The 115,326-nt window shown below is 35.7% G+C and overlaps 6 protein-coding genes and 2 long non-coding RNA genes across 10 annotated transcripts; 4 read left to right on the top strand and 4 right to left on the bottom strand.

The window, feature by feature from the left end:
• Window positions 1–52,397: 52,397 nt before the first annotated feature.
• LOC111506967 (uncharacterized) lies at window positions 52,398–71,328 on the bottom strand. Of its 2 annotated transcripts, none has more exons than XM_074176412.1 (5): window positions 71,159–71,328; window positions 67,155–67,752; window positions 66,530–66,765; window positions 53,075–53,275; window positions 52,398–52,789 (listed from the first exon to the last, which is right to left on the bottom strand). In XM_074176412.1, exons 1-5 carry the CDS (start codon window positions 71,288–71,290, stop codon window positions 52,409–52,411), a joined length of 1,548 nt encoding a protein of 515 aa, XP_074032513.1. In that variant the 5' UTR covers window positions 71,291–71,328; the 3' UTR covers window positions 52,398–52,408. The 2 variants fall into 2 exon arrangements, with proteins under 2 accessions (XP_074032513.1, XP_023017959.2); XM_023162191.2 differs by having other exon boundaries at window positions 52,398–52,792; window positions 71,159–71,327.
• Window positions 56,441–60,262, bottom strand: LOC141482718 (uncharacterized). Its single transcript, XR_012465680.1, has 2 exons — window positions 59,900–60,262; window positions 56,441–58,092 (listed from the first exon to the last, which is right to left on the bottom strand). It is a non-coding gene; the product is annotated as an uncharacterized lncRNA (long non-coding RNA).
• On the top strand, window positions 60,465–63,634 carry LOC111506968 (serine/threonine-protein kinase pelle). Its single transcript, XM_023162192.2, has 3 exons — window positions 60,465–61,577; window positions 62,235–62,538; window positions 62,998–63,634. Exons 1-3 carry the CDS (start codon window positions 60,602–60,604, stop codon window positions 63,185–63,187), a joined length of 1,470 nt encoding a protein of 489 aa, XP_023017960.2. The 5' UTR covers window positions 60,465–60,601; the 3' UTR covers window positions 63,188–63,634.
• On the top strand, window positions 63,920–66,134 carry LOC111506969 (serine/threonine-protein kinase pelle-like). Its single transcript, XM_074176413.1, has 3 exons — window positions 63,920–64,882; window positions 65,036–65,339; window positions 65,750–66,134. Exons 1-3 carry the CDS (start codon window positions 64,060–64,062, stop codon window positions 65,940–65,942), a joined length of 1,320 nt encoding a protein of 439 aa, XP_074032514.1. The 5' UTR covers window positions 63,920–64,059; the 3' UTR covers window positions 65,943–66,134.
• On the top strand, window positions 68,435–69,366 carry LOC111506970 (uncharacterized). Its single transcript, XR_002722328.2, has 2 exons — window positions 68,435–68,792; window positions 68,848–69,366. It is a non-coding gene; the product is annotated as an uncharacterized lncRNA (long non-coding RNA).
• Window positions 71,329–71,522: 194 nt separating the features above from the next.
• Window positions 71,523–83,127, bottom strand: LOC111506971 (BCL2/adenovirus E1B 19 kDa protein-interacting protein 2). The gene is given in 8 exon segments (XM_023162193.2): window positions 71,523–74,745; window positions 76,608–76,820; window positions 77,730–77,988; window positions 81,953–82,132; window positions 82,214–82,378; window positions 82,563–82,715; window positions 82,718–82,902; window positions 82,957–83,127. Coding segments are annotated over 8 exon segments (1,368 nt in total). The 5' UTR covers window positions 83,043–83,127; the 3' UTR covers window positions 71,523–74,618.
• Window positions 83,128–84,569: 1,442 nt separating this feature from the next.
• On the bottom strand, window positions 84,570–93,312 carry LOC111506973 (uncharacterized). Of its 2 annotated transcripts, none has more exons than XM_074176414.1 (2): window positions 93,081–93,312; window positions 84,570–84,843 (listed from the first exon to the last, which is right to left on the bottom strand). In XM_074176414.1, the coding sequence occupies exons 1-2, from the start codon at window positions 93,175–93,177 to the stop codon at window positions 84,749–84,751; spliced, it is 192 nt and encodes a 63-aa protein (XP_074032515.1). In that variant the 5' UTR covers window positions 93,178–93,312; the 3' UTR covers window positions 84,570–84,748. The 2 variants fall into 2 exon arrangements, with proteins under 2 accessions (XP_074032515.1, XP_023017963.2); XM_023162195.2 differs by lacking the exon at window positions 93,081–93,312 and adding an exon at window positions 88,736–89,063.
• A 331-nt stretch (window positions 93,313–93,643) lies between these two features.
• On the top strand, window positions 93,644–109,180 carry LOC111506972 (uncharacterized). Its single transcript, XM_074176410.1, has 13 exons — window positions 93,644–94,125; window positions 94,211–94,356; window positions 94,408–94,485; window positions 94,541–94,683; window positions 95,595–95,746; window positions 95,817–96,010; window positions 96,082–96,224; window positions 96,367–96,493; window positions 96,682–96,829; window positions 96,909–97,101; window positions 103,246–103,573; window positions 105,797–105,997; window positions 108,460–109,180. The coding sequence occupies exons 1-13, from the start codon at window positions 94,053–94,055 to the stop codon at window positions 109,144–109,146; spliced, it is 2,613 nt and encodes an 870-aa protein (XP_074032511.1). The 5' UTR covers window positions 93,644–94,052; the 3' UTR covers window positions 109,147–109,180.
• The last annotated feature ends 6,146 nt before the right edge of the window (window positions 109,181–115,326 follow it).

The raw sequence follows: 115,326 nt of genomic DNA, 5'->3' as shown, positions 1-115,326 counted from the left end.
TATAAGAATCACAATAACTATATTATATATATATATATATATATATATATATATATATATATATATATATATATTTCATTTATATAGATGAGTAGGAAAGTAGGGATTCAAATAACAAAGTGATGATTGAAAATACTTCTGAATACTACTTACTCGCACTTGAATTGGTGGGAACCACAATAAACCCTTGCGGGTTGCGATGGATGGTCGAATAGGCCCACTCACTCGTGACCAAACCTATATATATATATATATATATATATATACACACAATCGATCGCTTCAGAAACACTTCACTAACTTTCTTCGAAATCTGCTGATAATTCCTCTTCCATATTCTCCGTTTCACTATCCCTGTCGTCATTTAAATCAATAATGAATTTATTTCCACCATTGATATGGAAATGTTCAATCTCAATATAGTCTTTTTCAATTAAAATTACTTTTTTAATCCTTTTCTGCCAGTCTTCTTTGGTAATATTAGCTCTATCACCTTCTTATCAAATTTTGGAAAATAATTTTGACGCCTGATGCTTTGTTTCAAATTTCCCCAAATCAACTCGATGGGATTGAACACACAAAAATAGGAGGGAAGTCTCAATATGGTGTGTTCATACTTTTCAGCAATACTCTCTAGGGCATACACTTTTTCAAATGTTTTTGTCTGTTAAACTTCAAGTAGTTGGTTTTTGGTATATTCATCTCCAAAATACAAATTGTTATCCATTAAAAAACTTTGTATTTCATCTTTCCTCGAATTTTTATTCGATACTTTGATGAGCCGTCGCGAATGATAGGAAGAGTTGTCAACTATTACACTATTCGCATCCAAATTTGGGACCAATGTGTTTTCAAACCATTCCTCAAAAATATTAGCTTCCATCTTCTTATGATAGTCAACATTGCAGTCCTCAAGTTTGTTTCCACATAATTTCAAAGAATTCGGAACCCATCCTTTACTTTCTCCGCAATGCACAATGATTAGTCGCGATCCTTTGTTTGCAGGCATGTTAGGCGTACACATTCTCGAACCATCAGTCCCCCTTTTTATAACTGTGTCGTGACTGTCATAACAAGTTTCGTCCAAATAGAAAATTTCTAGTTTTTCTTGTCTATATATACTTACTTGTTGTGAGTATTTTTTACGCAATTCCACTATTCCTCTGATTTTCATAACTGCTTGACGTTTGTTTATTATTTTAAATCTAAATGCTACTTTCTTTATCCAATTCTGAAGAGTTTTGTCACAGCAGCTCACGTTATGGCCGGAAGTATTCAATTTCTTCCTTATGATTTCAGCTGTAGGAATCTTATTGCTTTTGTAACAGTGGTATATTGTTTTTTATGATTTTATTAGATGAACATCTAAAGGTTTTGGTAATCCCGCATCAAATCGCATCTTGCGTTCCTAAGGTTTGTTTTTGACTATTTTACGTAAAGTTGAGAAAGGAATTTCGGTCAAATCTGATGTTGCTTGTAATAGTTTTTTTCCATCGAAATCAAACTTGATATGTAGATTTTTATATACATTGAAACATACTCTCTGTGTCTCAATATTCAAATGCATCCGAATCTTATTCACTGGTATCTCTTTTTCGCATTGCTCACCAGCGCTATTGGAATCAGTACACAGGAAAAAGCCTACATTGTTATCATACTCGTTATTACTATTAGTACTTGTCCAAGGACGCCACATTTCAAACAAATAACAAAAATTTTAAGTGATTATAACTTCACCAATATCGAATTTCAACACTCAAATCGCGATCAGTTCCTGAACTGAACATTGACAACACGACTCTTCTAACCATCTTCACATTCCATTCGTCACCGTAACATGACTTCAAATTTAATTTTATGAATCTTCAGCCAATCATAAAATTCGGTTAGTAAAAATTATCAAATACGAACCGCCAACTCTTCATTCCACGTCGACTAATTCGTAGCGGCATTATTTCGTTGTATTGGTTTTTTTGGCCTTTGACTTCGCCGATAGCTTTAAGAATTACTATATCGATTACTTCGACACTACAATACCGTATAATTTTGAGTAATTTTCGGTCTTAGCAAAAAATAAAATAACTTTGCGCCGAAAACTTTGAAAATTAATTTACTTTTTGAAACAATTGACCGTTCTTAACACCATAGTTGTTCAATTTGTAACATTACAGGCTTTTAAAATGAACCGTCGTATATAGGATGCTGTCTATTTATCATTTTAGGAAAAAAAATTTTCGTAATCTCCATTTAAAAAAAAAGGGTAAAAAAATGAAACTTCACTTAGATGGACATGACTTCAAATCTAGATGTATTTTTTAATGCTGAACAACTTTTCCATTGCATGAAATCATCTTTAAACAATAAATTATATTGATCGTTCTATCGATTCCAATGAGGATTTCATCAATTTTTTAAAATGTTTTGTGTTGTTTTGAAAATCAAATCCTATACCTCTTGAAAAATCACCCGTTATAACCCAAAAGTCGTTGGGTTTGTTTGGAATCTTCAGTTTGTATTAAATTTCCACTCATGCAAACACCGCGACTTGTTTGCAAATGGTCTAACAATAAATTTCTTTGAATACCTATCGAGTATCTACCAACTGACTCAGGTTTAAAGTGTCAATTCGGTATATCTCTGCAAGTACTTCACCACTCGTGCTCACAACCCAAATAATGACACCGCCGAAACAACGCAAATGAGACAGTCGCTAACATCGTTTAGCAAACAATCCCATATCGAGAACAAAAGGGCATCGACAGAGAAGGTAACAGAGCGCGTAATTGAGATTGTCGCGAAGGTGGGAACTATCACGGCAGCTGCAGGAGCCCTTTCAAGTCCATCCAACCACCTGGCACCCTTCGCACACACACACTAGGGCGACAAATCTGTTCCACGCCCACTTGATTCTTCACGCCGTGACTTTTCAAGCCGTGTCGGATTTAACGCGATCTTTGCAAATAATAACCGACACTTCGAGCATTATACTGGAGTTCGAAGGACGGTTTTCCCTTTATAGGGAACGGGGATTAGCCGGTTGACTTCGGTATTTGGGTTACTGATTAATTTAATGGGTGTTTTTGTTCGAAGGTGGTCCAAATGTTGGCTGGCAAATGACTTTGAGTCAATAGTGTATGGGAGCCTTTAGCCTGTAGTGCATGGACTGCTTAATTGAATTTTAGTAAATTACTAGATGAACTTCTACAAGATTAGAGGGTTTTATTCATTATCAATTCAATTATTAGGCGAAACAAATTTTTGATTTGATACTGATCAGTAAGGAGCTTATTTGACTTCAGAAGCTTCAAAAAAACTCTCCTTACGTTTGAACAGGGCAGCATATCAAGTCGGATTCGTCGTTTTTGGATTCATGTCAGATGAAATAACTTCTTCATAAGTTGAAAAATAATGGTAATGAGAGGGGCTAGTTTTTTGAGAAAAAAGTTGTCGAGTAAAGCAATGAATTAATTTCGTGTAATTCAATGTTTATGAAAGAGTAGTTGTTTCGAAAGGTTTTTTCCTTTCGTGTAACGCAATGTTCATGTGAAAGTAGTTATTTTGAAAAGATTTGTCTTTCAATTTGTATCCTAAAAAACTTCTGTGCTTGATCTACATATCTCATTCGTTTAGAGTTTTGGTGTACTTATTTTTTTTCTTCCTCTTTATGGAAATTCCCCACACTTTTGTTCAAGTATGGAGTATCGAAAGTCAAAATATTAAAAGTATTATAAGAAGATTAAAAACGTTTTTCGCAACGAATTCTTTATTCTATAGAAGGCTCTCAGCCTAAAATCAACTTCCAAGTGAAATTACATAATATAAGTGATGATTATCCATCTGAACATTAAGTTTAGGCATAACTCTCAATCAGTTTCTTATTTTTACATTGATAATAATTTTTACATGTAACAAGTAAAACATTTCAAGTTAGTATATTAGGATTCCTATAATAATAATAATAACCTTACTCCTGCGGAAACACAAGGATGAGCCAATGCATGAGGTCTTCTTCAAAAACATTGGAGACCTTGGCTTATCGAAGCGCCTGACTTTTGCTTTCCTCAGGTCGAGTGGGCTGAAGTCGGAAACTGAGGGGTTCATCATGGCTTGCCAGAATGGTGTCTTCAACACCTTAGTCTACCGCAGTCGCGTGATGAGTATAGAGGTTCCTGACACAAGGTGCAGGGCCTGCCGCGAGGCGCCCGAGACCCTAATGCACTTGCTATCAGCATGTCCAGCATATGCGGTCGCGGCCTATATCCATCAACATAACGCGGCTCTAAGAGTGCTATATTACCATCTACGACACTCTTATGGTATTGACGAGACACCGGTGTTGCCCTAAGCTCCGGGTGATATTGAATCCGTTGTTGGGGGAACGAGAAGTGCCGAATTTATTGGAACTATTCCTTCCCCACCCTCAGGCTCATACAAGCTGATAAGCTTGTATGAGCCTGACCAGAGCAAAACGATATTTGTCGTGGAGTTTTCAGCTCCTGGCGAGACGAATATCGTCAGAAAAGAGGAGGAAAAAGGGATAAAATATCGAGATTTTCTCTTCGAACTCCGCAGACTCTATCCAGATCACTCTGTCAAGATGGTTGTTCTGATTATTGGAGTCCTTGGTGGAATGATGTCCTCTCTACTCTCGAATCTTAAAATCATACCGGCTTGGCGCACTAAGGCAGAAATCTTAGCCGCACAGATGCAGAAGGCTGTCATTCTTGGCTCACTGTGCTTGCTCAAGGCACATGATTCTCGGACCTAATGATCACTTACCCCACGGTATGAGGATTGGTAATTGGTTGATAATGCTGGCGCTCCCTCCTGAAAGTATCGGGGCTTCGGGGGATAGGGCCTGACCAGCGCACACTACGGTGAAAAAATAATAATAATAATAATAATCTTACTTCTGCGGAAACACAAGGTGCAGGGCCTGCCGCGAGGCGCCCAAGGCCCTAATGCACTTGCTATCAGCATGTCCAGCATATGCGGTCTCAGCCTATATCCATCGACGTGGCCCTAAGACGAATATCGTCCGAAAAGAGGAGGAAAAACGGATAAAATATCGAGATTTTCTCTTCGAAGTCCGCAGACTCTATCCAGACCACTCTGGAGGATAAGGTCTTACCAGCGCATACTTCGGTAAAAAATAGTTATTTATGTATCAAGGGAATTAGGAGGGCCTAATTCCCGATGGCAAAGTTTGCGTCCCGAGGGCCTCTGGCCCGAGGGACAGCAATTGCCTGAGGTTATTAAGGCTCATTAATTCCCGTGGTACATAGATAGTTTTATTTCTGACCGATTTCAATAAAATTTTGTTCATGTTTGAAACGGAAAAATGTACCAATTCATTACCTTCCCGGTATATTTGAATCAGGTACCGTTGATTATAGTAGAGTTTTCTTGTTGCTAGGTTGTTGCTATGTTACTTGTTTATAAACAGAACTTTGTTATCAAGCTGTGTTTGCGGTGAAAACGTGTTTTCTACCCTAAATATAATGGAGGATATTTTGAAAAAAGCTGAACAAGCAAGAGAATCATTAATTCCATCGAAAAGTGAAGCTGGCATATTTTCAAGAACTGGTAAGGAATTTTCTATGTTTTTCGGTAGATTTGGTAGTAATTGTGTTTATTCGTTTCAGTCAGAAACGTATAGTATATATAGTATATATATATATATATATATATATATATATATATATATATATATATATATATATATATATATATATATAGTATAGCCAATGCAAAAAAGACACGGAGGTTGGAAAAGTTCCACGGTGTCGGAGGGGTATTTGGAGGATAGCATCGAATTGAGAAATAAAACGGGCGTATGTACCTCGACTGTAGTGAACAGAAGCTCCAGCCATACAAAAGAAGAAATTGTTTCCAGTGGCGGAAGTAATTTTCAGGGAACATTTCAAAATTGTACATTTATTATTTGTAATGACGTGAATAAATAAAATATGGTTCATTTTTCATTTCTATTTATTTTTACTTGTGAAAGGTAGAGGGAATTATAAAATCTATAATGTCCCAAGGGAGTTATGACCCTCTTTATTGATAGCGTAACTATGACGATATAAGCTTATAATATCCCGGTCAGAAATAAAATAATATATTTTTATAGATACGAAAATATATTGAGAAATTTTTAGATAGATAGATAGAGAGATAGATATTTATTCATGCTGTTACAGAAAGTGTTTTTACATACGTCAAATCAATACTTCGATAAACTCAAAAGAACACACACATACATATACACCAGACACACATAACTCATATAGGTATATACACATTTACATGTACATAAATAGAATTACACTATTAATTATTAAATTATTAGATACACCCTAAGGTAACAGTAACATTACATCCATCAGACTTCGTAAGATGTACATACTTATCTATTTGAATATAAAAAGAAATCAAAGTATTCTTCGAATGAGTCAAAACTTTCCGCAATAAATTTTTTGATTTTATTTTTGAATCGAGTCATATTCAGGGCTACGTCTTTTAGATCAGCGGGAAGAGCATTGTAAAATTTTATTGCCAGATATCTGTAAGAGTGCTTAGTTTTGGTTATTCTTGGTTTAGGCAATCTAAAGTCCATTCTCTTTCTAGTGGGGTATTTATGTATTTCTTCATTTCTAATCATATTGCCTTTGGAGATTTCCTTCTTCATGTAGATTAAGCATTCATATATAAAACAGGAAGGAAGTGTTAAAATTCCAAATTGTCTAAAAATTGGTTTACAATGTTCATTGAAACTTTTCCCAGCCATTATCCTGAGTACTTTTTTTTGTAGGATAAATATTTTAGCTGAGTGACTCGAGGATCCACACACTATCAAAGCGTACGTCATTGTTGAATGGAATAATGAAAAATAAAATATCCTCAAATATTCTTCCGTTAGTTTGCTTTTCAGCTGTCTTAATATGTGGCAGTTGAGAGACGTTTTGAAAGATACTTGATATGATATGAAAAATTCAAGCTGTTATCAAGGTGTGTACACCGAGTAATTTTACTGGTTCTTCATCTCTTTGTTCAACCAGTGTAAAGTTGAGATTCAGAGTTTTGTCAGAGTTGAGGGAAAGGTAGTTACTCTTATTCCACATCCGGATGAGTTCATCAGAATCTATCATAAAGTCTCCTGATGACCGACTGTTTGTGTCACAATGTATTATTGATACATCGTCAGCATAACCAAAAGGGTGCTTATGCTCTGTATATTGAACATCATATCATTGACATAAATAATAAAAAGAATGGGACCTAGTACAGATCCTTGTGGTACTCCGTGCTCTATGGCTACAAAATCGGATACTTCATTTTCCCAGTACACTCTGGCTTTTTTATTTACAAGGTATGACTTAAATAAATCTAGTTGTCAATCTCTAATCCCGTAGTATTCAAGTTTTCCAGCCATATCGAAGGCACGTGAAAGGTAATAGAACTTCGAATTACAGTATTCTTGTGTTTCGAAAGACTTCAATACTTTATCACAAACATTACTGTGGACTTTCCAGATCGATAACCGTACTGAAAGTTGGTAAGTAACTGATTTTTTTCAAAGAATTCCAATAGTCTGATTTTTAGTACTATATCGAAAATTTTTGCTAGGATGGGTATTATAGGATGGGTATTACCTTTTTTAAATATTGGAGATATCTGGGAGAGTTTGAAAACTTCCGGAAAGGTGTTATGCGCAATACAAAAATTAATTAGATGTGTTCATTTAGTCAACCATCAAAGCAAATAAAATTTGCTTCGTTACCATTCAACATTCAATCAGATAAATTAATTATAGCGAACCTGTAACGTAAAAAGTTATAGTAGCGGACTAGTTTCCAGACTTAAACAGTTATCCCAATCTGGGAACTAGGTCGCTACTATAACTTTTTTGAAAGAAAATTCACGACCCATTGAGCCTTTTTCAGTTGATGAAAGACATGATATTCGGACACAGCCAAATCTGGAGAATAAGGTGGCTGTTCAAGTACTTCAAACCTTGAAGTACGAATTTTTTGCATGCAACTATGCGATTGTATTGCAAAATCGAAAGTACTGCAGACAACTTTTCGCCCGTCCTCTTCATTATTTATTCTCGTAGGGTGGTCACCAACGTCGAATGGTGATATGCAGTGAAGGGTCTAACCTCTTTCAGAAAATCAATCATTATCACTCTATGGTAGTCCCCAAAACTGAAGTAAGATTTTGGTATACGTAATTTCTTAGAGAACTACACTGTTTCTATTTTATCTCTTGCTTAGGCTTTGTTTGAGAGTGGTCGAAATATACCCAAAGTACCTAATACGCAATGTAAAAAGCGATGGTTTTACACCAGCAGAAAGTTTTTTTTCCAAACCATCCTGGTATATTTCAATTGAAATCGAACTATTTTTTGAAGAGACATTTTTATCAGGAAAAAACTTTTCTGATTTTCATCTCGTCCCACCAGCCCGGAATTTATTCTCTTCAATCGTACCTACGGCTGTGAAAGCCTATGTTATTATATTAATCCGTACATCTTCAAATGTTTGAGGATAATTCCGCCTAATGCCTCATTTTGTTTCCAACTCACGCGTTAACTCATCCTGTTGCCGAGATTTTTCAGTATTTCATTTTTTATTAGGAACTTGTGTTTATAAACAGAGGTCTCTAAAGTCAACCAGTACAAAAGCAGATGATTAACGTTTTGCGGTTGCTGGGATTCGTAACAGACCCTCAAAAAGTGCATCCACCAAAGAAGAGGAAGAGAACGGAACAGACACAATGGCAACATTAGTCCGACTATAATGTTGGCAAATTGTTCAGTGGGAGGTCCCCCATATATCACTCTGTATTGTCCTGTGATCTGCTGATGGTTAGTGATACTGCACAGAGACAGAGGCGTGCGATATACCAACAAATGAAAATTGGGGGTTGTATGCTGTTATCTCAATTAGATTTTTAATTTTGGTACAAAAATACACGATTGTTCGTTTGGGGTTATCGAAATTATCCAGTTGGTTGCATATTTTGAAAAAATGTTGGCGCACAGTGGGATCCTTTACTTGATGAACTATTGAAGAATATGTCGATGTCGATAAGAATGATAGAGATCATCCCAGAACCATCCCAAACTGTCATAAGCTCAATCCAAAGCTAGATAGTTAAGAGAAGGCTCTAATGGCTCACCAACAGTGCTGGACCTATCCTTGTGGATCTTTCTGTGACATTTCAAAAAGAAGCTACTTTATCATTTATGAGAAGAAAGATTAGAAATAATGTCCAAGGGAATCAGAATAGTTATACAGAATTTTCAATAAGAAAATGAATTCCAGAATCTGAAGAAACAACAAGAATCAAAACATTTTTCCTCAGAAGTCGTGTGGAAAATAGCAAGAAATCAAATCAACCGGATCAATATATTCCGTGTACATAACAGTGACGAGGAGTGATCTTCTGTATAACGATGAGATTGGAACCTTTGGTGTGAAAGTTGAATAACTTTTTTCGAGATCAATTGCCCTAACACCAAACTGATATTTTTGCACTCGACACGCGTTTCGCCAACAAAGTTAGCATCCTCAGGAGAAGAAAATTGATACTTAGTCTAGTCTGGTTAATCCTTATATACTAAAATTTGTTACCTGAGGTTGTATACCTGAAGTCCAATATGGAATTTCTCGGTAATTAACTACCTGCAAGTTCTTAGTAATTATTCTATGGCGTCATGCAAATGCTTAATCAGTTTCAGATTGTTTTCACCAATTCTGTGGTCCTTGTCTAGAGCATGTTGGGCGACACTGCATGTTTCTATCCTTCCGGATTTCATGTGTGCACAATGTTCCTTGAAGCGGATTTTAATCGCTCGTCGGCTCTGGCCGATGTATTTGCTATTGCAATCTTTACAACTGATTTCGTAAATCCCCGACCTTTCTGTGTTTTCTAGTTTATTTTTTGGATAACCAAGAAGCTGTTCCAATTTATAAGAAGTTTAATATGCAACTTTCATATTTACTTTATCGAATATCTGTTGGAGCCCTCTCGTGTATTGGGGTTCATATGGGATTACTATAAACTTGTTATTACTCTCTTCTTTTTGAAAAGTCGAAGTTTACGAAGTGCTTCCCTAAAGCTGCATTTTCTAATTATCTTGTCAACTATCTCTGGGTTAAAACCGTTTGCTTCAGCTTCATACCGAATCACTCTCTTTTCATTGTCGTACTTATTTTTCTTTAAAGGAAAAGTTATTAACCTGTGTGCCAGAAACTGCAGTGCCGCCATTTTGTGTTATGGACAATGATTCGATTCATTGGGAATGTATCTGAAAGTGCCCGTGTCTTTCCTGTAAATGTCAAATTCTATTTCGTTCTGTTCGTTCCTTATAACCAATACATCTAAATACGGCAACTTTCATATGTGAATTTTATACTCTTACACCTGTTATTTAGTGCTGAAAGGACATTCTCAATTCTGGTTATCCTTGTATCCACTTCAGCGAATATGTCATCAACATACATACAAATTTTAGTATATAAGGATTAACCAGACTAGACTAGGTATCAATTTTCTTCTCCTGAGGATGCTAACTTTGTTGGCGAAACGCGCGTCGAGTGCAAAAATATCAGTTTGGTGTTAGGGCAATTGATTTCGAAAAAAGTTATTTGCGATCTTCTGTGTTTTTTTCAGCAACTCCTAGATTTTTTGTCTGATTGGCTGGGCCGTTACTTAATGAAGATTCATAGTAATTTCACAAACTACACCGGAAACGATGTGATCTTCACAAACTTTATTTTCAAAAATACCAAGAATCCAACCACCATCAATCGACTGAGAGGGGAATCATCAAAACTCTACTAGACCTTGCTTTCGGGCTCTGTAAAGGAAGGTCTCGAAAAGGAACTGGGCATCATCAAAAATTACCTTCACCGGAATGGTTACTCCAAAGATATGGTGGAACAGACTTCAGCAAGAAGACAGCAATAGCTCCACAAGGAAGAGAAGCCGTCACAACCAGTAGTTGTACTTCCCTATATTAGAGGATTGTCGGAAAGGATAAGAAGGATTGGGTCTAAGTATAACATCAGAACCTGCTTCAGATCTGGGAACTATATCCGTAGCAGCCTCACAAAAACCAGGCTACCCAATGAGGACTGAGATTCCAAGAATTCTATTTACCGGATACCCTGCGAGTGCGGAGAATCATACATCGGTGAAACTAAGAGGTCATTGAAAGTTTGCATTGCCGAGCACAAGAAACACACACAGTGAGAAAAAACCAGGAAATCAGAGTATGGACTCATCAACATAACATCAAGTGGGCTCAAGCTAAATTCATTCACAAGTAGGAACACTGGTTTAGGAGAAAATTCAAAAAAGCCGCATATATGTTATCCAACAACACATTTAGCCAAACTATCGTAGAGATACACAACATATGGAAACCTCTAATCAAGCGGAACACGACCAACTCTCACCTAACGGTCAGCTCCAGCTAAGACCGATGAAGCGAAGAGAGGGAAGAGGGGATAGGTAAAAGCACTCGAATGACCTATAAATAGTCAGAACTGCAATTTAACTAATAGCATTGTTTATTTACTGTACTGAATAGAAAAAACTTTTCAAATATATATTTTCGAATGCAAAATAACAATCGTTCCGAACAGAATTACAATTTTTCCAGAAGTAGCGTGTGTAGGATAACAGTTATCGGAAATAAACCATCGTCCATCTGTAAAATATCCACTTAGCCGTGAGAAATGAAACTCTATGACCCTATAAATCTCCAATTATTCTGTTTGCCTCGTGGCTTGCGGCGGATTATGGGTATTATTAAATGAGCTGCGTTGTCCTGCGAACACCCGAGCGTGCAGTTTGCCAACGATACGTCGCATTAGTGGTCCTTTGAACACAAACAGCAAGAGGTCCTGAATAATAAAACGCCTGATGAAAACAGGACGCATGGGCGGAGACAAATTTTTTCACTACACTCCGGAGGAGCGGTCCTCAACTTACTGATGGGCACTTAGCAAGATTGACATCTGACCTTTCAGCTGAAAGTCAGCCTTTAGGTGCTTTCACTCTCTAATCTAATGTTTTCTTTTATCGTCACTTTCCTAACTGAATTTTTGCATCGGGTCCCCAAAAACTAACCGGAGGCGAGTGTCTTTATGTCGCGAGCAAGTGTTGTTTCCTAGTGAATCTGAAAATGAAGTGAATTTGAAATCTGGTTAAGAAGTTTTTTTATACTTACCGGAGCCGCCTGATAGCGACTCTCGGGGGGTTGGTCTCTGGTTCTGCTTTGTTGGCTTCTTGTGTTTATCCCTCTCTCGGAATCTGGGGTCATACCTGTTTAGTGCATTGTGTAGATCACTTAGCGCTGGATTGGTTGTCTCATATATGCGTCTACGTAGTGTATGTTCAGGTCCAGATGCCGGAATATGTACCTATTCGGTACATATCTTGGAGCGTCTATGGCGGCCCTAACGCACGCGTTAATAAACGACTGGATCTGTCTATTATTATGGTCTCTATCATCAGCAGCTTCACTTTCAATCCCATGTTGCTTCTTCGACCTATTATTGGTAATAGGTTTTGTCGGGCAGATCTTGCCAAACCTATTCTCTGCCGTACGTGAGACCTGAACGTTGATATTTTGTCTAGGTTGTGTAACTGTTTGTTTTTTATCTTGAATAACTAATAAATGAAGGGCCCCAGCGAGAAATCAATGTGATGAAATATTATATTTATTCTGAACGTAAATTCAAATTGGGGGATAGAAACTTAACTTAATACTTAAAACTAACCTTGAGTGTTCGCTTTCACTTTTCGTTAGGCTTAATCGTCCTGTTCCCTAATCGTCCACCGTATGACAACCAGTTTTATTTCCTTTAGTTGCCGGCATACACAACTCTGACTAGGTTCCACAACTCTGACTAGGTTTTAATCCCTCTGGGGTTTTAATGATCATGGACCTTAATTGATCCAATTGCATACATAAATTTAGCAAAAATCTTATGTGACTTTGGTAACACGTAGAACTTTTCGATAAGCTCGGCTGCCGTCTTGAACACAACGTTCTACCTTCAGAGTAAGCAACCGACTGTCGTCCCTGCACTTTTTCGGGCCCTTCACCCCGCACCTTTCGATCCAGTGGTCGTACCGTTCACCAGGGGGGTACCCATGGTGGCTACAGTTGACTTCCAGGACTACATATCGGCGTCACAAAAGTGGACACAGGATTCACTAACTCGCATGGTCCTGAAACTAGAATCTTCATACCGTCCACCTTTGCTCGCATCCAAGCAGTCCTCAAACTACTACTTGGCATTAACTTAACCTAACCTAACCTAACACCATTTGGTTGAAAGCCAGACTATGATACTTCATTTCCTTTTCATCCTTATTATTTACGACTGTGTAGTACCTGACCAGTGACGGGTGTGAGTATAAAGTACCGGTATGTATGATATGATAACGGCCATCTTATTGAAGCTACATCTGTCAAATTAGTTGTTATCCATTCAGTCTCTTTTGCCAAATCACCATGTACAAATATAGCAATCAACAACACGTGCAAATTATCAAAATGGGTGTTCTGTTCGGGCAACGTACCGCGCACTTCGCCCATTTTACGGTCACCATAATCGTTCTACCGAGAGGACTATTCACAACGAAACGCAAGATCTGCCGAAAACATTGCCGGGGTCTGTGAGAGTATACAGTAGAATACAAGGCAGTCAATTTCGCGTCGCAGACCACAACTTGGCGAATTTTGCGTCGTGACTTGGGCCTGCACCCGAACACAATTCTGACCCAGGAACTGTAGATAAACCTCTAAAGACAACGACATATGTCGTTGAATGGGCTCTGCAGCAGTTGGCAGCTGACCCTAACTTTCATCGACAAATCATCTTCACCGATGAGGCCTATTTCTTGATGAATGGGAACGTGAAAAAGTCACTGTTTGGTGTGGATTTTGGACTTGCGACATCATCAGTCCATATTTCTTTGAGAACGACGTTGGCCCGGCCATCACTGTCTACGGCGAGCAACTTCTTTTGGCCTGAATTGGATGATTTGTATTCCAACGGTATTTGATTTCAACAGGGCATGGACATCTCACGTGAAGGTGATGTGAAACGGTCACTGAGGTAGTGCTGACCCCGATAGACTTTTTCTTGTGGGGTTTTTTCAAGTCGCAAGTATATGCGAATATGCCACAAAGCACAGCGGTTCTCAAAGCCAACATTACCCAAGCCATCTGTCAAATTAAGCCTGATTTAAAGTCTACGCACACTGTGACAAGACGGCACAGGACGGGAACACGCCGGGATAAGAGCATGAAGTTTATTTTCTCTTTCTATAGTTTCCTATGGAGGGGCGCACACTAAGGCAGGCAAAGGACAGGCACAATCCAGGATGGGAACAGCACGAGATAAGCCAATGCCGTGCTATCTCCGCTTGAAGGCCACATCCAGTCATGTTTCTGTTCTGTGCCGTCCTGTGGCAGTGTGCCTACACTTTTATGTGCCAGAGTCATGTAAAATTGGACATTTCGAATGCGCTCCATCCAGAGAAGTTGTGTCGAACATTCTAACGATGTTATACTCCACACATCATGGCATCAATAGTTCTTTCAAGCGAATAAAAATATAAAGATCGGAAGCGCTTAACGAAAGACCCTATATATGTGTGTGCGCGCCTATGTTCTGTATGTTTCTATGCTCACCTCTGGTGTTTGTCCATATCGCAGAATCTGGAACCGTTCTTGTTCAGTGTACCGTGGAAGTCAGAGGTTACGCAGCGTTAGCTTAAGATGTATCTGAATTCACTCAAAGATGTTCTTGGCGTAGTTTTTCAGAAAGACAACCACGTAATAGGTGCTAAAATCCAGGTGGCGTGCTAAGATCCAAGAAGATGCATCGGTTGGGTATGAATCCAGCAGCTTTCACAGACGTTCATAAAACTTTGGATCTGGAGTTTGCATGTTCTGTATCTGTATCCGCAGACTAGGAAGGGTGAGTGTAAGCCCACAGCACCTAGGCCACATGTGACCCATTGTACATCCTCCCGAGGAGTTGTCCTAATAGGTCCCATCCTGTCCTTTCCAGGAAGGTGGACAGGTCACTGGGACACATCTCCTTTGTATCGACAGGTGTAGGCCAAGACTTGCCGAACACACCCTCTCTTATTGACGATAACTCCGGGCACTCACATAGGACATGCCTGACAGTGACATATTCCTGTTCACACATCCTGCATAGAGGTGTGTCCACTAGCCCCATATTATGAAGGTGTTTCCTCAGTTGACAGTGGCCAGTCAGAAATCCTACTGTTAAGCGTAGATTTTTCCTGGTCATCGCCAGATATTTCTTTGGCGCCAGCTTCCGAGAGTCGCCCAAGGTGATCCTGGCAAGATTGCATCCTTTGATTCCATCCCATCTCTTTAGGGATGTAACATTTGACTAGTTCCGCAATTGTCAAAATCATCAGGCCGTAGGTGCCACTGGGTCCAAAAAATCTTAGTCCAGCCGATTCTTTGGCTAAAGAGTCAGCAATGCGATTACTTTTACTCCTGTCGTGCCCTTTAACTCACCTCAGGATAATGTTATCTACCGAGACTTTGGCTAAATCTTGGTGACACTCTAGTACTAGCCCTGAGATTACACGTTGTCTGTTCAAGGCTAATAGGGCTTTTCTGCTGACAGTGCAGATTGTTATGTTTTTGCCAGGAATGCCTTTCCTGGTTATTTCTTTTGAGGCGATTGAGATACCAGCTAGTTCTGTTTGAACCACGCTGGAGTCTGCATGTTTCTCCGTACTGGTCCTTCCAGTTCCACTTGGAGATCCATGTTACTTCTGAGCCCAATGATGGGATATGAGTTATGTCGAGCGCATTCGCCAACACTAATCTCTGTGTGATGTAGGATCGGAAGGTTAGTTTCCTATAGAGGTTAATCTCCAAATATCTTGCTTCTTTCGTCCAAGGAATCTCCTGTCCGTTGAAAGCGACGTGTCCTCAGTGCCCTTCGGGTGAATAGTATCGCCTGACTCCAGAGATTTGCCAATTGTTGTTGCAGGTAGGCTATGACCAGCTGGTGACAGGTGGGTCTGGCTGTGCTGTCCGCGTAGAGGGTCGTCTTGTTGAAGTTGTTTTTATCTGCAGCACGTTTGCGAAAACATTAAAAAGAGGTGAGAAAAAGAGATGTGCTTTGAGCGACTCCTGTTCCAGAAGTCGCCTGGTGGGGAATGGGAATCGATTGTGAAAGTGTTTTAGAAATCTTCAATCATATTATACTTCAATCAGTCTTTTTGAGAATTCGAAAGTTCTTTATGGAACCAAATGAAAGTATAATCTAAAACTAGAGAAACTTGATAGGTTGAATTAGTATAAGAAGTAGTAAAATAAAATACATGTAACCCTCATGATGGTATATCTTGGATCTAAATTAACAAAAAAAATTAGAATAAGGAAATAACAAAGGAATTCTAGGAAGGGAATACAAAATAAAATATAAAATTCAGTAACTATTCAATCCTTTCGAGTGATAGTTCCAAAGTCTTAAAAAGAAATCTCTATGAAATAATATCAATTGGGGAGCCCATTTGAGATGTTTTGAAGGACAATTTTTAGTTGAAGACAATTTGAACAAAGCTAGTTCTTCGGCATCGTTCCAAAATATTGTATTGCCAGCTTTAGCTAAGCTCAATCCATAAATTCCAAATACAATCATGTGAATCCAGTTCAAAACCTTTTCCCAAACACCAGAACTGTAATACTCTTTTCGACGCGCATTTCACTGAACATCAGACGGAAACTAAAATAGTATAGTATAGTATAATATAGTATAGTATAAATTGTATAAATATATATAGTATAGTATACATTTTTAGGAGAGGTTAATTTCTGGAAAGAAAAGTGGAAATCTTCCAAAAAAGAAAGAAAGCAATCAATCTCATAAAAGTCTTTCTTTACAAAGATGTGTAGATCATGCAAAGAAGTAACTTCCAGTATATTATAGTATAGTATAAATTGAAAGGGGTATAGTTTTAGGAGAGGTTCATTTTTGGAAAGAAAAGTTTTGGCTTTTCTCCTTTTCATCTTGATACAAAAAGAAAAGTGGGAACCTTCCAAATGAAGGAAGAAAGTAATCAATTTCATAAAAATAACTCTATACAAAGATGTGTAGATCATTCAAAGAAGTAACTTCCAGTATATTATAGTAAAGTATAGTATAGAATAGTATATTATAGTGTATTATATTATATTATATTATATTATATTATATTATATTATATTATATTATATTATATTATATTATATTATATTATATTATATTATATTATATTATATTATATTATATTATATTATATTATATTATATTATATTATATTATATTATATTATATTATATTATATTATAGTGTATTATATTATAGTATAGTATAGTATAGTACAGAATAGAATAGAATGATACAGTATAATATAGTATCATCAGAATTTCATTTCCGTCAAAAAACTCTTATCGTAATAGCTTTGGTCGCTAAAAAATACTAATAATGAAATTCCCCGCAGCCACACCCTTCACGGCGGCAATAAAAGCTCTCTCCCGAATTTTCGTCGATCTCGCTCTCAAACTTCGGAAAAAGCAATCATCATTACCCGACTTGCGGAATATTCGGGCATTACAAGGTCCATTTTTCGTAGCAAATTGGAGGGTCGTAAAAAACGAAATTGCGGCCAGATCGGCGGTCGCAGTGTCGCAATTTGCGACTACCACGCCCCCTACACGGTCGCGGCAAGACGAGCCAGGATTTCGTGTGAAATGCTGGAATGTCGCCTTCTTGCTGGGTTCGGATGGGATTACGAGGGGAGGAAGATTCCTATACATACAGGAAGCGTCTCTACAATTAGAATTTGGGTCAATATATTCCAACTCTCACAATTTTACTTATGTATTTAACTATACTGGAAAATATCTCACCACGGTCATGAATGCTGGTTGATTCATTTATAATCTGAGTAAGTCCGCTGCTTATTACAAAAGCTTCAGCTTCGCGACCTTGTTCGTCGTTGATATTTGAAAATTTGAGCCATTCGATATTGTGGAATTAAGTCACCGAGTTTGAAAATTTCGGAACTGGGAGGATTTATTTACAGAAAGTCAATGGTGTTTGTAAGTGAAGAGAATAGTGCCCTATAATAGGGAAGCCCAAGCGGGGATTTCGGGATTAACTAAAGCGCGGCAGATTAATATACAGAGGGTTACCTTGTACCCGGTTAAGTACCTCCACCAAATATGAGCCTCATATATAAGGACGCCTGTGAGGGATAAAGGATCAGATTAGTAAAAAAAATTGATCATCAGAAATTCTCGAGCGCGTCAGATTAAGGTAAGGTGAGTTAATTGCCTGCTAGAAAGTGTATATTCCAGTAATCTGACAATTTGAGAGTGACGTTAAGAAAGGGGAGTGCAGCAAAGTTTAAAAAAATAACGTCATTTCGACATTCTCAAGCGTAGCTAATTTTTTTTTATTTTGCTACTGTATAGTAGCAGGGGTCGATAAACGCAGCATATGAATTTAGTTATCTTCTATGACATTATTTCAAACCACACAACATCAAAGTTCTGGGGTTCCAGCATTTCCTCAAGTTGACAGGAGAGATCGCTTTGGATAAAAAGAGATATCCTAAAGTTACGTCTGAATCGAGAGTGGAACTCCTAGCCAGGATATAGAAAATACCCGGGTTTGTTGAAACACTGACTTTGATTTGTTTGCACATGTTGGTGCACTGAGTTATATTTGAGTTGACTACTCTGATTTTGCAGAAACCAATTTCGAAGTTGCTATTGGGCCTCTTAGCAACTACAGTTGTCATGCTATTTCCCTGTGAACTAATGTTAGACGGACCCTACTGACTGACAGAAACAGTGGTTTTCGAATAACCTATGCAGTATGATGAGCTCGAATCAGTCTCCACCTGGAGATCCGATTGGGAAGCTGTTTTACCTTCGGAGTATTTTGACCCTAGAAGCACCATCATGCAATTTTTCCTTGAATTCCCACCATTGACTCACACAATCATGTCTCACATTTTCTAAATAGGTTTTGTGACCGATGATGATCATTATTTCTTATAAATCACTTCAGCAACTTCCAAAACACCTTACTTTGTATGCACTGATTGTGTTAATTAAGACCACAAAGCAACTAATAATTGATTCTTTGCAATAACTCTCACATTCACCATTGAATATCGTCAAAATGAAACATCATTTTGAAATCCACTGGTTGAAGAAACAGACGGTCCTGCCAATATTCGATTCCTGAGTAAGCGGTTTCCAGATTCACGAATCCTGCGGGACCAGCCATTACCATAAAATCGAACACTGTTTTCAAATCGCTCCAATTTGTTCAACCCCTCTTAAATAATTTCCCGTTAACCCGGAATAATTTTATAGAACACTCGAGAAATTTAGCGGGGGAATACAGAAGTTTCTTTCAAAAACGTTGGCAGAAATCAAATGAAAACGCTTTTTCCACACACCAGGAGATGAAAAATGCTAGTGGGTACAAAAGGTGTTTTTAAGATTGGATTGACCTCAGAGGTTCCAATTGATGATTCTAGTTAGGTGGTAGGAATCACACGTTAGAAGGTGAGACCTCGTTAGTACTTAGCTCGCACAAGTTTCGACTTCTGAGGGTTGTCGTTCGTAAGGGTGCAACAGCTGGTTAACGGGAAAAACATATTTTAAACATATTTTTTATGTTAGATTGATAGGGGAGCTTGCATGCGGCCTGTTCCACTGCCTCCATATATGCCGGCTACTCCTCTTTCTTGGGTTCTTGAGCCGTCCATATACCAAGTTTCCTCCACTTCAATTCTTTCATGTTAGTGTTGAAATTATCATCTCAAATTGTGAGAAGGAAAAATTTTCAAGAAGAAGAAAGTGAATAAACATATCGAATAAAAAATAATGGATTAAGTAATGATTAGTAATGCTTTGAACAATCCAAACCTAGAACATTATTGATGACAAAAGTTTAACTTTTTGAGTGTACAAGTTGGTCAATCCAATTGCTGATTTAAAAATAATTGTTTCTGATGAAAAACTTTTCTCACATAGAACTAGAGTAATAAGTCTCGACGCGCGTTTCATTATTTAGTTATTATTTCTGGTGATGAGGAATATTGAATTCCTCAAAACTAATTGTTAGTTTGTATTTCAAGAAATTTGTCGTTGTTATTAGATCTAAATCCATATATTTAGAATCCTAGATTTTCAGAGACGTTTTAAAGTCTGTTTATATATGTCGATCTCAAGTATTTTGAATATTTCTCATTTTTTGTGACCGTTTCCAATGTTCTTTGGCTAACGTAACCAAATATGTTGAATGTCCTTTTTGAAACGAGTTACTGTTGTCCGCTTAGCTTGGCCAATATACATTATGAAGATCCACTTCAAATTTTCGTTCCCCATTGAATTCATCAACTATGTCCGAAGGATTCCGGTTACTTTCAGTTACGTTATTGATATTTTTTCTTCTTTGCTTGACGAAAACGTGACTGCCATATGGACAAGTGAATGTAGTATTTTTTTGTTACAGATAACTGTTGAAGCTGTCGGGGGTATACCTAAAATTGCTAGTACTTTTCTTTTTCATCATAATTCCGAATTTAATATAATTCTGCTTGTCGAAGATACTAATCAAATTTCCATTTATATTATATAACTCGCAACTGTTTATTTATCATTATATATAGCATGTAATTTACTTTCTCACTTGCTTTAAATATACTATTACATACAAAAAAGGCAAATGAATATTCTATTCTATCGAGAAATCTGTAGTTGATAATGCCAAATATTTCTTGCACAAATGATATTCAAGACCATGTGAAATTACGCTGATGAGGAGATAAAAACAAGTGCCGTGTCCCGAAACTTCGAAGTACACCAGGATTTCATTAGTTTACAATGTGAGTGAAATTTTCTATCAATATTTCACATATATTACGTTATGTAGCATTCCTGTGAATAATATCTGTACCAATTTCATTACGAATTTGAGAGCACTAACCGAATAGAACAAAGTGATTTCTGTGTAATTCAATGTTCATGTTTTGAAAGTAGTTGTTTTGGTAGGAGTTTTTCTTCCAGTTTTTGTCTGAAAAAAACTTATGTGCACGATGTACACATCTTCGAAAAAAGTTTTTACTGGAGTTGAATATTTTCTTCCTATCTTCAATAGTTTTTCACATTTTTGTTTGATAGTGGGATACTTGAAAACTAAAAAGTTTCTTCCCAAACTCTTTAGAAAGTCTTCTATGACTTCCATTCCAAATATGCTCGTGAATGAATTATCAAAGAAGGAAAACAACAACTTGTCGTATCCTCGTGCTGTCATACTTTCCAACAACGAAAATATGTCGAATTATACTACAACTTTCCGTTGAATTCTATGTATCAAACATTACTGTTATCATTGAACCATTTTCTGTTGTTAGTAGCGGAGTTGTGGGTGTTTGACTAGCGGCTGTTGCCACTGATGAGAAAGAATTAGAACCGTTTTTCAGCCGTGCAGTTCTTTACAGATGGTTATCCTTGATTCGCATTAACAAAACCTGAGATGTTTGCATCACTGTCAGTAGGTGAACTTTCCCGCAAGTTTTATCGAATCATGTTATGCTTTGAGGAGGTGTCTTCCTTGAGAAATGAAACCTCCTGAAAATCTAATGAAATAACTTCCGTTACTTCAACCGAACAGAGGTTCCGGGTAATTAATTTGGCCTGACAATAATTTAAATACAGCCTGAATCCACCTATTTTCCAATATAGTTAGATGTAATGAAGAAAGAATATTGCTTAAGGTTTTAGAGTAATTTTACCATGATTGAACAACTATTCTCCTGAAGGGGTCGAGTTGTTGTTTTTAATATATGATTAGTCTTTTTTAGTCATTTTACTCATTAGTAAGTAATGATCCATCATTTCTTCATAATATATCTTCTCATTAATGAAAGGGATATATTTTTTTATTCTTTTCTGGTTATTTTACTTTTTACTAAGTAACGACCCAGCATTTCTTTATAATATATCTTCTCAATATTGAAAGGTATATGATTTTCAGGAGAGATTAGTTATTGGTTAAATAGTTTCTTGGTATACTACTTCTCCATCTTTATACAAAAAAATTGGGTCACTTCTGAAGGAAGACAGAAAGCAAACAAATTCAAAATGAACTATTTGCAAAGATCATACATGGAAGTTACTTTTAGATACAAACTGGAAGAAAAATCCCTCCCATGTTGATGAATATTTATAGTTAAAACAAACGTTACTTCTTTGCATAATCTACACATCCATGTATAGAGTTACTTATTTTCAAATTGATTACTTCCTTCCTTTCTTTGGAAGATTCCCACATCTTTTTTTGTATCAAGATGGAGTAGTAGAAAGCCAAAAACTTTGTTTCCCAAAAAATCATTCACCCTCAAAAATGTAACCCCTTCAATTCAAATAAGAGTCCTCTTCGCTGGGATTAAATCAAATAGGTGAATGAATATCATTACGATGTCATCGATGACATAAGTAGATCAAACGTATTCCGTGACCTTAAAAATCATAATTCATAAATGAATTGTGTGTATTTTCTATAATGTTATCCAATTTGGTACTGAAGAGCATTAAGGCAAGTGTCTTACGGCGAAACATCGATGTATACCAGTGAGGATGACAGTGTTCCATGTAAGTGCAATTTGTTACCATTCATTTGAAGTAGAACTCCTGTGAATGATATCTGATTTTATTCCATAACGAATGTTTGGAATACAAACTGAACAGAGAAAAGTATCTTCTGTATAATTCAGTGTTCATATAAAAGTCTTTGTTTCGAAAGAATTTTTTTCTTTCGTGTAATTCAATGTTTATATGAAAGTAGCTGTTTCAGGAGGACTTTCTCTCAGTTTGTGTCTGAAAGTTACTTCTTTGCATGATGACTTCCTTCCTTTCTTTGGAAGATTCCCTCATCTTTTTTTTTGTATCAAGATGTAGTAGTAGAAAGCCAAAAACTTTCTCTTCCAAAAAATATCAAATGATATTTGATGATGCGGATATAGAAATCACACATGAATGGAGTTGTTTCATTAGTTCATAACTAGTTCTTCAACAAGCTGATAACGATTCGGAATATAGTTCAAGATTCAAGATATAACACTGGGATTCCAATTAGATTTGCTTCTTGCTTCTCATAAAGCAAGATTTGAAATAGTTATATTTTTCATTGCCAGGGTACCTTATGATCAGGGTACGTTTGAGAGTACTAAACTTCAGCTTCAGCCAAGTCAATATCTGAGTTATCAGAATCGAACAAACGATAAACCATACCGACGAAGCGACACTTTAACAATAGCACAGACATTCCACTGACATGCTGTTGTAATTCCAGATCCTTATCATAATAATGTAATTATGTATTTGGGACTCAATTATTATAAACCGATTACTGCTCGAACTACTGCTGCGGAGATTTTTAACACTATGTAAATACCTTATTGGCTCGACATTCTTCATTTCAATGCATAGCTTTTTGTTTTGATCAGATAACAGAGGAAATGGAGGAATTATGGTAATGGAGATTTATATGCCTGTCCTTGCTTCTCTGTAATTGTAAAAGTAATACCTGGTGAGTGGAATTGAAAATATCGAGCTTTCTCTACACCTGAGTGATTGGTAATAATGATAATAGTAATGAATCACTTTTTATTCACCAGATAGACAGAGTAAATGAATGGCTTCTGGTTCAGAAGTTAGATAAAGTTCAATTTTAGACAGATCAGAGTGCACATGAATGAAAAAATATATATTTTTGTCACAAGAAGACTAAAAGGAATAAATATGGAATGGAAAAATCAAGCATAGTGAAGAGAAAAAAATGGAATGAAGAATAAATAAGAAATAGATGAAGAAAAAGGTAGTAGAGAGTGAAAGGAGGAATGTACGGGGATGTTTGAAAAAATGGCGATTATAGATGCAAAGACTATAACTGGGTACCAACTGCACAGAAATTATGTTTGCACTCAAGGAGCTTAGTACCCAAAATAGGGTCACTCTAGCTTGGGTACCCGGACATGAGGGTCACAAGGGCAATGAGGAGGCCGCTGTTCTGGCCCGTGAAGGCGCATCCAAAGCTATGCTCGGCCCAGATCCCTTCTGCGGAGTAGCGAAAGCATGTATAAAGATATCCATAATTCCATAGATGCAAGACGAATCGATAGATTGGTGCAGTAAGCTCCCAGAAATGAGGCAGGCGAAAGAGTTCATAAAGAAACCATCGCCCAGATTCACGGAAGACCTGCTAAACCACAACCGTAAGGTTGTAAGGGTGGTGGGTGGTCTAATAACAAGGCATAACCAACTCAGGAAACTGAGCAACTTAGGTCTGACATAAGAAACCCAATGCAGGTTCTGTCAAGAACAGGAAGAAACCGCACTGCGTCTGCTCTGTGAATGCGAAGCGATAGCAAGGCTGAGACACGCAAGATGCGGAGAAGAGAAACCAGAGGCTACCAGCTATATGAAGGGGTCAGTGTCAAGGCAATTGAGTCTCATCAAAGAGATCAAGCTAGACAATGAGCTCTAACAACCAATGAACATCACGATAGATCTGAAAAGGTCGCTGTTAATCAGGCCATGGGCTAGCTCCCCGACAATCTAATCTAATCTAATGTAAGGAACAAGTCAAATAAGAAGTGTAAAGTTTATTAATTGAAGGCTAAGCATACTCTCCTGAGGTACTCCATGTTTTCTTCGCAAAGATGTTGAAATTTGACTATTAATTATGTTCAGTTATTGACAGATTATCCTGAACAATGTAACAGAGCTATCAAAACCGTATAAAAGATTGTTAAAAATGCAAAAAAGACAAAAAATTGATAATAGGAAAGACTGATCGTAAAATAATTTAAGGGCGAAAAATGTTTTTCATCATTTTCACTGAAACTGAACCTCCTATTGAAAAAAAAACAAATATAAAAGTTATAGAAAATATGAAGGTCTACAACTTTTGTTTAAATAATTTTTCCACATAGTCTCTCAATCCCTTGACATCAAGGAGATTGTGGTTCCTGTATTTCTTGATATTGAAGGAGCATTCGACAATGCAGTACCTAAATCTATAGGATTGTCTCTGGTTAGGAAATGTATAGAATCGACCATAACTGGCTGGATCTATGCCATGCTGGTAAACGGAACTGCAACTACGACACTTCAAGGAGAGGCCATTAGGTTCAAGGTCACCAAGGGCTGCCATCAAGGTGAAGTACTATCTCCCTTTCTGTGGTCGCTCCTGATGGATAGTCTGCTTGATACCCTCGACAGAAGAAAAGTTGATCTGCAAGCTTATGCAGATGACCTTGTCATCCTTGTCATCCCACGTCGAGAAGGGTAGCTTGTAATATCCTCCAAAGCACGTTGGATAATGTTCACAGTTGGTGCCTGAGGGGGCAGATGTCTGTCAACACCAGCAAAACTGTGATAATCCCCTTCATCAGGAGGAAAAAATTGGATGATCTAACGCCACTTTCCCTCAATGGTGGGGTCATTCCATTTAGAACGGAGGTTAAATATCTTGGCATTGTCCTTGATAAAAGACTCACCTGGAATGCTTACTTGGAAAAAGTTTTACACAAAGCCAGACTGTCTCTATGGACATGTCGAAGGATTTGTGGTAAAACTTGGGGTTTAGGTCCCAAACAAATCCATTGGATTTATGTGATGATTATCAGACCAATGATCACTTATGGTACAATTGGCTGGTGACCGAAGGCTTAACAGAAAACGGCCCAAACGAAGCTCTCTGGCTTACAGAGACAGTTTTGTCTGGCTATCAGTGGTGCCATCAGTACCACACCGTGAGCAGCAATGGAGATCCTTCTACATCAACCACCTCTCCACATTCTTCTGGATAGAGAGGCTAGATGGACTGCATACACACTTGTGCACACTGCCAATTGCACAAATTAATTCTATGCAGAGTGCAACATACTGTTGGTTGAAACTGGAAGTCACAGCATTCTGAGAATGACCTCTGACTCTATGCCTCCAACTGTCAACTACGAATTGGTAGCAAATTGCCAAAAACGACTCTCCTCGATAGAAATACTTAACAGATTGTCTCTGGTCTGGATTCCTGACTATTCTGGCCTGGAAGGCAATGAAGCTGCTGACTCTCTTGCAAAGGATGGTGCTGCAAGCAGCTTCATCGGACCAGAACCTGTCATTGCATCGCTTTAGGCTTTGCCAAACAAACATTGAACACCTGGATGGCAGAATATTCCAAGGCGTTTATTCACCCTTCGAAGCTTGATACCAAACAGTTGTTGGACTACAGTAGGGATGAACTACGATATATAACAGGCCTTCTTACAGGTCACTGTCATTTGAATCATCGTATGCAGAGACTTGGACTGTCGGAAGACAGTGTGTGTCGTCTCTGTTTGGAAAATGAAGAAACAGCAGAGCATATACTTTGCTGGGTTCACTTGGACGAGTGTGAATAGGTGTGAGTCACAATAAACCCTTGCGGGTTGCGGTGGAGGGTCGAATAGACCCACTCACTTTAGACCTAACGTAACATAGTTTAAAATTCTGCGAGAAAATTAAGAGAGGTATCTACAGCGAATAATTTTTGGCTCTCTACATCTCTATGTAATGGAATGTGGGAATCTTTTAAAGAAATTATGAAAGCAACTAATTTTTTGATCAATACTTGTCACGTTTCCAATAACTCAATTTTCTTTTAACTAAAATTCAAAATGGCCATTACAACATTATGTTAAAAAAACTTTACATATACTGATTGAAATATTATCGAATTATACCTAATTCAATTCTGAGAACCATCGTTGTCGGAAATAATAAAAAAAACACACCGTACAATTCGATTTCGTAAAACTTATTATTCCGTAAACACCTCCGGATCAGTTTATTCTATTAGAATATCATCAGTTTGTCAAATAAAAGCTATGAATAGTCAATGAGAAGGGCTTATCAGCGATCGCGGTGGCTTTGGAAACAATCGATACTCCACTCTGCAACGTCACGCAGGCCGGTATGATTTCGGAAAGTAAAGGAATTAAGCCAGACATTTCTACATTTCTTGGGCTTATTAACATCCCATTGGCATTCGTCTGGACAAGCCAACTGCGTCTCGCGTATGAGACTAAATTGTTTATGACTTATAACGGTTGAGATTGGATCTATCGATTGTATTGGGAATAATGATTCGCTGGATTGGAGAATTGACTGGGTTTGATCCTATTAGCGATATTAATGAGACCTTGAAGCAATCACGTTTTTACTGGTGAGCGTGTTGAACAGCTTTCTATAAAATTTATGTTTATTACAAGCCATATATCTAAAGTTTTGGCGATGAACTGAAGCTCTTAAGGTTGCCATATGATGAAATAATTCACCAGAGAAGCCCTGATAATTTTGAGAATTTGCAATTACATTTTTGAAGTTATACTTGTTTTTGCGCGTTAGGAAACAGTAATGAGAGCACACCATCACGAAAATCCGGCATCGTGAAGTTAGCTTCTTCTTCTTCTTTAATTCCCGACTCGGCTATTATGGTACTGGTTGAATCAGTAAATGTTTCATTTGCAACAGGAGTTTTTCCATCATGTTTAAAAAACGCAATAGTAATTCCAATACATAAGGGGGGTGATACTGATAATCCCGCAAATTTCAGACCAATTTCAATGTTACCCACACTTTCAAAAATAATAGAGAAACTCGTGAAAAAAAGAATAATGGCCTTTCTGAATAAGCATAACACTATTATTTCTACACAATTCGGATTTCAAAGAGGGAAAGGAACAAATGATGCAATTTTCAACCTTCTTCAAAACGTTTACCTGAATCTGAATGATAGGGAAGTTGCAGCAGCAGTTTTCTGTGATCTGACAAAGGCTTTCGACTGTGTTAATCACAAAATTCTGTTGCAAAAATTAGAGAAATATGGGTTTAGAGATGTAGCAATCCAGTGGTTTGAGTCTTATTTATCCGGACGGAGTCAAAGCGTATTTCTTCAAGGCAACTTATCACACAAATTAGAAATTAAATGGGGGGTACCTCAAGGATCAGTTCTGGGACCCACCCTTTTCTTAGTCTATATAAATGATCTAGCCTCAATTGATATTTCCGGAGAGTTCACTCAATTTGCAGATGACACCACAATACTTTGGCATGATAAAAATGGCACACAATTGCATCAAATGATTGAGAATGATATTAGAAAAGTTAAAGATTGGTGTGATGCTAATAGGTTGTCTTTCAATATATCAAAAACTAACATCCTAACTTTCAAATGTAATCTTCAAGAACTTCATATAGGAAATCAGGTGATAAGTTATATGTCAGAAACAAAATTCCTGGGTTTATATATAGATGATAAATTGAAATTCGAAAGTCACATTGAAAAACTCAGAAGAAAATTGGCATCAGGATGTTTCGCTGTAAGAACCATTTCATGGGAACTTGGTGTAGATATGGCAAAAAGTGTGTATTATGCTTTAATCGATTCACATTTGAGATATGGAATCTGTTTTTGGGGATCATGTAGTCGATATGTCTTCAATATGATTTTTGTTTTGCAAAAACGAGCAGTAAGGTATATGTGCAAAGCTAAATTCCGGGATTCTTGCAAGCCACTCTTTATAAAACATAAAATCTTAACATTACCTTGTATTTTTATCTTAGAATCAGTATGTCTCATGCATAGCAAATTTAAAAACAAACCTCATGAATTGTCTCAATACAACACAAGACAAGCACTAAATATAACCTTACCAATTCCAACATCGACACAAATAAAAAATTCCATATTTTATAATGGTAAAAAATTATTCAATCACCTACCAAATGAGATAAAAATTTTAGATAGCCAAAAACAATTCAAAAGTACCGTAAAAAAACTTCTATTGACGAATGCTTTCTACTCATTAGATGAATTCTACTGTATGAACTTTTAATGCGTGAAATTCGACTTCGTTATACATTATTATTTAATGTGTTTCAGTGATACTTATATTTTATTTATATTTATATGAACTTCATTTTATATTTACACCTCTTTGTTGTTAATATTCGTACAAAGCAAATTTTTATTGTGACAATTTTAATATTTTATGTACATGCATTGTGTAATTGCACATGTTGTTGTTAAGTGTTTTAGAGTTATATATGTATATGTGTGTGTATGTGTATGTATGTATATGTGTATATGTATGTATGTGTATATATGTGTATATATGTATATAAAATTGTGATCATTTTTATTATTTTCATGTACTTATATTTCATATTTTGTTGACCAGTACGAGGATAATGTATCAAATTTCCTTTGACTCAGATGTGCGTCTATCGTAGTCCAATTATAATTATTATCACTTTTTCTACCTCACTATTTATCATATCGATATATATCTAAAGGTGATTGTTGTGTTATTTTGTTCTTTTATTTTGTAAACGACTTTGTCAATGAGAATTATGTTCTTCAGGCAATAAAGTATATTTTGATTTGATTTGATTTGATAATTTATATGGCTGTTGCTTCTCAGTCGAGCCATTTGGCCAGACTTCTTCTGTCCATAGTGAACAGAACCGTCGTCCGGGGGCAGAGCTGTCTTGCTCGGGACAATGCTGCCATCCTAAGTTTTCTCATTCATTTTTTTTATAAAACACTCAATTTTTTTTACTGATCGCCCCCTTCTGGTGAGTCTTTTATATAAAATTAACACCCATCTATTATCAAACTGACGACTTCGTTGACATCGAGACAGATTACTGGCGTAGGAGGCTGCCAGTCCTCCTAAAATGTCTTTCATTTCATTTCAAAATCATCGATGTTATTGCCAGAACACCACGTTCAGTTTCTATGGCCATTGTTCCGGTAGTCAGTTCTGAGTCAGATAGTTTATTAGCCAATGACGTTACATTAAAGAGGAAGATATTGAAACACTTCATCTTCTTCTTTTTCCATTAATGGCTTCAGCTGCTAGGGTTGTCCAGCCAGGAGTTCCAGAATCATGTTGCTACTACAGGTGGAGCCAACACTGAAGTGGGTCTGAGTTGAACCCAAACCCCACCTGGATTAACGCTAGCAGAAAGTTCAACTGTCTTTCGAAGTCAATTAACAAGCAATGTCCGATTGCATTGTACTACTGTAAGGTAATGACTATGGTTACGTGTATGAGCACTAGAATCAGGTCATGATCGACGAAGTACTGCATGCGCACAAGTATTAGATCTGTCTTGGTCACTACAGTTTAATATCGGATGCAATCTGGAATTGGGATATGGTTTCTATGTTAGATGGTGATATATGTTTGAAAAAAGATATGGAAGATGAGAGGCTGAATTGTTAAAGAAGGGATAATAAGAGAGGCAAAATACTTCATTTTGTTATCGAAATGACCAATATGAATGAAGTTAGAAGTCGTCAATGTGTCACTTTTGTCTAATTTCATCCACCAGTATCCAATATGTCAACTTGAAAATCACATCCAGGACATTTTTTAACAAGATAGATATGCCTCAACACTTTCGGCAGTAGTTTGAGGTTGAAAGTGGCCAACATGTAGTCACAAAAAAGCCACAAATCTTCTGAACCGTCAGTGATGACCCCCTTGAAAGTGGATATTTTACTGGTTCGACTTAATGGACGTTTAGACACTCCCTTATTGACATTATTGTCTGTCATCTGTCAGTGTTCTTTCGATTCGAATGACGAGTTGTTCATTTTTTCAACTCTGAAATATTTAAATTGAAAGGGGCTTATTTATAAAAGAGATTAATTTTTGGGAAAGAAAGGTTTTGGGTTTCTACTTTAGCCTCTTCAGCAACAATCTGGATAATAGCTAAAGAACGCCATTCATTCAAATAATACAACTTCATGTCACAAATGAGTTGAATGTTGTCGTGTCGTATCGTTTCGTGTCGTATCGTTTCGTGTCATATCGTTTCGTGTCGTTTCGTGTGGAGTGTTGTGGAGTCATGTCGTGTCGTGATGTGCCGTGTGGTGTTATATTTTGTTATGTTATGTTATGGAACCTGATAATGAACGAGTTACTACGTCTTCTGAAAACACAAAAATTTGCATTACAACTACTCGGTAGGACAATACCCATCCGTTTTCTATGACGAATTGTTAGCATTTTTGCAAGCTGTCAGGAATACTAATCTGAGACATCAAAGAAATTAACAGATCTATGTAGTCAGTATTATGAATGTAGTTTTCAGATTCATAAAAGAATCTGAAGCATTCGTTTTGCTGAGAAGTGAAAGCATATCAATCACAAGTATTTCCCACTTGAAAATCTATTGAGCAGGTCCTTTCAAATTCAATTTGTTCTTTTCATTGCCATCATCTCACCAATATTGTAAGAACAGGACCTTGAATGGCTTGAATTGCAAGTCATTTCAAATCCATTAGTTTTTTTAGTGATGTCAGTGGGGAACCTCGCCACAGTCAACTGGGAACACAATAATCTGTTGAACCGTTAAATACCGTTTCCTTTTAACTTTAACCTATGTTACACTTATGGATTTCATTCAAAATTCATCGTTATGAAGGAACAAATATACAGGGTGAGTGAGATGGCGTCTGATTCCTTCATTATTCATTGTTGGGCCGTTATAAATTGAATTATCAACTTCTGTTTAAAAAAATCTGTTTTTCCGTTAACCAGCTGTCGCACCCCTACGAACGACAACCCTCAGAAGTCGAAACTTGTGCGAGCTAAGGATTAACGAGGTCTTACCTTTAAACGTGTGATTCCTAACACGGGTTGGACGATAGCAAGTGAAGATCGATCGCTCAGACTAGGGCTTGAACCACCGACCAACACGGCAGTCAATTCGAGTGAGTGAACAAATCACCCACGCCGAACCGCTTGGCTACCGACCGTGAATTCAAAACAAGCACTTTTCTCAACCACCGGAAATTCAATACTATTTTCGATGCGCAGTTCACCAATCACGTTGGTATCTTCTTCATGAGATGAAGTGAAGAGTTTACCAAAAAAATATTGCGCATTTGTAAATGAAAAACTATGGAATGAAATTATCAGGAAATCTTACTGATTGTGGAAGTAGAACGCGTCTTTTGGTCGTATTATTTGCGGAAAAGTTTCGGTCTGATCTGAATATATTGAAGGTCGATGAGAATAGTTCTACACTGAATATTCTTTCGGAGAGCCATGTTTCACTGAGTGAAATTATATCCAGTTCATTTCGTAATAACAGTGAATTAGAAGACTGGGCAGTTTTGGTATTCAAACTATTCACATTTTGGAAATAACAATTGATAAAACTATTATTAGGTGTACTGCTTAAAATTTTATACTTTTGTGGAAGTAGGTTAGAAGAACAGTAAAATCTATAAAATAAACAGAGATAAATTAATAGAGAATTTGCTCTACTAACGACACAACAACACAAAAAATTTGAAAAAATTGATGAAATCTTTATTGGAATCGATAGAACGATCAATATGATTTAATGTTTGAAGATGATTTCATGCAATTGTTGTCCGCGGCTCCGCTTTAGATGGCCTATGCACACTCTAACATATCGACTGGTATTTCACGTATAAATGCTTCAATATTGGCTTCCAGAGCGTCAGTCGTTGCTGGTTCATCCCTGTAGACATAATCCTTAACATGACCCCACAATAAATAATCCAAAGGCGTTGAATCACACGATCCAGGCGGCCAATTGACGGGCCCCAAACGTGATATAAACTGTTCACCTAAGACGGCTCTTAATTGGGCCATTGCTTCGCGTGCCGTGTGGCATGTGGCACCGTCTTGTTTAAACCACATGTCGAGCAAGTCCAATTCTTCCACTTTGGGCAACAAAAAATCGTCAATAATTACACGGTAACGCTTGCCATTCACAGAAGTACGGCCCGATGATGCCACCGACCCATAATCCACACCAAACAGTGACTTTTTCGGGATGCATCGGTAGCTCTTGCAATAGTTGTGGCTGGTCTTCACTCCAGATGCGGCAATTTTGCTTTTTAACGTATCCATTCAACCAGACATGCGCCCATTCACCAAATGTTAGACGTTGTGGAGGTCGTGTGACTTCAATTCTTGCCCCAGCTGTATCTTATAAGGTTTTACATCCAAATCCATTCGCAAAATTTTCCTTGTAGTGGAGTAACAGAGGCCCAATTGCTGCGAACGGCGGCAAATCGACATTTCACGGTCATCACGAACACTGGAAGATACAGCCGCAATATTTTCTGTAGGTGTAGGTGGTTTAATGTCCAATAATGTAAACTGGGTTCGAAATTCAGTCACAAACTTCCAAATAGCTCCCTCAGTGGGCCGACGAAACTGCCCATAATTTGGAAGAAATGCACGATGCACTTTCTTCACCGAGCATGAATTTTGATAATAAAATTCAATAATTCGCAAGCGTTGTTCATTCATAAGTCGATTCATGGTTAAATTATAGACCAAACTGAACAAGTTTGACAATGACACAAGACACGATTCACGCGTGATCTGTCAAACACAGTGTTGCCAAAAAGATACCAGCAAAAAAATCACTCATTATATAAATTGGATAATTTTCATACTCGCTGTGGTCAGAGTTTGTTCTGTCGTTCTATTCTATGGAGCAATGTGAGATCTATTTGAAATAAGGGGAATCCCCCATTATTCGCCGATTCAGGTGCTTTCGTTGTTCAATTCTAGATGAAATGTTATGCTATTTTTATAATAATGTTTGTTGACGAAGAACACCTTTTTAAAGAAAAACCAAGAAAACGCTTCTGTTTTTTTTATATCCACGATTATATCGCTCAAAATGACTAGTCAATAATCCAGATGCGATAGGTAACTACAAGGCGTTTCAGCAAAAACTTGATTCTCCTGTAACTCAGAAATATACGGCGATCACAAATTTCTAAAAACACAACGATTTTTTAATAAAGGCGCAGACATCTTCCTCAACGAAGATGATATATGAAATCGGCAGGACACCCATCTCGAATACCAATTATTTGGTTGTTTTGAAAGTTTCCTCCACTTTTATGAGTCTACTTCATACTGTAATATCTCCGTGAATATGTACTTATTTAATTTAACGAAGGCCACTTTCGTCTGGTTTTGATTGGCGAATGTTCTACCGGTGAGAAAGTTATCTGAGTGCTTGAAAAGATGGTTGTCTTTTCGGACGTGATTTGTGAAACGTGTTGACGTGCGTTGTTGTGGAACAGGATCGGACCTCTTTTGTTGACCAGTGCCGGCTGCTGCTGCCGCAATTTCCGGTACATTTCGTCAGATCCCTCACAAAAGGTGCTGTGATGGTTTGGCCCGGTTGAATCACACCAGCCGCTGACCATCATACAGTAACCATGGTCTTCTTGTGGTGGGTATTTGCCTTTTGGAAGTGCCTGAGTGACTCATTGGTGCCCAACCACCAATGAACTTCAACTGTTGCGAGTAGAGCGGTGTCATCTTTCGTCAATGTCAATGCCATATGTGGTATCGACAGAGGACTTAATTCTTGAATATCAAAGCTCAGCTTCGATATTCACTGCCAAACTATATTCGTCCTCTGTATTTCACTAAAGATTTCACTGATTGTATAGAAATATAAGTACAATCTTTCGACTTCTGAACAGGACCTAAGTTTCTAATTTCATCTATTAACTGTTAGATGTATTGATGACTCACAAATCGTGTTGAGTGTAGCAGCTTTGGCACATGCATTTCATAGTTTCTATTTTTTTCTTTAGTGAAAAAATGCATGGTGGAATACAGGAAACAACGGTTAATGGATAATAATTCGTTAGACGAAGTGACAAGCAAAGAGGACTAGTGGACTAACCAGTTACATTACATGATATCTCAGTATTTCTTTTTTTCGGATGCATTTGAGCTGCAACAGAAATGGAAGGACAAGAAATCCTTTCAAAGTGTCGTGACTACCGTGCCCTCAACGCCCGCAGGATACCTGATCGCTATCCAGTGCGCCACATCCAGGACTTCGCCCAAACGCTGCGCGGGAAGAAGGTCTTCTCCACTATCGACTTGGTCCGCGCCTACCACCAGCTCCCTGTAGCTCCAGAGGATATCCCGAAAACGGTCATCACTACACCCTTCGGGTTGTTCGAGTTCGCAGCGATGAGCCTCGGTCTCCGCAACGCTGCACAGACCTTCCAGCGGTTCATCGACGAGAAGCTACGTGGACTGGACTTCATCTATGCCTACATTGACGATCTCCTTGTTGCATCTGGGAACTACGAAGAGCACGAGGAACATCTCCGGCTGCTGTTCGAAAGTCTCCAGTAGTCCAGCATCAACACCTCCAAAAATGCTGTTTTGGTGAGCCAGAAGTCAAGTCCCTTGGAAAGCCGGTGTCTGGCAAAGGCACGCAACCCCTTCCGGAGGTCTCCGCAATCCAGAAGTATCTACGACCCGAAACAGCGAAAGACCTCCGGCAGTTCCTAGGTATGATTAACTTTTACAGGCGTTTCATACGTAGGACTGCTAGGACCCAGGCTCTACTCAAAGACCTCAAGGGCAACATCAAGGGGAAGAAACCAATCACGTCGGGGTCACCAATGTCAGGACTGGTGATAGGTGAATTATCAATCAGACGGACACAGCGTTTACAAATAACAAAATATAAAATTCAGATTCTGTTCAGGGATTTCGTCCGGCAACTAATCTGTTCTCCTCGCCACGAGGTATACTATACTATCAAAAGGATATTAGGGGGCTAGCTGATGCACGCAAAGGGGATGATATGAATTTTGTATCAAAATTGTAGCTTCTCAAAACAAAAATTGAAATTTTTCAATTAATATCCGTTTCATTGAAACACTCTGAATAACGGATCACTAAGATTAATTTCCTGATGACGCAAAAGTAATTAGTGCTGTTACAGTTCCAAGATGAAGAAGTTGTCTACCTTTCACTCAAGTCGGTAACAATTCCATAGCAAATCATCAGTAAAACCCAAAAGTGAGCTCAACTACTTCCACTCTACATCATTCTCCATCTTCCCCCAGCATCCGCCACCATCGCAGCATGAGTCTGATTGCGGTCGGGGGTGGCATCTCCCCCGCTGTCCCGATAATTGCTTGCCGGCCCCGCCCAGGGCGCGCCGCGTGCCCGCATCTCATTACACTTGTTGACAAATGAAAAACGATTACTAACCACCGACGATACATCCCGGTGCTCTGTATAAATAACTGATGATCGAGATGCGCTAATGAACCCCGAATGGAAACTGCTCCACCCCCATCAAACGATGGATTCGTTGTACCTAACGAGACGGTGATGAAATGGATACTCAAAAACAGTTGAAGATGAGGTTAAAACGTCAAAGGCGCATGCAAAAATCCTTCTTCATTGAGTCTATACAGCTTTCACCTGCATTACAGTTCAAATTTCTCGCGTTCTTTCAAATGAATCACCTCTATGGCGGTGGCTTCTCATTAGAGCGCATTTGGCCAGGCTCCTCCTGTTCATAGTGAACAGATGCTTCGCCAGGGGGCGCAGCTGTCTTGCTCGAGGCAACGCTGCCACCCCAAATGTGGCAGCATTGGCGTTTAATCGTATTCGAGCGTGTATTCAAAAACGATTCGTCATTAATAATAAGATTAGTCAGAATGAAATGATTCAATTTGTGTCAGATGTCGAAATCAATAATGAAACTTAACGTTACCATTTTCTCTAACCTCAATTAGAATCGGATTTGTGCAAGTAATAATTTCCGAGATTTATTCTGTACATTCTCACAACGTATTTGATTAAAAGTACTCAGCATTTTATGAACTACTAGTACAATGTTGCTGTATCGCTGCTGTTCCAATGTTTTGACAGAATCAGAATCAACGAACTTAGATGTGCGCAGCGTTATTGAACAGTGCTTTCAAAAATTGTTCTACAGCGCCATTCAGTGGCGAGTTACAGAAAAATTGATAGCCTAAAAACCTTCTCTATGAAAAATTACTTATACATGTCAAGTTTCATCACGATCGGATAAGCGATGTAGAAATTAATCACTTACCAACCAACAGACATCCATTTTTATATAGTAGATAACGATCAAAATAAAGCCAGACACTGACATTGACAAAACCTACCTCACGCTAGTTTTGAATCATCATGAATACGTTTCAAATCATAGTTGATGTATATAGTAGATTTAGTAGAATAAATGTTGATTGAGATATGGAGCTACAAAAAGACATGACATTAATTATTTTCCTGCAGGCATTTGCCAGATCCAACTTTTCCTAAAATATATTCATTTAATCAATTTTCCAATCAGAAAAATATAATTAGAGTTCATATCACAACCGCGCATTGACTCTTAATGAATCCCTACAAAAACATTCAGTACTTGGAAGGAAGAACCGAAAACAATGTAAAATAGCTACTCAGAGCGAACCCATAAAGAGTCGTCAGCTAACTGAAAATGGCAAAACACATATATCGATAAACGAATTGTAATCGACTACCAATAGGCGGGTGACTATTGAATTTCCGCTGGAGATGCTAATCAGTGGAAAACGCGTAGACTTAATTAGTCGTGCGGCATTTTTCAAAGGGCGCGTTATCGACCAGGAGCGTACAGCTTGAGGAAGTTCGAAAAGACTAGAAAATTCAAATATTAACTCACTCTTGGAACGGCAGAACCCAACTGAAACTGAATACATACAACAATTTTAGGCCAATGACCTCGTAGTAGATGCCTTTGAACCACGAATAAACAATTTAATTTAATAATGACCAAAACCCTCAATGGAAATCCTGAAACGGAAAAAATTGTCTGGAGCTGGGAAGAAAAATACACAAACGGTGTAAATACGTTTGAATAATTTAAACATTTAATCTACCTTAATTTTACATTAATAATGATTCCCTACATGAGGGATGTTTTCCTTCAATGATCAAATTGACAAAAATTTACCCAATCAATAAAAAAGGAAGCCAAGAATTTCCTGAAAAATACAGACAAGTATTAATTATGCCTTGCAAAAATAGTTGAAACCATCTCCTCTCTTCATAATTCATGATTTACAAAATATTTTCACCTCAAATGTAGAGACAATTATCATGAAAAATGATAAACAAACCTTCCTATGTTTTGTAACACTTGTATTTGTAACTAACGTTACTGCAGTTTCGTCCTATAAAGACTTTTTCAAACTTTTGATGACGATCTCCTTCCACGTAGTAACGGCCTAAAACATCAATTCATAGAGACATGTAACAAGCAAAAAACTGGTTCTTGGTAAACAAGCTAGTAACAAGCTCAATGGAAGAATACCAAAATATCTTATTGTCTAAACTAGATTGTCATATAATATACAAAACGATCCAGACCTATCGCACTTCAAATTTCTGGGTATAGGTGTAGATATTAGGCTATGGAATGTACATATATGTAGTATTTGTACTAGACCAAATATTGTTGTATTTGCCATAGCAGAAGTTAACCAGTCTCAGACCAAAAATGCCTTGCACGGTGTAGATGTGATAGCCTGATGTGGCAACCACATTTATTGCATCACTGTGTATGTACTTTCTCACCTTATCAATAATGTGTTTCATATTAAGGTTCTATATTTCATTGTATCGCCTACCATTCCATTTCAATTACCTGTATTTTATTGTACTGTCAATAATAAATATTATAAATATTTGATATTGCACCTACAGATAGCTGTAGAGCTTTATTTTCAAAACATCAAATATCAACTGTACCCTCTATTTATAAAGCTCTGCTTCATGTGACATACAACACAGTTTACCTTGATCACGAGTCAGTCACTGATAATTATGAAACGCGAACACAAAATGTCGATATTCAAGAAATCTTATATGTACAACGGCAAGTAATGCCACAGGATACCAAGGACCAACATGAAAAAATGTCAAGAACCGGATCAATGACTAAATTGGATAATAAACGTTCTGGCTTTCTATTACTTCATCTTTATACAAACATGTGGGAAACTACCAAAAGATGAAAGGAAGCAATGCATTCCAAAATAAACTAAGTACTTACAAAGATGTGTGAATCACGCATAGAAGGTACCTACCTTCAGATACAAACTGAAAAGAAAAGCCATCTGACGACCTGGAGATATTGTACTTCAGATGAGTTCCTTCAAAGGGATGTTTCTCACAGAGCATTCTCCTCTCTGATCATCAGGGGATCCTCCTCGATGAACAATTCGGTTTTAGATCAGAACACTCAACAGAGCTACAAGTCCTGAGGGTAGTGGACTTTGCGACAGAAGGCTTCAACCTTGGCAAAGGATACAACACCGGAGCTATCTTCTTAGACGTCTCCAAGGTGTTTGACAGAGTTTGGCATGACGGGCTACTGGCCAAGATGAGCGATTTTGGATACTCAAAACCAATGGTAAGATTAATTCAGTCTTTTCTAGCCTCAGGCGATGCCGCTGCAAAGTAGGAGACGAATTATCAACGGTTCGACTACTGGAGGCAGGAGTCCCGCAAGGTGCAGTCCTTTCGCTACACCTCTACTCCGTATACACGGCAGACGTGCCCAAGCCAGAGAACAATTTTAACAAGTTGGCGCTCTACGCGGACGACACAGCTCTGCTGGCGAAATCTACGAGACAAGCACACGTTACGAGATACCTTCAACAACAGGTAGACAGATTGGAGGAGTGGGCTAACCTGTGGAAGATCAGTATCAACCATGACAAGAGTCAGGCGATACTGTTCACTCGCAGGTTCGTACAACCGGAAGGCAACGTCACCTTCAACGGACAAGAGATTCCGTGGACAAACAAAGCGACATACTTTGGGGTCATCCTAGACAGGAAACTAACATTCAAGGCCCACGTACAGCAGAAAATAGGAATGGCCAGACAAGCCAGACGACGCCTGGCGCCGATCATAGGAAGAAGTAGTAACATGGCATCGAAAGTCAAGTTACTAATGATCAGAACGATTCTAATGCCAATAATACTGCATGCATGCACTGCCTGGGGCCAGTGTGCGCAGACATACAGGAAGAAGATCCAATCGTTTATGAATACGAGCGTAAGGGCCGCTGTAAACGCACCTTATTATATACCCAATAGATTTATATACAGAGACTTAGACCCGGACACGCAATATGTGGATGTGTATATGAGAGAACATGCAGAAAGCACGTTCGATAGAATCAGATCGCACTCAAATCCAGCGTTCCGCGATCTATACGATGCGTTAAATATGGATGACCCCAGATTCCGAGAAAGGAACAAACATCCCAGGCCGACTAAACAGAATAACAGACCGCCCCCGTTAGTCGCCGTCAGGCGACTTAGATAAGTATAACACTAACCAGATACACTTTCTTCCAGGTAGGTTCAGCGAAGAACACTTCGACCGCGATGGCAACTTTAAAAAATTTTTCTTGGATGCACTGAGAAACGCTCGATGCATTAACACAAAGCCGCCGGTTAGTTTTTGGGGGCCCCCATGATTAAATTCAGTTAGGAATAGTCAGATAAAACAACGATTCGATAAGAAAATAAAAGCACCTAAAGGCTGACTTTCGACCAAAAGAGAGGTCAGATATCAATCTTGCTGAAGTGTCCATCAGTAAGTTGAGGACCGCTCGGAGAGCGGGGGTGGATGGAGTGGGGTAGTAGGTTCTCCTCGCTAAATAGCTGGGGGGAAGCTTCTACTTCAGGGCACTCAACCCGGGAGGGGGCATGGGGGGACTAGGTTTCAATTTTCTTCTCCTGAGGATGCCAACTTTGTTGGTGAAACGCGCGTCGAGTGCAAAAATATCAGTTTGGTGTTAGGGTAATTGATCTCGAAAAAAGTTATTCTTCTTAGAAGTGGTAAAGAGATTCCAAATAAATTGTATCCGTTTGACAAAAAGACCCGAGAAATTATGCATCTTCATAGATGCTTGCATCTCAAATTATAGGGTACCTACATGGTAGTACTGTCCCGGGCAACAATGAGTCCGTTGGTTTTTAGGAGGGCCTGTGAAGTCATTCTGAGTTTAGATCTCCTTCCCGGCATGGTCTGTAATCATGACAGAGAAGAAATTAGGGCGTTTTCGATTACCAGACCCAATGATCACTGCCTCAAGATGTGGGTAGTAGTCATGAGACATGACCTGACCGGTACAACTATTTTTGTATAAATTGTAAGTACTTTATTTCAAAGTAACCGTTAGTTTCAGTCTCATAATGAAAAATTAGCTGGAATAATACTTCCAAAGTCCGTTTTCTTGTAAAATTATAATATACAGCTATCAAATCTAATATAAGCCGCTGCCCATATTTTCCCTAGCACATTACTTGGAAGTATTTCTGCCGTACCAATGCAAATCTGGAGAATAACACCAGAACTCTGGCGATTTCCTTGTTGCGCGCCACTGGAATCAATTACACAGAGATATGTGGCCGAGGCTCATATTCCCATGTTTGTAGGTGGGACTTTATTTGAATGTTAACGAGGCCGAAATCTGTCAAAAGTACCGCTTCCGTTGCGGTGCTTTTCGTCGACACTTCGGGATTGCTTCATGCACGACGACGCCTGCTAGACAACACGAATTTATCGTTATTTTTTCGTTTCGAACAGTGATTTGTTACTTTGACATTCTGTTGTCGTGGCGAGTAGATGGCAGTTGTTTTTTCGAAGAACTGTGTACGCTGATAATTTTTTGCGATGGTAATTTGGTAATGTTGAAAGTAAATTAGTATTCCATACGGTTTGTTCATTCTCTTACGAAAATACCGGAAATCGATCATTGTTGCAGCCCTCAAAATTATTTTTCTAACCAGGTTGGTACAACTGTCCTCTATACTCACGCAGAGTTTGAGGGCCATCCGTCATTTAGTTTGTTTACAGTACTTAATTTGTTTGTTGAAGCTACGATGTTGGCAAAACGCATTCTGATAGAAAAGTCAACCTAGTCCACTGTTTTCTCAATACCTCAAAACAATTCATCAAATTCTATTCGTTTCTGTATCAACTGAAAGCATGAAGTCACGGAGATTACAAGCCAAGTTACTTCACGACGTCTCGATTTTTAGTATTCACAATCTTCTTCGGGTGATGACTGGACTAACTCCTCTGAGAGTTGACTATTTATGGGTCATTCACTTATTTTCGCTTTCCTTTTTCCGCTTCAGCGGTTTAGTGGGAGATGACCGTTTGGTGGGAGTTGACCATTTTTCACTTGTTTATGGATTTCCATATGTTGCCTATCTCTACGCTAGCTTGGCTGAATACATTGTTGGACAACATGTATGCCGCTTCTTTGAATTTTCTCCTGAACCAATGTTCCTCCCTGTGTATGATTTCAGTTTGGGACCACTCGATGTTATGTTGACAGGTCCAAACATGCTCTGCTATTCCTAATTTGCTGGTTTCCCCTCGCTGTGTGTGTTTCATGTGCTCGACGATGCGAACATTGAAAGGCCTCTTAGTTTCACCGATATAGGATTTTCCGCATAGGGTATCCGGTTATTGCAATTCTTGGAAACGCTATCCGCGTTTGGTGCTCTGGTTTTTGTGAGGCTGCTACGGATAGTGTTTCCGGATTTGAAGCAGGTCCTGATGTTGTACTTGGATCCAATTCTTCTTATCCTTTCCGATAATCCTTAGATCCAATTCTTCTTTCCGATAATCCTCTGATGTAGGGAAGTGCAATCACTGATTGTGACGGCTTCTCTTCCTTGCGAGGCTCCTGCTGTCTTTAAGCCACAGTCCGTTCCACCATTGCTTTGAAGTATGCATTTCGTTAAAGATCATTTTTGATGATGTCTAGTTCCTTCTCGAGGCCTTCCTTTGTATTACAGAGCTCGAAAGCACGGTCTATTAGAGTCTTGATGATTCCTCTTTCAGTCGATTAGTGGTGGTTGGATTCGTTTTCCAGATACTGTCCCGTGTGAGTGGGTTTTCGGTATACAGATGTATCCCTTTTAGTGTCGGTCCTCCATTGTGAAAGTGATGGAAGGTTGATGTGTTTCAGGAAGGCGTCTAGTTCAGTATTTCCATGGTTCCATATTATGAAGGTGTCGTCAACGTATCTCAACCAGACACGAGGTTTCTTGTGGGCTTCTTCAATGGCCAGAGTTTAAAACAACTCCATATATATGTTATCTATGACTGGTGAAAGTGGCGATCCCATTGGCAGTCCCTCATCTTGTGTAAAGAATTCGTCCTTCAGTTGCAAATGACAGTTTCGTACACAGCATCCTAGTAATTCCAAAATACTTTTATAGGTGAATTCGTTCTATCTTCCAGGTCCCCGTCTTCGGCTAGCTTCCTCCTTATTACTTGGAGTGCTTCTTCGACCGGAACGTTGGTGTAAAGGCTTTCCACGTCGAAACTGTTCTGTTGATTCCTGTGTGACTTCAATTGCCCCTAGTAGTTCGACAAAATGCTAAGAATTCTTCATAAAAGACGATGTTTTTCCTTGTAATGGTTGTATTATGGGGAGTAAAACACTAGACAAGTTTTGAGTAGCCGAATCTCTGGAGCTGATGATCGGTCTGAGCGGAATGTCCTTCTTGTGGGTTTTGGGTAGTCCATACAAGTGAGGAGGCTTACTGTGATGCGGTGTTAGCGATGATCTCTCCTTTTCCGAAAATTTGGTACAACTTCCTTTCAATTAGTTCTTTCAGGGATTTCAAATCATTTTATATAATATCAGACAATGAAAGTCCGAACTAATGAAATTCATGGAGCATTGATACTTGTGCCAGGCATACTTTTTCACATATCAAGGTAAAAGTGGGTCAGACAAATGGAACGAAACTGTCGACAATTCTTAAGTCCAGGAGTATTACATGTATGGCTGTTTCAGAATAAAACCTCTGAAAAAAGTTGTTACAAAATCTTTATAAATGCTGAAATGGTGGTGGTTGTTACCCAATCACTTTCCAAAGGCAACAAGCTACCAAAAAGGGACCATGGTTACTTTATGGTAATCAGTGGCTGGTGTGCAACTTTCTGCAACAGCGCCACACCATCACAGCAGAGTCATATTGTGAGGGAAACGACGAAATGTACCGAAAATTGCGTCAGCAGCAGCCGGTACCGGTCAACAGAGAAGGTCAGATTCTGCTCCACGACAGCGCCCGTCCACACCGTCCGAAAATTAAACGAAGTGAGCGTCGAAGTTCTGCGTCACCCACCATACTCCCCAGATCTCTCGCCAATCGACTACCATCTTTTCAAGCACTTCGATAACTTTCTCGACTGACTGACTGAGATATTACAGTTCAAAGTAGACTCGATTTCAAACAGACTTTCCAACTGAAATCGCGATAACTCAAGAACGATGCTTTCCAAGAAAAAGTATCGAAACCAGTTTTGTAGCTAATTTTACAATCATAAAACTTTTTCTGATTCATTTTTTCGGTAGCTTCCACCATTTAAGAGATATACGCTAATAAGGAAACTTTGTGAACGATCGATGGATCTAAGGTCTGTACAAGTGGGATCGATGGAAACTTTTATAGTGTTATTTATAATGAGGTATCCGAGGTATGTACAAAAATTCAGCTTGTTGGGAATTTTTGCCTGGACTAATACTTCTAAAAAACTATGACTTACGTATAAAACTGATGATGGCATCAAGATCAATCAAGGAACGTTCCTTTATTTATTTGGTATATCAAGAATAATAACATTCATCTTAATAATAATCTGGGAAGTTTTGTGAATCATAACTTGTGACATTTTTGATATTCAATGAAAAATATTCGCAAGTATACAGGAACGGATGATAAAGTTTAATAAATTAAACCCATAAATACGTTCTGTCAGAAAAATATATTTACCAAGAATAAGAAGCAGTAATTCATGTGGTCAGAATCGTAAGAATGTTTATGACAAATGGCAAAACTCCGCCCAAAAGACACAACAGAAATGATAAAAGAGATATACTATCTATTATGTGACAAAAACACATGTACTCGGCAACCTCTAACCGGGGCACGCCCCTGCATTGGCCACTGGTCATTACTTGTGCAGGACCGGAGTAAGGAATGAGCAGAAAGCTAAATTGTGTGAACAGTCAAGTCTTTTAGTCCAAATATCATTAAAATACTCCAAAGATGATAACCAAGTAGGGTTTGATGCTAAAAATACGTAGTGGTCAGTTTTTTCATGATTCAAATGAAATTAGTCAACTGCAGAAGTTTCAAAATAAAGGTATGAGAATAATTCTGAAATGTGAAATGTGACACATCAATTAATGCAATGGTATCTATCCTACAGTAGCTGCCCGTACTTGAGTACTAATGCATTGTTGTATTGTGCATGCATTGTTGTATTGTGTTGTATTATTATCATAGATAGTATTAGTATTACATTTGATTATAACTCTTTTTCTTGGACAAATGAAAGCATGAAAATCAAGTACAAAATATGAATATTAGAAGAAGTTGAACATCGAAATTTCGTATATACAACTCTGAACAATTACAGGCTGTTCTGGAGGGGGTTACGCATGGAAAAAATTATACAGTGGTTCTCCAATTAAAAGTGGCACACACTGTGAATATACTCAAGTTACTTTCATAATTCTTTTGTTATTACGTTTCGCAAATCAGGCTAGAATCTTTCTCATTACGGTTCTGGCATCTTAGGAGTGATTAAATGTGTTAGGGCAAGAAACAAAGTTTGCGGTTGGGTTTTCGGCTGATATTCATTGGTCTCCTGGGATGTGGATCATTTATTTTCCTTTGTATATAATGCAGACTACTGTCATTGCTCATTTGATTTCTAATCATTTCTGTTAGCTGAGGCTTCCATCACTTTTGTTATATAGTAATACTTTGAGTGGCTATTCTTGAATCAGAAAAATAACTTATGAATATGTCAAAAATATTAAAAAATAATACATTTCACAAATACAGAAAAATACCGGATTATAATATTTTACCAGGTCTACTCTATTTTTTAGCCGAAACGGGTCACAAACAAAAGATTTTATGACCATTCGGGTCGCTTTCTACTCGCAGTGACGTGCGTTTCGGTATTTTATCAAAAATACTTGTAAAGACCAATAACTATGTTCATCCATTTATAAGATTATACAATTAATATTGTTATAACATTTAAATTTGATATATTTACATAATAATAAATATGTGTGCTTGTTCAAAAAGATACTGAGTATAAGAGTAATCTTATGATAAATTCGATGAATCTACGTCGAATGTTATGATTCTACAATCCTCTAAACTAAAAGTTACCTAACTCATAACCTAACTAAGCCTACGAAGTTGAAGAGTGGAATTTACGAAAGTTTTGCCGTTTTAATGAGTCTACTTCCAACTATATAATAATAATAATAATAATAATATTTATTTCATTTGTTGAACAGTATGAAGTCGTTACAATAAACATTTACATACAGTAACAAGGAAGACGTCCATGTATAACTAAAAACAAATATATATAGAAATATAAAACAACAAAACATGACAGATACTACACTGTACATATAAAGGTAATTAACAATTTTTTTTATCGAGAGTAACTATTGAAACTCGTCAACGGTGTAGCAGTTTCTTTCAATGAGATATTTTTTCAATTGTCTTTTGAATATGCAGATGTTCATTGATTCCTTAATAGAAATATATAGCTTGTTATATAATTTGGGCCCAAGGTATAGGTGACTCTTCTGATAGAGGAAAGTTCGGTGAGGATTCGCTATCAACAACCCCCTAGCCCTAGTTGTGTATGGGTGGTCTTGCTGGTTTGCGCAGAATGTTTCTTTATTCTTATAAACGAAGAGACATCTCGTATATATACAGCCCAGCAACTGTGAGTATTTCCAGCTCTTTGAATGAGCTTCTACATGAGTGTCGCCATCCCACACTACCAATTATTCTGATAGCGCGGTTTTGTAAAATAAATACTCGTTCAGCAGAGGAGCTCATTCCCCAATTCAAGATCCCATAGCGCAAGTGACAGCCAATAGTTGCATAATACAGATTTAGGAGAACCTCTCTTCCACAACGATTCGACATAAATCTCAGTGCATAACAGTTCTTTCGTAGTTTATGACACAGTGAATCTATATGAGGACCCCAATTGAGCTTATGATCTAGAGTTAGCCCTAGTATTTTTGTTTCTGGTTTGGATGTCACCTCTAGTTGGCTATCTTCATATATTTTAAGAGTTTCTGTGGTGTTCTGCAATCAATGATAATTTGACTAATGCTGTTTTGCTGATATTTAGTGCTGAATGATTTTTATCAGCCCATTCCATTATTTTCTCATATATGGATTCTGTTGTTTCTGCAAGTGCTAATGTATTACAATCAGTGACCAGAACATTTGTATCGTCTGCATATGCAACTATATGTACCTTTGAAAGACTATTTAGGTATTGTATCAAGTCGTTCGCATAAATAAGAAAAAGCAGTGGTCCGCGTATAGACCCCTGTGGAACTCCTTGCTTGCAGGCCAAGGACTGACTGTGAACACCTTGAATTATCACTGTTTGTGACCTGTTCTCTAGATAGGACCTCATCCAATCTTGGGCAACTCCACGAACCCCATAGCGATGCATTTTCTGGATTAGTACATAGTGATCCACACAGTCGAATGCTCTAGAAAAATCGATGAACAAATCACAAATTTGTAGTTTGTTATCCAAGGCTGTTACTATGTGTTCCATGAAATCATACAAAGCTGTTTCCGTGCTTTTATTTTGCATGAAACCATCCTGGTTTGTCGAAAGTAATTCTTTTTGAGGAGAAACAATAGTAACTGATTTTTAATATTCATTTCGTATAACTTGGATATACTAGAGAGAAGACTTACCCCTCTATAGTTCTCATAGCTATTTGAGTCTCCTTTTTTAAAGATTGGGGTAACGATTGCAACTTTTAATTTCTCAGGGAACATTCCTCGTTCCATAGACAGATTTATCAGATAGGTCAGAGCGTAGACTATTTCTTCCATGCATTTTTTTAGAAGATTGTTTGAGACCTGATCATATCCCATAAAATTTAGGTCATATTCTCTTTGTTCTTCCGCTTTCGTGAAATGAGCATTAAAATTGCTAACCATGTCAATACATGACACCTTATGTTCTCTACTTAAAATGGAAATATCTTTGGGCTTATAGTTTTCTTTCTGGATATTATTTATAGTTTGCCACATGGTTTTTGATTTATTGTGAGAACTATTTATCTTATGCTCAATGCATCTTTGATTATTCTGCTTTAGTTTATCCCTGTATGTTATAGTTACTTAACGACATATATCTTATATATACCTATATCTCAGTGAATACTTATTTAGTTTAAACGAAATAAGCGCCATTTGAATCAGTGCACTATGGCCAACGTAACACATACCTTTTTAGACATGTCAAAAAATTCTAAAAGTGGGGGCCCCACAATAATGATAATAATAATTGTGAAGTGGACTCGGGAGGAGCTGTATCAACTCGACGTAAAGGCCCGAAAAAATATGCATCTCTATAGGAGTTTGCCCGTACCATGGTTGTACTTCCCGCGACAACAGGGAGGCTATGGACGTTTAAGTTTGAGGTGTCTACATGACAGAATAGTATTGGATATAGCCTGTAAAGTCGTCAGGAGTTCGGATCCCCTTCTCTGCATGGTCCGTGACCATGAGAGAGCAGGAACTCGAGCATTTCTCTTTAGGGCAGCTGCCCGAGCAGCTGATGAACTCGGTTTAGTTTTCGACACTGAACGAAGTGACCACAACTCTGTCACCGAGTTGGAACCCGTTCAGCAAAAAGCTCATATAGAAGCCGCAGAGATTACCTCACTTCTGCGGAAACACAAGGATAAGCCAATGCATGGGGTCTTCTTCAATAACATTGGAGACCTTGGCTTATCAAAGCGCCTGACGTTTGCTTTCCTTAGGTCGAGTGGGCTGAAGTCGGAAACTGAGGCAGGCAGGAAAAAATTCTGTGACTTTTTTGAAATTGAGGTGGACACCAGTAGGAAGAAGAAGAAGAATATATTTATTGAAATAGGTAATCCTAATACACAATATTATATAAAACATATTACTAACATAGAAATTAAAAATAATTATATAAAAAAAAAAATCTGTTCAAAATCTGTTTTTCCGTTAATCAGCTTGAAAACTTAAAATGTAGATATAGTTCAATATTGAAAATGAAAATACATTGCAATATAGGTGCAGCTCCAATACAATGATAAAAAGCAGAAAACAACATACAAATACTATATTTATTAATAGTATCTTACCAAGTATTATTCTATCTAGCATTATGGATGGATTTCAAGACAAGATCTTGAAATTTTCAAGAACTTGTCGACCCCTTGTCAATTCAGTGATTTGTCGACTATATTTCATTTAATCATTTTGGAAACCATTTTTCACCTCAGGAGGAGAAAACCATTAATGTCAAAAATAATTCTATAGACGTTGTTTTGCTAATATACCTAAATACAATTTTAAGAAAATCACTTATTTCGTCCTGATTAGGTATTCACCACTAAAGGCCGGTGTAGACGGCAATCAACACGACTCGTCTTTTTTTATTTATTTTCATTTGAAACGTGCCTCCGCATTACGCATTTTGTCGGAAATTCGGATGATACAAAGAGATCCGTCGGCTATGTTTTCGGAAAGCGTGCAGGAATCCCAGAGTCGTTTCTATTGTTAGTTCAAATTGTCGATTGTACACGGACCGTTCAAAGAAATCGATGGATTTTCAATGAGCAATTAACACATTTGAAATGCGTTTTATTGTCGGTACATCGTCGACATGCCTACTAACCGATTCTTCATATCCTCCTTGAATATTAGAAAGGGAAGCACTTAATATTAATGCAATTGGGTACTGTTTTAATTCTTTTGAATAATAATTGATATGGGCCCCAAAACTCTCACAGTAAACGGAATTTCTCCAACTGCCTTTTATCTTCAAAATATTCAATTCTACAATATGGAATTGCCAAAACGCCAACCTTGAATTTCATTTATTTGACTTTCTTCAAACACAGCACAGATCATTTCGCTTTCATAAGTTAGTTTTATCAAAATCTGAAGCACATGCTTTTTTTCTCAGTTGGCTAATGTGTTTATTTGTCATTAGTGTCAGTTGTCATGTTTTCATGTTTACGCCGTTACCCCAACTGAATATTACGAATACTAATGACGAATGAATGGAATGAATAAAGCAAATATTAGATTGTTACAAAAGCATTGTACGTTTCTATGGATCTATTTTGAAGTGTAATATCTCAGTAAATACTTATATTCAATTTTGCCAACGTAACACTTCGACGCTCAATTCGTAAAATTTTCAGACGGTGATATGTGAAGCGTGTGGGCGTTTGTTGTCGTGAAGCTGGATGGGACCTCTTCTGGTCCCATCCAGCTCCTGGTTTGGCCTGATTATAGAAAGTTATAGATAGTGAATGACACCAGTCGCTGAGCACCATTTCAATCATAAGGTTCCACTCTCTCTTCAATTGAATAGTAACACTTGCACTATTTAACGAATTACTGTACAATGGGAAATGTTCCTCCTGACGACAATCAAGTAGTTTTCATAAAAGACCTCTAAAACAACGCATTTTAAACTTATCATTTCAACCTTTTTCTTAACAAAATTATTTAAATGCTTAAAAAAGAGGAATGAAATAATGCATTCAACATTTAAAGGGATTCGTTTCTATTTCACCATTTGGCAACATTTGTTATAGCTAATAAAGGACAATGAATCTGTTACCTGTATGAGACAAACAAAGATGACATATTTCAGAGGCGTGCTGTTCTGTTTACTTATGTTTCGAGTTCCGAGACATTCTGTGACATATAACATTTTGTGCACCTAACCTATCTTCCTTTATATAAATAAATAACAAAACAACTGTTGTTTATGTGGCTTGTGGAGATGGTATTGAACTATAATTTATATTTTGCCTCAATTGTTGATTTCTAAAGATAATTTTCCTTTTTTAAAGTAGAATATCTAGGTACGTATAAATTATTTTAACTTGATATATTATATGCAAGGTAAAATATTTTTAGGAATGACAGGTAAAGTTCTAGGCGCTGTTGCCAATATGTGAAATAGAAGAAAAGCACGACTCAAGCATACAAAATGCTTAGGTGCAGTCTCGTCAACCAACAGAAATGTATCTTCATCTGAACACTGTATCTGAATAAATCTGAATAATGTTTGCTTTATTTTTATTAATTTTATCCCTTCAAGAATTCACGTCAGATATTTGTTGACGTGATTGGCTATATTTATACTTTGTGAAACGATATTCTCATGAATCAAAGGTAGTCAAATACATGATAACTTTTTGCTGTTTGATAATCCAAAACTAAAGAAATGATAACCTAATCATCAGTAATAATACCTAGATAAATTACTTCGAACTTGAATCTTCTGGTGGTGTACTTCGGAATTTCGCGACAAAAAATCTGTCTTATCTCCTCTTATCAGCAGCGTTTTTGGATAACATTTCATGTTTGGAAGAAATGACTGCTTCACTGCTGTTTTGTATCAAAAAATGTTGCTGATGAAACAGATGTTCTGCCCCGAAACCTGGAAGTACAGCACTAAAGTAGTCCTCCTCAGTGATTGAGATATGGGGGTGGATTCAGGAAAAGCAAACATACCGTATTCCATGTTATCGGTTGGGTAGTATTTTTTTCATGACAGTAATAACTGTTATTATTATTTTTAAAGGTGATGCTGTTTTTATCGTTTGATTCAATTATTTTCCCATTTAGACCACCCCGAACGGGGTGAATATAAATGTGACATCGTCCCCGATGAAATCTGCCGAAATCAAATGTGACAGCCAAAAATCCGGCCGCATTAAATTTAATTTCCCTCCATGAATGGCATTATGGCAGATCTAATGGGTCTGTTGTACAAACTCAGCCCCGAGCGCCGTAAATTAATCGGGAAGTAAATTTCTCTGTCAAATTATGTAAATGCGATTGCCGCGACCGATTCCACTCATGCCTGTTGTGCTATTGTGTACACGATCATTTTGCACCGATGCCTGTTTAGGCATTGTTCGGAAATTATTGACTTCTGTTGAGAGCTACAATGTAAGGGGTGAAAATGAGGCGAAGGGGGGTGATACAAATGTTGATACGGACGTAAAATATATTCGTGAAAATGATGTAACAAAAAAATAAACGGATATGGTATTGTAAATTGAAATGGCAATTTTTTATACACCTACTCAATATTTGAAACTATTTTCAAAACGGAATTTTTCTGATATGAAATTTTTACAATAGATCAAGCTAGTACAAACGTGACACCTGGTATATTTTTGGTAAGAAGATTGAAAGCTATATAGAAGTGAAGAGTATTGTTCAAATCAATCTTTATTATCAGTATAAACTTTAATTATTTTAGAAAACTCTTGCAAGTCATTTTTTCGCTCAAACTGTTCTAGATCCAATCTCGTTTTCAAAGCTTTAATGTTTTCTTCCGCTAATTCAAGTTGATCTCGTAGGCTGCCATCTCTCGGCTTGGTACAAGAAACATTCGAACTGTATCCTGACCGACATGTATTTGATTCGAGTTCCAGTCTAGCTGCAGCAGCTTCTGCCTTGGCTGCTCGTTGTTTTTCTACTCGCAGAATAGCTTGCGTTTTAGCGTGTTCCTCTCGTTCAATTTTCAGACGATTATTTTGTTGTTCGATCAAATCTAGGAGGCCTAGCGTTCCAGGTTCTGATATATCCGACTTTTCACTTGTCTTCTGAAATAAAACGCAACTTATGATAACGGAAATCAATAAATGTTTGAAATTATGAATGGACTGACCCGTTACTTGATGAGTATTAATAACACTATCCTCACAAACATTTGAATTTCCAGGTGCGTTTCGCTAACACCGTAGTTTCTCAGTTCAGTTCAGGAAGCTACGATGTTAGCGAAACGCGTCTAGAAATTGAAATGTGAATATTGTGTTATTACTTTCATGAATAATAAATTTTTGAATAATTCGCACCGAATTCACAATCACGAAGAGAAATCTCACCTTTTGCTCAAACTCCGTCAAGTTGACTTCGTTCTTTCTCTCGACTTTTTTCGAAAGTTCTTCTTGCAAATTTTTAATAACGTTTTTGTATTCTTCAATTTCGCTTAAGAGTTGTTTCTTCTCTTTGTTGAGTTTGCCAATGGCCCATTCTTTTTGATGAAAGGTTTCGTTCATGGAATTTTTTGACGAGGATATTTGTAACTGAAAATGAATTTCATTGATTTTTTTATTGATACTGTCGTATATAATCGTTCGCAATTCAAATAATGAGCGATTCAAACCCAATTAGTTAAATAAAGTGTTGAATAATGGGATGTTGCTTTTGAAAAATGATAAATATTTCTAGTAAAGATGCATGGAAACAGTTTTGTGCGATTGCTATTAGTAATGGGTTACATAAGTAACACGGATGATGCATCTTGAAAAAAAAGAACATATCTTGATTTCAGAATATTATGATTTCAATATTCACATTAACCCTGAAATAGTTTTCAAAATTACTTGGAATTATAAATAAAATTAGTTTCTATATGAGTAGAAATAATAATGCCTCAATTTTGGACCCTCTGACGAATGTACTTTTGGCGACATCTGGTGGATAAATGGAGTGTCACTTCCCTCAGTTCTCAAAATTAAAGTATTCAGTCATTGTCTAAAGATTTAAATCCTTAGACAATGGTAGTATTTTGATATTGATGACTTGAGTAAGGTTTTTCTGAATGTTTCTGAGACAACCACGAGAGGAACTGACGTATGAGGAATATTGTTTATACTAAACACAACTTTATTCTAGCAAATTCACCGATGTACTTCATCGGTGAACTTCAGCTGAAAGGGTAAAGGATAAGATTCCTAGAAACCCTGGTGTTGGTAACGCTTAGATTTTGTTTTGAACTTTTTGAAGGAACCACCTGTTGCTTTTAACAACACTTACGAGGTTTTCCCAAGATGGCGCTATTCTGAATTGTTCGAGTCCCCGCTGAGTCAGTCAAATTAATTATTATCTGTCATTGTCAAAAAGAATTTTCAACTTTTGGTATTTTGAAATTGATATTTTTTGTCATCCCAATCTTTACATTATTCGCATTTTTTATTATAGTTTTTGTTCGTTAGTTCTCAGTTATTTTAGTTTGGTTACATTTTTCAGTAGTAATAAGGAATAGTTTTATATAGTGTATAAGGATACTTTTTGTAAAATGGGACAATTCTGTATTTTGTGTGAACAGTGTAAAAATTCGAGTAATCATCTGTATTCAGTGCCAAAGGTAAATGAAACATTTTATAATTACTGTCAATCCACCACGGATAAACTAAGTATGTATCAGCCTACACCAAAAACCAACTTCATATTTTGAATAATCCTTCACCCTTTCAAATCCACCTTCTGCTACTAGAGTATCATTACTTTCTTAATCATAATATCAAATTGAAAATAAACATTCACTTATGCTTTTTTAAATTTTTTTTAAATACAACCTAATACCTAGTTGCAAGAAAAGTCTACTCATAGAATCATAGATACCTACAGATGAATATTACAGTATGCAGAGAGATTTATTGCATTTCTACAGAATTATTATGAGAAGTAAGTAAGTTTACAGTTACATGAAATTTAACATCCATTTAAAATATCATGATATTAATATCAGCATAAAATTTAAAACTAATAAAAAATTAAATCTATATCAACAATTAATAAATCATAGATTAAGTTTGAAAATCACTCTCTGAGTAGGGCTCCATGTCAAACAAATAGTTCCCCAAGCCTAACAGAATGTTGTATATTTTTGAAATCTTGTGGAAAATTATTGTAGAAATGGAGGGTGTTGTTGTATTGTGGACTTGTATAAAGAAAATTTATTGGGTGGTTAAAAGACTACTCATGTATGATGAGAAACCTAATGCTCTCTTAAATATATACTCGTAGTAGTTGATTGCATATAGAATTCCAAGCAACCAAACAGTATGCTCTTTTAACTTTACTTGTTCTCAATTGGTGATTTGAATGGTTTTATTTGTGCATTGTACCTGATCAAAATCTGTAATTTATAGGATGAAAACAAGAGGAAACTGTGGATGGATGCTGTTAGGAAATATCTGCCTGATGGTGCTTTTATTTGCTCAAAGCATTTTCCCATCCATTTCATTGGTGAGAAAAAACTATTGAAGGGTGCCAAACCATCATGCATGTGAGTATTCAGTTTCTACAGCACTACCTATAAATCCTATCAAAGATTTGTATATTTTTTTCAAGGTGCACTTATAGAGAAGTACTTAATTGTACAAATTTCAAGAAAACGTGCACCATTTCCAGAACCAGTTTACTAATAATTTCTGTAGTTGGAAAGTATCCGTTGAATAAGGTATCAAAAGCAAATTTGATCACATACAAATCAAGAGAGAACACTTGGTGTTATCAAAATGATAAATATCAAATTATTTATATATGAAATGATAACCCCTTCTAGCTTTACCTATCTACAAAAAAAGGTTCTTTTCAACCGGCTGTTCTCTAACAGTAACCCTGAGAAGTTCGCAGTTGGAAACAAACACTCTATGCCATTCATTTCTCTTGAAGATAAAAGATTGTTGTTGTTTTCAGTTCAACTCAAGCATATCAATGTCCTTTTACAAATTTCATATAAGGCTCATAACGGACTTTAAAAAGAAAGTTATTGATAACATAATATGAGAAGAGATATTTATGTAACCATTATTTAATTGAATCATGTTGAAAAAGGGATATGTTACAAATTGTCCAAATGTGTGGAGTTTAGTTATAACATTTCATATTATTTTTCATTTCAATGATCGCAACTGCTGTTTTGTTCAATATTTTACATCATATTTTCCCTTGATACCTTTCATAAAAATACATCATTATTCAATACGGGCTAATATGTGCTAATATCATTCTATAAATAAAAGGTGATAGTGGAAGAAAGGGGTAAAGTTGAAGAACATTTTCTATAAATGCCTGATTCACAGAAAATTAACTTCATTAACTTTACCCTCTATTTTCTGATATCTCATATTTGTCAATATCTGTGTAAGCTTACTGCTTACACATGGAAATAATAAATACGTTGTCATTATTATAAACAGCCTCTTCTGAGAACATAATAAAAAAAAGCTGTATCTTTTAGAATCTTCTTGTGAGACGGTTATAATTAAATGCCAGTAGGAATTTTAAAAAAAATTAATGAAAAAGTTGTTATCGAACAAAGGGTTATATTTAGCTTAGAATCGCACGTTGAAAGGTAAGATTTCGTTAATCCCTGTTCGCACAATTTTCGACTTCTGAGGGCTGCCGTTCGTAGGGGAACGACAGCTGGTTTACAGAAAAACCAATTTTAACAAATACCATTTTAGTTTTTTGTCCATGTTTATTTACAGGGATCTCAATTTATTCAGTTTTGTTTACAATAAATTATATAACAAAGAAAGCTTGTGCTGTAACCACTTATACTACTACTATAATTACTATAGACACATTTATGTGTGTTTAATAAAGGACAAAATTAAAGTAATGAAAAACATTTGCATGAGTAAAGAGTGAGATTCTTAAAAATATTTTCATCATCACAGAAGAAATTGATTTTATCAGAGTAGTTATTTTCAAGTCTCAACATTTTAGATGTTGGAGATGGAGAATGATACCCATAGTTAGTTAAGTGATATGGTGTAATAAATAGCTTTATTTGTCTGATGGACCTTCGTGGAACGTTGAAAGTTATAGGGGAGAGAATTTCCGGACAATCAATGAAACCAGATATAATTTTGAATAGATAAACTAATGATTTAATGTAACTTCGATTCTGAAATCAGCATGAAATATTTCTAAAATTGAACTGAATGTATAAACCCATCCTGTCTAATTTCGTAATAGTTAGTTTCCTGGCTTTGCCCTGATCATTTTCAGTAAAAATATTTGACTGCAACTGAGACAATCATATTCAGTTGCGTTGATGAAGTAATCTTAGAGAATAAAGTTGATACTGAAATTAGTTTCAATGAATATATTATGAGGAGTACTTCGTCAACGCCGCTGACTGTCGTAGTTGCACTTGAAACGTTTGGAGTTTACCAAAGAAGACAACAGCAAAACCCAAAAACCAACCAAAACATTGAAGTCAGTCATGAAATCATACTACATGAGCTGTTGAAAATTATTGATGAAGGATGCTGAAATTTTCCCAGATTCAAAGATTGATTTTCATTTTTTTATAACTGGTTTTATTTTTCAGTTTGCAGTTGGATTATCCAGTGGAAAAAACTCCGTTTGAAACATGAACAACTGAAATACTTGAATTCCTATATTTAGTTCTGTGATCAGTTTTTTCAAAGAATATTTGATAAAGCTTCTGCCAAATATCTGATAAGGATTGTGTGATTATTTATATAGTTTTATTAATTTAATTAAATAACATTTATTGATCTAAAGGGTAAAACATGTTTTAGACAAATAAATTGATGGATATATAGCCGTTACTATGTGGTAGAAGATCATTATGAAAAATTTAGATTTTAGACAAGTTGTATTGTGAAATTGACGTGATAGTCATTTTTATAATAAAAATAGGTATTTTGATATTTTTTATTTCTCAGCGAAACCGCTCCTGAACTTCCACTAAACGTTTTTCCTAGTCCATCCTGTAGTATTCTACCCGATTCACACTCTGTCACAAAACATCCATTGGCAAATTCTAGCAGTATTCAACTAGAGAATATTCCTAATCCCATTTTGGTTTCAAATACTTGATGAAATCCAGATTGAACCAAGATCATTTGGAGGTGATAATGTTCACATATCCATAACAATTCCAATCAACTTTGTTGATATCATTTTCAGCATTTTTGGGATGATGAGAGCTGCAGGTGGATGCAATACTCATCCCAAGTCAATTCAAGTTGGACAAATATTCCGCCTAATGTCCCTCTATTCTCTGATAAAACCGCCCAGGGAAAGTAATGTTAGTGGAGGAGAAATGATGAAATCCCTTCTTCATATTGGAGATCTGAAAGAAAAACAGCAAAAATTTATATTCTATATTGAAATAGAAAAAACTATCTCCGAAATTGAAGAGGACTTCTCAGGTATTGATGAAGCTTTTGCTTACTTCTGTGAATATGTTGCAAAAAAAATTAAAGGCAACACCAAATGTGGAGAATGTGTGGATTCGATATTGGAGAAGGGAAATGAAATATTCAATTCCCTCATAAGAAACAAGAGCAGAGGATTTTTAACATTACCATCACAAAAAATTAATAGCTTTCTTCACGATGTTGAAGCCACAATAATATCAGGTGTTTTTGAGAGGGAACTTAAAAGAAATTGCTTTCCAGTAATTTTAATCAAATTGTCAAATTTTTCTCCCAAAAATATTGTAGGTTGTGAACACCACAAGGAAGAATTGTTAAGAGAGGCACTGAGGGCATAGTTGATCTCTAGATTGAATATCTGCTGTGCTAAAGAGCATAATGAAAGAGCCCTCGAAAATAAAAATTTAAAAAAATACAATTTTCTGTGAGTCAAATTTCGAAAAATCTAAAAATATCTGTTGAGATGTGAAACTCTCATCAGATGTATGTTTTTTTAAAATTTGATTGAATATTTTCAAAAAACTACCATCATAATTGATAATCACATTGTTTGAAAAAAAGAACTCTTTTACACACTCAATGTAAAAGGTTGTAGTGAGCAATTAAAGTATATCAGAAGACATTTTGTATTTGTATTCTAAAAGACGCTAATCTACTTTCATGCAGTCTGCAGAAATTCAACCTAGTGTTCTCTGAACATTACGGTATTTTACTTTTCGTGGGAACCTGAATATAAAAGAAATCCCATCACAAGGAAACTGGAAGTTAATTTACCACTGGTAAGGATATTAAATACAATTTCACCTCAGACTGATAAAAAACTAACTTAACTTTTGAACGGTTTGACGTAGAAACATGAAAAAAACGTTTGGGGGCTATTACCAATACTATTTTTTGAAAAATTTGAAATTTTAATTGGCATGGGGGTCAAGTGTCAAATTGATCTATCAGTGATGACCTGCACATGCAATCATTGCAAAAAATATGACTCAATGAAATCAAATTAAAATAATAATAATGGAAGATATTTGAATTAAACTTTGTTCAATTTATGCTGGAACTGTAAATTTCAATAATTATAAATACAGAAATCTTATAAACTTTAATATACTTTTACAGACAATAAATAGTTCACATTCTTTCTGAACCAAAGAAGTTATTCAATACATCTGATGATCAACGGAAGGTAATTGACCATCTTACATCTATTGTAAATTAATAAATTTTGCCTTGTAATTTCTCTCAAGTTATTTGCAGAACCCAAAGGCTTGCATGACGAGTTCAAGGTGGGACTGTAGTGCTATTTCTCTTGAGTGATTTTCTGTACTTAACGAGATGTGTATGTATAAGAAAATCAATGTCCTGATTCATGAGTAGAACTGCTAGGTGTGATACACATACATCCATAGTCACCATGAGTAGATGTATTTTGGTTGAATATCTATTAGAAAACAGCTGTGTTTCTACTCATTACATTGTTCTTCGTATATAAACCGCTTATTCCAAATTTTATGCATCAATGAGGAAACTTTTTAATTATTAATTAAAAAAAAAAAACGGTTAAAAGTTGGTGCTTATCAAAATGATCTCTTAACAGGTAATCGAAAAGTTCGACAAAGAATTCACTGGGAATATTTCTTTGTAATCTAGTGAATTATTCAGTTTTTCCATTCCAATACCATACTAAAAACATGTATTCCAGTATATAATCTTTATACTTACCACCTGTTTTGCGGAATTCGTTCCGATAAACAACCAATGTCAACTACATAATATCTGCCAACATTTCTTGAGTTGAAATATCAAGAAATTACACGAAATTTCTTCAAAACTTTGCTTGGGTTGAAACTTCAACTAATAATTCACCAGAACTTGGACACTTATCTTTCAATTTAATACTGACAATTCGTCAATAACACTTAAAACACAAAAAATTCATTAACTCACTTTTTAAGTTATCCTAAAAGCACAGTAGGTATGAAAAATGAATGTGGAATTAAATATAAATACAAATACACCCTGTGTGGTCTTATGATTACAGTTTACTGTAATGACTGCTTGCGCCATCTGAAACGGCGTAAACGGCGTTGATCTCTGCTAATCAAGTTAGCCATAAATCCCTCATTTTACACCAAACTTTTGCAGGTATGAGTAGATGCACCAGGGTTTTTTAGACATCTTAGTAAAGGAGCTGGGCTCTAACCTGAATGAACTGAAGACGCTTGGTCAAAATTACTATAAGGTAGAAGATAAAGAGGAATGCTAACCTATCAAATACCTGGCTGGTTATCTCTGAGAACAAGGTTAAGATGACAGATTTGTTTTTGTTGGATATTGACGTCACATTTAAACCAGAAAAACCCAGAGTATCCTTATTTTAAAAAATCCCTATTTTTGTTCAGTATATACGTTTCCGCAATAAAGATGCAACAAAGCCCACATTACGACAAGTTCATCTACGAAATTCCGTATGACGTAAAGAAGAAATTGATCAACATTTTCGATCAAAACGATTCATGGGAAAAATTGGGTACTTACATGAAATACGATAGAGTGCGACTTGAGGAAATCAAGAGAGTAACGCTGGCAGGAAGATCTCCGACATCGGAGCTACTCGATATTTGGGGCAACCTGAACCACACTGTTTCAGAGCTATTCTTCCTACTGTCCCACATGAAACACTATGAAGGTATGACCGTTATCAAAAATCTTGTAGACAAACAGTACCATGGTTACATTAAGAGCCCCGTACAACAGTTAAGCCCCAGAATGAAGCAGCTATTGCTGGAAAGAAAGCTCAACCATATTGACACTGGGGTCCATCCAGACAATTTCAACGGAGAGTCCGAAAAGATACTAAACGTACCAAAAATATGTTCACCTACACAGCCTGTAATCGACAGCAAAGAAAACAACGAAAGCATGGTACCTATGCCCAGGTCGCCTGTTAACTATGGCAGGTCAAAGATAACGGCTTCTGACATTTCTTGCATGGTCGAATCAGCAGGTGGGATTCCCTCCATCCCTTATGAAGAACTAGGGGAATCAACCAATAACTGGTCTGAGTATAACCTTCTAGGTAAAGGAGGCTTCGGGAAGGTTTTTAAAGGCACGTGGAAGTACACGCAGGTGGCCATCAAAAGGCTCGAAAATAAAGAGGACATGCCGGGTATGGAGCTGGAGCAGATCAAACAGTCGATTACTGAATTGCACTGCCTTAACTCATATCGGCATGATAACATTCTACCTCTGTATGGGTACAGTATAGGGGGCTTACATCCATGTCTTGTTTACCAGTATATGGCAGGGGGCTCGCTAGATAACAGGTTGAGGATAAAGGACAATAGAAAAGTATTGAAATGGCCCGCCAGGTTGAATGTTGCTATTGGAACTGCTAGAGGTACGCCTTTTTGATAAAATGCTGATATCAGAAAAAATGTTTGGTACAGAATGAAATGGTAAATTTTTACAAACTGTAGATTAGTTTTGTAATTAGCAAAACGGGTGTCTCTAAACCCACAGTGCGTTATTTTACTCGTAAATATACTAGCATGGAGTAGTATTATTCCACGTGAATTTTAGACACAAAGTTGTCCTTTTTTAAGTATTCTATGAACAATCATAATTTAGCATAATATGAAACTCCCAATTAGATGAAAATTTTTACAGAATCTCAAGCAGCAAAATTGAATGCATGCTGAAAATTCAATATCTTGTGAGATGACAAACTACTCAAATGATCCTTAGATCAACAAGAGTACTACGAATTTTTTATGAGAATACTTTCGTAAAAGGTAAGAGCTTGTTTCTAATTTCTGATTCAAGCAATATGAAGGAAGAGCATCAAATCGAGAAATCTTTTTTATACGAATGAATTTCAAATTCAATGCTTTGTTCTTCATTTTCAGCTCAAAAAATTATAATGTTACTATTTCGACATTTTTACATCAGTTCTAAACAGCTAAGAAACCTGAAAACGGTAAATGACTTGTTGAACATTACTTTCATTTATTCATTTTTTTTTCATTATCAAAACTTTACTGGAAAATCTTTTCAGGTCTGCAGTTCCTGCACACAATCAAAGACACCCCCCTAATCCATGGAGACATCAAATGCGCCAACATCCTTTTGGATGCTAATAAACAGCCGAGGATTGGAGACTTCGGCTTGGCTAGAGAAGGCCCCCAGCGCACGATGAACTACATCAAAGTGAGTCGCGTCCACGGCACGAAGCCCTACCTGCCAGAAGAATTCCTCAGATCTAAGAAGTTTTCCACCAAAGTGGACACTTACAGTTTTGGGGTGGTGTTATTTGAGATTGCTACTAGTTTGGTCCCCCATTCAGTTAAGAGGGAGGACAGGTGAGTCATACTCTCTTCATTATATTTTTCAGAGTGTTTTTGAGACTTTGAGAAACAGTTTAATTTTCATTTTATCATAAAGAGTCTTCGGATAGAGTGAACAAACTGTTCTGCCTTTTTGGCATCCTGCACCCAGAAATTCGACTGCAATCTCATAAACACAACAGTTATATACAAGTCATACCTCACTTATTTGTTATATATAGAATTGTTATATAGATATACACAATTACACACACATGTATACCACACACACGTTTACTGGCACACACAAACCAATGTTTACCGGCACAGACACACACATGTATACCGGCACACACACCTAAATATACATATATAAAATGAAGAAGCTATGGCCGAATAGAAGTAAATGGTTAAATTAAGGATAGTAAATGTTGGAAGAAAATATAACGAATACTGTAACAACATGTTTTCTAATGATTATGGGATTTGTGACAGGTTCCTCAGGGACCACGTAATGAACTATGAGGGAGATCTGTTGGATATGAAAGACCCTCGGGCAGAGGGCTATGATGAGTGCTATAGAGGCATTATGGAAATAGGAAAAATGTGCGTAAGAAGTAAAGCAAAGGACAGACCAGAAATGGTTGAAGTACTCAAGAATTTGGAGGCGGTGTCTTTGAAGTAGCAGATTTTTTCAAGTCGAAGGTTAAAATTGTTACTGGTAACGACATGATCGTTAGCAGTGCTGAGAAACTTTCATTAAACACCTATTCAGCTGAATTTTTTATTGTGTCATAAATTGTGATATTATTACTCTGTCCACCTAAATTTTGTATGTGAAAGTATTTTCATATGTGAGACTTGGTGAATAAGATGTGATGAATTTTAAAATAATGAAAAAATATCCTTTGGCTCTTTTTGAACTGATTAACTACTGAATTTTTATCTTAATCAAATGATATTGACGTGCTGTTTTACTGAATTTATGAGCCGAAAGATATTTTCTCTTTTTTTAATTTATTTTGTTATAATGAATAGATATTTTGTACACCTGCATATTTTTTTATTTATTTATCAGATTGTAAAAATTAGTGCATAAGAAAAAGTTGTGAATATATATTTTTTTCATTAACGAGGTTTCTTTTTTACTTAAAGCAATCATGATAATCGTCTTCAAATTCAAATAATTCATAGTGCAGCAGGCGCTTTGAGGTTTTCATTTAAGTAGTATTGTGTATGAAGAAGTTCGGAGAAAAACTTTTTCAATAATCAAATTGCAGCAGCTGTCTGTAGACGTTAGAGAAATATTTGGAAAAAATTGGCTAATTTCTTTCAGGACAAAAGCTACAAAAATCAGAAGAAAAAGAATATAACCAAACAATTTCAAATTTTCTTTGTTATCATAAATATGATATCACTGTTTGTTATACTTTTGGGAATATACCAACAGGGAGCTAATTGTAAAGTAGTTGCGAAGAATTTTTAGAACCCTTATAGTTTCTGGAACATTTTATAATTGTCATTCGTTCTCAGTGGAGTCACCATTGCCCTTTGGAAATGAATCAAAATACTTGTAAAGAAGTTTTCATCTACAAACTCCCATATGATATAATGACGAAACTGATACACATCTTCGATCGAAACAAAGAATGGGAACGGCTAGGATTTTTCATGAAGTACAATAAAGATCAGCTTGACAAAATAGAAACTAACGGAGAATCTCCAACTTGGAAACTCTTGAATATGTGGGGGGATCACAATCACACCGTGTTAGAATTGTTCATTTTACTGTACCTAATGAAGCATTATGAAGGAATGAATGTGATTAAAAGTCTCATAGATGAACAGTATCATCACCACATCAAGAGCCCTACTGAACAACTTGATGACGAAAATGACCAGACAGTACTGCCTGAGCCTCAAGTATGTATTGAAAAATCGGTAAAGGTAGATTCTACTGATATTTCTAGTGTCATAGAATCAGCAGGGAGTACTCCTTCAATTCCTTATGAGGAATTGGGAGAAGCCACAGATAACTGGTCAGAGGAAAATCTGCTGGGAAAAGGAGGCTTTGGGAAGGTATTCAAAGGGACTTGGAAATGTACCAAGGTGGCTATTAAGAGGCTTGAAAACAAAGAGAACAAACCCAAAATAGAACTTGTGCAAATCAAGCAGTCAATTACAGAGTTGCACTGCCTCAACTCGTACCGACATGATAATGTTCTACCTCTTTACGGATATAGTGTAGGGGGCTCTCATCCATGTCTCATTTATCAGTATATGGCAGGAGGGGCATTAGATAATAGGTTGAGGGTGAAAGATAATGACAAAGCGTTGACGTGGCCCGCCAGGTTGAATATCGCTATTGGAACTGCTAGAGGTATGTTTCCATAAAAGAAACTCCAGTTTGGAGAGGTTTGAACAGGTGATTCAATAATTTGTTTTGATTAAATTTATGCTCCATCAACCTTCATCTTCACTCACATTTCAACTTTAATTATTATTATTTATAATTCTATTAATTAAACAACAGGTCTACAATTCCTGCATACAATAAAGAGCACTCCTTTGATCCACGGCGACATCAAATGTGCCAACATCCTCTTGGATGCCAATGACAATCCTCGCATCGGAGACTTCGGGTTAGCTAGGGAGGGTTCTCAATGTGCCCCTAACTACCTCAAAGTGAGTCGAGTTTTTGGCACAAAACCCTACCTGCCAAAAGACTTCATAACATCCAAGGAACTATCTACCAAAGTAGACACATATAGTTTTGGAGTGGTGCTGTTTGAGATTGGAACAAGTCTGGAGCCCTATTCCATTAGGAGAAAGAATAAGTGAGTCCTTGTGGTTTAAAATTTTCCATTTTCTTCATCTTCTTTCCATTCTAATCATTTTTAGCAGTTTCTAAAGGTCTCAAGTGTCTTCATCTGTAAATTCTGGATCTAATCTTTGATAACCATGGTTCTTATTTTTCAATTTCTCTTTCCTCTTATTTTATTTCATTTCTCTTTTCAGTTCTATATCATATTCTGATCTCACTTGTGTTTGTGTATTAATCATATATCCCTTTATTTTTGACTATCCTGAAAAGAGAAATCAAAGGATTCAAGGTCTGGAGGCCGCCACTCTATTGGATCTCGAATAAATTTTCCATCACAATGTGATGAGTTCTATTTAAGACTGGAATAAGCCTTCAGTTGTTTCGCCATTAGAAATATTAGGAAAGGATTGTTTTTTTTTTCAGGTTTCTTAGAGACCATGTTTTGAATTACGAAGGAGATCTACTAGCCTTGAAGGACCAAAGAGCAAAGGGTTATAACCAGTGCTATAAAGGCATCATGGAAATAGGAAAAATGTGTGTGAGGACTGAAGCCAAAGATAGGCCAGAAATGACGGACGTACTCAAGCTTTTAGAGAAACTGCCTTTGAGTGACTAAAAGAGAAAATAGTTCCTAATTGAAACAGTTTTTTTTTAAACTGATTGAAGGTGGCTGGCTGTGTTGAATGAATATTCTTGTTCCATTTTGAAGAGTGCCTGAAAATATTTTAGCATGTCTTGCTAGGTATTTGTGGAGATTTTGTTATTTTTATATATGTAATTTTCAATTAAAATTGTTACTTGAAAGCTATCGGTGTTGGACCATTTCTTTAAAAAATACTGACACCCGAACCATATAATCTTGAAATTGGCGGTTTTTGTCTGATGGCACTAAAAGTCATAGCCAATAAGTATAGTAATATAAAGAAGTAGATTTTTGGTTCGAAGGCCTTGACCACCACGTATGTATTAACCAGCATAAAAACTTTCGAGTTGTAACCTGTCTTATGTTTGACTTTTCTTACAAGATCACTTTGAATCAGATGGAAATATGGTTTTGTCGAAATGTTTCTTTTCTTAACTAGAAGACTACATTATTTTGAGCCTTACGATTCAAAGTATAATAGGCGTTACTAAACCAACAATTTACTAAAAATCACTAAAATAGTGATGAACAAGATACAAACATTTCAAAGAAGTGATTACCGTCAATGTAGAAATTAGGTCCTGATCCCTATCCGACTGCTCTTTCATCATGCTTGTTTTAGATTTCAGCATGGAGTATTCTGCATCCAATACTTTGCATCTGGCTCTCAAAGCCTCATACTTTTTTTTGAGATCGTCGTACTTTCCTTTGAGATCCGTGTTTTCCATGGACAAAATGCTAACTTTGCTCTCAAATTTGTTGATTGATAGGTTTGGCTCTGACACTGGTACCTTTACTATAATTTAGAAATACTTATAGTTACATTTCTGCAGAGTAATAAATATTATATCAGAGGGTTTCATTTGGAGAAAATGTATTTTTTTTATGTTGACTACTCTGTTAATTTGTCATTAGTGTCAGGTGTCATATGTAAATGATGTTATACTGTCCATTTTTAATTTTTATTTGCTGTTTTCATTCAGTATCTTAATATATACTGACATGATAACTGGCACTTGACAAACAAATGAATCGGCTATTTCAGAAAAAAAAAACTATATGCTCCAAATGAAATCCTCATTCGATGTCAAAAACATTTCAGACTTGGTAGAGTAGCCGCTGTGATGACTCTTTACAAGTACCAACATTACTTTGAATAAGAATGAAAATTACTAACATGCGCACCTTTTTCTTGCAGAGATTTCAATTTTTCTCTCAATTCGTTGTTTTTTTGCGTCAAATCACAAATAACCTGAGATCTGCCTCTCCATCCATTATTGGAATTGTTCATCAACTGCAAGCTTTCGAAGCTTTCTCCAATCTCCTGTTGAAGCCATTTGTTAGCCAACTTCAGCTCATTTTTCAATTGGAGGTTATTGTTCTTGCTGTCAGCAAGTTTGGCGTTGACGCAACTCAATTTATCTGTTAGTTTTTTCAATTCTTCTTCCAACTCATTGACAGGTTTCTCTTCTACAGCAAGTTTTTTAGAGTCCTTGTTGTTTTCCACAAACGCTTGTTTCATATCGAACAGGTGCTTTTCAAGCTTAGAATATTTAGTTTTCAAAGCCTCCACTTCGGAGTTTTTCTCTCTGAGCTTTTTACTTAGCTCCACGATTTTCATACTAGCTACTTGGTTGGACGTGATGAATTCATTCTTGTTACATAATTTCTCGTAATTTCCAAGTTTAGTGATTAGTTCAGAAATTTTAGCTTGGCTTTCTTCATAATCGGTCTCCAAATCTGAAATTTTCTTTTGGAGCATTCCATTTTCATGAACTTGATACTGAAACGTTAAAAAATTTACTTACCTTATAATTTTATTGTATTCAAGTTATTCGACGATGACATTGCCGCAAAGTGGTGCTATAAAACTCAAGGAAAACAAAAAATATGGGAATAAATTTCTATAAAATAATTGTTTGCTATTCTTCCAAGTCTCAAAATATATAATAAGGAATGAAAACAAATTAACTATGCCACAACATCGCACTGCAGTGTTGAAAATATCATTCTTTTTGGTGCTGTGAAACTCTAAAATTCATTGCTATAGCAATTGAATAGATTCAACATCAGGAAATTCAAATACAAATCGTAGTCAGTACACTCAATTTTGTTTATTGGATTTATATAAGAGATAATTACCAATCAATAGTTTCATTCATTTCTGATATGGGTTTTTTCTCGGTCATTTGTTTTCATATCATTTATGTAAGCAAGTAATTATGGAGTGGTGCTTGTTGGTTAGGTTTGGGCAGCTCTGAGCTAGACTTCGCCAATGAAATTTATCAACCTGATGCCAACTCTATCACCGCCAAAAATTTCAATTTCATCTATCAGTTTCTCATTTTTACCTTGAAAATGACGTTATTGCTGCTGCTGCCAAATTTGATCGCTGTTCAATGACGGTGATACACCCTTCTATAATGGAACAGTCATCTGTTATTTTACAAACGAACGAATCCATATCAGACATGTTCTGCCACAGAATATTGGTTATGTGTTTTTTGCTTTATTCAGTTGCTTGACAGAGTTGCCATTCTTTTACAATACCAGAAATGGATATTTTTTTTTGGTTTATCAAAATAACCATTCATAAACATAAATAAAATAAAAAATTCAATGTATAAATCAATAAACGAATTTAAATTCATGAAAGGCAGACTCAAAGAAGAATAGATTGTATGAAGGGGACACAAATAGATTATCTTCTGGCATCACTGTAGTGTTTAGTTGAAAACTAAAATGTTCAAATCTGCGTTTAAAAAAAAAGCAAATACTTTTCATGTTTTCAAGGATCAACTTTTTACTCGCTTTCATCAATAAGTGCTAAAAAAATCTTTAATATTAAATAGCTAGTTTTAAATTTCTCCACTTCTAGATCCAATCTCCAAAGAAATCCATCTTCAATAACACACAATGTATTATCAATTTATTAAAGTAACAACATTCTCTGAAAGGTCCAAGGAATATTACATGAGTGAGAAACTGCACACTGAGAATTCCATACAAACTATCGGAAAAATATGTTACGAGGATGGCAAAATCTTCTTAGAATCCCTTCGTGATGAGAAAAAGACGCCTTTGAATATTATTAACGAAAAAACGCCCGAAGATGGAACTTATGTAAATTTGTTTGGAATGTTTAGTTTCTTCAGCGATAGCGGTTTGTCCAAGAGATATAATTTTGAGAACCCAGACGATAACGAGGATTTTATACCCATACTGAATGTGGAATTTTGGAATGACATAGAAGGTTTGCCACAGGCCGAAATGTTGGAGGAAATTTTTTATGATCTCTTCAAAGATGAATGAATTTTTCTTGTAGCTAGTGTGTTGTACTTTTCTAGCAAGTGTTTTGTACTGTTGAATTATTAATAAATTTATTTTTTATACACTACATTATGTTAAATATATTACCTGTACTTCATAAAGTATTGCGACAAGTACAAATAAACGAAAATCCAAAATGAATTCATAGTATTTAGATAATCGAATTGTTCTGAATTTTCTAATTCATGAAAGATTCAACTGGAAGTGCAACTGCTGGATTTTTGAAAAACGTATATGATAGCTTAGATATAGGAAATAAAACTTAGCAAGGTTCTTGATCTGGTTGATCACAAGGTACTTCTTTTTAGACTGAAAATGTATGGACTTAGAGGAATACCATGTCTGTGGTTAGCGTGCACTAATGTAGAAATTCATTATCAATTGCAGAGACTACACTGCCCAACTGATGTTCCAATACATATCAATGGTTTTGTCGATAAAAACTGCACCTAGTGCGCTGATGATCTTCACTTTTAGGGATTGCCCACACACACTCAAGTCAACATTAGATAAAACCTATCAAGACTTCAACAACCCAAGTGACTAGTTCCAGAATAATTATTCTTTATTCAATCATATATAAGTAAAAATATGTCTGAGACACAGAAGTTCATGCTTTTTTTTGTGTTCAGATTTTATCGATTTTTTAAAAGATCATGTTGATAAAAAAGTGTATTGAAGAGTTTTCGGTTGTTTAGGTAGCAGTTTCTTCCTAACTCATCAAGGTGAGTTGATCAGTTCAAAGACTCGCCCATTGCAATTCCCAACAATTTGACAAACTCTCCTCTGATATTATTATTAGTCTGAAAAGTAACTGTCTGGGTTTCTTCTTTATTTAATATTAGTAAATTAGCATTGAACTAACATACTACCAGAGTCTCTGCCATTTCCTTAGTGGTAATCAATTGATTGCAGTTTTTGTGAGAACATAATAGTGTATCATCAGTGTATGTCACACATTTATGTGGAAAAATATGAAAGAAGTCATCCATAAAAATAATAAACAAAAGCGGACCAAGAACAGAGCTCTGTTGAACCTCATTGTCAAGATGTGAGATCTGATATTGCCGTCACCCATAGCGGGCACATTTCTATTTTCTAAATATACGTACTTGTTCACTAGAATATGATGAGAAATACAATCAAATGCTTTACTCAAGTCACACAGCGAATTGGCGCTGTGCTTACCATTTTCAATCCTTCCACTTCGTTTCTCATCATAGAATATTGGAGCATACTTTCCTAAAGCCGTATTGATTTAAATTGAAAGGTGGTCCACTCGAATATTTTCAGAATCATTTCTAAGATTTTACCATATATGAGAACACAAAAAAAGTTGTTGCCTCGGACAAACCGACCAATCAGCTTTAGCTGAACATGCTACCAAAGAAGGTACATTATTTCACTCGAAGATACAGAAATTCTCGAAAAAACTTGCAATTACTATCCAGTAGTATCCAATACAAAGGAAGAGGCAATGAACAATAATAAAATCTGGCTAACTGTCCTTTTTTCTCCCATATTTTTATACCTATTTCAACAATCTTATTCCCTGTACGAGTTCCTAAAAGTCTTTCATTCAATCCTATCTTCAAGTAGCTCTCAACACAGAAACTAGAATGTTGGAATTTGCTTCCGGTTTTATATCATCATTGGTAAGCTACAGTGCTTTCCGGAGTTTTGAAAGAAATGCACATGTCAAATGGTTCACAAATAGTAAAATACATCGTTCCGAGATATTTTGCGACTATTTGCACTAACAGATCACTGAAAAATTTATATAATACAGAATACCATTTGAATTTTATGATACCTCAACAGAAAATACAACTGCTACGTGTTAAAACAAAAATACTCACCCTTATTTGCTCCCTCAGAAAATCGTTCAGTTCGTTCGGAAAAACAATACTATCCGGAATCTCGGATAACGTAATTTGCGAAACATCCAATTTCTGAGACACATTGAAAGTGTTTGAATTTGAGCTTGTCATTTTCTGCCCCAACCATTGACACTTGCAATGACACTGGGAATATATCATTAGCCTACAGGGTGAGTTAACAATCTGTTATTTGTTGATGAAGGAAAATGAGACCCATAATTATAAAAGAAGCCTTTATGATTTATTTACATTTGAAACAATATAAATCTAAAAATAAATATGACTAATACTGCCGAAATAGGTACCCATCTTTGTATGTGTAGAATAGTATATTATGTAAGAATTACTCGTCTAATCTCTCACAGATCTACACTCATCACAAGAAAATCATTCACATATTTACAAAAAAGAAAATTGTGGGAACATGGTATAGTTGACGGAAATATAATAATGAGTTGAACTGGCAAAGGGGCTCTGAAATAACTTGAAATTTTCATCCATGGCGGGTTGATGAACAAAATGATGCTCTATTGTTTTTTTTGAAAATCGATCCACTTATTTAGAGAATATTCAGCTTTGAAATGCAAACAATAAGTTTTTGAAAATATATAGATTTTAAATAAAAATCTATTGTATTGATCTTAGTATTGAAGACAAATTCCTTTGGAACAATTTGTAGTTTTTGCCATTAGGTGTGTATCAGGTTTCGGCTTATCAAAAGTTTGTGCATTTTGGTGACGCGATTAAAAATGATTTGATAACCTTTCAAATTTATCAGTCGTGATATACTCAATTAAAAAAACAGTGAAAATGATTCACACAAACGTATAACGTACCAGATGTTGAAAAAACAACTCTAATGAGATGGAAATTGGTTCAGGAGTTCCACAAGGTTTCATTATAGGGCCCAACTAATTCTTTCAATACATAAAAGAGCTCTTGGCAATTTAGATTAGTTTCAACCAAAAATGATAATAATATTGACCGTTATATAGCACTAGATAGAGTAGATACTTGATTCATATTCAACTCATTATATCTGAATATGACTGAAATGTTTTTTGTAAATTCTCATCCTGTTCAAAAGAAGGTTTTAAAACTCCAATCAATCGCTAAAATTACCAGATTTCAAAGTCCCAAAATTGAATGATTTCACAATCTAAGCATCACAAATAGTATTTATTATTCCTGAAAAGAAAAAACCTTATGCGCGACCTAAGAACACAATCACATAAAGATATGATGAATTATAATATCAACTTGAAGGAAAACCTCATACATTCAAGTATTTCAGAACCCCAGTTCGTTTCATTTGAATGTCATGGCTTAGTTAATAAAATAGAGAGCTGTAAAACATTTTGTTAACTCTAAGTATAAATTATCATTAACAGACCTTAAAGAGAACATGTTTAAAATAGAAAGAAAACATACACTATCACAATACTAATGTCAATGGATTTGCTACTTTTGGTCAGGAAAATACACCTTTTTGCACTATAGAGAAGGAAGTGTAGCCACAACTATTGTAACACCCTGTATGTGTGAATAATATTGCATACACCACCACACGTGCAACTAGAATAACCAGTTTGTCTATAAAAAAATGAATAAATTGAACTATTACAGCGACTAGCATAAATTGCCTGCTATTTGAGAAGATATTTTTCTTTTTCTGTACATGAAAATCGGTATAAGTAATCCTGTCTGCATCTATAGAAATCCCAATAATTGTCAAGCAGCACCGCCTTCTCGGATCTGGCAGGAAATTTGAAATAGAAAAAATTAGCAACAAAATTTTTCAGTATGTCATATTTTGAGCAAACAAAAAATTTAAAACCCATTAAAGACACCACGTTGGAGGATTTTCTGATGAAAGATATATTTCTGGTGTCACTATTTGAATGAAGCAACGTAAGACGCACATTAAAAGGTAAGACCTCGTTAATCCTTGACTCGTAGCAGTTTCAACATTTCACGTTTGGCGTCATTCGTTTGCAAAACTCCAATTCCGAGTGAATTGCAAAAGTAAATTTTAAAAAGTAACACACCAATTTTTTGAATTTCCCACAAATTCCAAATCAATGGTGCCGATGCGATGGTGAAATTTGAAAATCTGTCAGTTGACAGTTTGAATGTGCTGCCGTTGAAAAAATATTGAAATCGGTCACCTAAAACATTTAAATTGAATTGATGGATTACTTAATTTTCTCCAAAAGTCAAAATTCGATGAAAACAAGATATAAATCAATGGTGTGAGAAGTCACGAATTAGTTTACGAGATATTTGTGAATGTTTTGCCACAGAAACACTTCTTTCATTTATTCCCCATTTCAAAATATTTCCTTTTGAAGTCATGGGGAGAAATAACTGCAACAAAATTGTGATTTTTTATTTCGGTTCCCAAATTCTATACTTCCTGTAGATCGAAGAATTTTTAATTGATATTAATTATATCTGAGGATGTTGAGGTTTTGCCACCATTATCAGTGAAATCATTATGAAATATATGTTGCATCTAATAAGTTGGGAATGAGAATGCATTTGAAGTAGCAAAATGTCTTGTCAACTTTTGATCTTATATTTTGAATGAACGGAGAAAACATATAGATTTAATTTTCCCATAATTTTCAATTTTAACATGTCATAAGTCACCTTTTATATGTATGAAAGCTATTTTCGTCTACAACTGCCGTAGACATTATCAAAGAAGATGCGGTAACTGTTGAAGTGCTTGAGATTGTGTTTACGTTGTGCACCAACTGGAGCACTTCGACCATTATCCATCGCCTTTGATAATATCTACCGCAGTAGTAGACGAAACGCCATGATTAAAAACTTGCAGACCACGGCTTAAAAACCCGGAAAATAGCTTTCACACCAGGTATCTCGAGCCGTGAAAGTTTACATTTGTTAATCACCTTACGGGTATAAAATTCCCCTTGATAATACTTGATGACTGACCGATTTCAAAAGTGTCAATTGGCTGAGTATGAGGATGTCGATAAACAATTTTCAAGAGTGTCTATTTCTATTTTTGGAAACCTCTTTCGAAATTGAAAGAGCTTTAAATTTTGACTATTTGCTATTGTCCATAAAAGCAAACATCCTGGCCGATAATTTTGGGATTTCTGAATACGAAGAAATTATGAAGAATTTCAAGAAAAACTAACGATGTTTCGCACTTTTTGCCGTCGCTGTAAACATGAAGGGGAGTCGAGTCGAGATTTCGTATAAAACGCCACAAATATTTTTGTACTCTCAAGAATCCAACAGGCACTCACCAATGCGTGTACCTTCAAAAACCTCCAAAAAGTCTCGACTCGAACTCCCTCTGAGGAATGTATATGGAAATTCGATGTATGATTAAGTACAGTCCGTAAAGCTCCAGGAATGTCGATGAAGGTATGGAGGCAAGGCACCCAGTGAGGTTTCATGCGAGTTAGGACCCAGCGTGAAGGCTGTCGTAGGCCTTGACTTTGTCGGGCAAGGCGGCTGCCTCGATAGGCACTCTGACCATTAGCTCTCGAAGGGTGCTGACAAATGTTATTTTCCTGTAGAATTTCGAACTGCAACAGAAACGATGAGATCGTTTTTAAATATCGTCGTTTTTCATATCAAATTTCATTATATGAGTAAGTTTTATGAAGAAAATTTCAAAATCAGAAGTAGGGTGGAAGATAATATTAAAAAATATAAACTAGTATGAATCTCGACAAAAAGAGATCTCTAGAAAAAGTAAGATCTTGGGAAAATTCAAATTTCCAAATATAGTAAAAAATAAAGTGTGGTCCTTCTACAGAGTCGCAAGTTTTTAGCATTAATTAATGACAGAGAAACAAATCTCCTTTTTACATTCAACATATAGGTAAAAGGAATGAATTATGATTGGGAAAAAGATTCGAACTTTACTTCCAATCTGAAAAACCATCATTACATTAGTCGAAATGTATTAAAATTTCGAGTTAAAAGGCAAAATCAAATTAATTTCAAAGTGGAAATTTCAAGTTTTTAGTCAGTAATTGACAAAATGCTATACTCAATGTTAAAATTCACCAAAAATTCAGGGATTCAATTCCGAGTTTGATATGGGACATTATTAAAACTCCCAGGTTGAAGTCGGAATTCAATAAAATTCCAAATTACAAGTGGGATTTTGACAAAATTCCAAGTTTCCAGTCCAAATTTAAGAAATCCTCAAGTTCCCAGTCGAAATTTAACCATAATTCCAAACTCAAAGTAGGAATAGAAAAAAAAATCAAGATTCAACTCCGAGTTTGATTTCAAAATTTATTAAAATTCCGAGACTGAAATCGAAATTCAAAGTTCAGAGTGGTTATTCAACAAAATTCCAAAATTCAAGTCGGAATTTACCAAAATTTCAAGTTCCCAGTCAGAATTTAACAAAATTCTGGGCTCAAAGTTGGAATTTAACCAAAATTTCAAGATTCAATTCCGAATTTGATGTCAAAATTCAACAAAATTCCTAGGTGAGTCAGAATTTAACAAAATTCCAAATTCCCAGTCGGAATTTAAGAAAATTCTGAGCTTAAAGTTGGAATTTAACCAAAATTTCAAGATTCAATTCCGAATTTGATGTCAAAATTTATTGAAATTCCTAGGTTAGTCGGAATTTATCAAAATTCCAAGATCGAAGTTGAAATTTACCAAAATTTCAAGTTCCCAGTCGGAATTTAACAAAATATGAGCTCAAATTTAGAATTTAACAAAAATTTCGAGATTCAATTCAGAATTGATGTCAAAATTTATTGAAATTCCAAAGTTAGTCGGAATTTAACAAAATTCCAAGATCAAAGTCGGAATTCACCAAAATTTCAAATTCCCAGTAGAATTTAGTAAAATTACGAGCTCAAAGTTGGAATTTAACAAAAATTTCGAAATTCAATTCCAACTTTGATGTCAAGTTTATTGAAATTCCGAGGCTAACCTCGGAATTTGAAAATTCCAAGATCGAAGTTGGTATTTAAAAAAATTTCAACTTCCCAGTCGGAACTTATTGAAATTTCGAGATCAAAATGGAAATTTGACATCATTCCAAGATGACAATCAGAATTTTTAACAAAATTCCGAACTCCAAGTTGGAATTCACCAATAATTTCGAGATCAATTCCAAGGTTGAAATTGGAATTCAATAAAATTACAAATTCAAAGTTGAAACTTAACTGAAAAATTTAACAAACATTCTGAGATGGAAGTCGAATTTAATAAACGAAAGCTTCAGTAGGTGTATGAAATAATTCAAATGGCAATTGGCTATCTTAGAAGGAATACAAGAAAGTTTCTCTTCGAGGAGGTACTTATTCTTTGTGCCACAGGATTTTTTCATAATAATTCTATCATTACAGCTTTGTTTGATCAATTAAAAGAAATCTACCAATAATCAATCGTGCCAGGAATCTCTCAAACTTACCTGATGAAAGGCTTGGCCATGAACAGCATAGTTTTTATCCAAAGTGTTGGATGCACCATATAGAGATGGCTTAGGTTCTTCCTGAGTTTTCTTCCTACCATTTGATAGCACCTTTTCAACCAACCGAAAGAAGGTAACCTAGTTGCGCCCCCATGAAGATACACCAGCACGTAGTCTTCAGTGACAAGACGCTCCAACGTCCAAAGGACATACCTGAGTATCATAATAGTTTTTTAATAAGAATTTAGAAATATTTGGAGGTAATATGAGAACACATGGTTTTAACGGCCAGGGTTACAATTAGACAGAACAAAATCCGGGCTGGTAGATCGTGATTGAATTGAACTTGTCGTACAAAACGTTTCGTCTACTACTGAGGCAAAAAACTTCAGTGGTATATCATTCTATCAAAAAGTGTTTATTATTGACGAATATAAAACTCTGTTGATTGAGCTGACCGAAAACTAGGATTCTAAAATAAAATAATGATTTAGTATAAGTCGGTAAAAAGATTACATATACTAAAATGCTCCAACTGTCAATTGAACATTGCCTTTCGCCCCTCATACATATAATCATTTAGAGTATCGTAATTTATCTGCTTCTATCCTGAAGAATAATCTCAAGGATTTGAAGATTATTGAAAAGCTTCTTTCTGATGTAAAATATTGATTGCTTGATTCGTTTGAAGGACGAAATCGCGGAAAAACGGCCCCATTGAAAAAAATTAAAATGAAGCGCTGTTTCATCAAGACCATGTACTGTGTCACAAATCAATGAAAACAATGGCAAAATTGCATTAATTGAGCTTCGAACTGTTTCCTCATCCACCGTATTCCCCAGATCTGGCCCCCAGCGACTTTTTCCTATTCTCAGACCTCAAAGAGAATGCTCACTGGCAAAATTTAGCGCCCATAGAAAGGTAATTATCGAAACTGAAGGCTATTTTGAGGCTAAATACAAATCGTACTATAAAAATGATAGATCTTGTCTTGAAAGAATAGACGGGGATGGTAACAGGAAAAATAAAATACTTGAATAATGAAATCCCTATCTGAACTGTCACCAGAATGAAGGTAATGAAGGAGAAGAAAGGAAATTGAACACGTAACACATACTTACAAAAACAAGTTATCCATCACGTAATCATAGTCCACCCTGGATCTGTCTGGCAAGTAGCAGGCCGAGAATAGCACAATGGCGGTGTGCCCTCCAGCTCTGAGGTACCCCCCATGACTGAGCACGCGTTTGTAGGGTTCGATGACTCGCATATCGATTGTGCGTTGTTCGCCCCCTGGTAGCAACATCCGTTGCCAGTAACGCGCGTGACAGCGCTCGTCTGCAGCGCTGAGCGGTTCGATGGGTTCGGGAGTGGTAGTTTCTAAAAAAAGTTCATAATAATAATTATAAATACCTTAATTTCTGAAGAATAATCGCAAAAAGATACAAAAACAGAAATAACGTCACCAGCAAGATAGATTATGTCAGACAGATGAATGAATGCTTTATTTATCATCAGATAATCAGATAACAATGTATAAAGAAAATATAAAAAATAAAAGAATAGTATGGAACATGTTGACATTTTTACACAGATCTATATATACATTAACATATACATAAATATACACACACATATATATACCTACATACACAAAATAATATCATAATGAACCCACATCAGGGACCACCTATTTTATACATATATACACATACACATACATCTAAACATATAAACACACACATACATATACATACACATTTATAATGTTCAATTTATCACATATTCTTTCAATTTTGTTTTAAACAATTTTATGGAAGAAGATTCTTTGATTTCACGAGGAAGTAGATTGAATTCAACAATACCTTTGAAAAATACAGATTTCATCAAACTAGCTTTAGAGGTTGGTTTTATATAGAAATTCATATTACTTGCAGTTCGTGTTGCTCGATCATGTATATTGTTCACAGGAATCAATTGACACTGTAAATAATTGGGCAGTAAATTGTTTATCATTTTGAAAATGAAAGTCATTGTTTGACATTTTGTTTCACATTAAGCCAGTTGAGGATATCTAACATCGATTTTATATTCGTGTACCTGTTGCAACCAAGGATAATACGCATTGCTTTATTTTGTAGAATTTGCAGTCTGTCATAATTAGATATGTTCGTGTGAATTATAGAACTGCAATTATTGAAATGAGGCAATATCATAGTATTGTACACTGTTATCCGACTAGACTGAGATAAAGATGAAGTTATACGTCTCACGAATCCAATTTTTTTACATATTTTTTTGAAATATAGTCAATATGTTTATCAAATTTTAGTTGGGTATCAATTACGGATCCCAAATATCTCATTTACTGAACCCGTTCAATCCGTTGATCATTTATTTTGATATCTAATTCCATACTTAGAAATTTTTGATACAGAAAATTATTGCCAATAAACATATATTTCTTTTAGTTTCATTAACTTTCAGTTTATTGATTTTGAATTTATAAAAAAGTTGATCTATTTCATCATTCAATGTGTTCATAAGATCAGCGAAATCACTACTATTGAAGTATAGGAATCACGTGTTAGGAATCACACGTTAAAAGGTAAGACCTCGTTAGTCCTTAGCTCGCTCAAGTTTCTCAACTTCTGAGAGTTGTCGTTCGTATGGGGGCGACAGCTGATTAACGGAAAAACAGATTTTAAACAGATTTTTTAAACAGATAACAAGGTATCATCAGCATAAAGATGAAATTAACATTTCGTCAGAACAGAACCCAACTCATTTACATATAACAAGAATAAAAGAGGATCTAAAACACTTCCTTGTGGCACACCATAGTTGCTGAGGTGGCACTCTGACTCTATGGACAGTGTGGCTGAGGTATTCAGCAATAGTATAAGGTTCTATATTCCCTTTTAGAATTTACCAAGTTTATTCATTTGTTTGATGCTGGTAGGGAGTTCGTTGAACATTTTCATGCTTCAATAGAAAGGGCTCCTTTCTGAAACAGTTAGTCTATGTTTTGGGTATACATAGTCAAAATTTCTAGTGTTATATACATTTTGTGAAAGACTATTTTCAAAAAGATGTTTGTTTCTAAAAAGAAATAACAAGAGATCCTGTATATAGACTCTTATAAGTGTGAGTATTTTAAGACTACTGAATTCGCCTCTACACGATTCTCTTGAGTTTAGTTTCAGCATAGTTCTTAAGGCTCTTTTTTGTACAATAAAAATTTACTCTGAATTTCTGCTACCTCCATAAAAAATAATCCCATACCTACAAACAGATTCAAAATTTGAATGATAGACCATTCGGATTACATCTGTGCCGACATACTGACCAATTACTCTCATTGAATACAACACTGAATTCAACTTTTGACAAACATTTTGAATATGACTGTTGAAACTCGGCGTGCAGTCCTAAGAATTTGCACTCATTTTCTATTTTGAGAGAAATACTCGTCAGCCGAATTTCTTGAGGTAAGTCAAATGCTGCATTGTTTGTTTTGAACATTACAGTTTTGGTCTTATTGTCATTCAATATAAGTTTCTCCTGAACCACTCATCTGCCATACAGAGGCTTTCTTCGGTTATAGATATCATACCGGGATAGTCTGCTACATTGACCAGCAAGTTTGTGTCATCCGCATAATTTGTCACTTTGCAAGTTTTCCCACAAATCTCCTCCAGGTTATTTAGAGAAATGATAAACATCTTTGGGCCAATTATACTACCTTGTGGCACCCCCGTATCAATTGATTTTATGTCTGATTAAACTTTGATTCCTTCCTTGTTAATTAACACCATTTGCTTTCTACCTGATATATAAGATTTAAGCCATTTCAGCGCAGGGCCGTGTATGCCATATGATTCCAGCTTTTGTAGAAGAATTGTGTGGTTCAAACAATCGAAAGCTTTTGACAGTAATAATAAATAAAAAGGTTTATAATGACCCCTTCCTCAGCAGTGGAGACATTTTAGGAATCTTCAACCTATCTGGTTGTTTTCTGTTTTCAACAGATTTTATGAAAATAAATCAACAGTAAATGACTGTTCTTAGACATCAAACGTGCTTTTGAATGCATTGACGTCAATATGATAGAATTGATCGATACTTGATAAAAATCCATTATAACTTTATAATGTGGGTATTGTGAATTTTGACCAGTAGTTTTTTGCCACATTGTCGTATGGTCAATAAGGAGTATTATCTCTGAGAGATCTCAAGGACATACTGAAAAAGTGCACATCAGAACTGCTTCAAAAAATAAAAAAAGGCTGGTACAATTATATTATATCTGAGGAGGGGGGACAAAATAGAAATTGATAAATGAATAAATATGTTTTGAGAAAAATGAAAATTCACCTTATTTTTTTAACAGATAGAGTATATATAAATAAATAAATGCGGACACCTATTTTTCAACTGGCTGTCAAATTATAATAGTGGTCATTTTTTATAACATACAAGTTTAAGTTTTAAATGGTGATTGATTTCTTCAAATTGTTCATAACAAATCAACCACATATTTCTTACTTCCTCGATGTTGATAAAGAATTATATTCTACCTTTGAAAGAGAACTGCATTGCTGCTGAACTTTCACAACAAAATGCCGTGCTTTCACATAAATTTTATCAAAGAAGACAGCGCCAGGAAACGGTTGTTATCATGATGAGTCACTATAAAATAATTGCTTGTTGTAACTTCATCTTATCAATAAAAACATAAAAAGTACTTTGAAGTGGAAGTCAGTAAATAATTACGTTTCAAATGGTTTGTAATTACCTGGAGTGATTCCACTAATTACTGGTTAATAATTAAATGTGTAAGCAAGCACATTGGATTTTGCAATTCAAGAGACGCATAATTTGTGGTAAAAAATGTTCTTATCATAAAAGTTAGTTAATGAACGGCCACAGAGAATCATTGAAAAGGAATGTTTAAAAGAGGTAACCCAATAATTTAACAAACAGAAATTGGGGAGACATCAACGAAATATTATGATATTGGGTAATTTGAAATTTGTCAATAATATAAAAATTTTGAATGCCAGGGTTTTACTAGGAGATAATAGAAAAAGTAAGTACAATCAGAGGTGTGTTTTAGATCAAAATTGTTTCACACATGTACGGAAATGATACTTACTAGTCATGCAGCAATTGAATGTTCAAGGTTGTACCTTAGCCTACAAATATTCTAGAAAGGTTTCAAACATTTTTGAAATATCAAAAGAATTGCTATTTTTGAATAAAAACATGAAACGCTGAAGAAAATAGAGGTACACAATAAATAAGAGATGATTAAGCAGAAAAGGAGTGGTAAAGAACTCACCATCTTCAAGTTTGTCTTCAAAAGTTTCCAAGTCTCCATTAAATACATTTTCAGACTTCAAACTGTCGGAATTTGTATCCAGAGAAGAAACATCACTGTCTTCACTATCCTGAGTCGGCACAACCTTAATTTTCCTAAGTTTGTTACTCTTTTTGCTATGTGCGAGGAAATTTAGGTTACCTACAAAAAAAAACTATAATTTTAATCGTTCAAACTATTATAACAAGCCTCTAGTTGGTCTATTAATAAAAATAATCTCACCTTCTTTTTCATTCATGGTAAGTGAGACGTTTTGCAGGTTGGAGCTCAGATGTGCTTCATAGATAGACTTATCATTTTCATTATCGCTTAAAGTATCATGAGAAACCTCGACAGGCAGATCAAACTGTATAGACTTTTTTAAAGCTGACGGACTGCTGGGAAAATCTAAAATAAAGGATGCATAAAAATTCGTTATAATAGGCATGCAAGATCAAGTTCATTTCTAATACTTTACAGAATTTATTTACGGTTTTTGTGTATCTTAAAGCTCTAGGCCTCTAGGCATTTTATTATATATTACATTAACTTTTGTTTGTTGAAATGAATATTTGTCCAATCGGTTACCCACCTGGTAATGATTCATCGTACTCCCCTAGGTGTAGATCCAACGCCTCAGTCATTGAACTGTGTGCATCCGGAACGAAATGTTTTTCATAGCTGGTGTACCTCTTGATGTGTTTCGGTATCACGTCTGGAAAATCAGGAGATATGGACGAAGTGGGGAGTACATCAACGGATGAGAGTTGGTAGCGTTTTTGACTAGTGAAGTACCCTTATTTGGTAAAATGGTGTTTTCATCGTCGGCATCGTATTCTACGTTGGGGTTGGAGGGCATCAAATGACTAGCGCTTGTGTTATCTGGACTAGATTGGTCAGAGTTTTCAGATATGTCCATTTTTTCTGGTTCACTGAAATTAGGAAAAGTTAATGCTTCGTTCTGCATTGGGGTCATCAGGACGTACCTCATAATGATAACTGTGCAAGTTTTGCTGTGGATATTTAAAGAGAAATGAGTGACACAATTCCAATGTTTTGATATGAAGCTCATGAAATTTCTTCTTCTTTTCGATTCAATGGCCTCGGCAATTAAGGCTATCCAGCCAGTTTGTAACGAACGTTGTTAAAGCCAAATGTGGCTATACTTAAGTGGTTCTGGGGCGGGCCCATCCTCAATTGTGTTAACCTTTTTGCAATGGTTATTGACAGATCTGTCAGTGCCTGATATATTCAAAATATTCTGCAGCATTGCCAATAATACCGACAGGAATTGAATTTTGGCTACCAGTATTTACAAGTTTAAGCTGCCAGATTTGCGGTATTCGAAAGTAACTTTGTCGTAAGGGAGCGGTGGAAAACTCTGGGAAAACTTAATGACATTCTGTATTGGAATTTCTACAAAATGTTGTATTATTAGTTCAAAAGTTCTTCCAAAATATCTGTAGTGAAAATAATACGTTATTTGGAAAATAGAGACCGTTTGCTCACATAGAACTTTGTAAAGAAACGGACATATCTTGAACCTGGTATGTCCAATGACCGAGTGGATGAACGGAGTTGTGTGTAGTGTTGAATGGTAAGTTAGTTTGGTTTCAACAACCATCGTTCTAATGTTGAGGATATATCTTCTGAAAATTTTTGAGGTGTATTAATTCCTTTTTCGTGGTATAGTTTTCCAGAACTATGCTAGTTTTGGATGTTTGGGGAGAATGTGTGTGAAAACATTTTCTGGTACATAATGTATTAGATGTTATAGTCATTATTATCTGACTTCCATATTTTGGAAATATTTTACTATAATGAAAATATACGGTGATTGCAGTTTCAGAGAAATTATACTCGTTTTGTTCAGTAATTTTGAATTTTAGGAACAAATTTGTGAAATTTACGTGTTATTTTCTGTTTTATTCGTGTTTTAACTAAAATAAAAAAAAATAGTTGGTGTGATCTACTGCAAATGTTTCATGAACGTGGAAGTATTGAAATACTAACCGTATCTCGAAAATTGAAACTTGGCTTCCGTGGTAATTTGTAAATTCCAATGATAAACTCATAATTCAGATGGCTTATATATTATAATCCAAACTGATCTGATTTCATTTATAATTTACATTACTGTGTTCATTTGGAATGTATAACATCGATGCTCTACTGCGCCGAAGGAAAGCAAAGATAAAAAAAAGAGAAGAAGATGAAGTATAACATCGACAACGCAGCTCTCGAGTAAGCAGGAGCAAAGTTACAACTTTCGCGAGACCCAAAATTATCATTTACCACTAATTTGAGTTACCAATAAAGACCCAATTGTGCCTGAATAGGAAGCAGCGGCCAATAAAGAAGGAAGGAGTTACCAATAACATTAGTCTCTTGAAAATTTTAATTTTTTGGGTTCATCAGGAACTTCTATTCCTATTTTATTTATGATTCGTTATAGAGGAAAAAAAGTAAAGTTTCACTGGTCACTCAGGATCAAAGGTGTGTTTTGAGATTCAGTTAAGATGAACAGCTTAAGGATTTCAGTTCCTTTTTGTATATTTTCCCTTATACAAATTATTATATTTGAACAAAAGTTGACCAATCGATTCTCATAAATATATTTATCAAACTATATTGAATAAAATATCAGAACATTACAACAATTGAATAAAGATTATTTACGAACATTCAGAATATGTTTTGAACACAATTTGATTGTTAAACAAACAGACAATTTTTTCTTATACTATGGAATGATTGTAAAACTTGGAACAAACATTTCTATTTTTTCTTTTTTTGTTGCTTCTGCCTCCTTTTCTCTTCTTTTCGCCTCTCCCTCTCCACTAAAGAATTGTAGAGTTTGTAGCCGAAAAATACTGCAAAGAATAATAATATAACAAATACTAATAGATAATACCACTTAAACGTTCAAACGTTGTAAAATGCTATTTAGTGTACTTTTTTTAGGGCCACATGAAGAATATTTGATGGTTTCTCTTATACAAAACGTTGCATCGGAAATTTCCCAACACTGTCTCTTAGATGAGAAAAATAGTAATGAGAACATTAAATTCATCACTATTTTGTTGATCGATTCCTGCAAGAGATCATAACCTTCAGTGTTCAATAAATAATTGAATAAAGAAAAGTTTTTCAAACTTTTGAAGGCTATATGACTTGAAAAAACCTCACTGAAAATAGAGGTTTGGAATGAAGTGTTAATTATTTCTGAGAATCTGCCGTGATAATTAAAAAAGTATAACCCCACATGAGGAATCACCTCCTTAAATGTTTTACACTTATTTAGTTACACCCTGTATATATGGATTACGAAAATAGTAACATTAACCTAAAATAACTTGAACTGTATTGATAAACAACAATTTTCAAATAATAAAAAAAAATTCCAAATAAAAAGATAGTAAACTAAAAGAAGAATTGTTGCCACATTAAGTCAAATATAAAATCAAATCAGTTTTCAACATATTCTTATTTCAATCTCGATTTACTTTTTTATTTCTAGGGTAACATAATTGTAGATGGCAATTCTGTAGTGATCTATTGACTTTTCATATACAATACATATATACACACATCGGAAAAGTCTAGGGATATTTTTAAAAATGGCAATAGTTTTTTTTTAGATCGCTTTAGGGAAAAAAAGTTGACGGGTGATTATTAAACGAATGTAACTTACAACAAAATTTATTAAATGGTCAAAAATACTGAGTGCGCATATAAGCAAAACTAAAAAAAAAATATGGCTCTTCTTTGGCACCCCGAAAAAAAATCATAATACAAAAAAAATTGGAATCAGTACAAAGTATGGCCTCCACGCTGGTTTATTACGGCCCTACATCTATCATGCATCGACAAAATTAGATTGTCAATGTCTTGTTGAGGTACATTTGCCGATTCAGCGATTAAAATATCTCTCAATTGAAACGTTGTGTGAATGTTCCCCATATGCGGAGTAATTCTTCGTTGAAGCATATCCCACACATGCTCGATGGGATTCAGGTCCGGTGATTGTGCTGGCCATGGCAATACATCAACTCCTTCGTTGGTGAGCCAGTCAGTCACTAGACGCGCGACATGTGGACGAGCATTATCGTGCATTAGGTGGAAGTTTTCACCAACAGCACCAGCAAACGGACGGACGATAGGTAGAAGAATGGTGTCGAGGTACTGTCGAGCTGTGAGGGAGCGATTTGGAAAAACGAGATCGGTTCTGCCGCCGATCATGATTCCGCCCCATAGCATTACTGTACCACCTCTGTATGTGTGGACTTCCTGAACGTGTCTCAAACGTTCATTATTTCCAGGTCGTCTCCACAGTCTTACTCGACGAGAATCTGGATGAAATCCAAATCTGGATTCGTCTGTATATAAAACTGTGGCCCAATCATTTGCATCCCAGTTTTGATGTTCTTGACACCACTCTAATCTTCTACCGCGATTGCTTCTCGACAAAGGTGGACATCTAAGTGGCCTTCTGTTGTGGAGATCTGCTTCATGCAGTCGATTTCTGACAGTATCACGACAAATGGTTACCTGGTGCGTCTGCTGCAACACGTTAACCAACTCAGGTGCTGTGATTGTCGGTTGTCTTCTTGCGGTTAAGACCAAAAATCAGTCTTGAACTGCAGTTGTAGCGCGTCCTCGCCCTGGATGTTGTTCGGCTGGACTGCCAGTTTCACGGAAACGCCGCCACAATCGACTGATAACACTTTGGGAGACCCCCAAACGAAGAGCTACATCATTTTGTCGCATGCCACCTTGAAGAAGCCCTACAGCTCTATTCATCTCAGCCAATGGTAAGTGATGGCGTTCCATGTTAAAGCACAATATTTCCAGTTTAATTGCTGAGCAAGAACTGCATAGAATGTACAAACTCGACATTTTCAGATTATTCATTTTAGCCGAAAACCTACAGTTTGTAAAAAACTTGATAAAAGATTAGTTACCGTTTTTGCAGGCTTTGTTCAACCCATAGAAATCTACAGGGTGGTCGAGTGTACCAATTTAATCGAAATTAAACGACCTCATGCATTTATTTTTATGATATTTAGTATGTTATAAAAATATCCCTAGACTTTTCCGCTGTGTGTACATATACATATACATTTTTCATATACAATAATTTACTCTGTCCAGGGCCGGATTTGGAAGTCTGAAGCCAACGAAGATTTGGATGCCACTAATTATTTATTATTTTGCAAATAAAAGGAAATTATTTTTTCTGTCAAGACAAAAGCAACTTGCATGAAACATAGTTTTCACAATGCTTTATTTTAGACAAATTTTATTTTAAGTAGAGTCATTAGAGCCGTAGCGAAAAGAAAAACCAGGGGGAGGAAATCCAAATTTTCCCAACCCCACCAGCAAAATTTCCCAACATTCGAAAAAATGAAAGCCGAGGGATTAGTTACTACTATAATATATTAATTTTCTTACTTAGCTATCCAAAGATTGGCTGAATGCTTATGCCCGTTAGGGTATGCACAAACAAAAATAAATTTTGGTAATTATAAAAATAATAATGGGAATTATTCTACTTTGGACCAAGGTCCTTGGTCTTCCACCATATCTACCATGTATAGGAATATTCAATACAAATGAAAGGAACCAACACTCAAATTGTGCTTTTTGTTTTCTACTATTATTTTTTCTATCTTTACGGCCCTAAATTTCCCAACTTTTCCAAGTCGAAAAAACAGCGAAAAGTTGGGAATTTTGTAAAATTGTCACTTCAAAATTTGTGAAATGTTCAAGACTGTTCTCTTACTTGGGAGAAATTAAACTTTTTTGAAGTTTTCAAACAACTCAGAATTTCAAATTATGGGATCTCCAACCTTCTCCTGGTTCTTTTCCTTTTATTATTACCTCTCCCTTTCTTTTCTTTATATTTTTAATTTATATTCATTTTTTTACTATCTTCACGGCCCTAAATTTCCCAACTTTTTCCCAAGTAGAAAAAGCAGGGGGGAAGCTTCTCCCCCCCATGGCGACGGCCCTGAGCGACATATATGCCTTTCGACGGAATTCAAACAGGCCCATTAAAATTTGGGAGTATCATTAAAAGTTCATTTATTTGTGACCCTGTAAGGTAACTTCATGAAATGATTCTAAGAAGTTGAAAATAAATTTACGCTTAATTAATGTAAACAAAAGTTGTTTTTTATTCAACAAAACTATTTTCTTAACGTTAATGTGCAATACTTCAACGAGGTGCAAACCTCGGGTGTATATGAACTTATTGCAAATACATTTTCGTCGCTAGAACAAAAACACTATCTCCCGACCCGCATTTTGCTAACCAAGTTAGCATAATCAGATGATTCAGACTTAATCCTCTTTCTATCTACCTAATGACAGCACGAAACAAAAATGCGACCTAAACCTTCAAAAAGACCCATTTCGTGAAACAAAATCAATGCAATTGACATGTTTCTGTCATCAAGCCTGTCGCGTCGGTTTGTCAGGCCGCTTGATTTTTCTCGCGCGATAGTTTTAATTTTGCGGGAAGCGACTTTGTTTTAAACTATGTAGTGATAATGATGAGTATGAGTTGTATTTTACTGTATTCCCTAAACTTTATATTCATAAATTACATTGTCAATATGACATTATTTACAGACAACACAGTATATGTTTGATTGATTGATTTGCCGTGATAGCAATACTGAGATCAGCTAAAAAATGGTCTCTATAGACTCGAGTTTGAGTATTCCCATATATGAAAAAATCTCTATCTCATTCTCTTACCTATAACAAGGAAAACCAACGAAATCATCCCGATCAACAACAAAATTTCCGTCCCGGTACCACCACCTTGTGCAACTGGGGGTACAATCTCCTCGGCCATCCTGCCTGCGGCTCCTCTAAGGATGCTCTGCCTCAGTTCCTCCTTGTTTTCCTCGCTGAGGCCGGACAGTTTTTCGACGGCCGCCAGAAGTTCTTCCGGTGTGGGAATTTTCCCGTCGGGGAAGCCGAAATCTTTCGGGGGCACCACGTCGTCGGACATAGTTGAATACAGTGAGTTCCACGTATGTGGTATATTGCTGGCGTTCGGGTACTGCTGTTACGTAAGACGATTGGCTCGTTAGTTTATCGGCACGTATGGGAAGTACCCATAGGCGTAGGAGGGGTTTCATTGGCGAATCGAACAGTTACCAGAGAATCTAGTTACATTGAGATTTTCACGAAACACTTTACGAAACGCGCCACACGTTCATAATACTACAGTCAGTGTGAACAGTATCATCAAAGAACTCATCTAGCGCCAAGAACACTTTTGTAGCAAAAAGTATCATCGAGTTTTCTTGAATTTTGATGAGCAGTTAGTATTTCTCAAAGCCTGTGGCAATTTGTTAGATAGTTTTGTTCCCCTGTACACATTCGAATATTTCACTAGGGAAGAAAGAGAGCGAAGAAAGCAGGAGTGGCAGCAACTATAAGTGCACTCTCCTCCTCCCTCACTCCACCTCCAATAGCAAGGGCACTTCCTGCGGCGGGCGCCAAGAGCTCCGCCTTGACTAAAGGCAAGGAACCGGCTGCCCCTGCGGGAAAGCTCCCTCACCTCCATGGAGGGAACCCCAAGAAGGTTGAAGAAGCCGCGCAACGACAGTAATGTCGCTGCACCTTCCAAAACCTTCGCGGAGGCCACCGTGAGACACCTCAAGGTTGCCAAAGAGAGTGTGTGTTCAGCGAGTCTTGGCCTAGGAGGATAACTCCTCGGGAGGATGTACTATGGGTCACATGTGGCCTAAGTGGTGTGAGTTTACACTCACCCTCCCTACTCTACATATACAGAAGTTATATTATTCAACTTGGCATACAGACCATTTACTGTCGTGGTTTGCCACTGCGGCAGATATTATCGAAGGCGATACGACAAAAGCCGAAGTGAACTGTCGTGTTAACATTTATGGTGGGACTGAATGTCGGACGCTCGCTTGGTTTCGATCCGACTCTTCATGAATTATTGGGAGAATATTGTGTTCTGAAGTGCCGGTATCCAGGTTTTCTTGACATTCAAACTCTGTTCCTAACGGTTGAGATTATTTTCAAGTATGGCCTCCCCGTCTAGCCGCAGATGAAAGAAAAACTCTGGTTTTATCAACAACTAGAATACCTTCTTTCTATTTGGTCGTTGAGGCAACTTCTTTCATGATCCATCAAACGAGTTATAATGTTTCTTTTCGTAATTCCGGTATAGAAAGAGCCAGAACTACAAGGTATTCAGTACATGTATCCCTGGACATGAAATAATTTTCTATTATCTTAGTGATCTTTAAAATGGCTCAGTTTGGGTATCGCATGAAGGTAGATCCCTCCAACTATTGCCGCATCGTGTTCTATAACATCTATCGCAGTTGTAGATGAAACTTTATGCTCATAAACCTGCAGACTACAGCTAATTAACCCGAAAACACCAAATAATATGTTAGTCAGCGACACTGAAAGCCTACACACCATAAACTTGGCCTGGTTTTCGATAACGAGCTACACTGAGTTGGAACCCGTTTAACAAAATGCCCGCATTAAAGCTGCAGAGATATAATTTATTTCCTGAGGTTATATAAAGACGATATCCTGTACAACTGACGGCCAAGTGACTATATCATTTTCCTGCCACCGGTCGTTTAATTTCCTTGGGATTTGAAAAGCCCGGTCCAGATCACTAAGCCTGAGGATAAAGTGGGGAATGAGAAAAAATACCTGTGTGGTTCAAACAGAACTGGCTGGTATCTCAATCGCCACAAAAGAAATAACCAGGAAAGGAATTTCTGGCAAAAACATAACAATCTGCACCAATAGCAGACAAGCCCTATTAGCCTTTAACAGACAACGTGTTACCTCAGGGCTAGTACTAGAGTGCCACGAAGATTTAGCCAAAGCCTCGGTAGATAATAACATTATCCCGAGGTGGATTACAGGGCACGACATCAACGATATCAATACGACAGGGAACGACTGTGTCGTTCATATCAATCAGATTATCAACATAACCTGTAACGTACTAGTTGTGTGGATTTCTTCAAGTGAATATGAATAAAAATAGTTCTGGTTTTTTAGTCAGCAATGCTCAGCAGACTCAAAAACAGATGTATGGAAAACTTTATTCAGTGTCTCATGTTTTGTGTTCAAAATATTGAAGTTTGATTATTGAAATTCATTTTTGACAACTTTTTGGAATCACAAATATGAATTGACGGTGGATCACCATGCACCCATTAATGTGAGAAGTATTCTGCAGATCGAATTGAATCAGTTAAATTATTTCTTCACAGAATAAAATTATTATTGGAAATACCTTCATGAAAATTGACAGGTTGTTACATTTAGACGGCATCTACTTCAAAGAACTAATTCGTTAACAAAATAATTGCATAATGAGAACACATTGAGAAGCTTACTTTTTTTATTAGTTGTTTTGCACAAGATAAAATTTGTAGAATATAACAGAGAACGAACTATGATTTCATCCGGGTTGAAACAGATATTTTTTCAGGAATTGTGAAAAATGTCTTTCTCAAAGTAGAAAAATCGAGAGAAATCTGACGCAGCATTACTCTGAAAAGTAGATGTTTAGCAACTTTTGAATGCTTTCAAATTTACTGAATTTCTTTGGTACAGTATACGAAAGATGATAAGTCATTAAAAAAGTTACAAAGAGTTTAAAAAATCCAATAAATACATTTTCATAAAATACTGAGTAATAAAACTAAAGCAAACCCTTTTCCTTTTATTTCACCGCCGCCTATGTGATTGGGATAGTCATCATAAAGTATTTTGTTGATATGTTATCAGTTACACATTGAATATATTTTGAATATTATTGAAGTTTATTTAGTTTTACAAAGTATTTTGATGTTAATATAAATCATGATATAATAAATAATAAACAATTTACAACATAATCAGTAACACAAAGTTGCATTTAGTGGTGGCACCTTGGAATTGATATATTTTCAAAACAAATTAAAATTGAGAATATTTATATCAACATACACTTCCAGAAATTGATTTTTTTAGCATTTTCTCTGCAATGAATACAGTGCAAGGAATGATTGTCAATATTTCATATAAGCAAGTAAAACTTTAAAATAGATAGTATGCAAGGTACAACAAAACATTTTTGGTAAAAAACTTTTTAGCTTTCTATTTCTTCATCATATGAGGAGTGGAAGACGTCTAAAAAACATAAAAAAATCTCCACAATGATGTGAAGATCTCGATCAGAAATTTCTTTTAGCTACAAACTGCTATATATTATATATCTCCCTAAGTACCCAACTTTCCTTTTGAAAATCCATCATTAATGCGTTTATACGGGAAACATGTTCCAAACAGAAAAAAGGTATTATAAAAAACAATTTTGATGTATTGAAAATAGCTGTATGAGAAGAATTTAATCAAAAATTAAGAGTGATATATTTATTCCACATTCATTCAGTGTGATATGGAAAAAATAATTAAGTCTTCAGTTTAGGAAAATAACCACTAATGAATATTTTTTATTGTTTTGTTTCAGATACCAGGAAAATTATCCTTTGAAATAAACTTACTATGAAAAAATGAATAATTACATATTGTTCAAGAACTATAAACATAAAGTCACTGAATTCAAAATAGTTGAATGAAATTAACGTTATTTCATCATGAAGAAAATGAATTTGGATAAAAGAATACTATTTTGGAAGAAAAAAAATTACAATAAATCACAGCTGAATTTTTGTTTTTAGTTATAATTCCATTACTATTTTTGATGATTTTTCTGGCGCCCCCCAAAAACTGGTACCAAGGCGCGTGCCCCTACTGCCCCCCTGGAACTGGCCCTGATTGAAATCAACAGTAAAAGTTTTAAATTGTCAAAACTTTGAAATGAGTAAACAGAAAGAAGTCACATCTGAAAACTTGTTCAGATAAGAAACACTTGACCTTTATACGTTTTTTTTTTTTTTAAATAACCATATATCATTAGCTGAAATACAATGAAAACAGATATAAATCATCGACCTACATTCAAAGCACAATATGTACTGAATATTGTTTCATTTTCTTTCATGATTATCCAAAACTGACAAACAAAATAATAAGTACTTACCTGACAAAGATACTATCACTATCCCTGGAAGAATGAATACTGAATTTGAAAAACCATGCTCGATGGGACCGTCTTGACCTCCTCCTAAATCTACCATTTTCCGTAGAGAAATTTAGTTAATAATTTGGAATGTATAATTTGCCGGCTTAATTATTGTTTCCTGTATATTGTATATTGAATAGAATCTGTTGATATTGATGACGTTTCAACAAATTTTGACAGTAATGTCACAGTATGTCACTTCGTTACAGGGTTATCCCTCAGAAAAAAAATTCAGTAACAGCATAAAACACGAAAAAGTACTAGTTTATTAGGAAAATGTAATAGATTTTTAGAAACATATCCCAGATTCATACAGAAAGATCTATAATATATGAGCAATAATAGCTATATTACTCTATACAGTCTATACCCACAGAAACAGCATTCCACTTTCGGTTAAGATTCATTTTCAACAGTTTTGCCTTGTAGTTCACTCGTAAACTTTCAAGTAGAAATCTCATATTAAAGTGTGTTTTCTGAATACGTCATTTCTGTCTTCTATTTGACATGAAATATAAATGGTTGGTGGATATTTTGTTTTGATAAATAGTTTTCTTTGGATTTACGGTATGCGACTACAAAATCGTAGGATGCCCAGAAATCAATAAGATTATTTCTTCACATCAGTTTAAATAATATAATTGATACAATTGGTATATAAGTTTCTGCAGTCTGCGGAGCCTTAAAAACTATTACTGTGACTGGATATTGAGTATTTAAAATGACAGATTCAGAATCTCAGGATGAATATTGAAGAGCGTAATTGATAAAAAGAAGTAATAAAAAAAGGTTACAATGTTGGTGCAACTGATATTTGACAATCTTTCAAGAGACTGTTTTGTTTTTGTTTAAATTTCAAATCAAGAACATGAACATGGAAACCTGTTGAATTGCCCAAAACTGCTTTTAAAAAGTTTCAGTGAGATAAATATGGACATTCAGAATGAAAATTGGGTAGAAAACCAAACGAACCAGCAGGATACATCCCTTCAATCTGCTATCATATCCTTTTTTGCAAATAACTATAATTGATATGTGGGTGATGCTTCCATTAAATTTCCTTTTGAATTCCTTAACATCGTCTCACAGTTCTTTAGCGGTCGAGAACGACACTAAACACGTTTTAGGAAATGTAAAAGTATGCCTTGAATATTTATCAACTTTCAGTATATCAGAAGTGGACACCACATTGTTGAAACAGGTCTTGCTTGCAATACAGAAAGGCTTACAAAAGGTAAATTTCAACAACATACCGGCTCGTTGTTAATGAATGTATACATTGTAGATTTATGATGATAACTCTCTTCTTTCCGACACATCCAATGATGACTTTGTCGTCAATATTCTGAAAGACAATTTACATGTAAGAAAATAGCACAGTTTTCCTCAGTTGTACCAAATTAACGTGAAGGTTTCAGATGGCTTCAGATTTTCTGCAATTGATGAGGGTTATTTTTGAATTCGTGCTTGAAAATAACGAAGTTAGGCTGAGTAGCGTGAAGAATACGACCTTCACCTCTGCACAAGTAATTCTATCTACTTTCGATCATTGCAAAAGCAGGTAAGGCCTAGAATGTAAAATAGACTTGAAAATTGGAAAAAACGTAGATTTATTTCTTAAGAAATTGGTTTTATAATGAAATGAATAATCCAGAAAAAGCTTAACATGGTGTGCAACAAGGGACTGTTTTGGTCTTTAGTTATTCCATTGATATTTGATATTCACTAACTTCCAATAATACTACTCATTTAGTCAACCGCTATGTGAACGTTAGTTTGATTCCAACTGTGGGACAATCAACGTACACTGTGTATCATGTAATTAAAAGGAAAACATTCATGCTGAATATTCTCATTTTTCTATCACATGAAGGGTTAGTCTTTTGGAAAAAAACTTTCTGGCCATTCACTTCTCCATCATTAAACAGTGTCGGAAACTTACAAAACAAGGAAGAAATAACTACTCTCACGTGCACATTGAAATTCATGAGAGGAAAACATCCCTTTGAACTACTTTTCTTTGAACATTGAATTACATGAAAATCTATTTTTCTCATTCAGTTTGTACTCCAAACATTGGTTATGGTATTGAAATTCATTGGAAGGCTATACAACGTAATATATGAAACAGCATTGATATAAAATATCACTTGAGTGGAACACTTACCTTTAATGTGTACTTCGGTGTTTTGGGACAAGACACTTGTCTTTAGTGAAGAAAGTGGCCAAAGAAAGTCGATAAAAATTGATTTTTATTCACAATAAATGACTTTTTTTCAGTTTAATTTTTGATACCTGCTTTCATATTTTTTGATGAACTGCCCCATTCGATAAGAAAAAATAAAATTTCTCGTTATGAACAATAATGAACAGAATTGACTGAATATTTATTCTGTTACAGAAATATTTGTTTTATTTTTATTGTCATTATATTTAATTGCTTTGTACTTTATTATTATATGTATTTTATAGTTCTGAGGATTACAAAGACACTTTCAGAGAGGATCTTCTGGAGATTTTTCAGAAAGCACAAGAGCTGCATTTGTTATTTCTGAAAATGCTAGAGACCTGTGCAGCTATAGATCTATCAGAAAATAGCGATGAAATATTAATTTTAAAGCAAGGTAAAGTTCGTTCATTATTATTTTTTCGTGTTGAAAACTTTTTTGCTTTCTTTTCTGGGGTTTCGTGCAGTTTTAGAAACAATATGTGCCCTCAGTATAGTTCTGTCAGACCTGAATATGAAATCCTTGATCACAAACTGGAAGGGATATATAGCCATTGCTCAAAAATTTTCTCATGTTTTGATTGACTACATCGATATCAAACTGCCTATCAACTGTCTGACATCGGAAATAGCAAGAACCCTTTCTTCCCTGCATGAAATGGTGAGTAAATTATTATTTTCACCGACTCAAAATTATCATTTTTCATTGAAGTTTAACACAAACGTTTTTAGGAATCTGATGATCCAAGAGTGGTGCAAGTGATACGGAAAACAGGGTTTTTGGTAAAAGTTGTTCTGAAAATTTGTGATATATTTTGGGATTGTATGGAGAAAGTGTGTGAAACTGTCCTGGACTTCAATTGCATAGTTTACAGGTATCTATTCAGTGATAACTTAACTGAACTACTCACCAATAGATGGCAGAGTCGTTCAGAAGTGTATTTAATTCATCTTATGAATATAATCACAGTTCCTCTTGGACAAATTGTTGAAGGTTACACTTGGATTTTATTTCAGTAAACCTCCAGAGTACTTCGAGTCCTTAGGGTTTTCCGGAGATATTATTTCATTGATAGAAAATTCAATTTTTACATCCCTAGTGCCCTTTGTATCAAGGCTGGTAGTAAATGATGCCTTCCTACAGGTGAGAAAAGATTTGTTTTTCCTAATGGCATTTATTTAATCACATTTTAATTTCTCAACATGAAAGTTCGTATATTTTGCTGTTCCTGTAATAGATGACAGCACCATGTTTCAAAAACTGATTGAGTAAATGCCTGGTTTCAATAAAATCTGGTTGAAATAGTCACACATATTTTTTATTCGTTCTAGGTGTTGTCCAATCAAAACTTTCCAGCAGATAAGTTCTCACCTGGGCTTCTGAATTTCCTGAACGAGTTTTTAAAATGTGTGATAAAAAAAGAAAATGTTGACTGCCTGGATCATGTAATAAGGCTGATATTTACGTCTATAAAAGAATGTATTTATTTCTCTTCCATAAATAAGAATATCATACCTTTTATCCTTTGGAAAAAGACGTTTATACTATAATTTTTTAGGCTTTGAAGAGTTTTCTTCACCTCTTTCCTCAGCCAGAAGTATTTTCCATAATCTGGTAATACATACAGCCGCTTCTGTTATAAACCATGATGGTTTTTATGCTGGGACTGAACAAATACTTTTAGAAAATATCCTTCAGGAAGATGTCTGGTGTGCTATGTTAGCTACCGATGTTTGGTGCCTTCTTTTAGGGTAAAGCCTTTTTTTTTATCATTTCCAATATAGCAAGGCGCGTGTACAAAATCATGACACCCGACATTTCTGTTGGTATTCTTCATCAAATAGGCCATGAATTTGGCACATCTGCCGTGAAGAAAGAGTACTTTATCTAGACACACAAAAAGAAAATTATACTGAGACAATTTTGTCATTAGACAATTAAATTGAATGAGACAAATATCACGAAGCAACTTATTATGAGACATGATATGAAACAAAATATGATCTGTGAATCTAGGAGTGCGATATTGTAATAAAATGACACATTTTTGTTGAAATTTTGCATGACTTTGCAAGCTAAGGGTGTTTGGTGCTTTCTTATAGGGTGAATTCATATATTTTTTGATATTCTTCACCGAATAGGCCATGCATTTGGCACATATGCCGTCAAGAAAGATTACTTTATCTAGACACAAAAACAAAATTATACTGAGACAGTTCCGTCATGAGACAATTAGATTGAATGAGACAAAGATCACAAAGCAACTTATTATGAGACACATGATATGAAACAAAATATGATCTGTGAATCTAGGGGTGCGATATTGTAATATAATGATACATTTTGTAAAAATTTTGCATGTCTTTGCAAGCTAAGGGTGTTTGGCTGTTTGGTGCTTTCTTATAGGGTGAATCCATACATTTTTTGGTATTCTTCACCAAATAGGCCATGCATTTGGCACATATGCCGTCAAGAAAGATTACTTTAGACACAAAAACAAAATTATACTGAGACAGTTCCGTCATGAGACAATTAGATTGAATGAGACAAAGAATACAAAGCAACTTATTATGAGACACATGATATGAAACAAAATATGACCTGTGAATCTAGGGGTGCGATGTTATAATGAAATTACACATTTTTGTCAAAATTTTGCATGTCTTTGCTAATCAAGGGTGTTTGGTGCCTTCTTATAGGGTGAATTCATACATTTTTTGGTATTCTTCACCAAACAGGCCATGGATTTGGCACATATGCCGACAAGAAAGATTACTTTATCTAGACACAAAAACAATTATACTGAGACAGTTTCGTCATGAGACGATTAGACTGAATGAGACAAGTGTCCAAGAGCAACGTATGAGACACATGATATGAAACACAATATGATCTTTGAATCTAGGGGTACGAAATTGTAATAAAAAGACACATCTTTGTCAAAATTTTGCGAGTCTTTGCTAGCTGTCTTCCTTTAGGGTGAATTTGTAATATTTTTCATTTCCAATAAAGCAAGACGCTTATACAAAAGTGTGACACTCTGATATAACTTTGTGTTGGTATTCTTCACCATGAAAATTAAATTATACTGCGACAATTTCTTCACGAGACAATTGAATTGAATGAGACAGATATCTCAAAACAACTTATTATGAGACACATTATGTAAAAACATGTGCTATTGTATTAGAAGGACACAATACATCTACAAATTGGACTTCTGAAGTGAGAAATGGAATTTCTGAAACATATGTGATATAAGGCAATTGATATTGTTATTGTATTAGGCTGCTATGTTTAGACTGTCGACTTGAATTAGGAAAACCACCTCTGAGAAATGTTTAATCATATCTTTCTACACGATGTTAGCATGTTATCAAACAAAAAAATGTATATTATCTGTTGAAAAAATAAGGTTGTCCCATTCAAAGTTGTCCCTCTCAGATACAATACATTTGTGCTGGCATTTTTTCCAACCCTGATATGTACTTTTTGGTATGTCCTTGAGCTTATGTCCACAATCGTCGCAAAACGCCTTTCTTCCATGGGTCTCTTTAATCTTGGGAACAGAAAAATGTCGCAGTCATCTGAAAGTTTCATCTGAATATTTTCTTGTACAAAAATTACATTTCCTTCATATCAAAAGTACAATTATTAAATGTGCATTGCATGAATGATGATGAATGTTCCTTGAACTATTCGGTACAACAGTCGAATTTTCTTGAGTTGATTTATATTTTTTTCTGCCATGGACACAACTGCCGTTGATGTACCTGGTCGCAAATCGGGTGTGGGTGTTATTTCAGCACTGCCAAACGTTCTAAACACTTTATTCTGTCCTGTGTGCTACCGATTCACCAACATATCCTTCAGCGACCGTTGATGACTTCCAACCGCCATGTTTCTTTAGTGTCATCAAGTCTCCCCCAGATTCAACTAAAAGTGTAGCAGACGATCTACGAATAGATGACCTGCATATGAATTGGAATTTTCAAGTTGAATAAAATTAGCCACTGCTTCAGATACCTTATAAAACTGATTGTTACCCACAACCTGATTGTTACATTTTCCATTGCCATATGCATAAAACAGGCGGCGATCCTTTGCTGCTGCTAGACGAAGGGCTATGTAATTATTCAGTAAAATTTAATATATTCTTCAGTAACTACAAATCTCCTGTTTACATGATTCTTTGTTTGCTTGAGTTTCACAATTAATAACGTTCCCGAATCTTTAATATCACCTAATGTTACTTGGCTGATTTCACAAATACAACAATAACTTTGGCAATTAAATAAACTTCATCGGGAGCATTATTTAAAAAGTCACAAATATGTGCAGCTTTCTTGAGCGTGTAACCTTTCCCATTTTGTTTAAGAAATGTAATTAGTTTAAAATATTTTGAAATGTCTACATTATTATTGGATTGTGACAAACTTTTAATCACTGAATAATTCGAACACACTATTGATGGCTTTTGTTGTTGTATCAGTTCCGAAAAATAAGCCAATAACACCGTCCCCGAGACAGAACTGCATGTCTGTTTCATCTTCCATTCCATGAATCTTGAATACGCGGTTTCATAAATTTTCCGCGATTTAGCTGGCAATAATTTTTGTGACGCTACTTTCGCTGCTTCTACTGACTCTGGTGGAGTCAGAGAAAACTCGAAATTAGAAATTTTTCAAAATAATTACTGACCACTGAGTTCGCAATTTTTAAATCAAATCACAGAATTAAATTGACAGATATTTGAATTTCTATTGATTGATTTCCTAGTAAATTTCACATCGATAATTTTCTGATTTTAACATATTGTAATAATATGTTTTTTTCAATATTAAATCGTCGTTTTCCCGTCACAGAAAAAAAATTGTGTATTATACACGGGAAAAATATTAGATTTTAGCTCTCCCCCCGTTTCGCGTCGAGAGCCAACACAACCTAGAGCTAAAATCTAATATTTTTTCCCTTGTATAATAAATAACTATTTCTGACATGAGTAAAATCACCGTATGCCACTACAGCTGATTAACGGAAAAACAGATTTTAAAACAGATTTTAAAACATTTCAAGTATTTTTGAGTAATCTATTCCATTTTTTACCCAAAGTTTGATGCAAATTATTTGATACATTTTGTTTTGCGCATTATATTCTATTGACAAAAATTTTTTTTAAGTTTGATATATGAAATTTTTATCCCTTGATAAAAATTGTTCACATGATAATGATGTCGTGTAATCAGTTTTGAACTTCTCATACGTAACATGTATCATGTGTACATATGATTTGAATTAAAATGGGTTACATTTGAACTAACACTTATCAAGTCGAAAATTAGTTTCAATGCCATCTAAATATGACGTAATATGTAAACTGTTACCAACATTGAATTAATTATTCTCTAGTAATGGACTTTGACTGATGGAGCATTTTATTTTAATAATGACGATCAGAAAATAAATCTTAATAAATTTTTACTTTTATATGATTATTGATATACAGTGTGGTCCACTAAGTGTGCAACAAATGGGAAACTTTTTTATTATCGATTTCTCAGAAAATTTTATTCCTGACAAAAGTTGGTGCATGTTCCAAAACTATACCAAGTGTACCTGAAATGGCTTTATGACGAACACCATACATTATAGGCCAAAAAATATAAAGTTCGTTCAAGAGTAAAGTACCCTTATTTCAAAAAATATAGAAATATTTTGAAGAGAAAAGTTGCTTAGAATTAAAAATTATGATCAGATACGAAGTCATGGCCTGCTATTCGATTTTTTTTCTTTTGGAAAATTTTGAATTACCCCCGTATGATACACATTTTTACTATTTTGATTTAATATGTATTTGAAGTAGCCTCAATCAATTTTTTAACAAATTAAAGTGTATTAGTTAAATTTACTTGGATTTGTATTTTTTTAGGTGACCGTCAATTTCATGTTTGTTGCAACTCTAGAATAAAACAAATACTCTTTTTAACGAGGCAAATACTTTACTAAGTATAATGTTCATATGAATAAACTGTTAAAATCTATCGCGGATAGCCATGAACAAAAAGATCCAATAAGCGATAGTACAGAAAAATACAGTAGGTAACTTATCAACTTAACTTAAACTTAACTTAAAAATTATGGAAGCGTCTCTGTATGACCACCTTCTCTTTCGATGCATCTAATTGTTCGTTCATAAAATTCGTTAAATGTAGATCGCAACACTTTAGCGGGAATATTTCTGCAATGAACTCGTATTGAAGTTTCAAGCTCATCAACATTATTAAAGGGGCGATCTCTGTAGACTTTTTGTTTTAAGTATCCCCATAATAAATAATCTAGAAGTGCGAGGTCTGGAGAACGAGGAGGCCATCGAGGATCGGTATTTCGTCCTAACTATTTATTACGAAATGTCCTATTCAGCCACTGAGAAACATTTCTAGTAGAATGGGCAGGACATCCGTCATGTTGGAACCATAACTTTTGCTGTTCTTCTAATACCATATCATCCAAAAACTCTCCTATTTCAGTTTCCAAAAAGTTCAAAAAGTTCCAATAATAAAATTTGGGTTGACATCTTACCACCATCTGCAATTTTGAGATGATAGAACCCCATTTGTTGTAAAAGTAGATTCATCTCTAAACAGAGTACATCGATGAAAATCTCGTTGTTCTTCTATTTCACTCTGAATCCATATGGAAAAATTATATCTAAAATCATAGTCTCTTTCTTGAAATGTACAAATGAATGTAGGTTTGTAAGCATGGTACTTATGTTTTTTGAGAATACGCTTCACAGAGGGTTTTTTTGCCGGTATAATCACTAATTCCTTGGGTGGACTTTCTAGGATTTTCTACTACTGCTTGAAGTACGTCAAGCTGGTTTTCTTTTGTGCATACAGGTTTCGTATGCTCCGTATTATGTTTATATTCTAGTGAGCCGCTCTCTTTGAAATTTTTAAAAATTCTACTTACCTACACTTGAATAGCAAATGTGTTTGTCTGGATGCCGCTCGTTGAAAATATTTGCAGCTTCGCGCATTGTTTTATAACCATCACCACAGATTAAAACTAATTCTGCCTTTTCAGTTAACGTTAATAATACTGGGCGAGGCATTTTTAATTAAGGACAAATATGAAAACGTTTTACAGGCAAGTTTTAAAAAGCCACCCTATCAAACTACAGTATTGTTTTAGGGCGTATGTGTTTTTTGTTCATGGCTATCCGCGATAGATTTTGGATTGTTTTTTGATATCTGTTCTAGTTGAGGCATCATTGTCAGAATAAAAGAAATTTTATACTTTTATTGACAGTTTATTCATATGAACATTTAGTTAGTAAAGTATTTGCCTCGTTATAAAGAGTATTTGTTTTATTCTAGAGTTCTGTTAAATATTGTTGCAACAAACATGAAGTTGACGGTCACTTAAAAAATACAAATCCAAGTAAATTTTACAAATATACTTCAATTTGATAAAAAATACTCCAAACTGATTTCATTGTGGCTACTTCAAATACATATCAAATCAAAATAGTAAAAATATGTATTATACGGGGGTAATTCAAAATTTTTCAGAAGAAAAAAAATCGAATAGCAGGCCATGACTTCGTATCTGAACATAACTTTCAATTCTAAGCAACTTTTCTCTTCAACATATTTCTATATTTTTTGAAATAAGGGTACTTTACTCTCGAACGAACTTTATATTTTTTGGCCTATCCTGTATGGTGTTTGTCATAAAGCCATTTCAGGTACACTTGGTATAGTTTTGGAACATGCACTAACTTTTGTCAAGAATAAAATTTTCTGAGAAATCGATAATAAAAAAGTTTCCCATTTGTTGCAGACTTAGTGGACCACACTGTATGTGCTTCATGAAAATTCCTTCGTTTTCAGAAAATCGACGGAAACTTTCCGTCTCGAAACGTTTTTCAACCTGGTAAAAATTTATAAAGAATTAGATTTCGGTACAAACACGCACAGATTGGAGAAAATTTATTTGAGAAATTTCATACGGAGGGTTTTCGGTTTTTTGCCGGAAAATTCGAAAAATGAAGCGATAGAAATTACCAGAAGGAATGGTATAAGTTTGTGGAAAATTACGGGTTTTGAAAATTTCCCTGCACAAAAGCGACAGCTAGTTGAAGATGTATGCACTTTGACTGTGGAGAAAATCGGCCGCATGGATAAGGATGGTTTTGGAATCGAGGAATTTAGGAGTATTGTGAGTGGAATTTTTTTTGTATCTGTAAGGGATGCTCGAGAACTGAAAAAAAAAATAAACAGGGCGTTTCACGAGGTTTCTTATGTTGCTTGATATTTTCAAAACATTTCTTATGAAGTCGATTAATTTTTTTAAAAACAAAGTATTTGAACAAACTGGGGAACATATACAGTGCTTTTCTTTAATGTCCCTCCCTTTTATTTTTTAAACGGGTCAACTCAAAAAATTTTAATTTGGGGTAATAAAATAAATGCATGAAGACTGTATTTTGAAGTGAAATTGACAGATGGCACTTTCAAGATGGCGACTGGGCGCCATCTGGGGAAAAAAATTAAAGAAAAGGGGGTCTTGCGACACATTATTTTGAAGATCCTGACGAATACTTCACAACACTTGCAAAATGCAAAAAGTTGCAAACATTTGAAAAACTATTCTGGGTCACAAGATCCTTTTTTGGTGTCCAAGGGTACCGAAAACTATGATGTAGGGCTAATTCGATTCGGAATCCTCCAGCAACTTTTGGAAAAATTTCAAGAGGGACTCGAAAAAATTGTAAAAGTTATAAACAATTTAGAAAATAGAAAAATATTTAAAAAAATTGTAAAAAATAGAGAAACATTTTTTACGCAAAAAGGCGGTTTTTTTTTTTTTTTTGATAGTATTTAAAAAAATATATTGTAAAATTAATTTGTTTGAAACAAATTGTTTATTGAATAAATAAAGAAATTATGAATTAAAAAAAGTTTTTTTTCAGAATATCAAAGAGAAATAGATATTACGATTAAAAAAAAAATCGTTCCTTAATATTCATATTTAGTAGCTCTATTTTGGCCTCTAAATCAAAATTATAAATATTGATGATAGAGTTCCGGGAGGTGGGACTTTATCTTAGGAAATTTCCTGCTCTTCAAGGAGTTTTTTCAAATTTCGGATATCTTCAATATTTCCCGAGATATTTGTAAAAAATCAAACCCCCCTTTTTTCAATAAATTGTTTATATCTTTTGCAATTTTTTCGAGCCCCTCTTGAAATTTTTCAAAACGTTTCTAGAGGTCATTCCGAATCGAATGAGCTCTGAATCATAATTTTCAATGCCCTTGGACAGAAGGTTCAAAAAAAGGATCTCGCGACCCAGACTATATTGAGATATCTGAAAAAAGAAATGCTTGAAGAAAGAAAATTTCCTAAATAATCTGAAGCTAGAAAAAAAGATCAATATTTATAATTTTAATTTCGAGCTGAAAATTGGAATTGAAAAAATAATAAAAAATTTGTATAAAATAGAAAAACATGTTTTGCACAAAAAGTGACACATGGTTGTTTTTTTTTTATAAAATTCAAAAAAAATATATGGTAAAAATTAATTTGTTCAAAACAAATTGTTTATTAGAGAAATAAAGAAAATATGATTAAAATAAAGTTTTTTTTCAGAATATCAAAGAGAATAGAAAATATGATTAAAAAAAATGTTCCTTAATATTCATATTTAGTAGAAAAAAATTGTTAATCAACAAATGCGTATTTAAGCAATAACATTTTTTTAAAAGAAATCATATTGTTTTTTATAATCATAATATACATCACTAATAAAATCCCCTCCATAAAAATCAAATATCTTATCAACAATACATTTGTTTATAACAATTTTTGAAACAAATACAGCTAAAAATTATGAAAAATCATTTTTATGGAACTTTAAATAATAAGAATATGAATAAATTTCAAAATTAAAGTTTTTTTTTTCATTGCTTCAAGAATTTTTCACTTTTTAACGTCTTGGATTAATAACAAAAGTGGAAAATCAAAATTATTCAAGTTTTCCAACGGGAATCTTTTTTAAGGCTTTGAAGAGAGGCTCCACGTCAACATTTATAGTTTTAATTTCGAGCTGAAAATTGAAATTGAAACGGGTAGAATCAGTGGAACAATTTTTTTTACCATTTGAAAATGAGTATTAGGCACAGAAAAAATCTATATTCTATATTTTCTAATGAAAAACCCGGGTTTTCTCATTCTTCAGTGCTATTGTTTGAGTGCTTTAAAAAAGATCCTCGCTGGATTTCCTAATCAAATGACAGCTTGCTCAGATTGTCGTTAAATTGGTACTTGTGAACCAGACAATAATTGGAATTGCTGAAAAAACATGTCCCCTATGTATAACAACTTTTTTACTCTGCAAAAATCACCCAGTAGAGTATTGTTTACCATTCAGTCCTTTCCTAGGTAGAGAATTTAGAATCGTTATCGTCCGCAAGTGTTCAAGATATGGGACCGAATTCCAAGAATATGGTCGACGCCATAGGCATGTTCTGGGAATCCAGCTATGTCCGTTTGTCCAATAATGTATTCAACTATTTTATCAGGGCACTCTGCAAAATGACAAGAACGCTTATCTCGGAATTCGACAATAGACAGTTATTCACGGTGAGTAAGCGAAATGCAGTTGTTGAAATTCTTTTCCTTTATTTTAGAGATTATCGCCAATCGTTCATTCCACGGTGTTATCAAGCTTTGTGGTTGGCGAATTTTATTTACTTTGCCTCTAGTTCAGGAAGTGGCCGGCGTTTCCGAAACCGTTGAATGTTTATCAAAGCTACAGGATGCGAATTGATTAGAGGATATTCTTGCCTTTGCAGGAATTTCCATGGGAGATCGTTATCAGCATATGGTGCGGTTTCTCAGAAATAAGTTTGGTAATTAACTAAAAATTGTTGAAGTAAAACCGTTGTTTAAAGTGGGAGACGAATTATTAATGAGAAACTATAGAGCGACTAGCAGACCCGGCCACGCGTTGCTGTGGCTAAAGTTTTTGTTATTGTAGTAAACTATTTAAGACGAACGGTAGGAGAACATCAGTCATCAGGGGAAAGACAGGATTGATTAAAATTTTCGTACAGTTGATATTAAGCAAAAATCAATACAAAAGAATTAATTTTAAAATTAATTATTATTTTATTTCAATTTTATAATAAATGAGTATATTACAAAGTTGTTAGTAAATAACATGTGACACTTAAACTTATGAATGAGGTAGTTAGGGGAAATTGCCTTAAATCTTCAACAATAATATTTATTATTTTGAGTCATAGATACTTTTAATTTCAATTCCCACAGACGTGGGGATTCCGCAGGGGAGCATTGCCGGCCCTCTTTTGTTCGTCATTTATTTGAACGACTTATGTAATCTAAACCTAAACCAACGTCAGTTCAAAACTATCTTCGCAGATGACACAGGTCTGTTGTCAGGTGGTGAAACCTTCCCAGAGATGATGGTAAATAGTATAGATCTATTCAACAAAACTAAGGACTGGTTCAATCTATGCGATTTATATCTATGAATGACTAATGTTCATTTATAAAAACTCACACCTTCACTGAGAATATACCTGCTCATAAGTATCCCACTAGAACAAATGAATATATGTATCCCCTTCATAGACTAACGGTAACTGAAAAAAGCGCCCACTATATGTTAATCAAGCTTTTTCAACCATCTTCCTAACAGATTAAAACGAACTAAGAAAATTGGAGTTTTCAAAAGAGAACTGAACAAACTTCTAATATACTTACAGCTCTATGATTGACCGCATATCTCACTGGAACATTCATTTAAAAATATTTATAACAAAAAAATCTGTACCAATTCAATGCAACGAAAACCCATGCATCGGTTTTCTTCAAAAAGATAAACGTCTTCAAACCGTCTGTCCAGGACAGACAATTCCGCTTTCTGCTTCGATAAGTTTGTTGGGGGTTAAAATGGACACCAATATGTCTTGGCACAATTATGTCGCTGGAATTGTAAATGCTGCTTCTCAAAAGTTTGAAACACTGTTCAAAACCAGAAAACTGCACACACCTCATGAACTTTTGATGCTTTATAAAGCTCAGATCAGATCTTCTTTCGAGTGTTGTTCTTCTGTATGGAGCTTCGCCCCTAAGCATACCCTGAAGCTGCCGGATTCCATCTAGAAAAGACCCATCCGTCTGATTGTGGACACGAACATCACTTGGAACCTTGATAGCCTGGAACATCGACGAAAGGTTGGAGATTTGTCTCTCTTTTATAGATACTCTCACGGGAGGTCTTCAAGTGACATTTGATTCCACCAAAAGCAGTTCGCATCAGAAATACGCGACATTTTGAGGTTCAACTCAGTACACCTTGAACTATACTGTATAATAACTCTTTCATTTGAAAAATTGCGTTCATGTGGAATAAACTTGCTGAGAACCTTTTTCCAAAGGAATGCAATCTCCAGCGACTCAAATCCAACGTAAATCGCTACTTTCGCACAGGTACCGCTGTTAGAGCGCCTTTAGGATTTTTCTGTAGTGCTTGTGTTCAATCTTATAAAAACAAAAACATTTTTCCTATTCAGTTTGTACTCCAAAGATTCGTTGTAGAATTGAATCAGATATCATTTATAGGATTACTACACAATATAGTGCATGACAAGGGTGACATTTCATTCACTTGGAACACTATCATCCACAATGGCAGACATCCAATGTTTCGGGATAAGTCACCTCTGTGGCTGAAGTTTTACAAAATTATATGAAATTAATTTAAAATCAAGATACCAAAAGCTGCCTATAGTATTAATAAATATCCCATAGAAATATGTATTGCTACATTTAGGGTGTTTTTGAAGTTTCATACATATTTATTGAATAAAAAGGTCAGACGATTATAACTTGAAAACTTTTACTTATAGCTATAGCTATTTTACTAGTTCACTTTGTTTGCCCACTGTCGCTGTCGTGCCTTTGAATAAACTGATTGAAACGGTTCCCATCGATATTCATCAAATAAGATTCTGAAAAACGAGTAAAAAACCTCAAGAAATTTGTCGTAAGTAGATCATTTTTCGTGGTTGTTTCAGATCCTGAACCAGCTGAAAATGTTCTCGGCCGAAGACGCTTTGAAGCTCTACGTATGCGAAATACTCTCCTCTCTGTCAGAGAAAAATACCAACGAGTTCGGCCAAGACCAGTTCAAAATATTCTCTCTCATGTCGTGTGTCCTCTATCCTAATCTCATCACCTCCTCTAACAGCATCATAAAACAAAGCGCCCTGGAGCTCGTCGAAAAACTTGTCGCGAACGACAAAGAGGATGTTGTTAGGGAGACGATGAATGCTTCTAGCGAGGTCAAAATCGAGATCGTCAACTATTTACAAAAAGAGATCGCTTCTAAAGCTGTCGACAGAGACTACTTCAGATCGCTTGGTGAGTTGGAATACACCCACCAGTGTGTCAAGTGGCAATCCGGGAACATTGTGCAAGTTTCTAAACGATTCAAGTTGGATGAGGTCCCCAAGGAACTCAAAGGGAAGTCTGCCAAGGTTCTAAAACCCAAGGTGAGAGCAGCAGAGGGAAAACAACGCTGCCAGCTGAGAGAAACTGCTGTTGATGGAGCTGTTGAGGATAAGACTGATGTAAATGAAGCTATAGCTAGTATAAAGAGTGAAGTTAAGTGTCTGATGAAGGTGTTGAAGACGGAGAAGTTGACGCAGAAGAATGTGTCCGATTTGAAGATGATTTCTAATCAGTTGTTGTCTCTCTTGTGAAATTGTTGAATAAAAAAGAGTTTTTGGAGTTTTATTTTGTTGTTTTCTCATTTCTTTTTAATTTCTGTATGGATGTTCACTAGATATGCCGAAAAATCTAGAAGGAGCTTTGGGAGCGGTACCTTTATATAGAAAATTAGGCCAACCCGCAAATTATTTGTTTCATATACACATTGTAAGAAATTTTTCAAGATTGTCTCTGACATTTTGTAGCATAGCCCACACAGTGACCTTTTGTGGTCGTTGCGTATCGAATTCCCGTATAACTGTGGGTTTTTATTAGACCGTGGGGAAAATTAAACGAATTGAACGTCGAAGTTCTACCTCACCCACCATACTCCCCAGAGCTCTCACCAACAGACAACCTTCACCAATCAGTACCAGGCAAAAAGGGGATTCGTCGACCTCATCGAATCCCGATCACACAGTTTTCATGCTGATGGAAGTAATTGACTTGTGTTGTGTAGACACAAGTGCACTGATTGAAATGGCGCTTATATCGAATAAATTGATTGAGTATTCATTGAAACATTATGGTTCGAAGCAGATTCATAAAAAGGATAAAAATTTCAAAACAATCTGCTAAACCAATTTTTTCGTAACAAATACTGTGAATTTACGTAGTAACTTACCGGGGTGAACAAAAAGTTTGCCCATTCTACACCTCCATAAAGTTCTCCATTGAAATTTCAATTTTTTGCGGTTGTGGATCAAATGAATAGAAACCTCACCTCGGATGGTTTTATGTGTAAAACATGGTAGTTGCATATCTTGTATATCAGTATATCAGTTGTATATCTACTTGCAAGTTTTATCCATTTAGATTCTTGGAATTCACGAATGTTGTAACAAAATGTATTTTGAATCTTTAGCAAATCAAACTTTCCATGGACAACATAAAATTAAAACTGAAAGTAAATAATAAACAATTTCGACCTTAAATTAAATGAGCAAAATGTCCACCTTTTGATAAAATACAGACTGCATTCGATTTGTTAGTGTTTGTCTGACACGTTCAAAAATATCCGGAGTATTTCATATGACATTGCAATACTTGTCAATTATTCGATTCCTCAAATCATTCACATCTAGTACAGGAGTTTTATAAACAAGAGCCTTCAGATGACCTCATAAATATAAATCTGAAGGATTCATGTCAGGACTGCGAGCTGACCAATTTAGAGGTCCTGCACGTCCAGGCCTGCGATTAGGGTAGGTGCTGACTAATTTAGAGGTCCTGCACGACCAATCCAGTGATTAGGGTAGGTGCTGACCAACTTAGAGGTCCTGCACGTCCAGGCCTGCGATTAGGGTAGGTGCTGACCAATTTAGAGGTCCTGCACGACCAATCCAGGGATAAGGGTAGGTTCTGACCAATTTAGAGGTCCTGCACGTCCAGGCCTGCGATTAGGGTAGGTGCTGACCATTAAGAGGTCCTGCACGACCAATCCAGGGATAAGGGTAGGTTCTGACCAATTTAGAGGTCCTGCACGTCCAGGCCTGCGATTAGGGTAGGTGCTGACCAATTTAGAGGTCCTGCACGACCAATCCACTCTAAAAAAACCTGATTCGGTCCCCAGCGGGGCAGGCACAAAGTATATGCTCTGCTGTTTCATCGTTAATGAGGTAGTCGGATAGGCAAGGTGCAAGATTCCCACTTTGATACCCGCAACAACCTTCCCATATGAGGGTTTTTGCACGTCAGCTACACCTGACGATGCTTTAGATTCAACTGAGCAGGGCTTTTTCACCTCTAGTTTTGGTGAATCATCACTTTAGCGCAAACGTTTGCTCATGGGGGGTTTGTTCCTCCACCTGAGACATATTCTGCGTACGCCGTTCAAGAATTTGGTGCAGGTTATTGGATCAGGAGTTGGGGAGTTGAGAAGCTCTCGCTCCTGATCTAAATTTACAGGGAGGTCAGTTGGAGTCGTATTTTCAGTTGATTTATCTAAAAAATAATAAAAACTACAATAACAGTGGCGTACTTTCTTTCCAATTATGATACCCAATTTTTGAGCTAGTTAGGGCTAAATGAGCGCCTTATTACTTCGAATAACTGTAGCAAATTTCAACCAAATCGGTGTAAGACTTTTTATTATATTTTGTAAATACCGTTTTTTTAAACTTCAACTCTCTGTACCTCAGAAACGAAGCAACTCCGGACAAATGTTCCCGGAGGTTTCTTTTCGACTTAAAACGACTCTCTGAAGTTTCGTACCATAGTTAGGAAACACTCTGTATATCAGCCACAGTAGATTAGTAAACGTTGTTGGAATAAGTGAGCCACACAATCAAAGTTTTAATTCAACGTTAAAAATGAAGACTATCAGCCTGATATAATTCAATACCCGTAGAGGTTTAGCCAAAGAAATACCTAGTTGTTATTTAACTGACATCTGAGATGTCCTCTGCTGTGTAGGATTGAAAACATCGAATAAACAACTTTTGAATCTGAGTTCGAATCGATTGATACTCCTACTTTACTCACAACTTGCGGCCCCTTATTTCATATGCGCTACCTTGAAACCGGTATAAATTTTAAAACAGTGCTAGACAACTTTCATTGAAATGCATAACGAGGTTTTTCTTCGGGGTTCGCAACCATAAACATTATTTCTAAGGTGGAATTACATAACTGTCTCGTGCCTACGCGTATTCATTTTTGTTGAAACAATGTTGCAAACGAATGTTTTGGCATTAGAAACGTTTTATTGTTCGCCATTACCTTGTTAATGCTCGAAATGCGGGTGTTATGACTAGGTCACATTCGATTTTCTAGGAAAACGAGAACTGCTGACAAGCATATTTCTTGTAGTTCTCAGTAGTTACTTCAACCGTTGTTTAGCACCGAAGTACTTGTTTTCAATGAGAATTTGAAGCTTTGGAAGCAAATATAACATTAATTCTTGCGTACGGGCCATTAGATTGTCCGTTTTAATGCCATGCGTTTTTGTAGCTCCATATCCCAATAAATATTTATTCTACTGTGTCGTGGTATACTGGGCGTTTCAACGAAAACTTGAGCCCCCCTGTAAGTCAGAAACGGACGTGTAATGGAAAATTTCAAAGAACACGTCAATTTTATTTCTAGGGGGACAACAGTTAATGAATAAATTTCGAACTTCAGGTTCTGTTCACAACAGAAAACGTGAAGTATCCCGTTCTGTTAGAAATGACGGAGTTGAAGTTGCAGTTTTAGGACATGTACAAATTGATAATCGAAAATCTATCAGACAAGTACCTAGCTAGAGCATCTGGTGTTTCAACTACTAGTGTTTTTCAGATTTTGAAAGCCTACAAATTCCATTCTTTCAAAATGAGGCTAGTTCAAGAATTAAACGAAGATGATCCTGATCGTCTACTTCTGTTTTGTGTAGGTGTTCAGCGAGAAATTGACCAATAACCCAAACCTATTATAGAATACATGTTTTTCAGACGAAAGTTCTTTCATTTGGAATGGTGAAGTGAATAGACATATAATTGTCGTTGCTAGAGCGATGCTAATCCTCATTTGGAAACACATTCACAAACTCCACAAAGATTTAATGTCTGACTCGGTTAGTAAAAATTGTCCAATACGAACGCCAATTTGACAGTACACGTGAACTAGTTCGCAGCTGGTTCATTTCTATGTATTGATTTTTTTGGCTTTTGAGAGTGCCGCCAACTTTAAGTATGCACAATATCGTTTACTTCGACTATATATGTAGTGCATTAGTCGGTTGCCGTTTGAAATATTGAAATAATGGGCAATACTTTTGATATTATAACTGACGTCAGTATCTTTTTGAAGGCGAATAATAACTTTGACACACTCAACGAATCATTTCAAGTACGCAATTAATTTTTCTTCTGAGTCAAGGTTGACCAATATCGGAATGTTCAACCGCAATGTCACCAGATTAAGTTTTACACTTTTCGATTGAGAAATTATCAAGAACTGTTGTACTTTGTACACGCATTTTATCTTTCAAGACTTTGGAAATTTCGAAGACATATACGTGGGAAAACTTGGTAACTTTTGATTTGCTGTTTGGAAAATTCGAAAATTGAAGTCAACGCGAACAAAGTTTAGTAGGTATTAGGAAGTATAATTTATTTCGGTCTATTCATGGAGACTATTACTTTTGAAGAATAACCACCGTGGTTTGAAGAAACCACACATCAATGAATCATTTCAAGTTTGAAATTAATTTTTTATGAGTCAAGATTGACCAATATCGCACTGTTCAACCGCAATGACACCAGATTAAATTTTAGACTTTTTCGTTGAAGAATAATTCATTAATTGTTTAATTCATCAAACTCTCCAGCTTTCAGAACTTCTCTTATTAGAAATTCGTTTGAAATGTATGTATATGTAATAACATTGGAATAGCAAAACCATTTTGATGTTTACATTTATTTTCCGGCCATGATTTTAGGTTAATTTGAGAGTAACCGTTGGAAAAATTTGTAATAATTTCAGAGTTCTGTATTATCTTATTGAAAACTTTTTTCTCCCCGTTTGAATTTAGAATTTGGGTGACTACCTAAGGTACTTATGGCAAGAAGCGGTATTGGGGTCATTTCTGTCTGTTGAAATCCGTTTTTTCGTTAACCAGCTCTTGTTCCCCTACGAACGACACCTATAAAAAGACTAACGAGGTCTTACCTTTTAACGTTTGATTCCTAACACGTTCCTCAGATGTAGGCAATAAAAGCGGAAATGCTTTTTTGAAAACATTCTTCAAGTGTGGGAGAGCAAGAAATATATTATGAATTCTGGTCTCATTTCGTTTTTCAATAAGGTGATGAAGGTGACGAATTCAAAATTACCAAAACTGAAGGATTTCGATTAGTTCTGCCAAATTAAGGGAAAGCTAGCAGAATCCAGTAAGTTAAAAAAAAAACAAAATATGAAAAATCGGCGATAGGGGGAATATGAGCATACTAGGTTCAATATATCTCTAGTTCGGACTTCTATTGTCTACTATATAAAATGATTTGAAATCCCTGAAACAACTAAAAAAGAAGAATTGAAAATGATTAGCTGAAAATAACAATTATATTAACCAAAATAAACCTGAAATGAAATAATAGTGAAATAAAATACAAGTAAAAATAGAATAAATGAATAAATAAAAATGAAGAAATGAAAAAAGAAAATAAAAATTTAAAGTGGAGAGATTCCAAGTCACGTTAGTTCACGACGTTTCGATTGTTAGTATCTACAATCGTCCTCGGGTGATGATTGGACTGATTCCTCCGAGAGGTGACTATTTATAGGTCGTTCGAGTACTTTCACTTATCCCCGCTTTCCATTTTCACTGGTTCCGTAGGAGATGACCGTTTTGGCGGGAGTTGACCATTTTTCGCTTGATGATGGGTTTCCATATGTTGCGTATTTCCACGCTGGCTTGGCTGAATACGTTGTTGGACAACATGTATGCGACTTTCTTGAATTTTCTCCTAAACCAATGTTCCTCTCTGTGCAATATCTCAGCTTGGGACCACTGGATGTTGTATTGATGGGTCCAAACATGGTCTGCTATTCCTGATTTGCTGGTTTCCCCTCGCTGTGTGTGTTTCTTGTGCTCGGCAATGCGAAAATTCAATTGCCTCTTAGTTTCACCAATATAGGACTTTCCACACTCACAGGGTATCCGGTAAATGCAATTCTTGGAATCGCAGTCCGCGTTTGGTGGCCTGGTTTTTGTGAGGCTCCCTACGGATAGTGTTACCGGATATGAAACAGGTTCCGATGTTGTACTTGGATAATCCGATAATCTTCTGATGTAGGGAAGTGCAAGCACTGGTTGTGACGGCTTCTCTTCCTTGCGAGACTCCTGCTGTCTTCTAGCCAAAGTCTTTTCTACCATCGCTTTGGAGTAGCCATTCCGTTGAAGATCATTTTTGATAATGTCTAGTTCTTCTCGAGACCTTCCTTCGTATTACAAAGCCCAAAAGCACGGTCTAATAGAGTCTCGATGATTCCTCTTTTAGTCGATTGATGGTGGTTGGATTCGTGGTTCAGATACTGTCCCGTATGAGTGGGTTTTCGATATACAGATGTTTCCCACTTAGTGTCGGTCCTCTTCACCAAAACGTCTAAGAATGGCAATTCGTTGTGGATTTCCTTCTCCATTGTAAAATTGATGGAAGGTCTTACGCTGTTTATGTGTTTCAGGAAGACGT

The sequence above is a fragment of the Leptinotarsa decemlineata genome, unplaced genomic scaffold (genome assembly GCF_025532065.1).
Source record: "Leptinotarsa decemlineata unplaced genomic scaffold, Ldec_3_MD MMD2_tig00001719_RagTag_RagTag, whole genome shotgun sequence".
Lineage (NCBI taxonomy): Eukaryota > Metazoa > Arthropoda > Insecta > Coleoptera > Chrysomelidae > Leptinotarsa > Leptinotarsa decemlineata.
This window is presented reverse-complemented; position numbering and strand designations above follow the sequence as displayed.

What these genes read in the sequence shown, in the direction of transcription:
- LOC111506968 (XM_023162192.2), top strand. Translation starts at nt 60,602, where the DNA reads ATGCAACAAAGCCCACATTACGACAAGTTCATCTACGAAATTCCGTAT. An exon ending in TGCTATTGGAACTGCTAGAG is followed by an intron (nt 61,578 to 62,234) that starts GTACGCCTTTTT and finishes AAATCTTTTCAG; the next exon opens with GTCTGCAGTTCCTGCACACA. An exon ending in TCAGTTAAGAGGGAGGACAG is followed by an intron (nt 62,539 to 62,997) that starts GTGAGTCATACT and finishes GATTTGTGACAG; the next exon opens with GTTCCTCAGGGACCACGTAA.
- LOC111506969 (XM_074176413.1), top strand. Translation starts at nt 64,060, where the DNA reads ATGAATCAAAATACTTGTAAAGAAGTTTTCATCTACAAACTCCCATAT. An exon ending in CGCTATTGGAACTGCTAGAG is followed by an intron (nt 64,883 to 65,035) that starts GTATGTTTCCAT and finishes ATTAAACAACAG; the next exon opens with GTCTACAATTCCTGCATACA. An exon ending in TCCATTAGGAGAAAGAATAA is followed by an intron (nt 65,340 to 65,749) that starts GTGAGTCCTTGT and finishes TTTTTTTTTCAG; the next exon opens with GTTTCTTAGAGACCATGTTT.
- LOC111506967 (XM_023162191.2), bottom strand. Translation starts at nt 71,290, where the DNA reads ATGACAAGCTCAAATTCAAACACTTTCAATGTGTCTCAGAAATTGGAT. An exon ending in TTCTGAGGGAGCAAATAAGG is followed by an intron (nt 67,753 to 71,158) that starts GTGAGTATTTTT and finishes TTAACGTTTCAG; the next exon opens with TATCAAGTTCATGAAAATGG. An exon ending in ACCTAATTTCTACATTGACG is followed by an intron (nt 53,276 to 66,529) that starts GTAATCACTTCT and finishes ATTCATTTTCAG; the next exon opens with TTACAAATATCCTCGTCAAA.
- LOC111506973 (XM_023162195.2), bottom strand. Translation starts at nt 88,994, where the DNA reads ATGTCCGACGACGTGGTGCCCCCGAAAGATTTCGGCTTCCCCGACGGG. An exon ending in GTTGGTTTTCCTTGTTATAG is followed by an intron (nt 84,844 to 88,735) that starts GTAAGAGAATGA and finishes TATTCTTTGCAG; the next exon opens with TATTTTTCGGCTACAAACTC.
- LOC111506972 (XM_074176410.1), top strand. Translation starts at nt 94,053, where the DNA reads ATGGACATTCAGAATGAAAATTGGGTAGAAAACCAAACGAACCAGCAG. An exon ending in TAAATGATGCCTTCCTACAG is followed by an intron (nt 96,494 to 96,681) that starts GTGAGAAAAGAT and finishes TATTCGTTCTAG; the next exon opens with GTGTTGTCCAATCAAAACTT. An exon ending in ACAATAGACAGTTATTCACG is followed by an intron (nt 105,998 to 108,459) that starts GTGAGTAAGCGA and finishes TGGTTGTTTCAG; the next exon opens with ATCCTGAACCAGCTGAAAAT.